Source organism: Gadus morhua, chromosome 2 (assembly GCF_902167405.1).
Source record: "Gadus morhua chromosome 2, gadMor3.0, whole genome shotgun sequence".
NCBI classification, from domain to species: domain Eukaryota; kingdom Metazoa; phylum Chordata; class Actinopteri; order Gadiformes; family Gadidae; genus Gadus; species Gadus morhua.
In genome coordinates, this window is record NC_044049.1 from 26,281,906 (window position 1) to 26,424,627 (window position 142,722).

The 142,722-nt window shown below is 46.0% G+C and overlaps 7 protein-coding genes and 3 long non-coding RNA genes across 22 annotated transcripts in view; 5 read left to right on the forward strand and 5 right to left on the reverse strand.

The window, feature by feature from the left end:
- Window positions 1-2,321: 2,321 nt before the first annotated feature.
- LOC115558028 (histone acetyltransferase KAT7) lies at window positions 2,322-26,271 on the reverse strand. 4 transcript variants are annotated; one of them, XM_030376040.1, is made up of 16 exons: window positions 26,066-26,271; window positions 24,659-24,794; window positions 23,474-23,722; window positions 22,316-22,609; window positions 19,867-19,949; window positions 18,028-18,114; window positions 17,546-17,656; window positions 17,188-17,286; window positions 14,791-14,901; window positions 12,686-12,880; window positions 10,912-11,001; window positions 9,168-9,308; window positions 8,877-8,970; window positions 7,268-7,414; window positions 6,310-6,416; window positions 2,322-5,752 (listed from the first exon to the last, which is right to left on the reverse strand). In XM_030376040.1, the coding sequence occupies exons 1-16, from the start codon at window positions 26,078-26,080 to the stop codon at window positions 5,654-5,656; spliced, it is 2,058 nt and encodes a 685-aa protein (XP_030231900.1). In that variant the 5' UTR covers window positions 26,081-26,271; the 3' UTR covers window positions 2,322-5,653. The 4 variants fall into 4 exon arrangements, with proteins under 4 accessions (XP_030231900.1, XP_030231899.1, XP_030231898.1 ...); XM_030376039.1 differs by having other exon boundaries at window positions 18,028-18,117; XM_030376038.1 differs by lacking the exon at window positions 26,066-26,271 and adding an exon at window positions 24,944-25,245.
- A 26-nt stretch (window positions 26,272-26,297) lies between these two features.
- On the forward strand, window positions 26,298-39,951 carry aldh16a1 (aldehyde dehydrogenase 16 family, member A1). Its single transcript, XM_030376036.1, has 17 exons — window positions 26,298-26,544; window positions 28,740-28,839; window positions 29,170-29,296; window positions 29,790-29,947; window positions 30,501-30,578; window positions 30,816-31,003; window positions 31,183-31,341; window positions 32,000-32,158; window positions 32,597-32,753; window positions 33,131-33,206; window positions 33,549-33,654; window positions 34,354-34,472; window positions 34,726-34,896; window positions 36,231-36,435; window positions 36,542-36,727; window positions 37,227-37,352; window positions 38,386-39,951. The coding sequence occupies exons 1-17, from the start codon at window positions 26,425-26,427 to the stop codon at window positions 38,557-38,559; spliced, it is 2,409 nt and encodes an 802-aa protein (XP_030231896.1). The 5' UTR covers window positions 26,298-26,424; the 3' UTR covers window positions 38,560-39,951.
- LOC115558091 (uncharacterized) lies at window positions 27,292-40,067 on the reverse strand. The gene is made up of 3 exons (XR_003979297.1): window positions 39,993-40,067; window positions 34,721-34,892; window positions 27,292-28,084 (listed from the first exon to the last, which is right to left on the reverse strand). It is a non-coding gene; the product is annotated as an uncharacterized LOC115558091 (long non-coding RNA).
- A 1,331-nt stretch (window positions 40,068-41,398) lies between these two features.
- LOC115558075 (ferritin, middle subunit) lies at window positions 41,399-43,047 on the forward strand. The gene is made up of 4 exons (XM_030376041.1): window positions 41,399-41,769; window positions 42,083-42,229; window positions 42,406-42,531; window positions 42,665-43,047. Exons 1-4 carry the CDS (start codon window positions 41,668-41,670, stop codon window positions 42,818-42,820), a joined length of 531 nt encoding a protein of 176 aa, XP_030231901.1. The 5' UTR covers window positions 41,399-41,667; the 3' UTR covers window positions 42,821-43,047.
- Window positions 43,048-44,180: 1,133 nt separating this feature from the next.
- Window positions 44,181-56,159, forward strand: syt5a (synaptotagmin Va). Of its 4 annotated transcripts, none has more exons than XM_030376044.1 (11): window positions 44,182-44,322; window positions 47,648-47,743; window positions 49,565-49,782; window positions 50,373-50,387; window positions 50,814-50,992; window positions 51,271-51,357; window positions 51,807-51,974; window positions 52,926-53,093; window positions 53,367-53,484; window positions 54,209-54,342; window positions 55,156-56,159. In XM_030376044.1, the coding sequence occupies exons 3-11, from the start codon at window positions 49,572-49,574 to the stop codon at window positions 55,363-55,365; spliced, it is 1,290 nt and encodes a 429-aa protein (XP_030231904.1). In that variant the 5' UTR covers window positions 44,182-44,322; window positions 47,648-47,743; window positions 49,565-49,571; the 3' UTR covers window positions 55,366-56,159. The 4 variants fall into 4 exon arrangements, with proteins under 4 accessions (XP_030231906.1, XP_030231904.1, XP_030231905.1 ...); XM_030376045.1 differs by lacking the exon at window positions 47,648-47,743 and adding an exon at window positions 49,286-49,344; XM_030376043.1 differs by lacking the exon at window positions 47,648-47,743 and having other exon boundaries at window positions 44,183-44,322.
- A 1,936-nt stretch (window positions 56,160-58,095) lies between these two features.
- tnnt1 (troponin T type 1 (skeletal, slow)) lies at window positions 58,096-70,027 on the reverse strand. The gene is made up of 14 exons (XM_030349993.1): window positions 69,755-70,027; window positions 67,149-67,176; window positions 66,734-66,747; window positions 66,495-66,530; window positions 63,563-63,583; window positions 63,259-63,277; window positions 62,472-62,532; window positions 61,450-61,566; window positions 61,179-61,256; window positions 60,864-60,968; window positions 60,549-60,658; window positions 59,274-59,364; window positions 58,791-58,831; window positions 58,096-58,337 (listed from the first exon to the last, which is right to left on the reverse strand). Exons 2-14 carry the CDS (start codon window positions 67,172-67,174, stop codon window positions 58,292-58,294), a joined length of 765 nt encoding a protein of 254 aa, XP_030205853.1. The 5' UTR covers window positions 67,175-67,176; window positions 69,755-70,027; the 3' UTR covers window positions 58,096-58,291.
- A 3,891-nt stretch (window positions 70,028-73,918) lies between these two features.
- pih1d1 (PIH1 domain containing 1) lies at window positions 73,919-84,750 on the reverse strand. The gene is given in 12 exon segments (XM_030347507.1): window positions 73,919-74,027; window positions 74,705-74,848; window positions 75,808-75,886; window positions 76,755-76,781; window positions 77,483-77,579; window positions 77,747-77,828; window positions 78,732-78,793; window positions 82,051-82,162; window positions 82,164-82,240; window positions 82,523-82,580; window positions 84,242-84,413; window positions 84,636-84,750. Coding segments are annotated over 11 exon segments (855 nt in total). The 5' UTR covers window positions 84,323-84,413; window positions 84,636-84,750; the 3' UTR covers window positions 73,919-73,991.
- A 5,588-nt stretch (window positions 84,751-90,338) lies between these two features.
- The window catches only part of cpt1a2b (carnitine palmitoyltransferase 1A2b), a 60,736-nt gene continuing 8,352 nt past the window's right edge, over window positions 90,339-142,722 (reverse strand). The window contains exons 5-33 of one of the 6 annotated variants that reach the window (XR_003979357.1): window positions 142,580-142,681; window positions 142,234-142,371; window positions 141,914-141,991; window positions 140,960-141,067; window positions 140,342-140,429; window positions 138,880-139,075; window positions 137,844-138,032; window positions 134,992-135,097; window positions 134,420-134,536; window positions 130,940-131,104; window positions 126,480-126,608; window positions 123,006-123,161; window positions 122,627-122,740; window positions 121,685-121,777; window positions 105,265-107,024; window positions 104,642-104,727; window positions 103,946-104,014; window positions 103,704-103,769; window positions 101,558-101,635; window positions 97,925-98,047; window positions 97,656-97,764; window positions 97,204-97,218; window positions 95,291-95,329; window positions 94,056-94,238; window positions 93,890-93,934; window positions 93,691-93,782; window positions 92,127-92,168; window positions 91,659-91,739; window positions 90,339-91,336 (exon numbers count right to left, since the gene is read on the reverse strand). Coding sequence is in view for 2 of the 6 variants with exons in the window: in XM_030376879.1 (XP_030232739.1) it covers window positions 106,896-107,024; window positions 121,685-121,777; window positions 122,627-122,740; window positions 123,006-123,161; window positions 126,480-126,608; window positions 130,940-131,104; window positions 134,420-134,536; window positions 134,992-135,097; window positions 137,844-138,032; window positions 138,880-139,075; window positions 140,342-140,429; window positions 140,960-141,067; window positions 141,914-141,991; window positions 142,234-142,371; window positions 142,580-142,681 (1,908 nt within the window). In the remaining 4 variants the exon portion in view is untranslated. Of the gene's footprint in view, window positions 91,337-91,658; window positions 91,740-92,126; window positions 92,169-93,690; window positions 93,783-93,889; window positions 93,935-94,055; window positions 94,239-95,290; window positions 95,330-97,203; window positions 97,219-97,655; window positions 97,765-97,924; window positions 98,048-101,557; window positions 101,636-103,703; window positions 103,770-103,945; window positions 104,015-104,641; window positions 104,728-104,753; window positions 107,025-121,684; window positions 121,778-122,626; window positions 122,741-123,005; window positions 123,162-126,451; window positions 126,609-130,939; window positions 131,105-134,419; window positions 134,537-134,991; window positions 135,098-137,843; window positions 138,033-138,879; window positions 139,076-140,341; window positions 140,430-140,959; window positions 141,068-141,913; window positions 141,992-142,233; window positions 142,372-142,579; window positions 142,682-142,722 lie in introns of those variants that run through there. The other 5 variants (XR_003979355.1, XR_003979358.1, XR_003979356.1 and 2 more) reach the window with 5 other exon arrangements.
- LOC115558629 (uncharacterized) lies at window positions 127,127-134,546 on the forward strand. 2 transcript variants are annotated; one of them, XR_003979363.1, is made up of 3 exons: window positions 127,127-127,365; window positions 133,939-134,204; window positions 134,406-134,546. It is a non-coding gene; the product is annotated as an uncharacterized LOC115558629 (long non-coding RNA). The 2 variants fall into 2 exon arrangements; XR_003979362.1 differs by having other exon boundaries at window positions 133,966-134,204.
- On the forward strand, window positions 140,267-142,481 carry LOC115558626 (uncharacterized). Its single transcript, XR_003979361.1, has 2 exons — window positions 140,267-140,480; window positions 142,191-142,481. It is a non-coding gene; the product is annotated as an uncharacterized LOC115558626 (long non-coding RNA).

A 142,722-nucleotide genomic window follows, 5' to 3' on the forward strand; every position in this document is an offset into this window, starting at 1 on the left:
GCACCTGCTAAATGCCCTACTTGTAAATGGTTGTGTCTATTGTTCACCTGTGTGTCTTTCTTCATGCATGGGTAGGGAACAAAGGAGAGATGTTTGTGGGCTTAATGGGCAGAAGAGGCTTACGTGGAGGTAAGTCGACACAGTCCTCTGGATTTAGGACCCACAAATGGGACTGCTGGGAAAGTTATTGTTTTAATTTTACCTTTCTACCAGTGCTTGTTAAAGTGAACATCTCTACAGCTGCATATTGCGTTGGAATGGGGGTGCAGGCACTAAATGAAAGCACAAAAGCTACTTTATCTTTGCTTCCTTGCTTGAGGCTGGGTTTTAAAAGGTCAATGCTATTTACAAGGCATCTTCTTTCCCGTAATTCAAATGTAATACTGTTCAGATTAATATTTATGCCTAAAAGCTGTGTGTGTCTTTGTGTGTGTGTAAAAAGAAAGTGAAAAAGCCCTCTACTTTGTCCAACATAAAACACACCGTGTCGTGTGTTCATCGTTTGTGTTTCTAGATCTGGAGGAGGATTTGCTGCCCAAGTTCTACTAGCTAACCCTATTTCGGAGGAGTTAAATTAAAACAATAACTTTCCCATTTGATAATTGCTATCCTCACCTATCACATCGCCACTCATCGCCAGTCCCGCTGTCCTGGTGGGGGAGGAAGCAACGACACCACCGCTCCAACCGCAGTAGCCCAACAATAACCATAGAGAAGCTGACACCCGACACACTTGTCAGTTCAACGCTTACTGGACGCCCGCTACGTTTGCTGTGTGTGTGCGTGTGTGTGTGTGTGTGTGTGTGTGTGTGTGTGTGTGTGTGTGTGTGTGTGTGTGTGTGTGTGTGTGTGTGTGTGTGTGTGTGTGTGTGTGTGTGTGTGTGTGTGTGTATTTATCACCTACTTGAAGCCCAGCGAGTCCGGGTGGGGGTGGAGGAGTTGTATCGTGCCATGAGTTCCTACGTTAAAACTGTTTTGGGAAGAGGGTGCCATGCTTGAAAATCTGTAACAAGAGGGAATGTCGCGTTTTCCTCAATAAAACATTATTTTGTTCAAGCTGTGCGCCTCTATTACGATGCACACATGTCCACGTCGATTGTCAGGGATTGGTTTAGGAGGACCCTAGTGGACAATCTGAGAGTCTGCCACAGAAATGGCATTACATTTTATAATAGACCTGTGTTTGATGTCCAAATTACAAACAGAAAAACCAAATCCCTTTAAAAACATAACAATTGTTAGAAGTTCAATTTCCCTCAAATCAAATGCTGGGACAAAGGAAAAAGACAGGAACATCAATCCCCAAATCGTTTGAATAGAGAAGTTTACCTTTAACAAGAAACCCTTAACATATTACCATAAACAATTAAGAAATGTATGCATCACCATACAACATTCTGGAAGAATATTTCAACACTTGAATTTACTTAATTACAATTTCAAAGGCTTTGACGAATTAGAGGTAAGACACACGCGCACTCCAACTTATAGCAATAGCCATAGAAAATAGACATTTTTAAAACACCAGCTGCATCAGTTACCATTCTCTTAACCTCTTCTACATTTACTGAAGTGAGGAGGAAGTTCAGTGGGAGGCAAGTACACAAGCCCCCCCCCAAATATACTGTGTATAATATATATATACACATATATATATATATATATATATATATATATACATATATACACATATATATATATATATATATACACACATATGTATATATATATACACACATATGTATATATATATATATATATATACACATACATACACATATATATATATATCCATATATATATATATATACACACACATATATATACACTGTATATATATCTATATATATATACACACACATATACACACATATATATGTATATATATAGTATACACATATATATATATATATATATATACACACACATGTACACACACACACACATACATGTGCATATATATACATATATATCCATATATATATATATATATACACATTCAGAACACCACTATTGATGTGAGGGGCCGTTCATTAGGGGCTGGACTGTGGGACGGCTGAGATTCTATATCTTCCAAAGGCGTCGAAAAACAGAACATGAAGTGAGGAACAGGAGGTAAGGCGAAGAGGACCGCACAGAGGCGGCAGATGCAGAGACTCAGCATTCATACGTCCTCAGAGATTGCAGCATTCATACGTTGACAGAGATCATCAATCATACACAGAGCTCAAAATTATGAAATCACGTCATCCGTTCTTTTTGAGCGAAAAAAAACATTTTGTTTGACAAACGCACCCAATTACAAATAACACACAAACAAAGACTTTAAAATCCCTTTATAACTCAAAAGTGATTTAGTTGTAGGCGTCAGTTTTAGAACCATCTCATTTGAAATGCACTTGATTGCCAAAACAATATTTCGACAGGGGACATTTTATGTGGCAAAATTGGTAATTTTTTCATTGACATTGTTTTGGGGTAAACCTAAAAATAACTCAAGATGGACATATAACAAAATCATTTGAAATATATGGCATTTCAAATTATGAATATAAAGTGTACCATTGGTAATAGTCATTCATTAAGAGTATAGGTCACATTTCCTCAGAAGAGTACTTACAAAAAACATACAAAACCAAAACTCTACAGGAAAAACCATAAATGTGACGAAAGGAAGGAAGGACAAATCATTCGACACTAAAGGCAAACTACCAAATAAAAGACACACAATTTGAAAAGTCGGGGCTCAGTTCCCAAACAACTCCAGAATCAGATGCAAAGCCCCAACTCATACCTTCACATACAGACCGCATACACACCTCCAACCGGCGATCAACATGTCAGCAACCGATGGAAAATAAAAGCAATGACCGTTAAATAGAGCAATAACTCAATAAAAGCCATAATAAAAAACAAACTTGAAAAAAATAATACATAGAAAATGGGTTTTTCGTAAGTTAATTCTAGCCAACGTTTTGACAAGCTACCTCTACAACGGTGTGGTTTGGAGACTAATGGGCTGGGTTTGGTGGTCCGACCTGCCAACCCTGCCATATATACACAGACAAAGGGCTGTTTCCATCTTCCTCTTCTACTACACATTCATGCATTGTTTGATCACATCTCTAAAGTGAAATTAAAGTGTAATCTATGTATGTAAAAGGCCTTTGCTTTATGACACCCCTGGATTGCAACGTCGCAGAGACAAGTCATCCTTAGAAATACACACGCGACTTGAACACCTCAGCCCCCCCCGCCCCACCACCCACATATCTTTAATAACGAAGGTCTGTCTTCATCATCCAATAGTGTCAGACCCTCTGAACAGTACCATGACATTCTCTTAAAACTATAAATAATTCAAATAAAAAGCGAATAACTTCTTGCATCTGCAAAACCCATATGTATTAAGAATTACCCAGGGAACCAAAACAGAGTTTAAAAGGATAACAAATCATGACAGGGCAATTCTGGCAACACACACAGTAGTCAAATCACAGAGGTAGGCAAAGAATGAAATCAACAATTTGCCACATGACACAAAAGGAAGAAAGCATTAAATGGCATCAGGCATTAGATCTGTTAAAACTCCTAAAAATAAATCCTGTTAAAACATTTTTAACCCCTCTCTTGCTGGGTCGAAGGCTGAACAGATGCTCTTGGAATGGACAGTGCAAGTGGCAAAATAAATTCAGGAAAACAAAAAGGCGGGCTTCTCCCCTCATTGAGGTCACGCGCCTCCAGCCAATGGCGGCTTCAACTTCCTGTTGCACCACCGAGGACTGACCAATCACAAGGGGACTAGGCGTGAGAACCATGAAGCATACAAAGGTCGTTCCTATGCGGAGGGTGTTGGGACATCCGAGATGACTGCTTAGCAGTTGGGATGCTCTGCTGTTGACCACCATCCACTGAGGTGAAGCTTCAAATGTATCATCATCTAGGCTGTATACGTTTATGTTTTTACACACGCACAAATGTAGCAACACCTTCAAAACATTACATGTTCCTCCGGTGGTGGGCCAAAATCTCAGGAAGTGTGTGAGCGTGTAAAAATTTGGTTTGTGGCTGTTTATCTATGTTTGCCTCGTTAAGGAGTACATAGTGTAAAATGGAAGGGCTAACTCAAAGCCACCATCACCATAATCGACATTGGTCGTCTAACCAGGTGGATGGCGAAGGCGTCAGAGGTCTGAGCCCAGCAGACCCAGTGCGGGTTCTGGGTTCTTTCCTTTGGCCCGCTGGCTGACAGCTAACACGATGGAAGTCAGTGGTCCTTCATTTACACAAACACTGTGTGTGTGTGTGTGTGTGTGTGTGTGTGTGCGTGCGTGTGCGTTCAGGTGTTGAGTCCTGTCCTGTTGAATCAGGCAGCCGTCTAACGTCTGCAGTAGCAGAGCTCTGCATGAGTCAGCCGACCCGCGTCAGCCCGTGTGTTGTTGTGCGTGTCGGCCTGTGTGTTGTTGTTGGGTGCCATCGTGCGCTGTTGTGCACTCAGTGTTTTGACAACCCGATGGAGAGAGCCGGGCCGAGCAGCGCGGGGGGAATGAGTGAGCAGGGGGGGCTGTCTGTGAGAGATTGGATTACAGGCCGGGCCTGCTGCTCAGTGTTGAGCGGGGAGTGTCTGAGAGCCGGCCGTTTCGCCGACCAACGCCCCAATTATTTTGGCCGTGACGGGTCAGTGGCGTGGTGAAGGAGCAGTGTCTGGTCCCATGCTACTCTTAGTCCTGCATCAGAACCAGAGTCCGCCAAAAAAAAAAAAAAGGCGAGGCCACATAACGGGTACTAACTACTGTTCTTTACTTTGGGGAGGGGGGGGGGGGGGGGGGGGGGGATTTTTCAAATAAAAACATGTAGTTTGAGTTACTGGAAGCATTGGACTTTTAAAAATGTGCAAACGTTCAGCTCCAGCATACAGGCTGCATAGAACAGGTGATCAGACTTCTTTTCTTCTTTTCTTACGATACAATTTGATTTGTCGAACATTAGCATTGAAATCAATTTGTACACGCTCGCATAGCATGTAGGTCCTGTTGAGATTACACCTTAGTTATTTATATATATTTATATCTATATATGTCATATTATATATAATAATAGAATTAGAACTGAGAAAAACACATTGTTTCTCCTGTGATTACGACAATTACTACAATACAACCATTTTTTAACCATGGCGAGGTTCGACGTTCTGTCAACGCCAAAACAGAACAGAGCAGTTATAATTAAGATTTAAACATTGAAACGTGTTACCTCGTAGTTCAACCTCGTGTGGTCTATCAGTGACTACTCATATTTTACATCAAACTACATCGAGGGACACGTCGTCTACACAAAAGCAACGTGGGGAATCCTCGTAACCGTGACAACGCCTTAAAAGCGCGGTACATCTTGAAGTAAACGTCCACTTCAACTGCCAACCCATCAGGAACTCAGAGTGGCGCTGAACTCTGTGATCAGGAACAGAGCGGTGCCGACCTGGGGGATGATGGTTTGGTTGGTGGAGTGTGTGTGTGTGTGTGTGTATGTGGGGGGAAGATTGTGGGTCAGTGCATGCTCAGGTATGTGTGTGTGCGACTGTGCGTGTGAATGGAAAGCTTGAGGGTTAGGGGGGGGGTGTGGGAGGTGTGAAGTGTCAATAATAGAAATGGTTCTAGCTCCCTTTGGGCGGCGTCCATTTTAAGGCGGTGGGGTCGATGGTCTTGCTGTTGCCCCTCTTTGTCTCCTTGGCTTTCCAATCGTCGATGAGGTCCTGAAGGAGGGAAACCAGTTTAAACCTGTTCATTTCGTTTTTTTCGTTTGCGGGTTTTATGCTTTTTTTATTGTAGAATGAGCTCGACAAGAAGGTTTGGGAGAGAGAGGGGAGGACGGCAGCAGAGGCCCACGGGCAGGAATCAAAGGGGTCGCATGTAGAACAGCAACTCAAACTGAAAGGTGGTACTTATTTTAAATATTAAGAGAGGAGAACGGTAGTTCTCCTTGTCGGTAGTGTTGATTCCACGACGCTGCCTTGGGTCACTCAGCCTGTCTCAGCCGTGATCGTCACATTTGATCCAGAGATGTGTATTGATCAATATTAACTGAAGAGTGGGACCTGTAAGGAGGAATGGACCCCCTCTGGGGGATCTAACTGTAAATGGAACCCGACCGGGCCCTTTGGATCAGTGAAAGAGGACCTCAAATGACTTTTGGAAACGTTCAGGACACAATATGCCTCAGTGGACTGTGTGGACCACAGAATTGTGTGTGTCGCGTGCGTGCGTTCGTGCGTGCGTGCATGTACGTGTGCGTGTGCCTCCGTGGTGTTACCTGTCTTTTCAGTACCAGGTGTTTCCCCTTCCAGTACTTGAGCATCTGGAGGGACTGCAGGGTGCTGACGATGTCCACCGGGTTCACGGCCGTCTCCTGGCTGATCTCTGTGGAGCACACCGTTTGACATCCGTCAGCGCGAGCGGCCGACGGGAAGACACGCCGGACCAGACGGGGAGCGGCTTCACCGCCCCGCGTCGCTCGGCATGAACCGCCAGAACCAAGAAGACGAAGCACGACGTAAACCATTTATAAACTGATGGACCGTATCTATCCGGATAAAACACTGGAGGGGATTTACATTTAGGGCATTCAGCACACGCTTTTAGTCAAAGGGACTTACATTACTGACAAATACATTTGTCAAAAGAAGGAGAAACAATCTATATCGCGGTCGGTACAGTAAGAATGTTCATAGAACCAAGTGCCAAGTAGGGTTGCCGCGGTGTGGACATTTTCACACCGAGTAATACGCTCGTATTGCCGGTATCGGTATTAGTGTAAACGGTATTAACTTTGAAACTATAGGTCAACCGCCATCTTCTCCGTCAACTCTCTTCTCACACTCGGTGACAGCGGCTGGCAGCGCGCCAATCCTCGGCGTCTTATAACGTTCTATATATAATAGTATAATATAATTTTACATATCATAATATCACGGCCAAAAGCTCTGTGCGCCTCCGGATGGCCGTAGCGCGGGGAGCTCACGTAGGGATTGGGCTTCGCGGGGTTTGTTTACCGGTGTTGCTATGGTTACCGGTCTTGTAAGGAAGTGCGTCAATTCTCGGAGCGACAATTCTCCCGCACAGAGCAGAACTCGTACAACAGACAATAAGTGAGTAAGGGGGGGGGGGGGGGGGGGATGGCTTAGCAGTGAGACAGAGCAGAATGAATCCCAGTTTATGGGATGGCCCTGACCCCGACTAACCCTCCTCCCGACAGGGGGGCGGGCCCTGACCTTTGATGGAGATCTCTTTGCCCTGGAAGTGGTGGAGGTAGCGTAGCAGCACCTCCTTCCAGTAGCTGCGGTAGCTGATGAGGCCCAGGTCGGACAGGGGTCTCTCGGGGGAGCCCACTTTCTCCTCCACCTTGGACAGCAGGTAGCCTGGAGGGGGAGCACACCGTTGGGATGGTGTACATGGTGTTTACACCATGTACACACCATGACCTGAACCGCACTACCACCACGACACGCACTGCCCGGGTTACAAACGCTATCACATGGGGGATCGACCATGTTATAATCAGGGCAGTCAAATTAACACGTGGATTTCGATTAATTAATCACAGAAAAAAATAACGCAGATTAATCGTGCTTCTATAGTGCCCTTTGACCCGTTGCATCATTTGCGTTGAAACAAAATGGAGGCAGATGAGAAGACGCTGCTCGGCCCCGTGCGCGGAAAGTTCAAGTTTAAACAACTACCAGACGGAACTGTAGATAGGAACACCGTTATCTGCAATCTCTGTAGTAAGGAATTACCGGAGTTCATTAACCCTTAAATATCACGCAAAACGTTTGGTAGCAAGCTCGCAGTACGAGCTGCCACAGCCCCTGAAGCTGGCGCTAGCAGCCAGCCTCGTCAAGACACTCGACCAGGCGTTCAAGCGAGCGAGATGGAAATGTTATTAATTTGCTCTTAATATGCACCGTATGTTGATGAAAGACATGTTTAAAATAAAAGAGACCTCGAACTTTACAGTCTATTATGTCTATTATTCATTGCATCACTCGTCTGCCATAGTTTACTTGAATTAAATTATTCTGAAATACTTTCTCGGAAAAATGTAAGTATGCGATTAAGTAAGGGATAACGCCTGAAAAGGCGTCCATTATCAGGAGTTAATGGACGACGCGGAGGCGTGAACCGTCCGACTAGTAGCGGAGTACAGTTGCCTCCGCGAAGCCGATTAATTCCTGATAATGGACACCTCGAAGGGCATCATCCCGCTTATACCACGGTCACTTGCCAAAGAAAATAAATTCAGACCATTCATTTATATTTTCATGCGTTTTACAATCCAAATATATAGTTTTTGCACAAGCCATAACTGTGTTTCCCTGGTAACGCCTGAGGGTTTGACTAATTCCTGGAACAACCATTACCCTCCCGTAAGGTACTTATGCAACGGATCGTTGTTCACTACTCCAGCAATTAGGACGGACCTTAGCTACGACTTGGCAACGGGAGGTATTCTAGTCCGTCGGCTTTGACTGCGTTCCCGTTGCTATGGTTACTCATTTTTGAGACAGGCTGATACGATGCGCCAGCTAGCGCATTAATTGAGAGCGGTGAAGAGACAATTTGACTGGAACTACTCGGCAGGTGTCCGTATATCAGGAGGTAATGCACACCCTGCAGCCAATCAGAATCGAGCATTCCCCCCGCCGTGGTATAATTTAGATTAATTAATCACAGAGCCTGTAATTAATCAGATAATTATTTTTAATCGCTTGACAGCCCTGGTTATAATATATATTGGGATGAATGTCACATGCTCGCACACACACACACACACACACACACACACACACACACACACACACACACACACAGGGGACTCACTGAAGTCGATGAGCATCTTGCCGTAGCCCTGCCTCATGTACTGGGGCATGGTTAGGATGCAGGACACGTTGTAGTTCAGGAAGGAGTTCTTCTCCTGCACACAAACACATCACGACCAATCACAAACAGACGGGTCCGACGGAGCAACCACACAGACGTAGGGAGCCGCGCACACACACACACACACACACACACACACACACACACACACACACACACACACACACACACACACACACACACACACACACACACACACACACACACACACACACACACACGAGGCTGTACCTTGGAGAAGTAGCCCACCAGGTGGCAGCCCGTGTTGTCGGCCTCGGTCATGACGTAGAAGAGGAAGGGCTCCACGTCGTAGTACAGCGTCTTGTGGTCCAGGAACAGCTTGGCCAGCAGACACAGGTTCTGACAGTAGATCTGGAGAACAATGATGTGGCGATGAAGATACATTTAAACAGCGCTCCTTGGTAACCCCTCTCGTTGAGGTAGGGGGAACCCCAGTAAATCAGCATTAAACAGGGTGGTTAAGTTCTGGTCGGTTGGCCGATTTGTCATTCTGTATGAACTTGTTTGACCCAATTCCCTTTCACAGGGAGATTTTCCTTTAAGCGCAAAAATGCAGCACTAGATTGCTCTTAAGCGTCGACCGAAAGGCAGACCCAGCGGTCAGATCCACACGGGGTCCAGTAGTCGCCTCTCTTTAACACCATCCATTCAGCCTTTCGGTTTTCAGTTAACGCTGATAGACTTGGATCTCCGATGGTCCCATGCGTTCCCTGCTTCAGAGATCACGCATTACTGAACGTGAAGCAAACATCCACAGCCAGTGTTTAGATCCACAGCCAGTGTGAGACTTTATTTTCTAGATAGCACAGAAATCAATTCCCACCGTTACCAACATAATCCTTGCTTAACCAACATTTTAAATTTAATCGATGGGAAATAGGGGTGGCGTTTGTTGGTATTGGTGGCCCGCTTTCGTGGGAAGTGCACGATAATATCTGAATCATTACAGAGCTAAAACAGTCACAACAAGGTTATTTGTCAGCTGCACTTTCTCTGTGTTTACCGATTCAAGGTTTAATAACTCAATAATTTATCATGAATTTGGAAGGAAGGAAATAAGCCCTTTCCTATGTTTTACTACTAGGGGATGCTCCCCTAAGGGGATATAACTCAAACACCTTGTGGAGCCTCTTCTATTATCTGGCTTCAACAGCAGGGGCAAAACGAAGACCTCTGTGTGGATGAATTCTGTGCTTTTGTAACACATGGCAAGAAGGTAGAAAGCATTCCTCCAAGCGGAAACAGGTGGGTTTAATCTCATTTATAGCCACAATAGTGACAGCTCGAGGCATTTAAAGAATTAAGGTGTTCAAACAGCAAAGAATGGAATGGCCCTGGTTGGGGAATTGGAAAGGGTAACGACTGCAACAATGTGGTAGGAAATAAGAAAATGATTTGTGCGTGTGTGCTGGGTGGAGAGCTTACAGCCAGGAAGAAAGGTCCTCTAGATGTGCTGGGACCTTGTGGTTTCCCCTTCTGAATTCAGTGCCACTTTGGTAGCATTTTTTCTGCGGTTGTTTTCCATGTTTGCTTGTAATGGTGGTAGTTGACATGGTGTTTGCTTGTTACGGCGATCGTTTACTGTGTTTGGTTGGAGGTAGTTCACCATTGTTGGTTGCGATGGTGGTAGTTGACCTTGTTTGGTTGTGGTGGTGGTAGTTTACCGTGTCTTGTTGTTATGGTTTAGTTTACCATGTTTGGAGGATATGAAGGTAGTTTACCGTGTCTCGGTTTTATGGTGCTAGATGACCAGTTTTGGTTGTAATGGTAGTAGTTTACCTGATGTTTGCTTGTTATGGTTCTAGTTTACAGTTAACATGTTTTGTTGTTATGGTAGTAGTTTACTGTATTTCATTGTTATGGTGGTAGTTGACTGTGTATCGTTTATATGGAGGGAGTTTACCATGTTTTTAGAAATGGACAATGTTTTGATGAAGACCAAGCCAAGCCTCACCTTATTCTTTTTGCCATCCACCTCGAAGACGGAGATGTTTGTCTTCCTGTAGATCTCATCGCCTGGAGGATGCTTCCAAACACACTTTGCCTTGAGGAGACAAAGGAAGCAGAAGAGCACAGTGCTTGGGGGTTTGATGGGTTAGATGATGAGCCCATTGTGCTGGGCATGTAAAGGTACTCCTTACTCAAGTGTCTGAAGCTAAGCCTTGACCCCTTAACTGTTTTAAAGTCCAATTAAAACAACCATAAGGAAGCCACTTCTGCATTCTTCCATCAGACACAATGCCTCACAAACAACCCGAATAACTGATTAGATGGTTGAACTCCACTCTTCACTACAACAAACTACGGCGACGCTCTTACGCCTTGGGGCTCTTTACTGGCCTCCCTAGCGAAGCTGCCCTCCCCTCCTCGCTACAACAAACTACCGCGGCGTTCAGAGGTCTGAGGGCTCTGTGACGGTCCCCTCCTCGCTACAACAAACTACCGCGGCGTTCAGAGGCCTGAGGGCTCTGTGACGGTCTCCGTCTCGAAACGACCGTCCCCTCCTCGCTACAACAAACTACCGCGGCGTTCAGAGGCCTGAGGGCTCTGTGACGGTCTCCGTCTCGAAACGACCGTCCCCTCCTCGCTACAACAAACTACCGCGGCGTTCAGAGGCCTGAGGGCTCTGTGACGGTCTCCGTCTCGAAACGACCGTCCCCTCCTCGCTACAACAAACTACCGCGGCGTTCAGAGGCCTGAGGGCTCTGTGACGGTCTCCGTCTCGAAACGACCGTCCCCTCCTCGCTACAACAAACTACCGCGGCGTTCAGAGGCCTGAGGGCTCTGTGACGGTCTCCGTCTCGAAACGACCGTCCCCTCCTCGCTACAACAAACTACCGCGGCGTTCAGAGGCCTGAGGGCTCTGTGACGGTCTCCGTCTCGAAACGACCGTCCCCTCCTCGCTACAACAAACTACCGCAGCGTTCAGAGGTCTGAGGGCTCTGTGACGGTCTCCGTCTCGAAACGACCGTCCCCTCCTCGCTACAACAAACTACCGCGGCGTTCAGAGGCCTGAGGGCTCTGTGACGGTCCCCTCCTCGCTACAACAAACTACCGCAGCGTTCAGAGGTCTGAGGGCTCTGTGACGGTCCCCTCCTCGCTACAACAAACTACCGCAGCGTTCAGAGGCCTGAGGGCTCTCTACGGGCCTCCCTTCGCGATGCCACCCGCCACTCCTCAATACAACCGAGCATCACATCCAGAGGTCTGGGGGCTGGGGGCTGGGTCACGGGGGGCTGCGGCCAGACGCCAGGGGCTTGGGGGGGCTGCGGCCAGACGCCAGGGGCTTGGGGGGGCTGCGGCCAGACGCCAGGGGCTTGGGGGGGCCGGGGTCAGACGCCAGGGGCTTGGGGGGGCCGGGGTCAGACGCCAGGGGCTTGGGGGGGCCGGGGTCAGACGCCAGGGGCTTGGGGGGGCCGGGGTCAGACGCCAGGGGCTTGGGGGGGCCGGGGTCAGACGCCAGGGGCTTGGGGGGGCCGGGGTCAGACGCCAGGGGCTTGGGGGGGCCGGGGTCAGACGCCAGGGGCTTGGGGGGGCCGGGGTCAGACGCCAGGGGCTTGGGGGGGCCGGGGTCAGACGCCAGGGGCTTGGGGGGGCCGGGGTCAGACGCCAGGGGCTTGGGGGGGCCGGGGTCAGACGCCAGGGGCTTGGGGGGGCCGGGGTCAGACGCCAGGGGCTTGGGGGGGCCGGGGTCAGACGCCAGGGGCTTGGGGGGGCCGGGGTCTCACCATGTGTCGGCGGAGGATGGTCTGGCTCTTCATGTACTTGAGGCAGAACTCGCACATGTAGAGCTTCCCGAGGCGCGCGTACTCCTCGGGGTAGGGCGAGTGGTACCACGTGTCCAGCTCGTAGCGGCCGAACACGATGCTCTTGATCATGTTGCCGCCCTCCGACGACGCGTGGCCCGCCAGCCGCAGCTTCTCCTGCAGGTGGAGGGAGGAGGAGGAGGAGGGGTTAAGGAGGAGGAGGAGGTAGGGGAGGGGGAGGAGGAGGAGGAGGGGGAGGAGGAGGGGTTAAGGAGGAGGAGGAGGAGGTAGGGGAGGGGGAGGAGGAGGAGGATGGGGAGGAGGAGGGGTTAAGGAGGAGGAGGAGGAGGAGTTAAGGAGGAGGAGGAGGAGGTAGGGGAGGGGGAGGAGGAGGAGGAGGAGGAGGAGGAGGAGGAGGAGGAGGAGGAGGAGGAGGGGTGAAGGGGGAGGAGGAGTGAAGGGGGAGGAGGAGGAGGAGGAGGAGGAGGAGGAGGAGGAGGAGGAGGAGGAGGTGGAGGGAGGAGGGGAAGGGAGGAGGAGGAGGGGTTAAGGAGGAGGAGGAGGTTGGGTTATGGTGGAGGAGGTGGGGGAGGAAACGGGGAGGGGAGGGTTGGGCTAGGGGGGGAAGGGGTAGGGAGAGCGAGAGGGAGATCAGGTTAAGGTGCAGGGGATTGAAGGGTGACGGGGAGGGGTGGGTGGGGTGGCAGCAGGTTAGGGGGGGACGGGGGGACGGAGCGTGTCAGGGGGGAGCAGTGAACCGAGAACAGCCCAGACAGATGGACAGCGCCGGCGTCTCGGCGGTCGAGGATGATTTCACTCTGGGGCCCGACGAGAGCTGCCTCGGCCAATCAGCATTCGTGATGTCATCGGGTGTCGGCCCGGAGCGATCCGCGACGGGGACGCACAGCGGCAGAGGAAACCAACAAGGCTACAGAAAAACACCTCTGAAGGTTCAGCGGTGTGGAGGAGGGAGCTGAACCCGGGGAACTCAGCGAGAGGGAAAGAGAACAGAAGGCAAGGAAGGAGGAGTAGGAGACATGGGAAGGGAAGCCGAAGAGAGAGACGGTGTAAAGGCTTAGTTATGGTTCCACGTCGACGCAACACAAGCGGGTTTGCGGACCCCTTGCGCGTGGGGTCGGCTTAGCCCAGGTGGTAGAGCAGTTGTCTTGTAACCGAAAGGTTGCTAGTTCGATCCCCAGCTCCTCCTAGCTGAGTGTTGATGTGTCCCTGAGCGAGACACTTAACCCTAACTGCTCCTGACGTGCTGGCTGTCGCCTTGCATGGTCGACTCTGCCGTCGGTGTGTCAATGTCTGTATCAACCGATGTAAGTCGCTTTGGATAAAAGCTTCCGCTAAGTGCCCTAATTGTAATTCTAATTCCTTGCGTCCACCTCAGGGGCCTCCCAACTATTGTAACCTTGCGTTTAGGCGACGCAGCAGCAAGAGCTGTGATTGGCCCGCTCACTGAAACCCGACGCAGAAACAAAACAGGTTCACGACTGCGTCGAAGCGTCTGTGTGGTCATTGCGTTGCGTCGACTTGGAGCCATAACTGAGCCTGAGGCCGTGTTCACATCTAGCGTTTGTTTTTGTAACAGGGAAAAGTTGAGCCGACCGTTTTTTCAACAAAAAGAAAAGCTGGCAGCGTTTTTTTGCCCTAAAAGCGGCGAGAGCGTTCCTTGTTCTGACAGTTGAGAGTTTCCTTCGTGAGACGAAGGGCCAATGCTCCGCTTGTGATTGGTCAGTTGCCCAAAAGACGTCTGACGTCGGCTGCTTTCTTCCTAAACGGCGTTTAAAAAAACGGCTGTGACTTTTTCCAGAAACGCTCTGCTCCATAGGAATATAATGTAAAATAAGCGCTGGCAGATTTAAAAAAACGCTAGATGTGAAAACGGCCTTAAAGGGGACATATTTTACCACCAGTGAACGTGATTAGCTTACAAGCCGTTTCGAAAATCTGCCGCTAATCACGTTCACTGCTGGTATAATATGTCCCCTTTAAGGGGGGGGGACAAGGGTTGGATCAAAGATGGGAGAGCGGGGTGGCACGGCGACGGCGACCAGGGGGGTGGGGGGGGTCTGTGGTACCAGGTTGGTGGAGGCCCGTGCCTGGGCCTTCCTGAACAGCTCCAGGTCGTAGTCACTGGTGATGTTCTCTAGGAGGGGCTCACGACCCGCCCCGTGGCTCTGTCGGGGGTCCTGAAGAGGAGGGCACGGTGAGAACACAACCGCAGACACACACAACTTAACACACACACACACACACACACACACACACACACACACACACACACACACACACAGACACAGACAGACACGCACACCATCAATGACACACACAACTAAACACACACACACACAAAGACACACACACCACCACAGACACACACACAAAGACACACACACAAAGACACACACACACACACACACACACACCATCAATGACACACACAACTAAACACACACACACACACACACACACACACACACACAAAGACACGCACACCTTCAATCGGCCGATTAAAAACAAAACAAAAAAAGCCTATAAAACGTAGTTTTTGATACCTTAAATATACTTTAAACACTTTTGACGAATATGTGAATTGAATGCAGAACCTTTGAGTGTTTTAGAATACATTTACAGTCAAAAATGAGTGTAATGTAAAATAAATAACTAACTCCCAATGTGCTGCGCTCGTGAGCAGTGACTAACACGTGCGTGCTGAGCAGTATGGTCTCACCGTTAGAGTCTACAGTATAACAAATTAACAAGGCCTGGGACCTAAAGAAAAACAGGCACAACATGCTCAAACAACGCGTCTTGTGTACATTGGTGAGATGAGCGCGCAGCTGCCTGAGCGAGCGTGCTTTCATGTTGTACGGTAAAATTCAATCTCCTCTTTTTTACTCCAGCTAAAGTTGTTAGTTAGCAAGGCGAGTAGGAGCGCAATCTGCAGGATACTAAGCGCAATAACATTAAAAAAAACCAAAAAAAAAAACGTTCTAATCTGCGTCTTTTTGGAAGATGTTGATTATTTTCAAAAAGGCTATAATCGGCCGATTAAATCGGAAGGCCGATGAATCGGTCGGGCCCTACTAAACACACAACCAAAGACACACACACAACAAATAAGACACACACAACTAAACACACGCACACACCCAATGACACACACACAACCAAAGACACACACACAACGACACGCACACAACCAAAGACACACACAACTAAACACACACACACACACACACACACACACACACACACACAACCAATGACACACACACACACACACACACACAACCAATGACACACACAACCACACACACACACAACCAAAGACACAAACACAACCAAAGACACACACAACCAAACACACGCCCACAACAAATATCACAAGCACACCCACAAAGAAAAACACACACAATCAATGACACACACACAGCCAAACACCCACACACACACACACACTCACAATCAAGAACACAACCAAAGACACACACACAACCAATAACACACACACAACCAAAGACACAAACAGCCATTTCTAAATTGTGTTTCTCTGTATTTTATCATTTTGTGTGTTTCCTATTTTACGGTTGATCTGAGCTGAACAACTGCTTTAGGCCCAATCCCATTTCTACCCCTTACCCCTTCCCCTTACCCCTTCAAAACAAGGGGGAGGGGTAAGGGGTAGAAATGGGATTGGGCCTTACTGTGTGGGCTGAAGGGACCATTGTGGGTTCAACAGTTACAACACGTTGACAACCACACGTCCCTGCAGCACGACGCCCCTAAAGCTCTGATGAACAACGTCCTCGATTAGTACCGCAGAGCACCCCAAAGCCCCAGCATGCACCACAGCGCGGCTGACATTCATTTGAGCAGATTTTCGTTTAAATCAATGCTGAAATACAAAAGAGCTCAACTCGCATTGACCAAAGTATTTCAAAGCGCGCATTGCAAAAAACAATTAGGCAGGCAGTTTGTTTCTACCGCACACTTTAACAAGGCCACACAGATGCATGGGTGATGAAGGAAGGCATACAACACTCGATCGGAAGAAACATAAAACTAACAGAGGAAAAAAGAAAATAGCACCCTTAAAATCCCACAGAACCGTACACCGATTGCACAAATGACCCTGGATGCTTCGAGATGATTACATTACTCTTTTATTACGGTGAATTTTATTAAGATTATCCAGCCAGAAGCTAACAAAGGCCTAAAAGGTAATAAAGATGACCATTTACATGGAAGCAATGCAATTAGGGCAACAGATTCATAATCGTGTTAGGGGCTGAATTACATTCATTCAAATGTATCGCATTACAGGCCGTGATTGTGTTGTATTGAGTTATACGTCGCATAAGGAGAGGAAACCTCATCAGGGCTCTTTTTCCTTTCTGAGGTACGACCACCAGATACTGAAGCCTCCTCCTCTGTACCATGTGACCACGGGGAACCCAAACGGGACCACTCACCATGTGCTTCTCCTTCTGCTCCTTGTTGAGGCCGTAGTTCCTCTTCCTCCTCAGATCCGTCACCTTCTCTTTGTAGCGCAGCTGGCGTTCTGAGGGGGCCTAGGATGGACGGACACACACACACACACACACACACACACACACACACACACACACACACACACACACACACACACACACACACACACACACACACACACACACACACACACACACACACACACACACACACACACACACACTTCTATGAGCGGTCTATTTCATTACAGTCGACCGCAGTGCTCTGTCTGCGTCGGTGGAATCGTCGGCGTGCGTGTCGGCGTGCGTGTCGGTGTGTCGCCGCGGCGAGTGACCCTACCCTGCCACCCTTCTTGCAGCGGACCCTGCTGGTCCTGGCCCCTAGCCTGGAGGCGGACCGGGGCGCCGGGAGGCGTCCGTTAGGGGGCGTCTGGGGCGTGGCGGGCTCATGCTGCGGGCGTGAGGGGGCACAAGGACACAGCCGGGTGGGCGACTACGTGAGCACGGGTGGGACGCAGAGGAGCGTCGAGGAGTCGTGGGGGTTTGTATCGCGTGAAACACGTAAACGTGAGGGTGAGTGAGTGAGTGAGTGAGTGAGTGAGTGAGTGGGTGAGGGGGTGAGTGAGTGAGTGAGTGAGTGAGTGAGTGAGTGAGTGAGTGAGTGAGTGAGTGATCGAGTGTGTGAGTGAGTGTGTGTGAGTGTGAGTGAGTGAGTGAGTGAGTGTGTGAGTGAGTGAGTGACTGAGTGAGTGATCGAGTGAGTGTGAGTGTGAGTGAGTGTGTGTGTGTGTGAGTGAGTGAGTGAGTGTGTGCCGTGCTCACCTGGTTGCGTGTGGAGTGTCGGTTCTCGTCCTGCCGGTGGGACAGGGCCCTCTCCTCCACCTGCTTGTCGCGCGACGTCACCTTGCCCTGCTAGCATCACGTACCGATGGGAAACACCATGTAGCATCAAGTACCAATGGGAAACACCATGTAGCATCACGTACCGATGGGAAACACCATGTAGCATCACGTACCGATGGGAAACACTATGTAGCATCACGTACCGATGATAAACACCATGTAGCATCACGTATCAATGAAAACACCATGTAGCATCACGTACCGATGATAAACACCAAGTAGCATCACGTACCAATGATAAACACCATGTAGCATCACGTACCGATGATAAACACCATGTAGCATCACGTACCGATGGGAAACACTATGTAGCATCACGTACCGATGGGAAACACTATGTAGCATCACGTACCGATGGGAAACACCATGTAGCATCACGTACCGATGGGAAACACCATGTAGCATCACGTACCGATGATAAACACCATGTAGCATCACGTATCAATGAAAACACCATGTAGCATCACGTACCGATGATAAACACCAAGTAGCATCACGTACCGATGATAAACACCATGTAGCATCACGTACCGATGATAAACACCATGTAGCATCACGTACCGATGATAAACACCAAGTAGCATCACGTACCGATGATAAACACCATGTAGCATCACGTACCGATGGGAAACACCATGTAGCATCACGTACCGATGATAAACACCATGTAGCATCACGTACCGATGATAAACACCATGTAGCATCACGTACCGATGGGAAACACCATGTAGCATCACGTACCGATGGGAAACACCATGTAGCATCACGTACCGATGATAAACACCATGTAGCATCACGTACCGATGATAACACCATGTAGCATCAAGTACCAATGGGAAACACCATGTAGCATCACGTACCGATGGGAAACACCATGTAGCATCACGTACCGATGGGAAACACCATGTAGCATCACGTACCAATGATAAACACCATGTAGCATCACGTACCGATGGGAAACACCATGTAGCATCACGTACCGATGGGAAACACCATGTAGCATCACGTACCGATGGGAAACACCATGTAGCATCACGTACCGATGATAAACACCATGTAGCTTCACGTACCGATGGGAAACACCATGTAGCATCACGTACCAATGGGAAACACCATGTAGCATCACGTACCGATGGGAAACACCATGTAGCATCACGTACCGATGGGAAACACCATGTAGCATCACGTACCGATGGGAAACACCATGTAGCATCACGTACCGATGATAAACACCATGTAGCATCAAGTACCAATGGGAAACACCATGTAGCATCACGTATCAAAACACAGTTCACAGTGTTTCCCCTCCATAGACCAATGTGTGGCGCACACACCGATCGCCACAAATTGATAATGTTTAATTGTTTCCGATTTTTGGGCGATTTTGAAACATAAATACCGTTCGGTTCGTTCATCTCTGCATTGCACTCTTCCTCCCTGCCACTCTCGTTCACACACGCACACAGAGACAAGCGCGCATACATGCCAATGGTGCGCGGGTACACTTCCACTTATTGGATCAACCCGCGTGTCACTGATACAGCGGATTCGCCCGCGCCTCCTCTCAGCGCGCCTACAGAGGAAAACCCGAAGCAGCGGGATATCATCCCACCTCCCCCCCTCCCCCCAAAGACTCCACGTCCTACACCCCTTGCACTTTACAAGTCTCCCACGTACTAGGTTGTGTGCTACAAGTCGGTCCCTCTCCTTCCAATATATTTAACCTGAATATTGTGGGGGAGGTTTGGGAGTTGGTACCTTGCACTCATCGGAGGAGAGGTTGTGGTAGAGGGGACAGCCGGATATGGAGAAATGTCTCTCGTGTCTCCCCGTCAGATGGCCTATAGGACGGCGAGAGACGGGACAAGATGGCACATGAATGGAGGAAAGGGTTTCGTGGGAGGAGGGACAGAAGATTAGTTAGTGACTGGAATCTAAAATGAGGTTCTTCCCCAATAATGCATTTCCCACATTTAATTTGCTGCTCTGAAACGTTGTGTGTGTATAAAAGTAGAAAACCATTCTATACAATTAAAAATAGCAGTGTTTATGTCTCTATTTAAACTTCCCTCCATGGAGGCTTGTTGGATCACTTCTACTAGACTGGATTGAAATCACCCCACAAGCATTTGGTACAGCTCAGGAACGACCCAAACCTGGGGATCTCCCAATGTCACACTCTCTGTTTTTAATGGAGACGATGTCTGCTTTATAGTCTACACTGTGGATTTTCCTTGACAAGACAAAACTTGGATTGTTTCACAGTATAGTCTCTGTAAACCAAAATATCTGACTTATGCATAAGAGCATGCAAATCTGCATTAACTTTCCCTAAGTCTCATTCCCTCTCTTGGTCATAATTCTTTTGTTGTTCAGCTATTAATGATGATTGCCCAATGCCTACTCACCCACCTTCATGATTCTTGAAGATGGGCTTTTTTACTTGCTGAGGCAAACACTATTGTATTATTGTGAATCAAACCTTGAACTGCATCCCGTTCAAATCTCACATCTGAAACAATTTAAACCTGCTTTAAATTGTTCAAAACCAGAGAATCCTGCAATGTTAAATTACATTTCCATTTTAACGGATAAATATTAAGTAAGCAGTTTAATGTCGTTCATCACAAGCTCAGCCCGGAGATGAAGCTAAAGTTTTGCTTTACATTAAGCTATGACATGTTTGTACTTTGGCTGCCATTGTTTGGCTACGTAGTCTTCGGGTTAGGCCGCTTATTCTTTTTTGAAATCACTCTCGCCCAACTTCCATTAAAAGCGTCGGAGCCATAAGTTTGTTACACATAAAGCAGAAAGAATTTGCGGGCAGCATCCTATGAGGTTATAGATACTTCAATTGTTTTAATAGCAACGGGTGGATAAAGGTGTAGGACACCTCTTATATGCAGAGCGGAGCCCACTGTCAGTGAGATACATGCCGGTTATGATCCTATCACTTAGATCCATGACACTGGCTATATGTTTAGGGTTAAGTGCAGCCTACCTTAATTGGGAGTGGGGACAATTTAAAAGAGGAATTGTGTTAGATGCATGACTAGCATTGATCGCCTCAGTGACTGAACGTAATGACGCCGCGTCTTGTGCACAACGATTTGGAGTCAGGGGATCGGCTCCTGTAATTGCTAGATGCCACCCGGCAACAAAGGTCTTCTGTTGCGAGCCGCACGTCTCTCATTGAAAGTGGATGTCTAGCAGGCGTGTTTCACGCCCATCTTAAAAGGCCAGTACCTGAATTGAAAAATAATTTTGAGCTAATGCTGTGGAATTTGGGAATTTGGAGCTAATGCCTTATCAGCGTGTATATCGCCCAGCCCAATTAATTAAATGTAAAGTTATATTGGCCCCCTTTACACTGATATCGATATATCTGTGATACAATCGGCCAACCGATATATCGGTCAATTCAATTTAAACAACAGGCAGCATTGCCGAAAGGCCGCGCTTTAGATAAACTTCAAACCAATCACTTTGTGTTTTGATTGAATGAAATTTGTAGGTGAAGGTATTCTCTGGAATCTCCTCTTTTTAGCCATCTATGACAGCCATCTGACTATAGCTCCACTTATGGGTGAATCTGATCCAATCCTTAGCATCCCTTACTCGTTTTACAAGTTCTACAAGTAGGGCAATTTATACAACTTTTGACAATCTCGTTTTCTTTGTCTGCGAATTTGTCAGGAAAAAAATATTATCAAATATAATTTGGTTCAGACAGATCTCATAGAACCCCGAATTAAATATGAACTGTAAAATAAGAAAAACAAAAGTAATTTTTGCTTGCGTTCATTCAGAACACACATTACCAATTAGGGCGATTAATCGAATTTGGTGGCGATTTCGATTTTAGCGTTAAACGATCACAAAACTAATATAATTTAATGTTCATTTTTAGTTTTTATTAAATGTTTTATAGAAAGGGCAAAACAGCTGGATACTAATCTTTACATTATTTAATGTAACAATTTATTTTTGACCAATTTGTGTAATTTTATAGGGCGAAATTTCAAAGTTCTCAGTTAAAACGTGTTTTTTAGGAGAGACATGCTGAATAAATACATGTTCTCAAACTCAAAAATAATCGTTTGAATAATCAAGATTTTAATGTTGACCAAAATAACCGTGATTATGATTTCTTCCATAATCGAGCAGCCCCCCCCCCCCCCCCCCCCCCGGCGGCCGTGGGCCTCACCTAGCGAGTTGCAGCCCGGCGTCGGGCACTTCATGTTGAAGTTGTAGCTCTCGTGGAAGCGCCGGCGCTTGGGCCGGTGGGAGAGGTCGTGGGCGGCGGCCTCCTTCAGCGACAGCTCCTTGGCCAACCGCTCGTCCTCCTCCTGGGAGACCACCGCGGCGGGCGGGGGGGGCGCGCCGCCCTCCTTGCCGCCGGAGACCGGGCCGTCGCCGGGGCCGGAGACCTCGGGGTCCGACTCCGAGTAGGGGCCGTTGCCGGTGGGGGTTCGCGGCGGGGTGTCGCAGGCCTTTAAATCTGACCAATCAGGATGCGGGATTCACGTTAGGCGGTGCGTTGGAATATTTTCGCATCGACCGATTTGATTACATTTTTTAAGACCGATTTTTGCATTTAAATGCTTTATTATAGAGTAAGCTAGAGAGGAAGGTCTGGGAGAAAGAGTGCAGGACATGCTACTACGGGCAGGATTCTAACCCGGGTCGCTGCGTTCAGGGAAGGAACGCAGCGACCCGGGAATGGCTGCTATGACTGTCAACGTCTTAAACGACTTCACAGTCCAAACTCTACACACCGGTAGTATGTATGTAACAATTACTCCCCTAAATGTGTCTTTTACTTGATTATGATGAGGAGCATTGCTAATGTCCCCAACCCCGCCCGCTATTTAGTTAAATAATTACACGTAGTGGACAGAAATTGACTGCAGGCAGAGAAAAGCCAATTACACCCCCCCGTTGTGGAGAATCTAATTTAATTGGAACGATCATTCAGAACCCCGGCAGGAGGTGTAATATATATAGCCACTAGATTACCAGGGCCTGGAACACTCCCTGCTGCTTTAGGCTGCGCTGAACGCACCTCTCGACGCACTCCCCAAGTAATCAACATGCTATACCATAAGACCGGCAAACAACATCTAAACAGCAAGGGTGTCGTTTTACTAAAGAGAAGGGGGGGGGGGGGGGAGTAACTATGTACAGAGCTTTGTCTATTAATTGGTCAACAAATAAAATCTGTGCATTGACAATGTGGATAAAGACATTTTCAAAGAACTCTTAGAATGTTATACTAACCGTCCTGAAAAAAAACATTCGATTTAAAGGGGAAAAGCGAGTCGCTAAGCTTATTCGGGGGACCATTTTTGTTTATCGCTTTTACCATTGAGTTCGGTGTCAGAGCCGGAGGACCTGCCTTGGCGTAGCGGGTATTTTTTAGCCGTGGCGTTTGTCGCCCCCTGCTGGCTGCGTGTGACTCTGCGTCCAGAAGTGAAGACCAAATCTGCTGCAGTTGCTGCCGCTGCTGCTGCCGCTGCTGCTGCTGCTGCGGCTGCCGCTGCTGCTGCCAAATTAACGGCCTCCTCTGATCCTAGTGTTTTACAGGGGCTGCTCCGTACTGGGCTGGAGTTGCCTAGAATAAAATAAATACAGAATAGAGTAGACACATGGATGGATTATATAAAAACTCTGAGAGCTTAAGCACTGCACTGATTCAATGACATTAAAGAGAGAAAAAGGACGATTTGAGAAGGGCAAAGGATCAAGTCAGGGTACTAAATCTATAATGTAAACTCACAAATACATATCGACAAGTTAACAAAGACACAAGCATTTGCTTTCCAAGATAAAGCCCAGATTAAAGGCCACATCTTGACTTGGCAATGACTAGGCCTACAAGCGACAGCAACAGCACATAAGACCTAGCATAGCATACACATACACATACACATACACATACATACTTCTGCCTGACCTCCGTAGACGAGAGATTCAATTCCCATGCAGGACAGCCCAGGATCATTATGGGCTGTCGTAACTAATTTGTGACTATACCCGTTTTCTCGCTAAATTTAAAACAGAATCGCAGGGAAATGAGCCTTAAATGGCCTCCACACAGGCAACCACAGCGAGGAGAAACCGTCAGTGTTACCCTCTCCCCTGCTGTAAATCCTGTGTGACAGGCCGAGCCTAAAGAGGTCATATGAGAGGGGGCCAGGGGGCGTCTGTCTGAGTCCATTCAGGCTTTATGGCTGACTCTATACAATAGAGGGGCTCAAACCCCCCCTCCTCCAACACCCACTGCCTGAGGCATCACCGACGACAACAAATAGGCACATCCCTTTAACTCGTTTGTCAGTGGACCGTTTCATTAAAGGTCATTGTTTTTGTACTTGTAACCATTAAGCAATGCGCTTTGAGCTTCAAACCCCGAGCTGGGGTCGATTCCCGTGGGAGCTGAGCCACGACACACGGGTTCAGATTAAGGAGGGATCCAAGAGGTAGAAGATCAGAGCGGAGCGCTACGCTGAGCGCGCGCGTGACGCGAGTGTTGTCGACTCGACGGTACCTTGTGAGCTTTGACTGAGCCTCAGCGACGACCGGGTGAGTCGCGTGTCCCTCCGCCGGCCCGCCGGGTCCTTCTCGGGACTCTCCGCCGGCTCGTCCGAGTCCTCTGTCCCGTCGGAGCTACTCCCGGCCACCCGCTGGCGATCAAACCGGTTTGAACAGTTTAGGATGAGGCGGTTACAACAAGGAGGCCTCGAGGGCTACGAAATATGGTGAAGCTTTTTTGGCAAACAGAAAGAAATATTTTTTACCACATGTGGTGAAAGTAGTTTGAATCAATATTTACCGACGGATAATTCAGTAGGGATCCCATTCTGGGAGAGGAGCATTCCTATTGCCCCCATGTAAAGGCTTACTGTGCACAAACAATGTAGCCTAAGCATCAGACACTTGCCCTAGTTAAATATGCAAATTCTTCTGCCAATTCTTTCTTAAAAACAAGTTTGATTATATGAAGGCTGCGTACAAAGCTCAAGGGCCATGGGTGAGTCCGAGTCCCAAACGCAGAAGTGGGGTTGCGTTGGGGGCTGGGCCGACCGGAGGGGCACAGCCCGGTTCACACCCATCCAACCATATGACCTAGAATATCCGGGATCCCGTTAATGAGAAAGACTAGGTTCTTACTTTTCACAGGACCAAGTAGTAACCGTCTTAAACGATCAATAACACCACTTATATTGGAAAACCCATCAACAAAAATCATTTCACTCGTAAACGACATTAGAGACAGGCTCCTAATTTAACCACGCCCAATCACAACAGAGAGGGCGCGGTTAAGAACGTAAAGCCAATTGGCTCACAGCTAATTTCCGCGCTGTCCAATCAGAGGGATGTTTTGGGACTTGTGCTTCTCGACAAAAAACAACAACAACAACGGGTTTATTTCGTTTTAACGCGGCATGCAACGGGCCTCAGTGTGATGCACGCACGCATTTATTGGATATATCTGAGATCTCTACCGAGTTCATCCAATAAATAAAACGAGTTGGCCGACGTCCCACTCATGGTGCTGCTGCTTCAGACGTGTGCATCGTGTCCAGACACACGAAGCAACGTTATCGTTTGCTGACTCACTTCGTACGATAATAAGTCAATGGCTGCTGTCTGGAGCGGGGTTCGATACGGCCACGATAAAACTCTAACGCCTAGCGATCCGTTGGGTTCGCTTCTGGTTAGGAGAGGCTAACCAAACGCACTTTAGTCCTGTAGTGTCTGGTCCAGGGATCCAACACTAGCAATGTAATTCAATCTATTGCAATGTGGTATCCTGCTCTAATGGTGGCCTAAATATGTGCACGTTTCCTTCCTCTGCGCCCTCCTATCTGAGCATTGATCGCCGCTGACGTTGTGTTCCTGGGTCTGCACAGTTTGTGTTTTATATGTAGCCTCACACAATCCTTTGACTTACCTTTCTCCGGGGCATCTTTAACAACGGGGTGTCACGCGTTCGGGAAGATCCTTTAAATCCGACGCACGTCACTTTACCCCCAAGCAATGGATAATAACCGCGCTGACCATAGGACTTAAAACATTATCTAACCCGTGTTGGGACAAGAGCAACACATTCTCCGCACTTGGTTTCGGTACGGAGCGCATGCGCGGAGGTTGTGTGTGTACGGCGAGGAAAAGCGTCCGTGTGGAAACCGCATCCGTGGTGGATACACACACACACACACAGACAAGGTGGAACTGTCCTGTAGATAGCTGCACGCTACACTTGAGACCACAGACGGCCTCCCAACTTGTCTCTGTTATATTGTCGCTTCTATGACAATCAATCCTCTGATTTGTGACACTATTATGGCTGGCAGCACCTCCAAGACAGTTCACGATATCTTTCAAAGCATGGAGTACGGGCCGACTTCTTCCAGCTCCGCCACTGCACAGGTTGAGTACTTGTAATTGTGCTTTTAAACTATATATTGTAATGGACGGAAAAACGAAAGTATTACGTTTTTATATTTATGGACCGTAATATACATTACATTTATATATATAAGAATGTTATTCTGACATGGGTTTTTACTTAGGTTGAGGGGATCATAGGTCGAGGAGATGCATGTTCATGATTTACATGTGAAGTCACTTAGTACACTTGAACTCACAAGATAGTCATGTGACCGCCGCCCAGTGCCGATTCAGACGTGCTTCGGTTGAAGTCCAACAACACAAGTTGTAGCCTCAATTCAAAGTTCACTTCTGCAGATACCGCTCGCAGTTGGATAATTGGGTGCCCCCGTGCAAACACAAGCCTCATCAGTACAGAGATCACCTTATGTTCTGCTTTGCATGCTGAGTGACATATTATAGGCCTAGGTCTCTTCCATTTTTCTGCAACCAAGGTTAATTTCCAGCATTTAAAAAAATGAAGAGGGTGTAGTGGCAGGGCAAGCCTAATCCATGCTTGGATGGGCCTGGTTCTGGCTTTATCATGCAATATCCCCATTGCCCCAGAATGAGGTTTATTTATGCATATTAGGCTTGTTTAAATGTTGTGGTAACCCGGTACTCGATTGGGCCAGGTTCCACGGATGAACGACACTTTTAGCGTGCGGATACGCCGTTAAAGTCATTTATTTACAATCAACTTAAATCAAACAAGGAGCTCGCAGTCTCTAGGGGCCTCCGTGGGCCTCTAGCCTCTCCCGGACACGAGCACTTCCTCCTTGCTCCCGTGCTGTGCTGTCCTGGACCTCCTTTTAAGATGGCTCCCCTGCCACCGGCCAGGTGTCCACCAATCACCCTGATTGGGGAGGCGAAAGGGATGCTCTCCGTCGCCGGCTGGTGGGTGGGGGTGGTATACCCCGTCCTTCACGGTCCCTCGGGCCCGTCCAGGCCGCGGTTTACGTGGCGGGATGCCACAATGTGAACAGTTTTCACATAGTGTAATTTTTTTTTTTCATACATATGTGTACAACAATGTTTCTTTGTTGCTGTGTCTCTATGCCTCTTGGTCCAGCTTCTCCATACGTTTCAGAGCTGTTGAGCAGGGCATCGCCTGTGGATGGTTCTACTGGTGCAGCAGTCTGGCAGCAGACCGTATGGTTTTATGTAAAAACGATAAGCACGTGACATTGATTTCTTGAGGGGCTATTCCCGTCCTGAGGAAAGTACCGCAGTTCATTGACTGCACAATGAAACCCCCTCTTCTTTTGACTAGTGAAGTGAAGGATCGGTAATGTTTGTAATGATGCATCCAGGGCAGCTCCTGAGTGGTTTTGAGATTATATTCTATTCGAAGTGGCTTCAGTGCTTCTGGAAGGCCCATAAGCACGCCTCTTAAACGGTTGATCGTTCTATTTCTTCCGAGGCACGCGATGGAAGTACCTCTGCATTCACTTTCATTTTGATCACTGAAAGCGGGGGCCGGGGGAACATGGGCCATTCCTCTCTCACTGCGGCCTCTCGATCAGGCTGGGAGAGTATCCTGCCAAGAACAAAGTAATAGAAGTCAGGTTTAAATTAAGCCGTAAACTATTGACAGCCAGTCCTCAGTGGACATCTAGAGTTATGGTTTGTTGAGCTAAAGCAGCAACACTGCATTCTTTGTATAAATAACTATCTAATAACTGATGTCAGAAGTATAAAATGAGACTGAGACATTCAAACTACTATTAAATGCTGCAGGATGAAATGATGAAATAGGTTTAAGAAGTCTGAGCTTCTCCAGGTACTTACAAAGCAGAGTTGGCGTTATCTGAATATAGTCCTCAAATGGCTTTCCTTTGCATGATGAATTATTATCGTTAACTTAGGACCTCTTTGTAGTTGCGTATACATTAATGCATTTTTAATCAGGTTTGATGTAGCTCTCACGTCATGAATCTCTTTAATATTATTAGTATTTGATAATTTTATGGTTCATCATGGATTGTATCATAATTGTTGTTATAATATTAACTGAGAGTATGCCTCCCATGATAATTTTTTTTAAGCACTATGATCATTACCGCAGGGCAGTCTGAAGCATTATCTGATTATTAATTATTAAGGTTTTTGCTCTGTGCTCCCGCCTGTGAAGCGACGGCACTCGTCCCGTCCTGGTTGTTCACTGTCACCCCTTCACCTGTTCCAACAAACAGGCCTGGCTGGAGAGCCACGCCCGCACCCTCGGCCTCTTCATCAACGGCGCGTTCCTGAACCCGGCCGGAAGACAGCTGACGAGCCTGACGGACGCTAAAGGTAGCGATCAGCAGGGAGCTATTGTTTTTAGCTTTGGCTTTTTAAGACTTGCTGGGACTTTCAAACAAATGCTGATTTGAGTTGTACATCTTTTACAGATCTATATACGTTCATCTTGTCACCTAAAGTTAGATCTTTTATTTTCATTCGTTTCCTATATTTGCAATGATCTCTCTCTACTTTCTTTTCAACTGCCTGTATTTACATTAACTTGGTGTGTGTGTGTGTGTGTGTGTGTGTGTGTGTGTGTGTGTGTGTGTGTGTGTGTGTGTGTGTGTGTGTGTGTGTGTGTGTGTGTGTGTGTGTGTGTGTGTGTGTGTGTGTGTGCAGGGGAACGTGTGTTCAGTGTGGTGTGTGCTGGGAAGGAGGACGTCTCCGAGGGCCTGAGCTCCTCCGCCAGCGGCCTGCGGTCGTGGAGCGAGCTGTCCTGCGCCCAGAGGGCCAAAGTGCTGCTAAAGTAAACACAAGGGCCATGCCCTTTAGCTATTACCCAGAACCACCGGGGGTTTCTCCGCGCAATGTCAATAGGCGCCTTCGTACAGTGTAGTTCTGGGGACTCGGCGAAAGGAACTCCCCGTGAAAAACGACATGTTTCGTAGGACTGGCTAATGTAATAATAAATTATGTCTGTGTCTCTGTCTGTGTGTCTGTGTGTCTGTCTGTGTCTCTGTGTGTCTTTGTGTCTCTGTCTGTCTGTCTGTGTGTCTGTGTCTCTGTCTGTGTCTATGTGTGTCTGTCTGTGTCTCTGTGTGTCTCTGTGTGTCTGTTTGTGTCTCTGTCTGTCTGTGTCTCTCTGTGTGTCTGTCTGTGTCTGTCTGTGTCTCTGTCTGTCTGTGTCTCTGTCTGTCTGTTTGTCTGTGCCTCTGTGTGTGTCTGTGTCTGTGTGTCTGTGTCTGTGTCTCTGTGTCTTTGTGTGTCTGTGTGTCCGTGTCCGTACCCGCGTCCCCCAGATGGGCGGGCGTCCTGGGTCAGCACGGCCCGTGTGTGGCGGAGCTGAGCGACCTGTCCGGTGCCTCCTGCCCCCCCGCCTCCCTGGTGCGGCTGGCCCAGTACTACTCCGGCTGGGCGCAGCTCCGCGACGCACGCCTGTCCCACTGGAGCCCGCGCGGTGAGGGGCGGCCGGGGGCTGTGTTGTGAACGCTAGACGCTGGGGCGGCGGTAGCTCAGGAGGCAGAGCGGGTCGGCTGGTAATCGCAAGGTTGCTGGTTCGATCCCCGGCTCAAACTAGCGGGGTGTCGAGGGGTGTCCCTGAGCGAGACACCTCCCCCTCACCCTCCTGACGAGCTGGCTGTCGCCCTGCGTGGGTCGGTGTGGGAACGGGTGCATGAATGCGTGAATGTCAAGCAATATTGTAAAGTGCTTTGGATAAAAGTGCTATATAAATGTAGTCCATTTACTATTTTGTAGCTTCAGTCCCTTGAACTCGCTTCATGTTTATTTGTGGGTGTTGTGAGAGTGATGGAGGGGATCTGTAGCGGAAAGAGGAAGATCTATTTGTCTTATCCTCCAATCTTGTATATCTGCTTGGAACAAATAAGTGCATGCTTAGAAAGTTGTGCGTGTGTGCTTGCTCGCAGGTTGTTGTGGACGAGCCTGGGTTCCGGCTTGTGTGTGTGTTGTGTTCATGTTTTTTTTTCGTGTAAATGTTGTGTTTCGTCCAGGTGTGGTGGAAGTGGTGGCCTCGGATGACTGCCCGCTCTACTCCCTGATGCTCAAAGTCCTGCCAGCGCTAGCCATGGGTAACACACACACACGCGTACACACGCGTGCGCACACGCTAGCTAGTTAATTGTTTATAATTAACAGGCAAACTTATTCTTACTCGTATCTTTTAATTTCCCTGGTTATGATCAGAGTACCCCGTTAGCATGTTTGGGACATCATGAATAATGATTTGCGATCCTTCCTTGTGAACAGAATGTAAATATAAAACAACATTATATAAATGATGACAATTACCCTCGGTCGCTTTCCAGGAAACGCTGTGATGGTTGTGCCTGGCCGTGTCGCCGCCCCTTCAGCGCTCCTATTGGCCCAGCTTTTTACAGAGGCGGGACTCCCTGCCGGGGCCTTGAACGTTTTGCCCGGGGACCCTGTGTCTCTGGGGGCCATTGTGGCCCAGAACCCCACCATCAAGTCTGTGACCTACTGCGGCAACAAGCAGGTGCGTCGTGCGCGTGCGTGTTTGCGTGCGTGTGCGCGTGCGTGTGCATGCGTGTCCAGAGTGATAACTCAGGCAGACCAGGATCGTGCAATGTGATTGGTGCTTGTTCGGTGCTTGCTGACCCCTTTTAAGAGTTTGTTATTCACTTATCTCCGCTGCCCCCCCCCCCCCCCCCCCAGGACGGAGCGGCGCTCTGCAAGGCCACGGCAGGCCTGGGCGTGGCGGTCTCCGTCTCGCCCGCCGTCGGTGCCACGTGCCCCTTCGTCGTGTTCGAGTCGGCCGACATCGACAGCGCGGTGGACGGGGCGATCGAGGCCGCGTTCAAGAAGAGGAAGGAGGTGGGCACCCCCAGGGGGGAACGTGACGAGCCACCCGTTTACGCACCTGATGCCGACACTGCAGATATGTTGTATCAGTTCAGTAATCGATTGAATTGTTTATAGATGAGTGCATAACCAAGCATTATCATTCATAGATTGTGGGACTTGACTGTTAGGGTATTTAGCAGACACTTTTATCCACAGCGACTTCCAACCATTCATACACACAATCACACTTGAGTGTCGAACTCAACTCTCCGCTAGGAGGAGCCAGGGACCGAACTAGCAACTAGTTCTTGGATATGGCGGTGTGAATAGCATTTACACAGCATTTTAAATCATTCTGTGCATCTTGTATTTGTTTGGCCTATTCAGGGCACTGCACTGCAGACGTAGGAAAGAAATCCTTGCAGTGTTTTCCCATTTGCGTTGCGTTCCAGAACTAAAACTACATTTGAGTACCTGGATGTAAACGCCTTGCATAGCCGTGTCTGGCCTCCAAGCCTCATGAAGCCGTGGCTCAAAGCGGCGGGCAGCCAGTGCAGGGAAACCGCATGAGCGATGATCATCACCATAAGAGTCTCATGATCTCTCCGTACAATACAACCCGACACAAGCTCCTCATGCGTCCGTTGGTTTTCCGTCCGTCTCCCCGTGTGTCTCCCCGTGCCCCCAGGTCCAGTGGGTGCTGTGCGTGCAGGAGGGCGTCCTGGACGCGGTGCTGGCCCGTCTGAGGCTGCGGCTGGCCGGCCTGAAGTGCGTGTCCCTGGCGAGCGAGGCGGACCGTGTCCTGGTGGAGGCCGCAGTACAGGGGGCCGTCCAGCAGGGGGCAACGGTCAGTCGACCCACTGCACGTTTATATCAGTGAAGTAGAAACTGGCTTCAAACCAACGATGCACTGCTTTGGCATCGGGCAGTTTCTCCTGAGATTGATTTCCACTTTATCCTGCAAATGTAAAACTTTAGACATATTTATAGCGCTGTTTTAGTGGTGTCCCATAATCCTAATGTAAGGCCGCTTCGCCGTAACATTAACTGACGCTACGCCCTAGTGGTCTGCCGGGGTACTGCAATTTTTACCACATATATTCTTTGATACGTTTTTTATTAAGACACTGTTATTAGTAAGGTCATAACATATATAAACTGCATGATTTAACGTCATTTTTAATAGCTAGCCCACGTAACCATGGCTTCTTTTGAAAATCTGCTTAAGGGCCGAATTAACGATAGTTTCAAAAATGTTTGTTGTTGGCGGCGGGCCCCTGTCCAGCTGATCCAGTCGTGCGGACCCCCGGCCTCGGGCCTCCAGTACCCTGCCACCGTGCTGTGTGGTGTGGCCCCCCCCTCGCCCTGCGTGGCCAGCCCCCCGCCCTGGCCGCTGCTGCCCCTCATGACGTTCAGGAGCCACGCGGAAGGAGTGACGCTTGGTAACGCCGCCATAAAGAATACCGGTCCAGGAGCGGGGATGATGTGGAGAAGAGCTCAGAGTAGAGGGCTTAGAGGGGACATAAAGTTGTGATCAGCCGTTACAAGCCGTTCAGAAAATCGGCCTCTTCTGACATCACAAGTGGGCGTGTCCACGCCCACTTGTGATGTCAGAAGAGGCCGTTTTTCTAAACGGCTTGTAACGGCTAATCCCACTCACACCAGGTGGTATAATATGTCAGATGTGGGCTGAAAAATATTGTCCCTAATGTCAACCAGTGGTGCGCTAGAAGCCTCTTTTTGCCTTTTGATGGTGGGCGGGGCTAGCTGAAACAGGGCGTTTCCCTAACGGTTCTCCGTGGTTTCCTCCGTTCCCCAGCGAACCACAGCCCTCACGGTCACGCAGCCTCCATCTGGACGGAAGACCTCACCCTGGCTCTGGAGGCTGCCAAGAGGTGCTCCCTTCTTTCTCTCCATATGCCTATCCTTAGTGACTGTCTGTCTGAGGGCCAGCGTGTCATAAGATACAGATAGATAAGATCTATGACAGGTTAGGTGACACTTTCTGGATGTAAAACAAGTAAAAATTCCGGTTTTAGGGGAGCAAATGACAGAAATAGAAACGCTGCAGGTAAAAAGCAGATGAACAATAACGTGTTTTCCTGGGTAGCTTTCGCAATGATTTAGTACTGATCAAACATCGGAAAGAGACACCTCCCTGTCTCTGTCTCTGTCTTTGGCTCTATGTCTGTCTGTGTCTGTGTCGTCATCTGTCTCTCTCTCTGTCCTGACCCCAGCCTCTCCGTGGGCTCGGTGTGGGTCAACTCCCACTCGGTGTGTGACCCGTCGCTGCCCTCTAGTGGACACAAGGACAGCGGCACCTGCACGGACGGCGGCCGGGAGGTGAGGAGGGGATGGGGGTGGAACTACACAACGATAGCGCACAACAGAGCAGCACAGAAAAGAGAAGCTCATTAGCGCAAGTGGGTGAAGATTTTACAGAATTCTCTCTGCAGCAGGGGCTAGAGACGAACAAAACATTTCTTTCTGTTTCCGCCCCGCTTTTACCCGAGCCAATCACCAAGGTGGCTTTTCCCCCTGGCGTGCTATTGGCTGTTTTAACACAATGACCACAGGGAAGCTTTTTGATCATTGGTCTGATTGGTTGAAGGATTATCCAATTGCGTACAGAGTGGTTTGAACTAGGCCCGTTGATCACGCCTCTTGTGCTGAAGACAACCACGGCAGCCTCCCCAGACCGACGTGTAGGCTACGATAGAGCTTGATCTGGCACCAGCCAGGCTGGATCCTTGCCTCTAGCAACACGATCACTCTGAAAAACGAATGTAAAGCAGAGGGAACTGAAACACCCGTTAACAAAGATTTAAGATGGTCTTCCACCTGATTTTAGATTATAAAATTAATAAAGTGAAGACAAAATAACCATAACATTATTAATCTGTCTGATTTTTGAGACCACCTAAACCCACAAACTGACCTTTTCTACCTGAAAATACGGTGCATTACGAAAGCGAGTTGTGTTCTTAATGTCGTTTCACATTGCCCGTTACATCTCTCCTCCTGCGCCCCCCCCTCCCCCAGGGTCTGTACCAGTTCCTCCAGTCCTCCCCCTTTGCCCCCTCTCTCTCCCGCTCCACCCCGGCCCTGGACTACGACACGTTTGGATCGGCTGCGTCGCCCGCCGTCATTCCCACGGAGAGGTGTGTGTGTGTGTGTGTGTGTGTGTGTGTGTGTGTGTGTGTGTGTGTGTGTGTGTGTGTGTGTGTGTGTGTGTGTGTGTGTGTGTGTGTGTGTGTGTGTGTGTGTGTGTGTGTGTGTGTGTGTGTGTGTGTGTGTGTGTGTGTGACTTCCCCTGTACAGTCTCCACTGTTATATTATCTGCTGAATACATAACTGTTTTGTTTCTCTCTTCCTTTCTTTTATTCATTCATTTATTCATTTCTCCTACCTTAGTGCCCCCAAGTTCTACCGGCAGCTTGTCGCGGGCAAGTCGTGCAAGTCCGAGTCTGGAGGCAGTGTTGCGGTGCAGACACCAGATGGCGCCAGCGTGCTGGCCTACTGCCCGGACGGAGGCAGGAAGGACGTCCGCAACGCGGTGGAGGCCGCCATCAAAGTACAGCCTGGGTGAGAATCACACGCACACGCACACACACACACACACACACACACGGTCCAGTGATTCTCTATTCTCCTTGAGGATCTAAACATGAGAAACAGCCCAAACTTGCAACGATCAGATCTGACCCCCCCCCCCCCCCCGTCATAAACACATGCTTCATGCCAACAGGCTCGCTGTCTACGCTCGGGATCAAGTGGTTCTGCTGCACAATGCAATAGACAATCAGCCCACGCTTATTAGCCCTCGTAAACACCGGTTCTACAAGGTGGACAGAAGCCAACTGGCAGACGTAGAGTCAGTTACGCAACACACAGTTTAGCCACGAGGCAAAGGTGCTGCTGTTGTCCGACCAATGCGCTCGTAAACGAACAAACTATTACAACATTAACCACATTTGATATGATATTAACCGTACCCTAATACAAAGTAATTTGTAAGTAATCTGTTTTATATCAGATATTTGATTGTGAAAGTATGGAAACCTAGCATCTGTCTGAGCTTCGTTTGCACAAGGAGCAAGGGGGCAATAAACAGTTTTTTGTTGCCATAAACCTCTGTGGCCACATCAGCGACTAAAGCAGTGTTATCAGTGTATAAACGGCATCGAACTGCATTCTGTCTGATTCAGGCCGATGGCGAATTGCTATCTCCAGAGGTGAATGGGTTTGTTTGTCCTTATTTATGTAACATAGCTTATGTTTGTGGTGTCGTTATAATATCAAAGATTGGAAGACTATAATTTGACTGCATGAATAAATGATTGAATTTGCCCTATTGTAATTCTAAGAAAGGTTAGAAGCCTTGCTTTAGTTAACTGAGTGACTATAATACCTAAATGACTTCTTTCTTCAAATTAATGATTCAAATCCTAATGGGATGGTATTTGGCAAGATTTGGCAGGTCTCGTCACATAAACGTATACACTGATTACAGAAATAAAACGTTCTCACTAATGGGGAAACATCACTCGATCCATATGTTATTCCTAACAATGAAGGACAACAATGACCGTTGAGGGCTATCATAGCCGATACGTGTCTGATAGAAAAGCATGATGTTACCACTGAAGAAAATCAACGTGCATACATATCATAATATCACGACTCAAATCCGACCTGAACAAATATCTGTCTTAGATCCATACCCGTCTTCTTTTTACCAAAGGGAATGAACGCAAACATTTTTTTGGGGGATTTAACAGCAAAGCAGACCGCGCCATCTTGACGGTTGCCTTTCTGTTGTCTGTTATGCCCGCTGGTTCGAGGGGATCTGCAGTGGCGTTGCCTAGTAACCGGTCTTTACTCCCCCCCCCCCCCCCCCTCTCTCCCCCATCATGCAGCTGGATGAAGAAGGGGCCTTCTGCACGCGCTCAGTCCCTCTACTCCCTGGCCAAGGAGCTGGAGGCCAAGAGGCCGGAGCTGGCCGCAGCCATCAGAGCCCAGACCGGCCTCTCATTGGACGAGGCTGACCTTGAGGTGGAGCTAAGCGTGGACCGGCTCACTGATTGGGCGGCACGCTGCAGCCAAACCCAGGGCGGTGCTCCGGTAAGACTCGCGTCGTCGTGTTGAACTCCGAAAAGGAACCTCTGACAGCGAACCGTTATTCGTTTGTGTTTCGCTCTGAACGCGTCTGTCGACGCTCTCCCTCCAGGCCGTCCCCCAGGCAGGCTCCGCCCTCTCCCTCCCCCAGGCGCTGGGCGTGGTCGGCGTCGTCCTCCCCGACCACAAGCCCCTCCTCTCCCTGGTGACGCTGCTCGGGGCGGCCGTCGCCATGGGCAACGCCGTTGTCATGGTGCCCAGTCAGCGGTACCCAGTGCCAGCCTTGACTTTCATCCAGGTAGACATTTAATAAAATGGTTTTGGGGTGAGGGGCGTTGGGAATAGGTCAATGGTTACGGCTACGAGCACGACGGAAGGGCCAAAACTATTTGTGTTTCTTAGTGAGACTGTAGCACAATAGCAAGCTACAGTAGGTAATGTATGGTGAGGTCGGTACTAATGGTATATAATGTATGGTTAGGTCAATACTTATAGTATATAATGTATGGTTCGGTCAGTACTAATGGTATATAATGTGTGTTAGTATTCTATACTGTTGGAACCTACTGGTTCCAGTAGGTTGGATTGAGTGTAGCTTTGAAACATCTATTGCACTGATCAGCCCTGATTACTAACTACTGTCGAGTTGAAAAATATGTGCAGATTCAAAACTAAGTTTAGCGTTCCTGGTTCAGCTATTTTAGTTTGGCTTCACGCTCTCTCTTCCCCTCTCCACTTCCTGCGCCCCTCCTCCCCTTCAGTCCGCGCTCACCCGTTCCTCCTCCCTGTTCCGTCAGGTGCTGCAGGCCTCTGACCTACCAGCGGGCCTGGTCAACATCATTCCCGGCGCCCGCGATCAGCTGACTGCGGCTCTGGCCAATCACAACGTGATCAAGGCCATCTGGTACTGGGGCAGCCCTGAGGTACTGACTGAAGCTTGGTTTGGTACGATGCATCACTGCCTTGTTATTCGCGATGGATTCTTGTTCCCATATCTTACCGAATGGGTTTGATCTAATTTAATTTCGAGTCACAGACCAGGATTGATAGACGGTTGTTTATATTATATTAGCTTCTATTCAGCGAAGGGAACGCATCTTTAGTTAAATTCAGATGTCTTATTAGCATTGATGAGAACATGTTTCAGTCCTGAACTCTGTCCCCTCTTTGTCCACTCTCTGTCCCCTCTCTGTCCCCTCTCTGTGTCCCCCTCTGTCCCCTCTCTGTCCCCCCCCTCTCTGTCCCCCTCTGTCCCCCCTCTGTCCCCACTCTCTCTGTCCCCTCTCTGTCCCCCCTCTGTCCCCTCTCTGTCCCCTCTCTGTCCCCCCTCTGTCCCCTCTCTGTCCCCCCCCTCTCTGTCCCCCCTCTGTCCCCCCTCTGTCCCCCCTCTGTCCCCCCCCCTCTCTGTCCCCTCTCTGTCCCCTCTCTGTCCCCCCTCTGTCCCCTCTCTGTCCCCCCCCTCTCTGTCCCCCCTCTGTCCCCCCTCTGTCCCCTCTCTGTCCCCCCCCTCTCTGTCCCCCCTCTGGTCCCTCTCTGTCCCCCCTCTGGTCCCTCTCTGTCCCCCCCCTCTCTGTCCCCCCTCTGTCCCCTCTCTGTCCCCCCTCTGGTCCCTCTCTGTCCCCCCCCCCCTCTGTCCCCCCTCTGTCCCCCCTCTGTCCCCTCTCTGTCCCCCCTCTCTGTCCCCCCTCTGGTCCCTCTCTGTCCCCCCTCTCTGTCCCCTCTCTGTCCCCCCTCTCTGTCCCCCCTCTGGTCCCTCTCTGTCCCCCCCCTCTCTGTCCCCCCTCTGTCCCCCCTCTCTGTCCCCCCTCTGGTCCCTCTCTGTCCCCCCTCTGGTCCCTCTCTGTCCCCCCCCTCTCTGTCCCCTCTCTGTCCCCTCTCTGTCCCCTCTCTGTCCCCCCTCTGTCCCCTCTCTGTCCCCCCTCTGTCCCCTCTCTGTCCGGTTCCTCCGGTTCCCAGGGCTGTCAGTACCTGCAGCACACGTGCACCGGGCCCTTCAAGACCCTGTGGCTCCACAGCGGGGGTCCCGCGGCGGAGGAGGAGGCCTGCTGGGCTCCCACCAGCACCTCCTTCCTGGAGGAGACCTGGAACCAGTCCACCCAGTGGAGGAGCGTCTGGATCCCCACCGCCTAGGCTCCACCTCCACCTCCACCTCCACCTGGCTGGACCACCGTCATCTTCATCACCATCACCACAAACTAGGCTGGATCATCATCATCTTTATCACCATCATCACCACCACCTTGGCTGAAACCTCCACCTACACCATCACCTAATTCGGATTCCCAGCAACACCACCACCTAGGGTGGAGCTCCACCAACACCACCACCTAGGGTGGAGCTCCACCAACACCACCACCTAGGGTGGAGCTCCAGCAACACCACCACCTAGGGTGGAGCTCCACCAACACCACCACCAAGGGTGGAGCTCCAGCAACACCACCACCTAGGGTGGAGCTCCAGCAACACCACCACCTAGGCCGGGCCCCCCAGGAGTAGCAGTAGGAACCTCTGGGGGAGGAGAATAGTGTGGCCTCCAGGTTGTAGAGGTTAGGCCAGGGGGAGATCCCAGCGAGTAGGAAGGAAGGAAGGAAGGAAGGAAGGAAGGAAGCAATGAAGGGTTCAGGAGAGGTAGCAGGAGTGCGGAGGTGTCATAAGGGGCTCAGTCCTGAAGCCACTGTCATTGTCTTGGTAAAATAGTCCAGTTCCAACACCCCTTCTGCCTTTGTCTCGATCAGATGGCAAGTGCTTCCAGAGAGGGAAATCAAAGAGTCCAGGTAGTGTTTGACCTCATCCTAAAATCATTGAATATTAATGAGTTATTCCGATTAAAATACTGTTTGCCCCAAATTATTACACGGCGATGTTTGTAAAAATACAGCGTGATTTGTTCTCTAACATTTGGTACACAAGGTTCTATTTCTCATGTTCTGTCAAATGTAGAAAATGATAAAAATACACAGATTTGCGTATGCATTATGATAAATCACAAAACAACGTTAATGTTTTCAGTACAACCCAAATTATGAAGACGTTACCTCTGATAGTGTTTGATAGAATAATATAATTTTAATATGTGAGAATGCTTTGCTACAATCTTGGCGGTTAACGTTCTACCTCTTGTATTCGAGCAGGCCTTCTACTGCATAATTTCCAGCGAAAGTACTTGCTTTCGTAGCATTCGCAGTACGAGCGAAAGAAGATGAATCCATCTAAAATAAAATCTGATGTAACCTGTATATTCCAGCCATATCTGCCTTGTATTTCAGCTTCTATAAGCGTTGATTTCTTTCCAGATAACAATAATTCTTGGCACTGAACAATGTGATACTGTAATCTTCAGCCAGCAAACTACATTCATAGTTTGATGGCAGTAACATTCCCGGAAAGCACTTAAAGAGTTTCAAAATGTGTGAAAGCCATGCCTCTATTAAAAGTTTGTTATTAAAGATCAAATGTTATAAAATGTGCTGCGTCACATTCTTTTAATAGCTATTAAAGAGCGGATTAAGATATAAAATTGGACTGGTTGCCGTTGTTTTGTAAGATACTGTACTTTGACTTACATTTTGTTCTTACTCTTTACTCGACACGCACACACAGACACACCGACACGATCCAACAGGATGGCCTGTGTGCCACAAAAGTGCAGAGTCACAGCTATGACAAAGCAAAAATCGTCAGCAGACCATGACTCTGCATTTACACCTAACACAAGACCGCCAGACGCTATTCTCACTTTGATGACCAAGCACAAAATAACAAGGAAGTGTAACCCCGTACTTTTCTTGAATTCAGAAACAAGAACAGAAACTACCTTCTGTGCTTTAACTGTACTGAGCTGTGGTAGAGCTCTGAATAGAAATGGTTTCAGTTAGTCTAGTGTTCGCTGTGCCTTTTGACTTCTGTCCCGCTTGGATGTTGTTATTTAATAGGATTAAAATGGATTATAAAAATGTACAAGTCATGACATCTCGAAGGGCTAGTTTAGTCGAGTAAAGTCAATAGTAAGTCGCCATGATACTCTACAGGCAAAAGTATTAAGGCCACAATAATGACTACCCTCCACTCCGGCTATGTGCAGTATCAAGTCCTGTGTTATTACTCAGAGAACATCTTTGGCAACATCAAACAAGAAAACAATCCCACATAAATATATATTGTCGCTTGTCGGTTGCATAAGTCAAGTGCTGCGTCCATGTGAACAGTTTACTACTGGCACCCTTGAACTCATTCGAGAACGAAAGGGGGAGTGAGGGAACAGGTTGGTTGTTGTGGTTAGCTTGTTCAGGGATATTTAACATTTTTGCAATTTACCAATGCTTTTATGCAGCCTAGATACAAATAATGTACTAGTCATGTGATTTGGCACTTTATTATATATGTTGTTAAACAAAGGAACAAACAGCAGCACATTTGAATGCAAAAGTAGCAGGCCAGTTTATGATGACGGGTGTTTTCAGTCAGCATAGTTTTGCAACACTGTTCTTGAGTGAGGTTGTAAAACCATAAAACATAATCACACCATCTGATAGTGTGATGTGAAATTAAGAACGTTGTTCTTTACGCAGGCTTACTTTTCCCACAACATGTCGACCTTATATGGTCTCTGTCCCTTCTCAGGGGATCCTTGGATACGTTTAAACAATTTAACAGAATTCGAGACAGTAAGAATACTACAGAATATATTTTGTATTGGGCAATAGGCCTACATCTGCAAATTGCAATACACAGAATCTGCCGTACGCAATACGGCAGATTCATGGGAAAACACCGTCAGTGAGGTTTTACAAAGAGGATTACCAATGTATAAAAAATTAGTTGCTGTATTTGTTTACTTTTATAAAATATATCTAAGGATTAGGCTAGTTGGAAGAATATTCCAAGATATAAATAAAAAAATAACCTCATGATGGGTAAATGAGTGCCCGTTCATTTTATACGGCCCCCCATTTCCTGCTCAGCTCGTGACTCGGCTGGCACTGAAGTCGTGTGCGCGTGTTTGTGTGGGCGTCCACCCAGCCTATAAATACAGAGACTGCTCGCAGAAGTCTTCACGCAGAAGGGAAAAGATCTTGCTTCAACAGTGTTTGAACGGAACTTCTTCTTTCATCCTTGCTTTGGCATCATTTCGGTTAACTTTACTCGACATCCTTAACTTATTTGTTACCTCATATCTATATAGAAACAGATACTTATTTTTCTACTTTTTATCAAGAAAACTACCGAACGCCAGCAAAAATGCCTTCTCAGATTCGTCAGAACTACCACCAAGACTGTGAGGCCGCCGTCAATCGGATGATCAACATGGAGATGTATGCCTCCTACACATACCAGTCTATGGTAAGAAAAGCTAAAGTAATTTCGTACAATGTACTTGCTGCCTCAGCTTTTTTTGACCTGGAATTGTTGAGTCATGGTCAAGGACCTGCGCCAACACTTGGTCAAAAGTGCTCCGTCATGTCTGCTCCTTTGGAGTTGTTGAACGTTTACCCGATCAACGTTGTTTTGGACGACTCAACATGTGGCTTTATGAAATCCCAGCCAAATTATTACCTTGCCCTTAAATAACCTCAATGGTAGTTATTACGCTGAGTAATCGTGCGTCGTGCACCCTCAACTCTGTTCACTAATTTCTTTCTCTTCACGTTCCCAGGCTTTCTATTTCAGCCGTGACGACGTAGCGCTGCCTGGCTTTGCCCACTTCTTCAAGGAGAACAGCCTCGAGGAGCGGGAGCACGCCGAGAAGCTCATGGCCTTCCAGAACAACCGAGGAGGGCGGATCTTCCTGCAGGACGTGAAGGTGAGAAGGGCCTGAATCTCCTTGTAGCGCGGAGGAAATGCTCCTTTTGACTGAGCCACAAGTGGTTATGGCAGTTATGTCCCACACGTTGGATAATAGAAGTGTCCTACATGTTTAGGTAGATTTGGCGTTTATATTTGTAACTTATTTGAACGACCGCCTGTTTGGCCCCACAGAAACCTGAGCGTGATGAGTGGGGCACCGGACTCGAGGCTTTGGAGGCTGCCCTGCAGCTGGAGAAGACCGTGAACCAGGCCCTGCTGGACCTGCACAAGATCTCTTCTGAACACGGAGACCCCCATGTGAGTAAAGAAGCGTCCACAATCTCTTCCCACACAGAAAGCCCCTATCTTTATTTAGCCACTAAAGCTTAACTTCTTGATTGCGTATTTGTTCTGCAGCTTCCTAACTGACTGTCCACCTTCCTGTTTTCAGATGAACGACTTCCTGGAGACCCACTACCTGAACGAACAGGTGGAGGCCATCAAGAAGCTGGGCGACTACATCAGCAACCTGCGTCGCATGAGCACCCCTACGAACGGGATGGCCGAGTACCTGTTTGACAAGCACACCCTTAAGGGGTCCAGCTAGATGCCCGAAGGCGTCAGTCTAGTGATGGGACTCACGGGCGTGCAGTTCTGTCTTAATCCACATCATGTGTTGATCTCTTGTTACTGCTTTGAATAAAGACGGCAAGGTTATCGTCACTGAACGGAAAAATGATTGTTTCATAAGTGTGAGGGTTCCCATTTGAGCTCGGAGATCTCCTTCCTCGATGCGTATTTGATCTGAGTCTGAATAAAGTACTTTGAGCTGGAGTTCGGTGTCCTTGGTTTATTTTGACCATCCTCATGGTACTATACTGTAGGAAAGCTAGCTTATGACTGACATTGGTTTTGCATTTTTGCTATGACAAAATTACCTAAACAATTCTGAGGGAAGACGGCCATCAAAATGAGAGGCCTAATGATGGCCTAGGGGTGTAAGTGCATAGCTTACTGAGCCAGAACTTTAGATAGAGGGGCTGTGTTCTTCACGGAACCGAACCACGATACACGGTATCTATACCCGACAAGCTGGCTGTCGCCTTGCATGGTTGACTCCGCTGTCGGTGTGTGAATGTGTGCGTGAATGGTGAATGTGAGGCAATATTGTAAAGCGCTTTGAGTGGCCAATGGTTAGAAAAGCGCTATATAAATGCAGTCCATTATTGTGAATCAGGTTTTAACTGCTTATGGAGGGGGCAGCATCTGATTAGATAGGGATGGCAAATAGTTCAAAAACTCTGAATTGAGTGGGTAAAGTTGTATAACTGTATACAAAACTGTTCTGGCTATGTCCCCTACAATTTGAAGCTTATCAGTCACCCCAATACTCTAACCTGGACTCGATACACACTCCCCAAATAACTACCGACCCTCACTGCTGCAGAAACACTCATTCAAGCATCTAACCTCCAGGCTCGACTACTGCAACAGTCCTCTGTGGTACCATTAACGTCCTTAATACAATTCTCAGCTTGGTACCTCTCAGACACACACACACACACACCCAAACAAAGGTATCTTGCAACTGATTTAACGTGGGACCAAGGACACTCCTTGTGGAAATCCTTTCTCAGGGGAAGTAATGTCTGTATTCTGATTTTCTGTTATTTTCCTTTTGAAAAAACGCTTACATAGTTTCTCCATTTTCGAAGTCAACATTAACATGAACGTTTTAGGCTTCTGCTACTGCTGCCTCTCTTCAACTACGTTATTTTATTCTAATTGGCATTTACACCACCAGTGAGGATAAGAACAACAGTTAGGAAAGATTTACTTATGCCTTCTAGTACTAAATTATCCATTATAACAATAGGCTCTTATAATAAAAAGTATTATTGCTTCATTACTATTCGATTTATTTTTTCATTGGTCTTGCTCCCTGAGAAGCTTAGGGCTCCCCCACGTGGTCAGACGCCTTGGCTAAGCCGTCCTGACAGCCGGCCGACGCGGTGCGTGCTCAGCTCCACCAGTGGTCTCTGCGGGTTTACCTGGACTATCTTAACGGGAGAATAAAAAGAACCGAACAGAGTAGAAGGTCCAATTAAGGTAAGCGTGTTTAGTTTTAATTCCAATATATTATGATCAGGTCAGATTTTCTTATTTTTAAATGTTTTTTAAGCGCCTAATGGACCGATCGCCTCGCTAATTGATAGTAATTTGCGTATAAAATAAAAATGATAATTCACTCAGAATGGAGGGGAAAGGGGAGGAAAATTTAAATAAATAAAATACTTCAGTTTTCCTACATTTAACTGAATTTTTTACAGAATGCTGTTTCCCTGTGATTTGATTTGATCCTCTCTGAGGATGGTAGGCCTATCCTTCATTATTAGATTGCTCTAATTGAGATGCTACCTCCTTGATCCTAATTTACGTTGCTGATCATATGATGATGGTGGTCATTTCATGAAAATATGGCCCACGCATAAAAGTAGCCTACATAGCTGCTACGTAGGCCTAAGCCTATAAATTCGACCCTGCTTGGGCTACATTACTATCAAAGTCTTAAACTAATTGTGACAATAACAATATACTCAGGCAACTTTTGATGAAAGTTAGGTCAAGTATGATTTGATATAGCCTTCATGTAGTGAGGTGCAATTACAGAACAGAACGCCAGTGTCTGCTCATACAGTTTATAACAGCATGGTTAAGCTTTTGGCTCTCCCACAATCCTACAACCGGCTGTGCGCCTCCAATCCGTCTCACCCAGCTAAACGGGCTGAGGAGAGCGATCTACTTGATCAACTACCGTCACACAAACAAAAATGCAATTTAATATTTTCCGTATATTTTTTCATATTATAAATCATTTGTCAATATTTATATTGATTCGCTAATTTGGCAACCTAAAGCATGTCTTAAAATTAGCAACTTCGAATTGTTGACGTAGGCCTATAATTTTTTACAAGTCGGAGATATTTCATTTTCTGTTGTATTTGCCCTAAAAGTACAGACAGAAGTCCCGTGTCTATTGCCAGAACGCGACACTCTAAAGTAAAGGCATTGCACCTCAAACGCTGTTTAACAGAACAGGTAGCCTACTTCATGTAGTTATGTTCCCCCTGTGAACGTGCCCGTTTCCTATAGTCCCGCCCGGGCCCCTCTCCGGACACGGGGGTGAGAGGATAACCTGAAAGGGGCCCCAGACATCCCATAACACAGCCAATAAAATAGACCATCCATGCCCTGAAACACATCTCTAAAAAATAACGTGAGCTTCACTGCGTTGTCACACGGGACTTAATCTCTTGTTGGCTATAAGCAGCTCCTCTGTCTCCTCTAAGTCCACTTCCTTATCTCTGAAGACGCTCCCGGCCGAGCGTTCTAACAGGGCCTTTCTGACCGCCTGGTGTTTACATTGGGAAGCAGAACTCTGATTCAAATCAGATCCGTATGTCAGTTCATTAAACGGAGGCATGCACCTTGCATACACATTAGGATAGAGATGGTGGTGGAGGGTGTGTGTGTGTGTGTGTGTGTGTGTGTGTGTGTGTGTGTTGGGGGGGGGGGACTCAGTATGTTTTACTTTATTACTTCAGTGTGTCTTGTCAATGCATGCATGTTTTTGTACTTGTGCTAGCACACGCAATGTTTATAAGTTGTGTGTGGTTGGAGTATAGATTCAGTATAAGGTGTGTGTCTGATGATCATTACTGTCAATAGCTAACTGTAACTCACAGCACAGGGAAAGCGTTTCAGGTCTGCAGGATTGTATTGTATTGTGCAGAGTGACAAAGTAATGCTAGCCAGCCATGCCTTAGGGGTTTGCGGTACAACATGACTTTGAGTCGACACATCTTGATATTATTGGATATAACGTCAAGCTTAAGCTTTCAGAAAAACAGGGCGGAAGGAAGTGATGTTGACTAGGTTTCTATATTTCTGCTATCATTTGGCACTCTTTGGTGTTCAATTTCTAACCCAGAAAATGATCTGCCATAATGGGTAAGGGATGGCTAGTTTAAAGGTCTACATATATTAATGAAGCATTCAAAATAAGCTTTATGATGTACATTTTTTCATCATTTGTCATTTATCATTGTAGTTGTTCATTGTAGTCATTGTAGTGTCAGAAGTTTGCTTACTACTTAACTACTAACTAATAGTATGAGATAATATTACCTTCTTTTATTTTAATCAATTCATTATGTGGAAGGCGAAATATATTTTGATGAAGATGTCCCTATTTACAGTGCGTTCGAATAAATACAGACGTCAAAAATAGACATGCTGTCATTCCTATTGTGATATTGATGAGGATAACCATTGTTTATATTCTGCATCCCCATTACAAACAGGTAGAATGTTCTGTCTATCGCCGTTTGGAGGGTCAAACCTCCATCAACCTGCCCAAGATACTGGGAGAGATATAGGCGGCATTATTAAACACCAGTATATATAACACCAAAAATGTGTATTTAAACTGCAATGCATAACTGAAGGGTTTTGTTATATTACTCTATTATAATTAAGTTTTAATTCGGTAATCATACTCTCTGGAAAAAATAGAATACCAAAGAGGACACAGGATGAAACAGTGTGCTTGACTCCTTGCCAGAGGATTCTGGGTTCAATCCTCAATTTTAGCACCATAGTTGTACAATTATATATATATATTTAGAGAGACGCACGTTGCCAAGGTCATACGTGCCGTCGTTTTTCATTATCCGTTGACCATATGCTAGCAGCAGCAGAGTGTGTGTGTGTGTGTGTGTGTGTGTGTGTGTGTGTGTGTGTGTGTGTGTGTGTGTGTGTTTAATCAGGACAGTCACCCCTCCTAGGACAGTCTCCTGTGTGGCTCTACTCCTCTGTCTCGCTGCAGACATAAGCTGCCCATACAACACGAGGGAACGGTCATCATCATGACATACAGAGAGAGAGAGAGAGAGAGAGAGAGAGAGAGAGAGAGAGAGAGAGAGAGAGAGAGAGAGAGAGAGAGAGAGAGAGAGAGAGAGAGAGAGAGAGAGAGAGAGAGAGAGAGAGAGAGAGAGAGAGAGAGCGATGAATGTCCTTTATACCACCAGGGGATTGACATTAACAAATAGATAGATCAATTAAAACCTGAAGGAAAGGATAATTTTGATTCTATTTTGCCCGATAGTGTGATTAATTATTGATTGTTATTACCAGACTCAATACCATTTATATCCTGTGGTGTGATATAGCGGCCTTTATAGCAATGTCTACGGTTTGTTAGAGCGGTTTTTGCTGAGCTGAAACAGTTGTGTTTCACGTGCACTATTTAATGAAGATAAGCATTATGCAGTCTGCGTTCTGCATTCTCTTTCCTCCCACGTGTCTGAGCCAACAGAAGCTTGAGACAACTGGTCAGGGGGTGTGCCCTTCAATAGGTCTGTGTGTCTGTCAGTTGCTCCGTCTGACCCAGAGAGACCCACTTGGCGAGGACTGACATGTAACAGAAGCTGGGATCTGACCGCCCTAATCCCACACCACTTACACAAAGGTTAATATAGTGAGGCCAGCCTCATTACACAAAGGATAACTATGATATCACATCATAGAGTGTGTGGGACATGATCCATGTTTAGATAAGAGGGCAATCGACGAGGGCGCCCTGTGTGTGTGTGTGTGTGTGTGTGTGTGTGTGTGTGTGTGTGTGTGTGTGTGTGTGTGTGTGTGTGTGTGTGTGTGTGTGTGTGTGTGCGCGTGCGTGCGTGCGTGTGAGTGGGGGGAGGGGGCTAAATGGAGAGCCCTTTTCTAATTGGTTGAAGCAAGGGATTTCGGGTGGGAGGATTACGTTTGCCAAGTGATCTTGTTATGGAGAGAAATGGACAGCCTTGGGTTGGCAAGGCTATGTGTGCACGTGCGTGCGTGCGTGTGTGTGTGTGCGCGTGTGTGTGTGTCTGTGTGTTTGTGTATGTGTGAGAAAAAGAGTGTGAATCAGAGAAAAACCTTGAGGGTTATTCTACTGTATTTTGTACATATTTCATGCACGTTGAAACTACCTGACTTTTATATTGAAAAATGTTTATCCAAAAGGATTTTAGGTTTGTAACCTCATATGGGTATCAGCATGAGGGAGAGAGGCATTAATCCATTAAGTCTCTCTCTAAGTAAAGGTCACAGTATGCAGCCAAACACACACACACACACACACACACACACACACACACACACACACACACACACACACACACACACACACACACACACACACACACACACACACACACACACACACACTGAAATGTGAACAGAATGCTATTAAGACCTTGTTTTGATTTTAAAGTAAAATATCTAGTTTGGGAAATCAATCAAATGAAATACATTGATCTGATTGATTTCTCAGAAATGTTGCCTGCCTTCACTGGACTTCTTCTTGGGAAGTTCCTTGAAAACATTTTACACTTTCACACACAGCCCCTTTCACTTCAAAATACAAGGAGACCCTACTAAATTACAAATTACAAAACAGTTACACTATCAAAACACTATTGAGCAATGGAGAAATTGACTTTTGTGTTGCGGATTCAAAAGGATAAAGGAGAGGAATACTTGAAAAAATGGGATCACTACAAACAAAAAGACTTCTGTTCCATTCGTTCAATGTGAGTGTGGGGGTGACACGGTGTTTGGCCAGCAGGGGGGGCTGCAGAGTCACGTTTGGGGCACTACGGATCTGCCGGGTGGATTGGGTCTGATTGCGGGCTCCTGCTCGCTATCAGACCCAATCCACCCGGCAGACCGTACGTCCCCCCAGCAGCGTAACATCATGGTGATAGCAGGCCCCGGGGCACATCATTTTTCTGTGCCCGCACCCCCGCCCTAAACAAAAGCGCGCGCACACACACACACACGCTTGGACACACACGCACAGCCACTCGAGAGAAATGCTATTGTCACCATGTAGGCTAACTGTACAGGTGACTGTAAAGTTAGCCTACACTCAGCGTTAGCCTGCCTTACCGACCCGCCTCCGAGCTATTTCATTCACAAAAACAGCTGGCCCGCGCCTCTTTTTTTCTTCCTCCATGGACCCCTGAAGGCGTCTGGGCAGCTGCACCGGATGTACTGTTGATATTTACACCACTGCGTCCCCCCACAGTGAGGATATATGTGTATATGTATTGTGTAATGTACCTATACTTTTCATGTTTGTACCTTCTTATATATGTATGTATTTTCAAATCCCAGCCCTCTTTTGTTTGCTTGTTTCTTGTTTTATGATCATATATAACACAGAAAATAAAGTAAAAAAAAAAGGGGAAAAAAACCAGCAAACAAGTGCAGACATCTTCTTCACTTCTTCCCCTCTTGTTCTCAGCGCTGCGATGCGATTGGTCAGAGTGGAGGGGGGCCGGTTCCAGAGGGCGGCGGAGGAGAGCGAGCGAGAGCGGGAGCGGGAACGCGACCGTGAGCGCGAGCGGGGGGGTGAGCGTGAGCGGGGGGGTGAGCGTGAACGCGAGCCCCCGTCACACCACTCCAACCACCAGTACGCCAGCATCAAGAGCAAGTTCTTCAATGAGCTAACACACCTTCCGAGTAAGCACGCACACACACACATACACACACACACATGCGCTTGCACACACACGCACACATGCATGCACACAAGCAAGAATGCACGCACACACATACAGACACTCACACACTCACACACACACACACACACACACACACACACACGTGGGTCCTCACATACACCCACATATACCTGCAGACACCCACACACACACACACACACACACACACACACACACACACACACACACACACACACACACACACACACACACACACACACACACGGGTCCTCAAATACACCCACATATACCTGCAGACACCCACACACACACACACACCCACACCCACACACACACACACACACACTCAAACACAGACTTTTAACTGAAAGTAGTGACACACACATGGAAGTTGTGTGTCACTACTTGAACACACGCGTGGAAGTTTCCGTGTGTGCTCACCTGTCGTGCTGTCATCTCAGCCCACTCCTGATGGCTGTAGTCATTTGTCAGCCCTTTGTTTAGTCATGTTTTCACGGCATCATCACGTCTTTAAACTCCTCCATTGCTCTCCACACATCTCCTCTATCCCTCGGGCTGCTCTTCAAGACCATAAGATCAAATGTGAGTTTCTGCGTGTGTCCGAACGCCTGAGGACCCCCACCAGTAGAATATGATCTTAGATCTAGATCTAGAATGCACTTGCCCTGCTGTTTAGAAACCCTTGATTTGACCAATAGACTAGCATACGTTGAACAATAATCAAACCTCCGTTGGACCTCGAGACGTTTTAAGACTTCATTGCCCATTTTGAACACCTTGACGTAAGAAACAAATACATAGGATATCGCTTTTCATCACAGAACTATTTAAATGATTTATTATGACGATGATAATTATGACCTATTTCTAAAACAGGAGATAGCCCTCAACACCCCTGACCTGACTACCGCTTTTTGAAGTTCTTTCACCGGTTCATCATGTTACCATAATCACTAGTTAGAGGTCTGCTAGTTAGTAAGATAATAAGCAGGACCCCTCTCTCTTCAGTGCCCATGTGGGCCATTGGCGCCATCGTGGTGGTGGTGCTGGCCCTGGTGGCGTGCATGGGCTTCTGCATCTACAGGAAGTGCATCAACAAGGGCAAGAAACCCAAGAAGGTCCGCGAGAGGAAGGGAGGCCGAGGCCGCAAGAAGAAGGACAAGGACGGCGAGGACGGAGAGGGCAAGGTGACGGAGATGGAGCCAGGAGCCGGCTTATGATGTTCACGTTGACGACGCGGTGGAAGATGAATGCTAACTGGCACTTCTGTTTGAGGGCATTTTATTGTGACATGTAACGATGTTTATGAAATTGTTTCCTATGACCTCCTTACTTTCGGAAATATTTGAAGAAATTCTTGCTGCATTTATTAGGTGAAAAAATAAAAAATAAAAAATATGAAATTAGGCGAGCAGTTAGCTGTATCATATTTAGTATGTTGATGTCTAACTCTTTGTTTCTGCAGGAGGGAGAGGAAGGCAAGGAGGAGGAAGAGAAAGAGGCCCTTGGCAAGCTGGAGTTCAGCTTGGATTACAACTTCACCGACAACCAGGTCAGAAACACCACCCAGAGGGAACTCAATGACAGGGAATCCATGTTGTCTTGTAGAGTAAGCCTTAACCAATACCAAATGTTGGGAGCAGCACCTTATCTGTAGTAGGCAGATAAGGTGCTAAATTGTTGTGCACACACACTCTCACACACACACACACACACACACACACACACACACACACACACACACACACACACACACACACACACACACACACACACACACACACACACACACACACAAACACACACACACACACACACACACACACAAAACAGGTGGATGAGCACTCACCAGCACAACTAATAATACAAAAAAAAACGACCTACTACCAATCCTCTTGTTTCCTCTTCCATGCGAACCCTTCCACGAACACGTCATGCTGAAACCACCCGGTGCGACCCTCAGCACTGACCGTTGATGGTTGAACGTCTCTCTTCCTGCAGCTCGTCGTTGGCATCCTCCAGGCCCAGGATCTACCAGCCATGGACATGGGAGGCACCTCGGACCCCTACGTCAAGGTCTTCATGCTCCCGGACAAGAAGAAGAAGTTTGAGACAAAGATTCAGCGCAAGAACCTCTGCCCTGTGTTCAACGAAACCTTCACCTTTAAGGTGGGCCTGACGTTGGGGAAAGGAGAGCCTGCTGTTATAAGTTGAGAAGAGAGTTCTGGTCACATGGTAGTGCTATGGATTGATCCTGGTCCAAATCATGAATGAATGCATGAGGCCCTTTTTTGTTTTGGAGGAAAATAATCTATTCCTCAAAAAAAAGATGACCTCATGCACCCATCATACATCGTACACCCGATGTACGATGTATGATGGGTTTATATTGCCCTCTATTGGTCAAACGCATGTTATGCATTAGTAACTGTTTTTGTCTGTTTTGAGTTACCAAATTACGTCTATCAATGATCTGGCTACACGCCCAAAATCCTATTGTAGCTGGTGGTGATAGAAGGAGTCTGAACAGCGATATAATCATCTATGGCATATGACAATCATTTCTCAACTGTGTCCGTATGAGTGCGCCAGACGGCCTTCAAGGTTGACTGAACTCCAATTTGGATTTACATAACCATCCACATACACCCAGGTTGGGGTCCAGTCAAATGTGTTATCAAAAGGAGATACATCGAAACATTCCTCATCCATCGGCGGGCTAGCTTAGCGCAATGCTTTCCACTAACGGGATATCTGTAACCGTATCGCTCATCGCAATCGGCACTTCAACACCTGCACTCGCCAATCAATAACTATTTCTGTGAATTTCTTATCCTTTCCTTCGGGTTTTAATTGATCTATCTATTTGTTAATGTCAATCCTCTAGTGGTATAAAGGACATTCATCTCTCTCTCTCTCTCTCTCTCTCTCTCTCTCTCTCTCTCTCTCTCTCTCTCTCTCTCTCTCTCTCTCTCTCTCTCTCTCTCTCTCTCTCTCTCTCTCTCTCTCTCTCTCTCTCTCTCTCTCTCTCTCTCTCTCTCTCTCTCTCTCTCTCTCTCTCTCTCTCTCTCTCTCTCTCTCTCTCTCTCTCTCTCTCTCTCTCTCTCTCTCTCTCTCCAGATCCCCTACAGCGATCTCGGAGGCCAGACCCTGGTGATGCAGGTGTTTGACTTCGACCGCTTCGGGAAGCACGACCGTATCGGTGAGATAAAGATCCCCATGAACAGCGTGGACATGGCACAGCCCCTCAACGAGTGGCGGGACCTGGTGGGCGGCGAGAAGGAGGTGGTAAGTGGCGCCCCCTGGTTCCATGCGGGCTTCTGGGTTAGACTCAAATACAGAGCGAGAGAAGACGAGGCCAATGCCGGTAGTATGGAAGAAATTAACGATTATATTCTACGGCAAACCATGATTATTACGAGGCCTATATATCTAATAGTAGAAAGCATCTAAAACGGCTCTGGATTCTGATTCAAGGCTTGGCACGGCTTTGTTGTTGCCCGTTTCACGATAAAGTCTTTCTGTCATACTTGCTCCGGGACCCCTTCGATTTCTTCATAGCAAGAGAAGTTGGGTGACATCTGCATCTCCCTGCGCTACGTCCCCACCGCCGGAAAGTTCACCATCAACATCATGGAGGCCAAGAACCTGAAGAAGATGGACGTTGGAGGACTGTCAGGTGATTGATTATGAAGGGGCTGTGCACACGCACACACACACACACACACACACACACACACACACACACACACACACACACACACACACACACACACACACACACACACACACACACACACACACGTTCACAGTCTCGTGTAAGTTATGACACTTCCATAATCAAAATGAAAATAAAAAGTTGACCTAGGAGGAAATACGGACCTCTTAGCCTGCACATGTAACCTGCGTTGTGTTTGGCCTGCTTGGCCTGGCCTTGACTGGTTCACTCTCAGCATTGTGGATGAAGCCGTTTTATTGCCTGCACAAGGGGTTATTACTAGATACACAAATACACAGAGCGCTTGAGCATGAGTCTCGTCCGTCTGCAGCAGATATCTTCTTTCCTGCTGCAGGATACCCATAATGCAACACTGTATAAAGATATCGTAGAATAAGAGTCCTGACCTAATGACAGGATTTAACATTAAGTACAAGCACATTTCATGTATTCTGTTACACACACACACACACACACACACACACACACACACACCCACACACACACACACACACACACACACACACACACACACACACACACACACACACACACACACACAGTAACACACACTCAAACACAGACTTCGAAGTGAAAGTTTCTCTGTGTTTTTTTTTCCCTGTCCTCCTGCATTCCTTCCTCCGGCTCCATCCACACCCCTCTCTCCGTCTGCTTCGTCCCCCAGACCCCTTCGTCAAGGTGGTGCTGCAGCATCAGGGCAAGCGTCTGAAGAAGAAGAAGACGTCGGTCAAGCAGAACACCCTCAACCCCTACTTCAACGAGAGCTTCAGCTTCGAGATCCCCTTCTCCCAGATCCAGGCATGTAGACGCCCTCTGCGTTAATAACCGTGTATATAGGGGACCCTGCACTCTACACTCAGCCACTGTATATGTATTTGATGGCAATATAGTGGTGCACCTGAAGTCAAATGTTGGGATCTACTGTGCTAGGAGTTCCTGGGAGATAGTATCCTAGGGTATTCTAGGAATATATATAGTCCATAGTGTATTCTCGGGGATTAACCTATGAACGCTCTAGGACATCTTGTGAAATCAGCTGATCTCAGCATGCATGCATGTTGAGCGAAAAGCGAAGAAAGTGTGGAAAAAATGCCCATCCCCGAATTAATCACAAATCCTGTCCTTGCCCTCAGTTTGCCTGAATAGTGTTTGCTTCCTTATTGGTCGGCCCTAACAGTGTGTGCTTCCTTATTGGCCCGCCTAAACAGTGTTTGCTTCCTTATTGGTCGGCCCTAACAGTGTGTGCTTCCTTATTGGCCCGCCTAAACAGTGTGTGCTTCCTTATTGGTCGGCCTTTACAGTGTGTGCTTCCTTATTGGCCCGCCTAAACAGTGTGTGCTTCCTTATTGGTCGGCCTTTACAGTGTGTGCTTCCTTATTGGCCCGCCTAAACAGTGTGTGCTCCCTTATTGGTCGGCCCTAACAGTGTGTGCTTCCTTATTGGTCGGCCTTTACAGTGTGTGCTTCCTTATTGGCCCTCCTAAACAGTGTGTGCTCCCTTATTGGTCGGCCCTAACAGTGTGTGCTTCCTTATTGGCCCGCCCAAACAGTGTGTGCTTCCTTATTGGTCGGCCCTAACAGTGTGTGCCTCCTTATTGGTCTTCCTTAACAGAAAGTCCAGGTGCTGATCACAGTCTACGACTACGACAAGTTGGGCAGCAACGACGCCATCGGCAAGTGCTGGATCGGCTTCGGGTCCTCTGGCATCGGGCTCCGCCATTGGTCAGAAATGTTGGCCAATCCCAGGCGTCCGTGTGCCCAGTGGCACACGCTGTCTCCGGAGGAGGAAGTGGACGCCCTCCTGAAAAACCCAATCCGCTAAACACACACACACATTTTTTACAATGTTACAGTAAGCTTCCGACAGTTATGATCATTACAATACACACACACACACTCTCACACACACACACACACACACACCTGAATCTATACTCCGATTACAGACATATGCAGTTTATAAGCATTAAGTACAAAAACACACATGCATGACAAGAAATACTGAAGTAATAAAGTGAAACAAATTGAGTACCACACACAGACACACACACACACACATATACACACACGCAAAATCTATGTACAAACACTGTCTGAAATGTTTGCAATAGCCCACAGGGAAACACCTTTGAATCTTGCCGCACAAATGAATAAAGTTAGATATTTGTTCCTTTCTACATTGACTAGATATTTTGTTTTTTGTCTTTATGGACTGTACTCAAGTCACCTAGTTGGTGGAAGGAGATTTGGATTCAGGTTTCCAGTATCCAAACCACTGATCAACTCTCTATTCGTCCTTTAGCTTTGTGTATTTCATTTTCTTTGCTATTTTTTGTTTCCAGAAGCAAGAACAAAAACTCACCTGTCTCGGCTATTCTTGGCTTAATGTTTTCCTTTGAAAGGTTCTTAGTTTATTCTCACTAAATACCCATTGATCTCTGATGTTTTTGTTTGTTTGTTTTTGTGTGAATGAGCCAACAGTGTCTGAACACAAGTGTTTGTATGTGTTTCTGTTACTAGTATTTAAAAAGCTGTGGGCTATGTGATGTAATTCTTGATGCAATGTGAATGTAAACAGATAGTATATGTATGTGAATAAAAACAACTCAAAAACAGCTGGTTGAGTGGATCAATAGACGAACTGCCGCCCAAACAGAACTTGGCAAGACAGAAGCACCGCAATGGAAGCAAAGGAGATCAGTCATGATGATAGCACTCGGTGAAAAATCGATCGCGGTCTACCATTAGACCGCCGACAGATCCCAGGTCGACCGCGAGGGATGAAGAAAAAAAATAAATAAATAAAAAATAATAATGTTTTAGTTCCCAGCAGTGGCGGACGTAGAACCGCCACTGCTGGGAACGATGTGTGTCAGTTTGCAATGTTGACACTAGACTGGTAGATCTCGGGAGGTTGGCTACTTGAAAAGTAGATCTTGGGTCAAAAAGGTTGGGCACCCCTATTGTAGGCTATTACAGCGTATATATCAAACTCCGTCTATACATCTTAAACTGGCTCAAGTGTATAGAGATGACTTACCTCTTTGACATAAGATGTCGCCATTTGCAATGTTACTATTTCCTCTGGAAAGCTTTGCGGTTGGGTGTGACGGATGTTTGAGTTCTCTGTCTTCTCTTGCTCTTCCATCCAGAGTAACGGTCTGTCCACCTAGTGTGGCTTTGACACCAGCCATTTTCTGCTCCATAATTATTATCATCTTTGCTCTCTTCCTCATTTAACAACAATCAATAGAACATTTGTGTTTGTTTAAATTCTCTAAATGAAGCATGATATTCGACCATGTTCTCTTTTATTTCATCTTCCCTCATTAATTCCTTAATTGCGTTCGTGGCTCCCAATTGGCTTTTGTCCTTCCCACGTGACAAGGAACTACGCACGTCCCCGGCTGTCGTCATGGTTCCCCCATGACACAGGATACCGGATTGTTACTGGTTTCGGCCCTGATCGTTTAAAAACACTCTTGACATACCCAGGGGCGTAACCAGGATTTTATTACTGTGGCGGTGGGGGGGGGGGGGGGGGGGGGGGTTCTGATCCAAAACACTTTTGCATTTGTGCTCCTCTATGTGAGTGTACACCATGTTGAGGTGGGTGGGGTGGTTTGGGGGATAGGTTGCACTAAAAAATACGAATACAAATGGCAATAGTCTAGTGCTTGTTACGGACCCTCTTTATTTGTTTCGGCTGCATATGCGCTCTAGAACCACCTGCTGGTACTATTATGTTCTGTGGCTTATTTTCTAGCTTTCACCTGCTTCCAGCTGCCAATTGGCAATAATTTCAGCAGACCCGACCCTGGAAGCAGCCTCTCTCTCTCAACATGATGATTTGCGGTTGAGCTTAAGCCTTGCCACCTCTTCCATTTTCTGTCACCTGCATGAGACCATAATTGTTCGGCCTTTGGCCGTTTGAGTCACATACGACTTTATGCGGGAACCTGAATTAAACCCCCATTCTTCAGTAATTCTCATGTCTATTATTGGAGAAATTAACCATTACTTTTATATTAACTATGAGTATTATCAGGCCTATATATCAGGTATAAACATTAATAGTGGAAAGCAGCAAAACCACCTCTGGATTCAGAGAAGGGCCTCACAAAGCGCCAGAGAGTCTGCAGCCAAGGTGTCCTGACATCTGCCCATTGTTTAGATGAACTGCAGAAGATGACCGCATACTCAAAGGAATGGATGGCCGACAGTCCTTACCATATCAGGCAATTCTGAGCATGTGCCGAAGGCGGTCATACCTTATGCAAAACAGTTCAGTTTGAAAGAATAAGCAGTGTCTTTGCAAACCTCACTCGGTATTGTTGCTGCTTGTTTGCGGGTAAAAATAAAGTCTCTGTCAATACTTGATCCGGACTCCCCGATTCCTCACGCTCTATTCGGTAGTTGAAGTGATAGTACTCAGTTATTTCCTACCACACTATCTATTCATGCCTGCGCTTACACAATGGGCCGTGACAGTGCTCGTGAGCTGTATTGTCCGTATTTCATTCAAGAGAATATCAAATAAAAATACTTTGCAAACTTTTCAGTTCGGGTCACTTTATTGTTTTCCATTATCCCAGCATGTCGTACCACCATGAGGAAGAAACTGGAAGGTTTCGACGTCCATTCTGCAATAATGACCAGTTCAGGCTTCCATGGACGCCCCTTCACACCTTAAGGCTATATCCTTTTATCAAACTTTGACTTTCTCCTCCTTTCCGTGAATGAGTCGTCTACTTCCAGCGACCGCCCACTTTCCCCTTGCCGTGAACCTTCTTACTGTGGGAGGGGGGTGGAAGGAGAGGGTACAAGTGAGGGAGGAAGGAAGGAACAGCATAGACCGTTGGTCCTCAAACTAGCGGTACCCGAGTCCAATTCAGTGGAACGCAGAGCTAGGCCTATCTCAAAAGAAAAATAATTTATTTAAAAACAATATCAAAATACTAGTACGAATGGAAACACATTAACCGTGAGATCATTAAAATTGGGTTTAAAAACAGTTGTGCCTTCTGCGTGAGCTGTGCGTAGCTGAACAGGGCCAGCCTACGCTACTGGATTTTAAAATATTTTATAACATCGGTCATGGTACTTATACTAGTACCATGACTAGTAATATTTTTCTGAGGTGGTACGCGTAAAAAGCTTGAGAACCACTGGCAGAGCCGTACTCAGAGGCAGATAGATATGCTAGTCATGATTATATTTCTAAAAATAAATAAAAAAAAGACTCACAATTTCTGAGCGTGGGAGATTCGGTTCAGCAACACAATGATCTGAACAGGATTAGAGGGCAACATGATTAAACAAGCTCTACCGGATCATTGTAATTATGGGATTACTATAATGTCTATAGTGATGATATGATATAATTACCCGGATCACTACCACTTTCTTCACGTTTCTAATTATTTCTTTTAAGAGACATACTCTTTCAAATAAAAAGAATACCGGTTTGAGGCCCTCACCTCAGCTCAAAAACTAATGACTTGATTTATTGCTTCAACTGTAGCCAACCTGTCTGCAGTAATTTGGTTTACACATAACTTATTATATCATAGCACGCACTAAGTAATTAAAATGTCTTGTAGACAGGCAGACAGATTCACCTTTAACCTTACTGTTGGTATTACTGAACGCCTATCATCAATTGACTATGAAATCAAACTGTTTTGTTCTTCGCTCCTTCATCGACTCAATGGACTTGGCAGACAGTACCTCGTATTTCTGGTGCTTCATGTGCTCTACGAAGTCGAACTTCTCAGACTCCAACTGGTGAATCGAGTTCCACATCTCCTGAGCCCGTTTCCTTGGAGACAGGGAAAAAAGGGGACTTTTGCTCAGACTTGTTGTGAGCCGTATAACTGGTTTTACTCTTGATTTAATCTTTCATCCGTCAATCATCAATGCCATTCCTCTTTGTCTCATTAGGTTGTGACGAATGTCAGTAAAAGAGGTCAAAAGTAAATGTTCCAAACCAAGCGGCACCAAGTTAAATCCATCAAAAACCTGCGATGCAATAAGCCTCCTTCCCCCTGTGACGACGTTATCAGCGGCCTCACGCCTGCACGGTGCCCCAGTCAGACTGCAGTCACCGCGGTCCTCACGAGCAGGACCAGTAGCCGCTCGCGTACGTTTGAATCCAAGCTAGTGTGCTAGTGTACCCCCCATTGTTACGCCGATGACACACAGCTTTACCAGCTTTACCTCCCCTAAAACCATCAGTCTTTCCACCCTCTCAACCCTCTCCAACTGTTTGACTGACATCAAGACCTGGATGCAAAACAGCTTTCTCAAACTCAACTCCAACAAATCCGAAATCCTCATCATTGGTCCTGACACCCTCCCTCACTCAGCTCTGAACTTCACCCTTAACATTGACGGCTCCACCAACAAAGTCCTCAAAAAACGTCTATATGTCCAGAACTCAGCTGCACGCCTCCTCACTGGTACCCGCTCCAGAGAACACATCACACCTGTCCTCCGTGAACTCCATTGGCTTCCAATTAAACACAGAATCAACTACAAAATCTTACTCATCACCTACAAGGCCCTCAGCAGCCTAGCCCCCCCCTACCTTGCCGACCTCCTCCATCACCACGCCCCCTCCCGATTCCTCAGGTCCAATTCTGCCAACCTGCTACAAGTTCCACGGACTGAGCGACGGACTTGGGGTGATCGGGCCTTCTCAGTTGCTGCCCCCACCCTTTGGAATTCACTCCCCTCCCACATCAAAGTCTCTCCAACCCTCTCTTCTTTCAAATCTGCCCTCAAAACACACCTTTTCACACTAGCCTTCCCCACCTAACTCCCACCTTATTCTTCATGTTTAACCTCTGTTTTTCTTTTATTCCTAGTCTGTCTTACATAGTTTTGATAGGCCAATATGTAAAGCGTCTTAGAGTACCATATTAAGCGCTATATACATTTTATTTATTATTATTATTACCTCCCCCCCCCCTCAGTGTTATCAGAGCTCACCCCCCCCCTCACCTCAGCCCCTCCTCCCTCAGGCTCTCGGTCCCCAGTGGCTCCTTCCTCTCAGCCAGGGTCTTCTTCTTGATCTCCTTGCCGGTCAGACGCTTGCCCCGCTTGTTCTCCGACTTCCATAACACACACACACACACACACACAAATACATTTGTAAGCACTCACACACACACACAAAAATACATTCATAAGCACTCACACAAACACACACACACAAAAATACATTTTATAAGCACTAACACACACACACACACACACACACACACACACACACACACACACACACACACACACACACACACACACACACACCCTCACCTTGGCTAGGAAGCCTCCAAAGTTGTTGGCCAGCACCTTCTTCTTCTTCGCGTCGTCGCCGGCCTTCCTCTTGGCCTCGTCCTCCTCCCTCCTCTGGCGTTCCTCCTGGGGGGGGGGGGAGAGGGGGGGGGGGGGGGGGGAGAGGGGGGAGAGTGAGGGCCGTCTGGATACTGAGACACGCGTGTGTGGGTGTTTGTACATGTAATGTCATTTATATTGTACTGCATTGTGTGAGTTAGTGTATGTGTATAAGTGTGTGTGTGTGTGTGTGTGTGTGTGTGTGTGTGTGTGTGTGTGTGTGTGTGTCATAGGTACCGCGATGCGCTGCTGGCGGCCCTTCTCCTTCTCGGTTCGGACCCTCTGGATCTCAGCTCTCTCTGATCGACGGTGCTCCTACCAAGGGAGGGGGGGAGGAGGAGAGGAAGGGAGGGGGGGAGGAGGAGAGGAAGGGAGGGAGGGAGGAGGAGAGGAAGGGAGGGGGGGAGGAGGGAGGGGGGGAGGGGGGGAGGAAGGAGATGAGCAGAGGGATAGGACATACAACAGGAAGGATCACGCGAGACCAGCACACTGATGGATCCAAACCCACGATTCGTTCCTTGAGTCCAATAAGCTCCTCCTCTTCCTGTTTGCGGTGCTCAAAGTGGACGTCGATCAGAGTCTGCAGCTCCAGCAGGTCCTTCTCCATGCGCTTCCTGTGGATGTCCTGGTGAGAGTACGGGAGAAATGTCCTCATACATTTAGTGATAACTAGAGTTTTCGCACGCGATGGTAAGTGTAGTATAGTATGCATGCAAATCAGTTATTAAATAGCTTTTACGGTTATTCAGGGCATTCAAGTGCATTGACATAAACGTCTTACCTGTGCGTGTGTGTGCGCGCGCGTGTGTACGCTTCCGCTTTTAGAAACATAACGTCTTACCTGAGTGAGTGTGTGTGTGTTTCTGCCTTTGTGTTGATGTGCGGTGTGTCCGCATGTGCTTGCGTTTCCTTGTATGTTCGTGCGCATGTGCTAGCTTGCGGTGTATACATGCTTTTGCGCTTGGCACATGCGCACTTGAGTAACTGGTGCAACAGGCCTGCTATTATAGTAGTATGATATGTATTATTATCTTGCCTATATGCTAAATGAATCTAACAAGTGTGGAGAAACGTTGAGTTAACACCACTCTCCCCCAGAACAGCTAATCATTGAATCAGCACAGTACCACTCCCCCAGAACAGCTACACATTGAGTTAACACATGACCACTCTCCCAGAACAGCTAAACATTGAGTCGACACATGACCACTCTCCCAGAACAGCTACACATTGAGTCAACACATGACCACTCTCCCAGAACAGCAAAATAATGAGTAAACATGGCACCCATCTCTCCTGTTCTCTCCATGTTCAGAAACACACACACACGTGTGTGTGTGTGTGTGTGTGTGTGTGTGTGTGTGTGTGTGTGTGTGTGTGTGTGTGTGGAAGCAGGTGCAAGTTGGGGGTCACAACTGGATGTCAGGAATCGCCGGAAATATGCCCGAGGGACACTTTTATTTTGAAATGTCGTTTTTTTTTGCTGCCCCACCAAAGGAAACGGTGAACGTCCTCTCTGAGCGGCCTTACGTCAAAGTCCACCCTGTCGCCCTCGGGGATCTTGGGGTTTCCCACCGGTGGGGCCATGGGTCTGAAGAGATGAGGGGGAGAGGGGGAGGATGCGACCGTTAAACCCACCATCAAACCCAATATCAAACCCCATTATCAAACCCCACCATCAAACCCAATGACAAACCCCACCATCAAACCCCACCATCAAACCCCATTATCAAACCCCACCATCAAACCCAATGACAAACCCCACCATCAAACCCAATGACAAACCCCACCATCAAACCCCACCATCAAACCCAATAACAAACCCCATTATCAAACCCAATGACAAACCCCATTATCAAACCCAATGACAAACCCCACCATCAAACCCAATGACAAACCCCACCATCAAACCCAATGACAAACCCCATTATCAAACCCCAACATCAAACCCAATGACAAACCCCACCATCAAACCCAATGACAAACCCCACCATCAAACCCAATGACAAACCCCACCATCAAACCCAATGACAAACCCCACCATCAAACCCAATGACAAACCCCACCATCAAACCCCACCATCAAACCCCACCATCAAACCCAATAACAAACCCCATTATCAAACCCCACCATCAAACCCAATGACAAACCCCACCATCAAACCCAATGACAAACCCCACCATCAAACCCAATGACAAACCCCACCATCAAACCCAATGACAAACCCCACCATCAAACCCCACCATCTTCGTAAATTCAATCCAATTAATTGACTGTGAGGCAACACAAAGAAAGGAAAGACAATGAGGGTACCTACTTGGGTTGAGGACGCTTTTCTTCAGAGAGAGAGAGAGAGAGAGAGAGAGAGAGAGAGAGAGAGAGAGAGAGAGAGAGAGAGAGAGAGAGAGACAGAGAGAGAGAGAGAGAGAGAGAGAGAGAGAGAGAGAGAGAGAGAGAGAGAGAGAGAGAGAGAGAGAGAGAGAGAGAGAATGATTTATATAATTATTGAATATTATTTTGAAGTTGGTTTGATGAACATTGATTAATATTCTGGATAAATAGAAGACGTTGATACTGATTTGCATGTCTAGGAATTTTGCATATCATATGTCCCGTCTTACCTTCCTCCTGAGTGTAGTGCTCTAACCAAACCAACGATGGGGGACGCATGACCGCCCAGGAGATGAAGAAAGAAATAAAGACAGAGGAAGGGGAAAAGAAAGGAAAACCGAAAGAAAGTAGTTATTTAAGATGAGTAGCAACATCTTCTGCAACCTTACAATAAGAGATAAGATCTCTGCAGTACTTGGTTCAACCTCCTTCAACCAGTACTTCCCCGACAGGAAATGCAGGGGAAGCCACTACAGGACTGAAAACAATACAACTACGCAAAATATACAGATAAAGTGTCAAAAGAGCAGTTTTTATGGTTAAATGATTGACGTATCAAAAATTGAGGTGAAATGGTTGGGTCAGGAGTACGGTCAAATGTCCAGAAGTGGGCCATAGATCGATAGTTCCTTATTGTAACTCTAGATTCTATGAGTAGAGGCGCAGCCTTTTAAGGCTATCGCTATTGGGTTATCCCTAGGCGTGAGCCGTAGCACTGGAAAATGTGTAATCCCCGCCCACCAGCAGCGCGGGCCTCAATTACGTCCACGGGCCTCAACGACGTCCGCAGATATAGGCGGGCACCGGCGGACGTTCTGCTCCCAGTAAACAGCTTTTCTTCAGCTATTTAAAGGACAATGAGGCCGACACTTAAAAGGCTGCGCCTATACTCATAGAATCTAGAGTTACAATACGTAACTATAGTTCTATGTCGTATAGGCTTCGCCTTTTAAGGCTATCGCTATTGGGTTAAAGGGCGAAGCACGATTTAGTCTATGCCTCATTGGTCCCGATCAGTACCAGAAACACAGCTACATACGTGCTAGTATCATGCGTCAGACGTAGCATAACATACGTCATACGTCTAACGGCACGTCATCAACGAGCACCTCCAATGTGTCTGATAAGACACAAGAATATTTGACTCCACCTCACATTGTGTTAATATGCGAGGGGAATAGTCACACAATCACACTCACTCTGACAAAGCACCTGGAACTGAGTGTGTCATAGAGAGGCGCGACATGTCTCTTGGGTAAAAACCTAATAAAAGAGCATGGGGAAGCCCAGGAGGCTGCTGTGCAGATATCCTCCATAGGCATCCCTCTTTGCAGAGCGACGGAGGACGATATTCCTCTGGTCGAGTGAGCTCTTATAGTCTCAGGCGGCTCTGCCCCCGCTGACACATAAGCCCGTGTGATAGCTTCACACAGCCAGTGCGACAGCTGTTGATTCGTCAGGGGGAGGCTCTGGGAATGTTCTCTGTAACGCACAAATAAACTGTTGAGATTTGCGCAGAGCCTCCGTGCGCTTCACATAACAGGCAAGCGCGCGTACGGGGCACAAGAGATGGGCTGTTGCCTCCTCCTCAGATTGATGAGGAGGGAGAGAGAAACCATTGAGTGTTATTACTCTCGATCTGAACGAGCTAGTAATACTCTTAGGTGTAAAACCAGGTTCGGGCGTAATATGGCCGAACTGCCGTCCCCTTGTATTCTGAGACAAGAAGGGGTTACAGAGAGTGCAGACAGGTCGCTCACTCTCTTAGCTGACGTCAGGGCCAGCAGCAAAGCTGTCTTGGCTGACACAAACTTGAGGGGCACCCGGTCAAGAGGCTCAAATGGGGCTTTAACCAGTGCGCGCAGCACCAGTGTTAAATCCCATTGTGGAGTGAGAGAGCGCGTCACGGGTCTCTCTCTCCTCACACCTTTTAGGAAGCGCTTCATTAAGGGGTGACTAAAAACAGTTTTATCCCCGAAGCCTTCGTGGCATGATGAAACAGCAGCTGCGTACGTCTTAACCGTGCTAAAGGCCAGCCCTCTTTCCATCAGTGTCTGGAGGAAAGAGAGCACACGCGGCAAAAGGAAGGAGATGGGATCACAACCCCTCTCCGTGCACCATTTCTGGAAAGCCGCCCATTTAGCCGAGCAACACGCTCTGGTGGAGTCAGCTCTGGCACCCTGGATGTTCCGTACGACCTCCTGGGAGAGGCCGAGACCCTCTAGGCGCTCGCGTTCAGCGGCCAGGCCCACAAGCGCTGGCCGATCTCTGGGTAATCTATGATTGCTCCCCCTGCCCGCCGCCAAGGGAGTTCCTTCGGCGGCCCCGAGAGCAGACGCTGGAGGCAGGGAAACCACAGTGCACCCCCGGCCTCCCCTCTCCGTTCGGAGTGGGGAGGCCCGGGGGAGACGTCGTCGGCCCGTTCAGCAATGGCGGCGGCACTGTCGGCTCTGCGCTGTCCGACGGCAGCGCCGCACAATGCCGACACGGACAGAGCGGCGAGAGCGCCCAGACGGCATGTTCATGCCCAAGGCAGCCCTCGCACACCTCATGGCCGCCGTACGGCAAGATGTAACCCGTGTTTCACGTCGTGGATCGTCTTCAGTATGCTACAGGATCGTCCTGAAGAAAATGGGAGCAGAACGTCCGCCGGCGCACGACTATATCTCCGAAATGCGGACGTTGTTGAGGCCCGCGGACGTAATTGAGGCCCACGCTGTTGGTGGGCGGGGATTACACATTTTTCAGTGCTACGGCTCACGCCTAGGGATAACCCAATAGCGATAGCCTTAAAAGGCGAAGCCTATACGACATAGAACTTGATCGCAATCTTACCTTCACCATAGAGATAACAGACAGTCTAACCCGGTAGGCATTAGTCATTCTAGTGTCTTATGTGAGTAGTTTGTTGGTGTGGGAAGATTTCAAAGCAAGAATGTGTTTGTTGAATCCGAGATTGTGGCATGCAGGCAGCACAGCAGATCAGAGAGAAGAGAAGAGCTGCCAGTAACTGATGAAATTACGGGTGAACGGGAAAAATCGTTCCACATAGGCGCACACACACACAAGCACACCCGCACGCACGCAAGAACGCACTCACGCACGGACACACTCACACACACACACACACACACACATACACATACACAAACTTTGCTTTACCTTCTTCATCTTCAGGCTCCTCCTCCTCTTCTTCCTCTGTGTATGTGTGAGGGGGGGGGGGGGGTTAAGTGCAGTAAAAATAAAGATGAAAGTAGCATAAATCCAAATGGTATGCACTGTTTAGCGTGCTTTCCATTTCTCCTAATGTTCGGGTCGCCAGGTAGAAAGTTGCGACTGCTAAGTATGTTTTTGTTTGCCATTTGCTTACAGACATGCAGGCTTATATGAGAAGTACTTACCCTCTCCTTGCTCCCTGTTGAACGGAGAAAAAGGGAATAAAGGAAATTACATCATTTCCCACATTTTCGATTGGAGTTCAACCAGCAAAGATATCTATATAAATGGCAACATGGTTTCGATAGATTAGTCAGAGTTCACCTAGACTCTGCATAGGCACCCATTCCCTCCCCTTCTACTTGTTGTATGTCCTGGCACTAAATGTTCACACTTAATCTATGTTGTATATAGTTATAGTACTTAGTTATGTACCATCTTATCCTAGCTTTGTTGTATGCATGGAATCGGTTAACCTAGTGATTGTTAATGCTTGGCACTTTGGTTCCAAAAGCGATATATTGTTTCACTTTCTTGTGACAAATTAACTTATTGTAAGTGTCTGCTAAACGGCATAAATGTAAATGTAAGTGTACTCACTCGTACTCCTCTTCTATGTCAGACATGTCTGCAACAGAGAGGAAGACTTAGATGTGAAACAGAACCTTCAACATAAATGTTTCATGGGGAACACAAGAGGGTTATATTTGTTCATTTTCCTTCCGTTTATGTGGACTGATGCGCAGAAGCCCTGGTTTATATTCTGCAAGACCTGACAACCCAAACGAGCCACGGAGGTCTCCGTGAAGTGAAACACAGATTCTTCCACTGGGATTGGTATGGTTGTAATTGTTTGTGGTTTATTTGTTGCTGGGTCTTGCCTCATCTAATATCTATAAAGAATAAATTGTTTATTCTTTATCCTCAGGTGAACTAGCCCTCTTGTCAGCTTTTTAAAACAAGTCCCGCTGACATGAGGACTGGCAATGAGTCAACGGAAATTTTTGGTAGAGATTGATTGTCTTTGGAGATAAGTAAAGCATTGAGGGTATCAACACACTGTGATAAAGGCACACAACTAGAGAGAGAGAGAGAGAGAGAGAGAGAGAGAGAGAGAGAGAGAGAGAGAGAGAGAATCACTTTTCTTGACGTGTAGTCCTACCAACTGTACCGTGGGATTTCGAGAAGGTAGATAATTATCCACAACCAAGATTGAAAGGAATACAAATCAAGATGGTTGATCAAAAGCAAAACAAACCCTTCATAAAGACTAGGGGAGGACGTGCGATCAGATCTACAGATTAACCCGGCGCTGAGTCCTTCTGATGTCCTCTTGACCCCCACAGGGTAGAACGATACCATGAGAGCCCTTGCTGGAATTTAGCGATCTCTCTCTCCCCATACCACCTCCATCAATCTCTCTCTCTGCACTGAGCCCTCTGTTGTTCTAACACACACACACGTCTCCATGAGTACTAGACAGCTGAGTCCAGCTGCATGCCTAGAGCCTCACATCTCCAGATCACACTCAGATTGGCGATCGCTGCTCATGAGCCGCGATTGTGAGGTCAGAAGGGATGATGAGTGGGGTGACAAAGGGAGGACCTGCCACCCCCCGCAAATAGAAAGGATACTGGCCGGTCCTGTCTTCTTCCATGAAGGGCTGCTGTCTCCCTCTGAAACGCTCGGTCACAGAAAGCATGGAGTGAAGCGGGAGTGGGTTCTAGTGCCTCATGTGGCACGTGTTGAACCAACTTGAAGGTTGAACCAACTTCCGGAGACAAATACGGTCAGGTTTGAAACTGAGACCTCCTCAACCGGTTGTTGGCCCTGTGAAAAGTTGATTTTTGTGACGTGTTCTTCTCTGTATAGATAGCAATAACGTTGTCCATGAGAAAATGCCAAAGGCTGTAAACCAAATCCCAGGAATCCCATGAGACGAGCCCCACCATTTTGTTCCGTCGGCTTGGAGTACCAGGTGCTTTCCCTATTTCCAGAATTTCCAGTTTGTTATTTTTATTATTGCTTGCAGTCATAGCCCTGCGTGTTGCATGACCAAATATAGAATGCCTACTCCTAAATACAAGATTCAGCTATCTTTAGATGGCTTTAAGATGGGGTAATTGGCAAAAGCAAAACAAACCCTTTATAAAGACTAGGGGAGGACGTGCGATCAGATCTACAGATTAACCCGGCGCTGAGTCCTTCTGATGTCCTCTTGACCCCCACAGTGTAGAACGATACCATGAGAGCCCTTGCTGGAATTTAGCGATCTCTCTCTCCCCATATCACCTCCATCAATCCCTCTCTCTGCACTGAGCCCTCTGTTGTTCTAACACACACACAAGTCTCCATGAGTACTAGAAAGCTGAGTCCAGCTGCATGCCTAGAGCATCTCATCTCCAGATCGCACTCAGATTGGCGAACGCTGATCATGAGCCAGGTATGCAGACGACAGCTTTCAGCCGACAGTTGTCAGCAGTCAGAGATGGAGCTTAGTGATACGCACTCACACGTACACACACTCTTACTCTCTCCCATGCACGTACAAACGCATGCGTGCATGCCGTATGCACGCACACGCACGCGCGCATGCCGTATGCACGCACACGCACGCGCGCATGCCTTATGCACGCACACGCACGCGCACGCACACACACACACACACTCACTCTCGAACACACACTTACTCTCATTCTCAGACTCGCGTACACACACACGCATGCACGCACACACACACAGAGACACACGATTATAATAAAGTCCATAAAACTGAGATTAACCACAGATACACTGTACTCTGAAGGCCAGATAATAATATGTGATCAGTTTTTAATAGAGCTCGTTTGATAGCACCGCTGAATAGCAGGACTTTCACCTGAATGCTTTGAATGGCACCTCGTGAGAGACTCGAATACAGAAGTTCGGACAAAACTTTCTGATCTAGATTAGAGAGGGTGTCTCAATGTGAATATTTTTCAGAAATTCTATAAGTCGTCCTTTCAGTTCCAAGTCCTCCTATAAAACAGGCCTACAGTAAGAATCAGCCCACTGGCTAAACCGCATTATCAATGTGGGAGCCTGCATGAGATCCCACAGTACGCTACAACCAACCCAACGGGCTCTGAGACAAGATCTAGACCACCGCAGGGGAAATACAGGTAAACACTGGCATGGATTGGTGTAGAAGCAGCGACAGAACCTACCTGTGTGATGTTTTCCTGTTAAGCCAAAGGGGACGGAGACGGAGACAGTCCCTGGGGCGACGGACACACGGAGAGGCAGGCAGAGTACGACACAGACACACACAATAGGATGGCTTTTGTTCAGGGAGACAATTCAGTTTTATATAGAGAGGTTGTGGGGCTCATGGTGTGTGTGTGCGTGTGTGTGTGTGTGTGTCTGTGTGTGTCATGTTCATACAATGAGGCCACATGCATTGCATGCAAGGAGAGATTAACAGGGTTTTTGGGGTGTGCGTCACAAAAATAACCAGGGCGCAATGCCTTAAGGTCTTCTTTGTTGCGCGCGCGTGTGTGTGTGTGTGTGTGTGTGTGTGTGTGTGTGTGTGTGTGTGTGTGTGTGTGTGTGTGTGTGTGTGTGTGTGTGTCCAGGCGGGGGACTGCAGGCGGATTACACTGGGGACAGTCGGGACGAAAGTGGAGCCTCCCCGGGATTAGGGTGTTGGGGGGGGGGGGGGGGTGACCTCATGCGACCAACCGAGGGGCAACGCAGGCAGGTGTGGAGGGTTGGATAAAGAAAGATGTATCAGGGGATACATTATTATGATGGTCGAGCACCTCTTCCACTGTATGTACACTCGGTACGGTCTTTCATTGGACAGTATTGCTTTGGTTCTTCAATTTCACTATTTTACTTATTTATTGTATAAAAAATTATGGGTGAGAGATGGAGGAAGTTCTGGTGGATGAGGGAGAGGGGTGATGGGTGAGGGAGGGGGGGGGGGGTGGTGGGTGAGGGAGGGGGTGGGTGAGGGGGGGTTGATGGGTGAGAGATGGAGGAAGGTCTGGTGGATGAGGGAGGGGTGATGGGTGAGGGAGGGGTGGTGGGTGAGGGAGGGGGCTGGTGGGTGAGGGAGGGGGCTGGGGGGTGAGGGAGGGGGGGTGATGGGTGAGGGAGGGAGGGGGGCTGATGAAAGGGGGAGGGAGAAGGGGTGATGGGTGAGGCGCTGGTGATGGATGGGGGAGGTCAGGAGGGATGATGAGTGGGGTGACAAAGGGAGGACCTGCCACCCCCCGCAAATAGAAAGGATACTGGCCGGTCCTGTCTTCTTCCATGAAGGGCTGCTGTCTCCCTCTGAAACGCTCTGTCACAGAAAGCATGCAGTGGAGCCGGAGTGGGTTCTAGTGCCTCATGTGGCACGTTTTGAACCAACTTGAAGGTTGAACCAACTTCCGGAGACAAATACGGTCGGGTTTGAAACTGAGACCTCCTCAACCGGTTGTTGGCCCTGTGAAAAGTTGATTTTTGTGACGTGTTCTTCTCTGTACAGATAGCAACAACGTTGTCCATGAGAAAATGCCAAAGGCTGTGTGATGTAAATCCCAGGAATCCCATGAGACGACGCCCACCATTTTGTTCCGTTGGATTTGAGTACCGGATGCTTTCCATATTACCCAGAATTTCCAGTTAATGTTATTTTTTAATATTGCTTGCAGTCATAGCCCTGCGTGTTGCGTGATCAAATATAGAATGCCTACTCCTAAATAGAAGATACAGCTATCTTTAGATGGCTTTAAGATGGGCTTTATTGTCCATTAAAGGGTGATTCTAGCATGAATCCATGTTAACTTGTTGGGCGAATTGGTCAGCTCATGATGAGCACTGTTTGACCATCTCGAATTACCAAGAAAAGCCCTGAACAAAAAGCAAGGGTGATGTCCAAACGCAGCCTTGAGGTATGATAAGCACTGCGGGCATGGATTCGACTGGTCGTGTGTGTATATATAGTCTTCGTTCCAGTTGCCCACTTATCACAAGCTGCAGTATCACATGGCCAGACAGATGTCATCCAACAGGGCTCCCCAACTTAAGCCCTTAAACCCACACAGATACAGACTCAAGAGGGATACAGCCTTATAGGACGGCAATAGCTTCCGGTTAGGAGGACGTAGCATACACTGTAACAAACTGATACAGACTCAAGAGGGATACAGCCTTATAGGACGGCAATAGCTTCCGGTTAGGAGGACGTAACATACACTGTAACAAACTGCTGTAAACGGCTGTTAAATGTACAGCTAGTTGCCGGCAATAAAAGTTGCAGGCAACTTGCTGTAAAAATAATCACTGTATCGGGATGTAAAGACATTTCAACAATTTACAGCTCATGGTTGTTGAAATGTACAACAATGACACGTACAGCATTTTAAAATGTAGGCTACTGCGTTTTATGATGATGAAAATATTACTTGAAATTCAGTTTACAGCTTTTATTTGTCTATCTATAGATGGCAACTCTTGTTGCCAGCTAAAGATAGTCTAATCCTAGTTAAATGCTGCATGGTACCGTTTCAGTCAATAAAATTAATATGCAAGCAGAGAAAATTATCTAAGATGAAGAGGGAAGACATTGAAGTATTTACTTGCAAATCAGACTTCAGATCGATCATCTCAAGCCTCCCGGCAGACAAGATCGAATAGGGATGAACGGGCCCTTTCACTTCATTTGGTGTCAGATTTGTTTCGACAAATCATATTACTGGAGGCAGCCAAAATTAAAAGTAAACTTTAGCTACGTTTACAAGATGACGGTCTGAACAGAAGACGCAAAAGTGGCTTTGCGTCTTCACTTTAGTTTACATGATGACGGTCTAACAGAAAACTCAAAAGTGGCGTCGCGTCTTCACTTTTTATTCTGCGTTTAGACGAGCGTTTTCGGGAGGAAATCTGCGTGCATACGGTGACGCAAGTGCCTGGAATTCGATTGGGTATGCACGCCGGGCGGCTAGGCGGTGCTGTGATACACTATCGCGCAACACTGCCATGTCTGAGTGCATGCGTAGAATCTTCCTCCTTCTCTTATTTGCGCTGCGAAAACCAAAAAGATCCTTCCCTGTCCAGTAATACCAGAGAATGTCCAATATTCGTAGACGGGCTCTGGTAATACCATCTGTAGATATCCTGTACATTTCGTGGAAGGCTCCTGTAAGTTTATTAGAGCTGCCAGAGCAGCTTGCAGCTTGTTTATTCCCTGTAGGCCTACTGGGGCATACATGCGACGGAAACGCGTACGAGACCTGAGCAGATCTGAGCAGAGTTTTGCTTCTTGGCAGTGTAGATGGAAACGCTACGGCGGAGCGTATTCAAGTTTTCCAATCTGGAGGCAGGGTGGTCTCAGATTTTTGCGTTTTTAAGCCCTGACAATGCCGTCACCGTCTAAACAAAATGCACTTCTGATCAAATTTTCTCGTTTTTACCCGCAAGCGTCCTCGTGAAAACGGGGCCTAATTGCAAAATTGGCAGCGAACACAAACACAAAAACAAGAAAGTGTCAAAGCATTGGTTCTCAATTGTGATTCAAATGACATTTCAATCCGCAAAACAAACGATTTGCAAAAGATTTGGCAAAACGTTTTGCAAAACGTTTTCCAAAACGTTTCCAAAAAGTCAATATGCAAAGTGGCAAACGTATCAGCCAATCAGCGTATGGGCGGGAATTACGTCACTTCCTATTGCCTCCAAGGGTATCTCCACGGTGGGTCTCTGTTTACCACACTGGCTCAAAACGTACCAGTGAGGATAAGTCGTCTATCCTCCTATCTCCCAGAACACGCACTCTATCTACTGCATCTGTGTCTTCAACACGATTGTTCTCCACATCATCAACATGTTCAATACATGACGCATACGAACGTGAAAAAGGAAATTACGAGCAAGTGACGTAGTTCCTGCCCAGACGCTGATTGGCTGATACGTTTGGCACTTTGCATATTGACCTTTTGGAAAACGTTTTGCAAAACGTTTTGCCAAATCTTTTGCAAAGCGTTCGTTTTGCGGATTGAAATGTCATTTGAATATCGCAACACACGGAGCGTGGCGAAGTGGATTGCAATCACGGGGACGTTATAGCTTTTCAATTGAAATAAAGGAACTCAAAGAATTTGACAAAATGTTATTCTATTTTTATTGCTATAACTTTTGCAAATTTAATTGAGGATTGCATTGTCACTTTGCATATTAAAATACACTTTGAATAACATATTTACAAATTACATTATAAAATTGCATAATGAATTGTCAATTGCATAATGTAATTGCATTGCCATTTGAATTTTGCTACATATATGCTTCCATAGATTGTAACACATGTAGGCCTATATGAAATAAAGAGAAGACCACAGTTGATATACTTTGAAAAATAATGTTTATTTCTCTTATAACATTCTTCTTTTAAATAACAAGTAGACACTGAGACTGGCATCATGAAGACACTACAGGCATTGTGATGGTCAGAATCTGAGAGGAATACAGAGGAAATGGTCTGTTTTAATTATTAATACATAGCAACATATAACCCAGGTTTACCTGTGTGAATCTGTGTGTTACTTGCCCATGTGTTACCCGTTTGTGTGTGTTAGGTGTGTGTGCGTGCTGTACTGTGTGTTACCTGTGTGTGTGTGTGTGTGTGTGTGTTCTACTGTGTGTTACCTGTGCGTGTGTGAGTGTGTTTGTCTGTTACCTATGTCTGTGTGTGTGTTGCACTGTGGTTGTGTTACATTTGTGTGTGTGTTACCTGTGTGTGTGTGTTACCTGTGTGTGTGTGTGTGTGTGTGTTACCTGTGTGTGTGTGTGTGTGTGTGTGTGTTACCTGTGTGTGTGTGTGTGTGTTACCTGTGTGTGTGTGTGTGTGTGTGTGTGTGTGTGTGTGTTACCTGTGTGTGTGTGTGTGTGTGTGTGTTACCTGTGTGTGTGTGTGTGTTACCTGTGTGTGTGTTACCTGTGTGTGTGTGTGTTACCTGTGTGTGTGTGTGTGTGTGTTACCTGTGTGTGTGTGTGTGTGTGTGTGTTACCTGTGTGTGTGTGTGTGTGTGTGTTACCTGTGTGTGTGTGTGTGTGTGTGTGTTACCTGTGTGTGTGTGTGTGTGTGTGTGTGTGTGTGTGTGTGTGTGTGTGTGTGTGTGTGTGTGTGTTACCTGTGTGTGTGTGTTGTACTGGGCCACGCTGCCCCCCTGGTCCACCAGCAGGGGGTGGAAGACGTCGAGGTGGAAGAGGTTGGGCCGGGCCGTCAGCACCAGGCGGTCCTCCCCCACGTCAAGGACCAGCGCCCTGCACGACCGCTGGGGGGGGGGGGGGTGTGTGTGTGTGTGTGTGTGTGTGTGTGTGTGTGTGTGTGTGTGTGTGTGTGTGTGCGTGTGCGTGTGCGTGTGAGGAAGGAGGAAAGGGAGAAGAGGGAATGAGGCAGATAGAAGAGAGAGGTCCTCCAGAGGTCATGGTTTGATGAGCTGCGACACCAATATTAGGCATAACCCTTCTGAGAAAGTTGGTTTAAACATTGGCTTATAGTGCAGACTCCTTTGAGATTAATGATTAATACATATAACAGATAGCGTTCCTTATAGGAGTATCAAAGTGGTTTACCATTAGACTATATGAGATGATTTATTTGCCCGATAAATGAGCCGTCGTGGGAGTCATTTTCATTGACCTTAAAAACTAACAATTGTATTGTAGTTTGATAGTTATTAGGAAGGTTTTATGGTCTCGCTAGCATGTTTCAACGACGTCAGGTTGCTAGGGACGCGACGGCCTAGTTGTGGGCCAGCAGAGGCTGACATTTTAACCGAATTGGGCCTATAACCAAATGTATGATATGCTGCAAGTATAGCCTAGTTTTTATGTTCTAAATATTTTTAATATTGTCTGGTTATACCAGAACTTGGTTAATCCCCTTCCACATCGGTGGAAGGGGATTTTCAACGGTCAGATATAGATCTGGTTATAACGATCATTTAATAAAAGCTATGGTCTACTTATAATATTATAACTAAATAATTGTATATAAATACACAATATATATTTTAATATTTAGTTAATTAAATACAATAACGTCTTTAAACATGTGACATGGCTACGTTTTTTTTGGCCTTTTCTTTTCAATGAGCCTGCGTCAACATCCGCTGGGGGGGGGGGGGGGGGGGGGGTTGTGTGTGTGTGTGTGTGTGTGTGTGTGTGTGTGTGTGTGTGTGTGTGTGTGTGTGTGTGTGTGTGTGTGTGTGTGTGTGTGTGTGTGTCTTACCACTCCAGGCAGCTGGATCTCCGCTATGAGGTACTGTGGGCTCCCTGTGGGAGGCTCCACCAGCAGACTGAATTCTGGTCTAAGGGGGGGGACAAGAGGAAGAGGGTGTGAAGGAGGGAGGGAAGGAGAGAGAGAGAGAGGGGGAGAGAGGGGAGGAACAGTTCAATGAACGAGGCAAGTCTGGAGGACAAGCTATTTCTAATAAATCTAGAGTGAACCCAGTATACACGTAGCCGCCTCAAAGCTTCACGATGTTCGATAATATGCACGTGTGACGCAATTTACATTTACCCTTATCAGTATCGAATGCGACTTACAATAATTACATTCGTCAGAAGAAAGAGAAACAACAATATATTGCTGTCGGTAAAGTAAGGATGTTCTTAGAAACATCTGCCAAGCGCTAACAACTGCTAGGTTAACCCCTTCCCCGTAGACAACAAAGATAGCTAGGAATAGACGCTACACAACGCTAATAACTGTTTTTAAGTGCCGGCAATGCAAACAAATGAACATCAGTCTGGCCCTGCCTGGGCAACAAGTCATATTCAAATATGGCCGCGCCATAATTTGTTTAAAACTATAATCTAATCGGAATAATCTTTTTTTAAAGATTGTTGATTTGGTCTGTTCCAGATCCAAACCCCTACATTTGAAAGCTCCATAGATCGCTGCACTTTCTTATCTTTTACGTATATTCTTTCACCAAGCGGGCTGGCGACTACTTGTACTACTTGCTTGACATGAAACTCGCTACAGAGACACTTCATGATGCAGAGATGTTTAAAGACGCTGTAGAGATGTATGAAGATGCAGAGATGCAAAGATAAAGACATGCAACGTTCGTGCTTGTTTAGGCAGAGAAACAACACCTCTTTATCGCGATCTCACAACCGTTTTGACCTCGGAATTTGAAGAGGGATTGGGAGTGTGTGTGTGGTGGTTACCTTCTAGCTGTGTCACTGGAGCAATCCCTAGACATGGAAACAGTGAGACGAAAGCATGTTTTACAAGAAGTGTGTAGAACAACCCAGAGTTGCGTTCGTAGAACAGGTTTGACCTGGTTTAAATCAGGTTTATACAGTGTTGAACTGAATGCTACCCTATGCTGTACTATGCATACAACTGTAGTATGTGTCCTTTTCTGGACAAAGAAAGGATGACGTTCTTTTCTAGGCACATTGGGGCACTGCATTAGCAACTAATAGTGAAAAACATAAAATCAGATTGGTATTCGGCCTTATTTAGAATTATTTCGTTTTATATATATCTAGTTACTCTTTTCTGTTTGGCTGGTTGGCTAAAGCTGGCCGGTTTTCTGGCTACAAATACAGAATTGTCTAAATTAGGGAGCAACAAGCGTGTAACATACAACTGGCCTCTGATTGGCCTCACTCCTTTCTGTCTGCCTAGTTTCCTCTCCTCCCACACCACTTTTGGTCCTCCTTCTTCACAATTAAGAACCTTTCTCGTGCGCAGCAGAACGGGTTGCTGCGCTAATACATTCGGTCTTGGCCTTCTTTTTTATGGCGTTCATTTTTTGTGTTTTGTGAAGAAAATGTGGTGGCTGCCTTTGTAAAGCACTCATTTGTGTTTCGAGGGTTTGATATAGTTGAAATGTTCCTGCATCCACAAGCCGTAATAACAGACAGACAGGCTGACTATTAGGCCTTACGTTTGCGGGAGTTCCTGGATAACAGGTTGGCTCTTGGTTCGAATGTTCTGCTCGCTCACAGAACCAAAGAATTTCCGGTTCTTCAGAATCTTCCAGTCTGCAAACACACAACTCATTTATTAGTGAGTTGAAACAATCAACTTGAAACACACACACACACACACACACACACACACACACACACACACACCACACACACACACACACACACACACACACACACACCACACACACACACACACACACACACACACGCGCACACACCTCGGCTCAGTTCCAGGTGGTATTTGTTCTCTAAGCCCTCCAAGGACACCATGATGAGGAACTGCTGGAACAGAGGATCCTTCTGGAAAAGAGAAATTCACAAACGCCTAAATTTAGCCTTCCTTAAAGGAGAAATCCGGTGTAAAATGGATCCGAGATATGTTTGGTATGATAAAGAGTTGGAATGTCCGTTTGGTAGCAAAAAAGCGCAGATAAACGCATTTTTTAAGTTGGCTCTTTTTAGCCAATTCTACCGAAACGCTATAAAATTGGAACGATGGGGGCATGTCTCATGGTAAAAACTAAATCGCTATTTTAAACCACTTACAAGGCTAGAAGTAGCCCGACACTTCTTTAGTAGTATAATAAGGGTCTTAAGTAACATATAAAACGAGGCATTGATATTTTTGTAAGTTTATAGATGTTTATTAAAAAGGACATTAGTAGTGCACCCTTCAACGCCAACTTGTCTTGAAGAATCGAAAGCGGGATTGGCGTACACAGAGCTTTCGTCATCCATCAACAACATGCAAGTTCTGTGTTCGTCAATCTACTTATCGAGTCTTAAAGACAAGATGGCGTCGACGGTTGAACTACTGATGGTATTGTGTGTATAAAATGTCCTTTTTAAAAAACAATCTGTTCACTTACAAAGTTCAATCTATTCCTCGTTTTATATGTTAAGACCCTTATTATACTACCAAAGAAGTGTCAGACTACTTCTAGCCTTTTAAGTGGTTTAAAATAGCGTTTTCGTTTTTACCATGAGACATGCCCCTATGGTTCCAAGATATAGCGTTTTGGTAGAATCGGCTAAAAACAGCCATCTTAAGAATGCGTCTATATGTGCTTTTTTGCTCCAAAACGAACATTCCAACTTGTTATCATTCTAAACATATTCCAGATCCAATTTACACCGGATTTCTCCTTTAAGGTAGACCTAATATAAAGGATTCATATCAACAAAACGAGGCCACAAACAGACCAGGCTTTTTTGGTAGAAGGCCTCGCTGATGACCACATCGTAGGCAGTACAACTCTGGGAGCCTGAGAGAGAGATAAACAAAACATTAACCACAGACGCAGGGTAAACATCACGTCAGCACGCGGGAGTCTGCCAGTGGGGGATTTGGGGTGGCCTGAGAACAAGGAAGAGCCCGTAGAGACATATTACAAGTGCATCAAACATCTTGGCCATTCTAGCCTCAGTCTTTGTCGTTTCAATTTCCTCTTTGAAATAACAATATTATTTTCCTTTCCGTGCCAAGGCATGTGTAACTGCATTGCTGACTACATATTTGGTCTTTGCAAACGGTCAACGATGTGTAGTTTTGCATAACAGGTTGCAGGTTGAGATCCATTTGAGATCCATACACGTTGCGCATTCCAATGCCAAGTGCAGGGGTCAACGATAAGGATTGCCCACTCAGCCAGTCAGATAAGGTTTCACACTCATCAGTTAACCGATAATGTGTTCCAGCTTCCAAGTGGACGGTATTTGAGGGGACAAAAATTATGTTGAAGTGGTAGTAGTAGAAGTAGAGGAACTCACTGTTCAATATATGTGTGTGTCTCTGGGTGCATAATAATAATAATAAAATAATAAGACATCCAGGACATCCTTCATTGCTTCCATTCACCTAATGCAGAGTCATCATGTCTGGGAGCTTGCCAAGGTCTTATATAAGAGAACCCAGTTCCCTGACTTCTGAACGCTGGATAAACACAGCGAGACAATGAACTGCAATGCCCCGTGCGGGGAGACCCCTACTGAAGCAGGGTTTTAGTTTTGAAGCTAAGGTAGGGCATTTATTTTAGAAGCATTTGTTCTCATACATACTGAGAAAAGATAAAAAAAACCCTGTGCCTGTAATGAACCCTTGCTTACTTGTCATCTACCTACCTACCCTGTGCATGAATGGAGTCCTCCTTAAAGCTAGGCAGACCTATTGCTAAAGCTAGCTGATCATGTGGTTTGGGGGAGTGACATTGGAGGGAGGCAAGACAGTAGGGGTGGGATTTTTTCAGTTGGACAGTTTCGAAATCAAACTTACTCTTTGGTTTCTCCAAATTGGCTACAGTTGCTTCATGAAAGTCATTTTGGTCCGTTCATACATCTAATAAGCATCAACACAAGTCATAAGAATGAATCTTATCCCAAAGTACCTGAGCTTTTTTTGGGGATTTTTATCCCAAAGTACCTGAGCAAATTTTACTCCAATTTGTCCTGGAGTTTTTTTTATTCAAGCTCCATCCTTTACAAGGCCAAAGAATAATAGATTGAAACATGTTATGGTTTTCGTCTGTGTATGGCTGGTTGGCTAAAGCTGGCCGGTTTTCTGACTACAAATACAGAATTTACTAAATAAGGGAGAAACAAACGTGTTACAAACATCTGCCCTCTGAGAGGCCTCTTTCCTTTCTGTCTGCCTAGTCTCCTCTCCTCCCTAAACACCTTTCCCCCCTTCTTTCTGATTAGAAACCTTTCTGTGTGCAGAGATTAGATTAGATTGTTTCCCTGTCATAAAGATAAATTTATTTCTACGACACGACGGAAATATTTGATTTAATAATCGAGCATCATGGGAAAGTACAGGCAGCAAAGTTACCAAGGATACATTCAGGGAGATAATGGGTGAATAAGATTCTTATCATATCTTATTTTAGGGGATTGTTTGCATTCTGGGTAGGGAATATACAGGTAACAAATGTAAGTGGGAGTGACCATCCTGGAGAGTTTAGGATTGGCGGGAACGGCCAAGTTAAAATGCAATACACTAGGGTGGAGTCTGCAAACAAGGTTTAAAGGCTAAGGAGAAAGTAAGTTAAAGGGATCTGCACAACAAAGAAGTCAGTCGATCGGACTGGCCTCATTATCTGACTCAGTGGCTCCAGTGGGAAAGCAAATCTGAACTATCTTCTCCTGTCTCAGTTAGAGAGGAAGGGTGGTATCTTAAGGTCCGAGGAGAATGTCAACAGTTTATGTTATATGGACTAGTAATCATAGAGTTATGTTTAATTTTTCTCCGACATCCTGGATTGTTTCTTCTCGGAGAGATTTGGCTGTGTGTGTGCGTGTTAGAGATGAGCGGATGGGCTATTATTTCATCCGCAACCGCATCACAAAACGCTTGATCCGCCCGCCATCCATCCGCAACAATTTTTTTTGACCAATTTTCAAAACCGCAACCGCCCCGCCAATCCGCCTGTTGTTTTTAGGTATATGCGCTGCTGACGCGAGGCTAGAAAGTTCTTGCCTGTTCTTGAAAGGAGACTGATCCCAATGCCGCAAAGATATTTAAAGGATAAAGTCCCTAGTATGAAAGCCTATTGGCTATGTTGTAGCCTATCCCCAGAATATTATCAGTGAAGTGACGTCTGTCTCCGATCGATGCACAGGGAGAAACTTTTAAAATAGCCAAGCACATCGGCAAACCTGAACTTACCATAGGCTAGTAGGCCTACACTTTTTTATCATTGTAATAAAACGCAATTTGGTACACCATTTTAATATGGTAATATAGCCTACTGTGTTGTTTTTTTTGCAAAATGAAAGATAGCCTTTTAAGGAAACGCCGACTCCAGCCTATTAATTCCGAAATTTCACCGCATTGAAGGCTATATAGGCTACTGTAACAAGCCCAACACTTGCCTGCTTGCCTTGCAAATCAAAGTTTTCCGACTATTTTCTTACCTTCTTTCTTAGGTGTTGATGTTACTGAGCTAGAAGTTTAACTTGTTCTGCACATCTCGCGCTGCCAATTCCTGATGTCACTTCTGAGTCAAATCACTCCATCATCTCTTTGAAATTCCATATTCCACGAGTGGTAGGCTACAATGACTGGCTGTTTTAAAATATAACTTATAGCCTACGAAACAAAATAACCCAGGCAGTTTCATCTACGAGACGTTAAAGCTTCTTCCAATACTGACAGCTGTCTCATAACTTGCAGGTTTGTGGAGACGCGACATGGGACGGATCGTCCTTTAATTTAAACTTTTTTGCTTCCGTTAGTGTGTGTGTGTGTGTGTGTGTGTGATAGAGACAGAGAGGCCAATTTACTGCCTGATGAGAATTGGATTATTTCAAAATGTGCTTGGAAGTAGGTAACGACATTTAACAATGTGTATATATTTTTGAATTTCGTTGGTTAAACCGCCAACCGCCCGAATTTAATTAAAATATTATTTTTTCGTCACGTCACCCGCCCGATCCGCGGTTTAACCGCGGAGTCCGCGGTTGCAACCGCCAACCGCGCATCTCTAGTGCGTGTGTGTGCGCGCGTGTGTGTAACACGACTCACCGTTGTCCATTTCCGTGTGCGGCTCGCCGAGGCTCATGGGAACTCTGTAGCCGGTGGGGTCCTCTGATTGGAGGAGGGTCACCAGCTCGTCCCTGGAGAGCTCAGGGGGGGGGCGGGACAGAGGGGGACTGACAGATGTTGACGAAGATCTTCTGATTGTCTGTCTGCGACAGGGTCTTCACACACATTCCTGGTGGGAGGGGCCGAGGGAGACATCATTTAAACCTGCACTCCTATACCGGCACTCTATACCTGTCAATAGTACTTCTGTATTAAATTGTGTCCCCATCATCTGATTAAGTGCAGTATTAGTATGTGTAAAGGGGGTCCGAGCGAATGGGAGCTTTCATACTGTAGTCTGCAGTTGTTGTATTTGGCGTGTGTGTGTGTGTGTGTGTGTGTGTGTGTGTGTGTGTGTGTGTGTGTGTGTGTGTGTGTGTGTGTGTGTGTGTGTGTGTCTGTCTCTCTTTACCTGGCTGTGGACGGATCAGTTTCGAGTCCAGGGGATCGCTAGGCACCTTCCCGCCCGTCTGCCCAGAAACACATACAACGCTTTGATTACCACAGTCTCATCACAGAGTCTCTAAATCAATAACAATAACTAAAGTCGTAGTTTGATGACGTCTGCAGTAGCCTGCATCGTGGGAGTTGTCGTATTCACCACCACCGCCGGTGAGAATCGATCTGACGCGACCCAGCCAGAAATCATGTTCGCAGCCAAGTTGCTGTATTAAGGTTTTATTCACTGCTACGTTTGGTCACATTTGTTCATGGTATGTCGTTTCATTGAATGAAATAGCTACACGTGGACATCATGCTTGCTAACTTCCCTATAGATGAGTCGACTTCATAAACAGCTATAGAAAATGTAGGCGCATTCAATCGTTGGGTAGTGTAGCACGGTTATTGGTGATCAAAACAATTCCAACTAAAAATAACTTCATGTCGTCCTTCAACTTCATGTTGATTCTGCTTGGTGGTAGCTGATTCGGGGGCGGGGGGGGGGGGGGGGGGGGTGTATATTCAACAGACATTCCCACTCTGATTTACAACCATGTAACATGGGGAAACTAAAACTTGAGGACCCAGTATGAGTCCCCGTGTGTCATATTTGAATGATGAAATGTTAAATTAAGCTGCATATATTTTTATATATATAACAATGAGAATAGAAAAATAGAACATACATTGTGTGTATCCCAATAAAGTATCACTTTGTGTTGATAGAAAATCTATAATAAACAATAATGCATTGTACATTCCCAGCATCACACAAGACGGTATCAGTGAGCGTACTCTACATTGGGAAAATATGAAGAAATTAACCCCTACATTTTATGGCAAACTATGATATTATCAGGCCTATATATCATATAAATACAGTAATAGTGGAAAGTAGCTAAATCACCTCTCCCCACAAGGGGAGACTCGACACGGCAGCAGAGAGTCTGCGGTCAAGGTGCGCTGACGTTAACTTAAAGTTTAGACTAGCTGCAGATGTTAACAATATATCTTAAATGAATGCATGGCTGACCGGCCCCACCACAAAAGGAAAACTAGTATGCATTCTTTGGGGGTACACGATATGGGGAACAGCTTGGTGTGAAGACAAAAGGACAGGGGTCGTGTACATCCAGCAGCGCTTGCAAACTACTCTGCCTTGTTGTTGCTTGTTTACGGGTAACAACAAAGTCTTCTGCCATACTTGCTCCAGACCCCTCCATTCCTTCCTCCTACTCTCTTATTTAGTTGAAGTGATAGAATTTGGTTATTTTCTACCACAATACGTACCGTAAAAAGACACCGACCGCCACGACCACTTCCAATACCAATCGTTCTGCTAATACCAGAGGCTGGGCCCCTTCAGAGACCCAACGGCCTGACTACCTCTAGGTAAGGGAAAGTGGCATTACTGTGTCTCATGACCACTGACTAATGACCTGAGAGTCGGTCAACAAGGCTTGGCAACGCAACGTGATGGGAATACTATAAGGTGAAGCTCATGTCCGGTTTTGGAAAGTTATGTGCCAATCAAATTAGTTTGGAATGCAGAATGCTTCTTCTAGAGAAGTGTCTGGTGAATTCTCCTTATCCAATCTGTACATTCACTCGTTCAAATGACGTTGCATACTTGTGTCATATGATACACGTCTGACGTTAACAGGGATTCCCGCTATGTATCTGATCTAACCTTTAAGAGCAGCTGTTGATACAGCTCCTCCTGCTGCTGCAGCTCCACTTCAGAGTTCAGCAGGCATGAGTCCGTCGCCATGGCTACCGCCTACCGTCAGACCAGACCAGGGTCAGTCAATCGACTTCAGTCAACGATCAGAATCAAGAGATGTAAACCAAGCACCTGCAGACTGCGGGACGTGCAGAACAATGTAACGTTAGTCATACTGAGCTCGGATATTCCATTGGGATTTTTAAACACTGCTTTATACATTCTGCTAGCAGACTAGAAGACATTGTTTGACTTCACAATTACGTTTCACGATTTTCAGTCTAAAAATCTTTCCCTGAGCGTTTGCCAAAACATTAAAACGGCGCTGGGATTCCTCAACATAAATAAGGTACAGGTTCACCTCGAAATGATAGTGGTTAGGAGTAACGTGTGGAGCGGTGAGCAGATGCGATTTGCAGCAGCAACTTCCTGTTTACAATGACGTCCTTGCAGCTGAACAGCTTTCAAAGTAAAAGTCCTAGTGGAAAAGAGTGATCGTCCGCTCAAATCTGACTGTTTGCCTGCAGTTGCTTTTATCTGGATCATAACGTGAAAAAACTTTATTTCTATGATAATACAAGGGGTATGTGTTTCTTAAATGTTAGCCTGCTAACATTATGACTACTAGTAGGAACTGCCTCATTTCCTGGACAATATCTATTATTTTTAATTATTTAAATAAATACATATATAATAGAAAGTACGATGTGCTCCCTTTAGTTAGCAATATATAATGATAATCATTTTGCCAATCAGAAAGTTGTGAAACTTCTCACATACAGGTTAGAGCCAAAGCTCTAACCTGCTCTATCATTTTTTAAAAAATGTATGATGACTATATGCTCTGTAAGGTGACCTTGGGTTGTCTGAAAGGCGCCTCTCTAAATGAAATGTATTATTATTATTATTATTATTAAAGCCTCCTTCTCAACGTGCATATCTCTGTGTGAGAGATTGTGACATGTAGGCTACTGGTCTCCACTCTCCATCCCATTCTTGGAGAAGCACACTCCCCAAGCCGTATGATAACGCATCTGCTGGGGCCTTTGCGCTTCCTGTTTGATTCGAACATGGCTAACTCCGGTGGGGATGACAGTGCGTCTTTCAGCTCTTGAAATGCTCTGGCCTGGTCGACGCCCCACAGCCGACAGTTCTTCTTTTAGCCTTGTCTTTCTCAGCCAGCTGCGGGATGAACTTCGCCAGCTGATTTACCATACCACGAAAGCTCCTCGGCTGGCTCACAGTGGTTAGTGCCTTTGTCATGCCAAATTTGTACCGGCTGCCAAATTTGTACCGGGCGCGTCATCCATACGTAATCCATTCCAAACCTGCCTGACAACAGATGATCGCGTCGCAACGGACGATCGCGTCGAATGACATGAAAGGTTCACGAACATTCGCGAACCTTCAAGCTCGTTCATTCGCACTTGTCCGTTATCTGTATTGTGCTATTTCGTCCTTGACCTGCTTTAAACACTCAGTTTACTAGCTACATTTGATTAAACAATTAAATACAATACAAATATAAAGTAAAACAAGTGTTTATCTAGCGATCCGGTTATCTGTATTATGTTATTTCGTTCTTTGGCAAACATGAGCGCGAATGTTTTTGAAACCTGCCCGGCAACGGACAACCCTTACGTAATCAATCAATCAAACATTTTGATTAGTCAAAGTCAAAAGTCAAAGTCAGCTTTATTGTCAACACTTCACATGTACAAGACATGTGAGGGAATCGAGAAAACGTTTCCCCCTATCCCGCGGTGAACATATAACAAGTGCAAAGGCACAAACACAAATATACGAGACAACACTAAAAATAGACAAGATAGACAATGACATAAAATATAGGAGTTCTGTATGAATAAAATAAGTAAAAATATTTGTGCAAAGAGGCAGTCAATACTGGCAGCAAAAAGTCATGTAGTAGTGCATTTTTTAAATAGATAAATAAATAAATAATAGCAGCAATTTCAGTCTGTATGGTGTGTATTTAAACTAGTAATAGTAATAGTAATATTGCAAATACAGTTAGTCCCACAGGTGTAGCAAGGCAGAAAGCAGGGGGGGGGGGGGGGGGGGGGGGGGGGGGGGGGGGGGGGTATTTCAGCTTACTGACAGCCCTGTTGATGTGGCTGAGGGGAGAGAGGGGAGAGAATTTAGTTTCTTGACAGCCTGGTGGATGAAGCTGTTTTTTGAGTCTGGTGGTGCGGGCATGCAGGCTCCGATACCTTCTTCCAGAGGGGCAGGAGGGTGAACAGACTGTGAGCGGGATGGCTGGCCTCGCTCACAATCCTCGGTCGCTTTGCGGGTGAGGCAAGTGCTGTAGTGTGTTGGCATGGAGGGGAGTGGGGCACCGATGATCTTTGCAGCTGTGTTAACCACGCGCTGCAGGGCTTTCCTGCTGTATTCAGTGCAGCTCCCGCCCCACACGGTGATGCAGCTGAACAGGATGCTCTCAATGGTGCCTCGGTAGAAATGTGCACATGATTGATGGGGGGGCTCGTGCTTGCTTCAATTTTCGGAGGAAGTAGAGGCGCTGATGGGCTTCTTCGCCAGTGATGATTATTTGCCATATCTGGACCTTAAGAGCTATGTTGTTTTCCCCCTTCCCCTTATGAGGGGCGCCGGGCATGACAAGCACATAAAAAGCGTTTTAACAGTCTTGGTAGACAGTACTGAGTCCACATAGAATTTTTTGTAATCTGATATCACCCCCACCTGTTCATTTAAGTCCGGACATTTAAAACCCTCCCATGAGGCACAGTCAAAGCCCCCCTGGAGTGCCATAATGCTGTCTTCATTCAAGATCTTAACAGTTCCGTCCCGAATCAAATTAAAATTCTACTTCTCACCTTCATGATGTATAGTATAAACAGTAGGGGAGATAGCACACAAGGTTAGGCGGAGCAATTCCCTCCATGACCTTGCTCCTCCTAGCCTTGAGTCTGAGAAAGGAGCTATATACTTTATTTCCGAAGACATCTGAAAAGGTTTAATGCCAACAAAAACCTTTTGGTGCTCTTCTAGAAAGCCATCATTGTAAGCATCATCACATCTTCATTCAGCGTCTGGTATGGGAGCTCTGACAGTCGCACCAAGAGGAAAGCAGAGAGAGTTGTCACCAAAGCCTCCAACGTCACTGGTTGTGACCTTCCATCAGTCCACTCTCGGTAGGCTGAACGCAGCTTGAACGGAGCAACCAAGATCATCAGGGACGCCTCACATCAGATCTCTGAAGACAGGAACGACACGCCTCAACAACAGCTTCTACCCTTCAGCAATTAGACTCCTGAACTCCTGAAGATTTACAACTCTGCTCATTTATTTATTTTAATTGATCCCCTACCGCTATTAATACCCCCTACCGCTATTAATGGCACATAACTTTCCACAACCGGACATGAGCTTCACCTTATAGTATTCACACCACGTTGCGTGGCCAAGCCTTGTGTTCCGACCCACACCAGCACATCATCCATGTTGGACGACACCCTCGAAGCCCCCCCCCCCCCCTACCTCCTCCCCCCCCCCCCCCCCCCCCCCCCCTCCCTACTCTCTCCTCCCTCCTCCCCTCTCTCCCTCCCTTCCCCCCCCCTCCTACCTCCTTCCCCCCCTCCCTACTCTCTCCTCCCTCCCCCCCTCCCTCCCTCCCCCCCTTCCTACTCTCTCCTCCCTCCCCCCCTCTCTCCCTCCTTCCCCCCCCCCCCCAACCGCAGTCAGCATTCTGTTCTGAAGATTTTCAGGGGGAAAGGTTATGCCGGGAGGCAGCCTGCTGAAATAACATGAGCCGAAGGGTGTGATAACTATGGAGCTAGTTTCCTGCCATAATGCAAACCTGAAAAAAAAAGTTTCAAAGGCTTGTAAGTCTGGGTTTGAAAACTCAACACCTTGTAAAAAAGATTTTTGCAACACTGAAAAAAGAGATTATAACCTGAAAAAAATTCAAACAAAAATTCAAACATCTGTAAACATGGTTTTGTGTTATATTTTATCTTCTTCATCATTTTCACCAACACATTTTCAAAGTTCAAACAATTTCACCAGCGCATTTGCAGAGTTTAAAATCTGGCACTGTTCTAACAGTGTATTTCATTGTTTCCCGGTTTTGAAACCTTGTAAATGGGATTCTGTAAACAGGTGTTCATACATTGAGAAATACGTTTTGAAAGGTTGTATATTTAGTTTTAAAAACTTGTAAAGGTGTACGTTTACGCCATTGCAACGTATTTTTTCAGAACTGACTTTTCAGCATTGACTTTTCAGAGATTTGACCACACAGACGCAAGCTTTGAGTCACGTGAATATTGGCAGTGTTCTGTCGCGCATATGTTTTGAAACTCCTGACAGTCAAGTTTGAAGAAAAAAAAAACGTTCCTGGGGGCGGGACCATTTAGCTTTAAACCTATTGGTTGCTCTCGGCTGACGTACATGACCAAATGACCATAAATGGTCATTTGCATTGACCATTTATGGTTAAAAAGGGGCGTGTACAGGGCGGAACCTGAAGCTGATTCAGCTGCGCACACTTGTAGGCAATCTGTGATTTATAAAGCAAAGATTGCGTACGGTGTGCGTACCCGAAGGGCGAAGGAAGCGCGCGTACACAAAAAGCTCGCCCACGAGCTGCTGTGCTCGTACCATAGAGGCACTTTGGAGAGAGGTTCAAAACTGACTTTTTTTTTTAGCGAGTTTTATCTGAAGATGTTGTATTGTAGATTTCTATCAATAAAAAATATTATTTTTGTGAGAGACTTTTCATTTTGAATGTTATGGACTTTTGGAAGGAAGTGTGCTCATTCATAATACTGTCAGATAATGTTCCCCCTCTGTACCATAGGAAAGGAGGCTCACACATCTTTCAAATTCATACTGCTAACTTCTTTCCCCACAACAGATAAGTGCTGTGATTTTCAGGCTGATATCATTCAATTAGACCATTTAGAACAGGGGGAACGCATCCTGACAGCTTGGAATAATACTGTCAGATACTGTTCCCCCTCTGTTCCATAGGAAAGGAGGCTCACACATCTTTCAAATTCATACTGCTAACTTCTTTCCCCACAACAGATAAGTGCTGTGATTTTCAGGCTGATATCATTCAATTCAAGGAGGCTCAGACAAGCATTAAAGACTTTAATGGAACAGAGGGAGAACAGTATCCGACAGTATTATTCCAAGCTGTCAGGATGCGTTCCCCCTGTTCTAAATGGTCAAATTGAATGATATCAGCCTGAAAATCACAGGACTTATCTGTTGTACGAGAGAGAGAGAGAGAGAGAGAGAGAGAGAGAGAGAGAGAGAGAGAGAGAGAGAGAGAGAGAGAGAGAGAGAGAGAGAGAGAGAGAGATGAGAGAGAGAGAAGGAGAGAGAGAGAGAGAGAGAGAGACAGAGAGAGAGAGAGAGAGAGAGAGAGATTCTCCGCGCCTCCTTTACGTTTCTTCTCCATTTTTCTGTCAGTTAGTGACGTGACTGATTGACTGATTGACAGCCGAGGCCCAAGGGGCAGGACCTCGGCCCTCTGCTGTGCGTGTGATAGGGCCAGGGCCAGCCCAGAACCAATCATATGCTGTAACACGGGGAATTGATTAGCCTAGCGATTATGGTACTTGCACTTGGTTCTATGAACATCCTTACTGTACCGACAGTGATATATTGTTGCACTTCTTATGACAAATGTACTTATTGCAAGTCGCTTTGGATAAAAGCGTCTGCTAAATGCCCTAAATGTAAAAGTAAAACTATCACATTAATCGCATTAACTAATATTCCTAATTAACTTACATAACCCTTACCCTACCCCTATTAAATAATGTATGAATGAATAGCTGAATCAACATGAACACCATAAGTAAAGATTTACAGATTATTACAGATTTACTATACCATTAGTTAACGGTTAATTAACCTTTAGTTAAATGTTAGTTTATACTATACTAATGTTAATGAACGGCTAATTAATGTAACCTTATTGTTAAAGCTTAAAAAGCTTCAAACCTACAAACTATGTGATATATGATACATCCAATATGCATGCCTTTTTTTGGAAACATTGTACATATAATACACAATATCAAAGTTTTATCAACAAATGATACAACATGAATCACATCATTTCAGGCAAATTCAACACGCGGTCAAAAAAAAGTTGAATAATACAATCCTATAATACACACCTATACATAATACGGCTCACCGTTGTAGAAAAAACACATAAATCACAGTTTCCTTCAGGTGACATGGACTTTGAATAGCTAGCTTGAAGCCTTTCCCTTTTAAAGTATGTTTGAAATCAATGCATCATCCCATGAAAATACCAATCTTTGTTTTTGCTAGCTTAGAATGAGCTCTTTAAATCTCCATACGGCAGCGGGATAGGGACCTCGGCCACAGAGCCCGCTATGTGGCACAGCTGTGTTGTGAAGTAGTCCTGAACAATGAACAATTAAATCGACCAAGGAACCTCATTACTTGACACGCCATAAATTACAACATTCTGGAGGTACCTAATGGCACCTTTCAGGCCAAGGTAGCTTATCTACTGCGTGGTTGGAAAGGGAGAGGGAGGGGTATTCAGTTGGTTGCAATCTGCAAACTCGTCACTAGGTGGCAATAAATCCTACACACGACACCTTTAAAAAAAATGCATTTCTTTTGTGATGAAAGGAGAACATTGTCTAGTTGAAATATAGGGGATCTAAAATAACTGAAAAGACCCATTCCAGTCTCCTTTCATGGGCCGCTAAATTTGCGGCCCGGAATGCAAACCCGCTGAGTGAACCTCAGGGCGGGGTTTCGGATGGATCTTTTTTTGGTAATACATTTTGCTTTGGCTAATATACAACTCTACAGCAGTCAGAATGGCACTTTACTTTGGAGTGGAAAGCTGTGTAAAAGACTGGCGGCTATCAGCGGAAATGTCCATATAGACAAATACCACATCCATATAATACAACAAATTGTAAAAAAAACAAACACAGCGTAAGGCCCTCGCGTCCCCCCGGTCCTGAGTGGTTCCCCCCAGAAGTTCTGTCAAGGCCTCGACTCTTCATCCGGAATCTCCTGGGTGGCGGGGGGGGAGGGGGCGATTGTATTTCAAACAACCAATAGAATAAAGATAGCTGTATACATCAAGCATGAAATTAATAAATAGATATGTGAAAATATGTATTACTATTATTATGGAATAATGGAAACATATATATATATATATATATATATATATATATATATATCATCGATGATGTGTTGAACCCATGAAGAATGTCAAATGGCAACTAAAATGAATGACAGTAATGCGTGATCATTTGAAATAGATGATACAGAAAGATATACTCTTTTCACCGATTTGTCATCGTGGACCGACACAGGTTTGACTACTTACACAAATGACGGGTCTGCTCTGCTACGTGCCGGGGCCCGGGTAGTAGAGAAGACTAGTAACGACAGGTCTACTACCGGTGTCCTGGCACATGGAAGGAGCAGATCCATATTTATGGCTATGGCTTTGAGTGTGGCACACATAAAACGACTGTGTTTGTGAGGATCTGTCCTCTGTGAAAATGGTATATTAGGTCCCATGACATGCCACCAGGTGTGAGTGTGAAATCTGTCTCTTATGACATCACTAGTGGGCATGTCCACCTAGATGTGTGCTGGACAGATCAGTCTACCAGCCTACCCAGTGGACCGTAGCAGACGTTGCTCATCTGTCCGTCACACATCTAGGTGGACACGCCCACCTGTGAGAGCCAGATCATAGTCATCGGACCTTAAAGCAGAGCAGGTCAGTGAGACCTTACTATCGAAAGAACAGAAAACTAATGGATTCGAGGGATTTCAATAATATTACCGTCAATAGCTGGTCTCGGCAAGCACATGGGTGTCCCGCTCTCTGTTGAATCAGAAAACCAAAGCAAGCATTGTAAATGCACCAGGAATCAGACATTTCAGACCACTTCCGTTGAAGGGAAATATGTACCAGCCAGGGGAACACATTTTATTGGCAGTATGGCCCTCCTTGGGGAACCTTCCTTCCCTGTCGGAACAATAAATAACCATAGTCCTACTTCATAAACCACTGAGCCAGAAGGTGTTTTCTGTTGACAATGAGCAACTATTAGGGATGGGCAAAATGATTGATTCGTTCGTTTTGATTCGTTCGTTACGTCAGACTACGTCATTTGGTGTCTGCCCCCCCCCCCCCCCCGCGAGACGGCCGTGAGCATAATTTAAACCACTTCTAGGCTCTAAACCCCGTGGAAATCGAGAAGATACACTATATAGTATAACCAAACGTCCCACCAATATTTATACCACTTGCTTACTCTCTATATTTCATTCATGGTTTTACATTTATAATTTTATTTTACTTTACATTTAATTCTTCATTGTTCAGGCATTACAGAACTTTCATGGTCATAAATAAAAAACACGAACTGCAGTTTAATTTCTTGTGTTGGATTGCTAGACGTATATAAACAGCCTGCAACCACATTCCTCCGGCCAGTCCTGTATGCTGAGTTATACGGCTATGTTGTGTCGCCAAAGGACAAAATACAAACGCTGAAATCCCTGTAGTCAGCTTGTCTTACATTTAAAAATAACCTAAAGGGAAGAGCAAGTTATCTTTTTTGGAGAAGCGAGTTAAATCATGTTGCCGGGCACTAGACTGTGACCATATATTATGTGAATGCATTCGAGTCTAAACTGAAGTAGGCATGCACTGATTTGTCAACACGTCTTCTACTCCTCGCCCCCGCATTGCAGCTGCTCATTGAATCGTTTAGAAGCTTCTTCATAGTTCTTCTGTGTGCCTTGGACCGGTAACCTTGGCACCGACGTCCAGATCGGCCGCATGAAGAACAAGATCAATGCTTAATAGTGTAAGCATTACAGAAATGCTTACACTATTTCTGTTTGTAGATCAGTTTGTTGTATTCATTGCTTAGCTCCTCTGTTTGTGGAAACAACATGCCTACATTGGTGTCCTGCTGTCTTGTTCTGACGGGACAAGCGGGTCCATTCTTGCTTTAATGAAAGGTGCGATCAAATTTGTTGCGGTGCGGGTCCAGGTTAAAAAGGATCATTAGAAAATGTTTTTGAGCCCTGTTGAGTGGGAACGACAATCAAAAGCCGCGTTTAGGCCCCTAACGTAACAATAATGTTGATATTTTGGGGAAATGGGTAATGATGGGAATTCTCTGTACTCAAATCTCCACCGGGTTGAGGCGATCCCTTATTTGCTATCGAGAAACCTCTCATTTGCTACCAATATCCTGAAGGTTTATTCGTATAACACCACCTGTTGCACCAGGATTAATAACTAAGCCTAGCTTGAATCCAGGTAAAAATGTAATATAGGCTGGTGCAACCCAACAGAAGACCGTTATTTAAATAATAATAACGTCGCTCACCCAAAGCTGGTGTGTTCTTCTTTGTCTTCGGAAGAAATGACACCAGGTTGCATTTGAGACGATAAGAAAGACCAACAGGAACACTAGAACAACTAGAACAGATCAGAAAATAGTTTCATAACTTTGAGCTGACAACCACAAAGGAACAGAGCTGGGTGACATAGTAAATCAAGGACCCAGTGGCCATACTCAAGCTTACCGTTAGACGCAATGAAACCTTGGTTGTCTGCTATGCTACTTTCGGCTGGAGGACAAAGACACAAGCAGAGGAGACACTGGTGAGAGTGACATCTGAGGGGGAGCCTTAACATTCCTGCGGCTGTAAAACTATTTTGATTAGATTGATTTGATTTGATTGACAGTACATTTTGAGCCGCATGTTGTTGCTGCTTTTGTTGTCGCTGCTTCTGTTGTTGCTGATTCTGTTGTCGCTGCTTCTGTTGTTGCTGATTCTCTTGTCGCTGCTTCTGTTGTCGCTGCTTCTGTTGTCGCTGCTTCTGTTGTCGCTGCTTCTGTTGTTGTTTTATCGTGAAACGACGGAGTGGGAGCTAATTGAGCCCAAAATAATAAATGAAATTAGTAATAATGCTTAAAACCAAGCGGGAAGCATTCAGTAGTAGTGTGAACGGTTACACGACCCCTTTTTTTCCCCGAATGACTTTTTATTTATTTTTTTAAAGTGAACCGCAGTCGCGCTATAGGGGGATTATTTGTTCATCAACAAGGCGGATGCGCGACTAGAATGATCGCAAAAAGAACATTAGTTTGACTGCCATGGTTATCTCCGTGCGGTTCATTTGCAGTTGCGGTGTTATTTAGGATGCTGTCAGCTTACTGTTACATTAAACTGTAATCAGAAAAAAACGGTAATATGCTATAGACCCTAAAGTATCTGTGGTATATAGAGGGGGACGAATTTCGGGGACGAATTTCGAATTATAAATATGTAAACTTTATGTTGAAATTATGGACCGTCCCGATTCCCATTGAAACAAGGGCGCGGTGATTTTCATTTTATTTTTACGGTTTTCGTTTAGGGGTGTATAATTTACTAACCGGTTACACGTGTACCCGGGCACACCCCTTTTATGTACAACATTCCAGTCTGGACTGAATAACCGTGAGCCACAAAATGGGAGGACGCCTCATGTACAGACTACAGCGGAGAGCGAGAGAAGATTCTAGAAGGTATAGTGAACGAGTAAAAGAAAAGAAAACAGAAAGCAGGACCCCAGATCAAATAGATGAAGATTTATCAGAATCAGAAAGCTCGTAGTGCCAATGTGACAAAACTGACATTCATAACAAGCTACTCTATATTGGTTGTCATGGCACTCATATATATTGGTTCTCATATATAAATTGATATCACTATATATGTGCAGAGGAGCATCTAATAATAATTTAATTTGAACATGAATAGGTTTTCTGATGGTGTATATTTTTTGTGTTGTTATTCGTTAGTGTTTGCAATGTTTTCATTCATCATTGTGTGATGGTGGTTCGAGAGAACTGATTCACATGGATGTGATACTTTTAGTTCATATTAAGCACCTGATCACACATGTGTGAGGAAGAGAGGGTGAACTGGTTGCCTTACTTTTTTCTGTAGGTTTCAGCGTGCAGACATAGATCTTTTCTGATTAGGAGTCAGAGAGAAAAATGGCAGTGAGTCGATATGTCAGCGGAAATCAAAACGTACAGAAAATACATTACATTACGCACACACACAGATATACATATTCAAACCTCGAAATACACACACACACACACACACACACACACACACACACACACACACACACACACACACACACACACACACACACACACACACACACACACACACACACACACACACACACACACACACACTTCAACATCATGATGATGTTGCATTTCTCTCAATGGCTAGGGCTGATTGGATAATGCAAATGTATAATGCAAAAGATTTTTGTCTCAACAGCTGTGTCCACAAGATGAGATCGACAAATGTGTGAAAACAGATCCACAACAAAAGTTCCACAGATGGAAGACACGACAGTAGCCGCGTTTACATGGCAGATCTATGCCGCATAGATTTCTATGCGGCATAGATCTGTTCCTAAAATGTGTTCCGAATGTACTGTATACATGGCAGTAACAAAGTGTCCGTTATGTCTCTCGCGCACACCTGACACGTCTCTGGACCGGCGGCGACATAATGGATGTCTTATCACTATCGGGGACTTTAAATTTGATTTTAATGAAAGCACAGCAGGAGAGAGCTTTTCTCTGCCTGCTCCTTCAATTAAGAAGGAGGAGGACAGCGCAGCAACGTCAATTTCTCGTCAGATCTTTATATTTACCCTATGCTCCGCCGCAAACAAGAGGAATTTGAATGCGAGTCCGCAGCCAAGACTGGTGGGAGAGAGTGGTCTTACGGGAATTTAGTGACCAGGAATCCTCGAAGGTCCAATTGCGCACTACTGCAGCTGCCATCTCTCTAAGTTAAGAAGTATTTTAACGTTCAGCCTGCAAAAGTACTTGTAGTAGCCTACTCATTTACAGTTATCTCGGACGCGGGCGGACACCTCATTAATAAACACCCATGTCCCGTCGCTTAGCAACCGGACACGCTTACCGGACTACTTTTACGGAGTGATAACAAAGACGTGAATCAGGCAATAAATCCACTTTCCTTGACAGCGGTGAAGTTCGGTGTGCTTAAAAGTACCGACGGAGCTCAGTGAACTACTGCGGCTGCTCTAAGTTAAACCCCAATCTATGCGGAATAAGTGTATACATGGCGATTTAAAACGGACTACACCACCTATTCTATTCGGCATAGAATCTATGCCGAACAGATAATTGTATTCCGAATGAGGCGTATACATGACCATTTTCTATGCCGCATAGAAATCTATGCGGCATAGATCTGCCATGTAAACGCGGCTAATGTGTATTTGTGGATCTATATTCCAAGATGTGAAAATGATTTGCTGTTAACGAATCTTAACAAATCTTAACTTAAAATGCATAAATAATTGTATTATTTACATGCGTGGATTTCAAAATAGGATCTATTGGCACAAAATCCACAAAAAAATGTGTCAACTATACACACCTTTCACATTGCACAGGAGACAAGCAGACTTGCAGAGGATTCTTGCACAGTATATATACACATATGTAATTACACGAATACAACACTAAAAACTACAGTCAAATACCACTATTGACCAGACTTTCCCTTGAAGCCACAACAACACAAGACCCAAAGCGCCAGGAACTAGGTACCGAGGAAAGTTACTGATATCTTATCATCGTCGGTGACCAATAAACCCATGAGGGTGGACCACTGGACCACACACACACACACACACACACACACACACACACACACACACACACACACACACACACACACACACACACACACACACACACACACACACACACACACACACACACACACACACTTGCACGCACATACGCACACTGAAAATCTGAAGAAAATAATAGATCACTCACCTCCTTCCTTGCACTCTGAATAAACAGAAAGACAATTAAATTAAATTAAATTAAATGTTTACCATATCAGAATAGGTTCATAAAATGTACTTTGGTCTTTATCAGGGTAACTTTTGATATAAAACATAGCACATAAGACCTTTTTAATGAATTTGAAGTAGTCGTACAGCAGTTACTTGAACATTTCCAGGCGTGAATATAATACTTTTCGCACATTAACCGAAAAAGTATCATAAGCGCTAGCGGCAATACCGACCGATTCAATGAATGAATTTGTGACGGGCCCTTATCTCAGATGGTCTCATCAGAAGACAAACACAGGTGTGCCTCATTACATAATTATGGGTCTACTCATTTGCTGTTGGCGGTTTGCCCCGCCACGTGTGGGTTACTATAAGTGAGGGTTAACCGTTTGTGACTTGATTGAAGTGTGATTGCTCACTTTTACTTACCGGAAGGAAAATCTGTCCTGTTTTTCACAATGTTCACCATACAATACAGCTGAAGCATGGAGACCATTTCCATCTTTTGGGGATATAGCTCGTGAGCTGAATCGCAACCCTTTGGTAGTAGAAGAAAACAGGAGGAATACAGAAATACAAAAATATTAACTTTAAGAAACTTTATCAAAAATATTGGTGTTCCTATTAATATTTGTAAATATCATTTATTGGCAATGTAATACATGGATTTGGTCAATAAAAAAGTGATTTTTGCTGACCGTTTGGGCGAGATTCATATATTGGTTGAAACAGCTTTTATATATATTGCATTGATGTGATGAAATATTTCCGGACTGGGTGCACCACTGATGCGTGGTGCAGTTCGCCACTTCAGAGCGGTTCTGCGTGGAGAAGGGAGAACAACCTTTAGGTCAGACGTCAAAACGGGGCGTGTTCAGAACGGGCCGATGGTTGCAGCTTTTCCCGAGGACTGCTGCCCACCGCTCGCTCCAAAAAGAATGGTGGTTCTTATCGTTCAAATCTGTACTCTCTTTCAAATATCCATATGCACTATTGGCTTCAATATCACGAGTGGGAATGATAGTTCCGTTCCGTTCACGAAATAAATGAGCGCGTTCAGTGAACGCCGCTCTTTCAACGCATTCATGCAAAACACTGTCGACGATGCCGTCGGTTCCACGCAGTTCACATGCCAGGCGTCAGGTCCATCGAGTGCACGTCTGTGCATCCCTCCGTTCGCTAGACCACCGCACTACACCATACACCAAACTACAGGATGGACAGAAGCCCAGCTTGCTAGACAGACGTACAGACAAACAGTTAACTACAGGATGGAAAGAGGCCCAGCTCGCTAGACAGACGTACAGACAAACAGTTAACTACAGGATGGACAGAAGCCCAGCTCGCTAGACAGACGTACAGACAAACAGTTAACTACAGGATGGACAGAAGCCCAGCTCGCTAGACAGACGTACAGACAAACAGTTAACTACAGGATGGACAGAAGCCCAGCTCGCTAGACAGACGTACAGACAAACAGTTAACTACAGGATGGAAAGAGGCCCAGCTCGCTAGACAGACGTACAGACAAACAGTTAACTACAGGATGGACAGAAGCCCAGCTCGCTAGACAGACGTACAGACAAACAGTTAACTACAGGATGGACAGAAGCCCAGCTCGCTAGACAGACGTACAGACAAACAGTTAACTACAGGATGGACAGAAGCCCAGCTCGCTAGACAGACGTACAGACAAACAGTTAACTACAGGATGGACAGAAGCCCAGCTCGCTAGACAGACGTACAGACAAACAGTTAACTACAGGATGGACAGAAGCCCAGCTCGCTAGACAGACGTACAGACAAACAGTTAACTACAGGATGGACAGAAGCTCAGCTCGCTAGACAGACGTACAGACAAACAGTTAACTACAGGATGGTGACGTGTGTCCCGAAAGGACTCACTATATTGATGTCTGTCTGTCTGTCTGTCTGTGCGTGTGTGTGCGCGTGTGTGTGCGCGTGCGAGCGCGTGCGAGCGCCTGCTAGGGGGCACGGGGAGGCCATGATGACGTCACAGGGTAGGGTTGTCCCATTTGGTAGGGGACCGTTAAGGGGTAGCAATGAGGGGTAGCAATGAGATTGAGCAATGAGGGTTAGGGTTGAGATGTAGGGTTGAGACAGAGCAAATGAATGAGATTGGGCCAAAGTCTGTCCACAGAGCCCTGAACCACACACATTCGCACGCGCTCGCACGCGCACACACACGCACAGACAGACAGACAGACAGACAGACAGACAGACAGACAGACAGACAGACAGACAGACAGACAGACAGACAGACAGACATTCCTCAATTTACAATTAGACGACGGCTTAAAAACAGGAAGTGAATGCGGTGCGAACTAGACAGTTTTCACAAACCATTGGTTATTGTAATGCGTTATATTAAGGTTGTATATATAGTGAGTATAATTCTAGCAATTTACCGATAAGATAAAATATGTAATGATAGTCCGAAATGATGCAACTACTGAAGCTTTAAATGTGCCGGCAAAGTCCATAGCACTGTACTGTAGGAACGACCAGCGCCCATCGCAGCGCCCAAATTTGTCCCGGGCTCGTCATCAGCTGTCCGTTGCCAGGCAACGGACAGCTGATTACGTAAGGGTTGTCCGTTGTCGGGCAGGTTTCAAAAAACATTCGCGCTCATGTTGCCAAAGACGAAATAAAATAATACAGTTAAGGGATCGCTAGATAACACTTGTTTTTACTTTATATTTGTATTGTATTTAATTGTTTAATCAAATTTAGCTAGTAAACTGAGTGTTTAAAGTGGGTTTCAAAAAACATTTGCGCTCATTTTGCCAAAGACGAAATAACATAATACAGAAAACGGATCGCTAGAATCTGAGACAACATTGTGGCTGGAGTTGCCTGGCTGCGTCACAATGCAGGTTTGCTCAGGGGGAAGGTGGTCGAGGCTGCATTTCCGAATATGGACGCAAAAGAACAGCAGGAGCTCCTGGAAAGGATCCGTTCTTCAACTGATGAAGAAGAAAAGTATCCCCTGCTCTTCACATTTGATTTTCAGGAAGACATGGAGGTCTTCCTTAACATGGCAGCTGAGGAGGATCTTCGGGTCAACGCCATGTTTCTGGGTCGCTGGGTGGACAGCCAGTGACATTGCTGTGTGTGTGTGTGTGTGTGTGTGTGTGTGTGTGTGTGTGTGTGTGTGTGTGTGTGTGTGTGTGTGTGTGTGTGTGTGTGTGTGTGTGTGTGTGTGTGTGTGTGTGTGTGTGTTGAGGTTCTGAGTTCAGTTATCTGTTGAGTGTTCTTAATAAAGTGTTATAACGTTTACAATGTATAGATTTTTTGTATGACTTTACTTATTCACTTTGGTAACACACAGAGCTAAGTTAAAACACAGACTTGAGTTTGTCGTATTTAAATATGGGCAAATAAGGTGGTCCAGCAGCACAAAGTAAGACAATATTATAGACAATTAGAGCCAGATATTAAATGAATGATGGTTCAGAGTAAGAATTTAGGAATGCAAAAGTGCTAATAAGTAATAACATATGATAAATTATGTTATTAAGACAACAGAATGTAACATAGCTAGACCTAATATAAATATGTCAGAAAAGGTGAAGCTAAAGGGGAATTGTTCTAACTATTCCTGTCCACTCATACATAGTATTTAAAATAATTATTAGCCTCAATCTCTGATGCCCTTCAGCTTTACAATAAGAGTATCAGTTTGTGTCCTATCAAATATTAAATTGAGATGATTGCAGTATAACACAGAGGGAATTCTGAATAAGGTGTGTGTATTTACAGAAAGAGAAGAGCCATAAACTCCAGCCTAAAGTCAACAGCGAGCGTCAGGTCTTCTGTCCAAAACCGGAAGCGTTTATCCGATTTTATAACTTAATTTATTTCGTTCATTTATGTAAACACATTACGTAACGCCCGATTTTTTTTTTTTTTTCCGATCTTTATTTTTTATTATCCAATTTCCGGCGTGTGGGTGGTGGTTTCTGTCTGCAGCGGAAGTGCGTGTGGGTGGATGTCTGCAGCTAGACTCTTGCGTCCCTGCGACCCACTGGAAGGGTGCTAGAGGAATGCCAAGCAAGTCTCTTCCCCATGCACCGTGACTAATGCTCAGTTTCAGCAGATTGTAGCGATATAATCTCGTTATCACACACTCTTTGCTCCATCAGACCCACACTTGGACGACAAACACTAGGCAAACGATGTCATCCTGCCGATCGAGACAAAAAGTTTTAGCAGAAGGATATTTTCGGCTGCATAAGTCAAGGTCACAGCCAGAACACCATGAGACCGGGCCCAAGGAGGGGTAAAGGTGTGTGGCGGGTGTGTTTCACCATTGTTCCTCTAGCCGGATTCAGGGAGAGTCCTTCCAGTCGGATGTATTGGTGTGGTGAGAAATTCGCTTTCAAAAACTAGAGAAAAAAACAGATAAGACACAGTTTGAGGAAACAGAGGGAATCGGTACATTGATTCAGTGGTCCGTCTGTCCGTGTATCTACTGTACCAATCGAATGTATCCAGGCAAGGCATCTTTATTTATAAAGCACTTTTCTTACACGAGGCAGACTCAAAGTGCCTCACATAGTCAAATATCTATCGGCCGGTCCATCGCTCCATCTATATCGATCTGTCGCTGGGTCTTTCCCTCGCTCTGATGCTACATCACACTCTGATTATATAGCTAACGTGTCGAACAGACTGAGAGGCTGTGTCATGCCAAATTTGTACCGGCTGTGTCACACTCAATTTGTACCGGGCGCGTCATCCATACGTAATCCATTCCAAACCTGCCTGTCAGCAGATGATCGCGTCGTCCGTTGCCGGGCAGGTTTAAAAAAACATTCGCGCTCATGTTGCCAAAGACGAAATAACATAATACAGTTAACGGATCGCTAGATAATGTAATGTCTTGTGGGTTCCTTAATAAACACACGATTTATCTTGAAGAGAAGGGCTTTATATTCATGACCCATCCATGAGGTAACATTAACCCGCCTTGTCACATTCTTAACCCGAAACAGACATCCACATGCAGCGCGCCAATCCAACTGCGCATGCTCCGTGTGACTAATAACTGATGTTGATATCATTACAGATAACACTTGTTTTTACTTTATATTTGTATTGTATTTAATTGTTTAATCAGATTTAGCAAGTAAACTGAGTGTTTAAAGCAGGTCAAGGACGAAATAGCACAATACAGATAACGGATCGCTAGATAGAAGGTTCGCGAATGTTCACGTCATTCGCGATCATCTGTTGCCAGGCAGATTTGGAGTGGATTACGTGTGGATGACGCGCCCGGTACAAATTTGGCAGCCGGTGTCACGTTAAAATTGTACCGGGGCGAAAATTGTACCGGCCTACGTCATCGTTTGTTTACATCCTGACAACCTGACAACCTGCTCGGCAACAGACGACGCGATGCAGAAAACATGTTTCCAAACGACGAAATAACATAATACAGATAGCGGATCGCTATCTGTATTATGATAGATAGCGATAACACTTGTTTTTACTTTATATTTGTATTGTATTTAATTGTTTAATCGAAACAATAAAAAAATGTGCCCGCGATACGGGCGATCGCGTCAAATGACGCGTCAAATCACGTAGGAAGGTTCTTGAACATTCTAGACTATGAAACCTGCTTAAAAAACTCAGTTTAGTAGCTAAATTCGATTAAACAATTCAATACAATACAAATATAAAGTAAAAACAAGTGTTATCTAGCGATCCGTTATCTGTATTATGTTTCAAGAACCCTCCTACGTCATTTGACGCGATCGCCCGTTTCGCGGGCAAAACATTTGTCATTTGACGCGATCGCCCGTTTCGCGGGCAAATTTTTTTATTGTTTCGATTAAACAATTAAATACAATACAAATATAAAGTAAAAACAAGTGTTATCGCTATCTATCATAATACAGATAGCGATCCGCTATCTGTATTATGTTATTTCGTCGTTTGGAAACATGTTTTCTGCATCGCGTCGTCTGTTGCCGGGCAGGTTGTCAGGATGTAAACAAACGATGACGTAGGCCGGTACAATTTTCGCCCCCGGTACAATTTTAACGTGACACCGGTACAAATTTAGTGCGACAGCTGCCAGATTTGTACCGGGCGCGTCATCCATACGTAATCCATTCCAAACCTGCATGGCAGCAGATGATCGCGTCGTCCGTTACCGGGCAGGTTTCAAAAAACATTTGCGCTTGTTTTTACTTTATATTTGTATTGTATTTAATTGTTTAATCAAATTTAGCTAGTAAACTGAGTGTTTAAAGCGGGTTTCAAAAAACATTTGCGCTCATGTTGCCAAAGACGAAATAACATAACACAGAAAACGGATCGCTAGATAACACTTGTTTTTACTTTATATTTGTATTGTATTTAATTTTTGCGACGATTGGCATTAACTAACGTAGCGGAACACCCCCCATATGTGTTTCAGACGCCAGGGGGACACAAGCTCCTCACCTTAGTGGAGTTATCCAAATAGTCGTCACAGCCTTGGAGGGACCGACCTATTATGCACAGGAACACCTGAAGAAAGAAGATAGTGATGGGGTAATGTTGTTCCTTTCAAGTTCTTCAGAGTGAACTAGGCTTTTTAGCGTCAACCATCCTACAAAATTAGCTTTCAACACTTACAGTTTTAGAAATAATTGAAACCGGGGCTAAATTAATTTGTGGTTAGGAGCGCAGGACAAGAGACCTACCAAGAGACCAAGGGCAATGTCGCACATGAATCTCAGTGGAACCATGCTGCTTGGGAAACCATAAGGACTCTAGAGAGAGCGAGAGAGAGCAGAGAGTGAGAGTGAGAGATTCATTCATCTATCTATCAATCAATCTTTTTATGATATATGGCTGGGAAGAATCCAGCCAAATGTTTGTGGAATCAGTCAATCGCTTGCTCGCTCTCTCGCAGACACACACACACGCACACGGGCACACGGGCACACACGCGTACAGGGGCGTATTATCATGCAGGCACATATTAATTATTAAACATAGTCATTATGTTCTTAACCGGACAATTTTAATACAGGCTGACTATTTCGTGGACGTGCGCTGCAACATTAAGGCAATAGCGTCCGTAAAACATCACGCATGACAAGTCTACATTCACAACTGCAGGACACGCTGGAAACGCCATCCAAGAAGTGCAACTGAGTGTGTTTGTCTGTGTGTGTGTGAAAAAGCAGAGAAAGTATTCTCACACTGCATGACAAACTACCATGAATCAGCAATCGCACACGTTACATATCCCCCCAAGCACCCATGCCCCCCTCCAAACCGAGCCCACACATACACGCGCACAAACACGTTCACACACAAATAACCCAGTAAACCCACGATACGGTGATCATAATGTTAAAATACAACTACTGTACTCAATGAACAATAATTACCTTGGCAAGGGCAAAAAATACCGGCAGCATTCAAGGGCTTCTTGCGGCTTCTGCCTTATTGTTTCACTTTCAACTTGGGGACACGCCTACACAATCCCAGCCAGCAAATATGGAGAATATTTGTATTTTTTATTGTTTCATTTAAATATATAAGTTAGCTCATTCTGTTCGGGTTAGGATACATTTGTTTCGATTAAATGGTTTAGGATTATTTTTGAGTTTTGTCAATATGATAAAACAATACCCTTCTTAAATATCAAACAAAAACAGATTTAATTGAGAGACTATAACGCCCAATGAAGCAAAAAAAAATAAAGAATATATTTCCACCCTAAAACTTGTAGCTTGAAAAATAATGATTTGGTTTATCGCATATTATTATTACAATTTCGATGGTTTGTCCTTCTGTTTAGCCTCCTCTGATTCTTTCCCTGATCTTGTTTGCGCTCCCTGACATGAAAATGAAAGTGGGTATCAAAAACTGCTAACAAAAAGTCAGCGCTGTCAGCCCTATAAGCAAATAATAATTGAAAAGTAGGAAATCAAGTTATACACATAGGCTAACGTATTGATAATGATTGTGAGTGTAACGTTTTATCAAGGATATAAAACACATATACAACCTCTCAAGCATCAGATGAACTGGCTATCCGCTGCACACCTCAAACAACAGACGGGAAATCGAATAAGGTAAAAAATTGTCCATTAAGAAATTTCATTGATTAACAATTGCATTGAAAGAGTCCTCTTACATGAAGAAATCCAGAGCACACTGATGAGCCAACGCACCATGAAAGGCACTAAGCAGTTATTGCAGTTAATCATTACCGGCCTTAAACACAATGAGACGATTTTTCATTAACACTAGCCAAGCAAGGTTTCTTCAATGGACATAGTCCACCCCTTTCTTCAACAGAACCAAATTCCCTGCAGGGGACACACACACACACGCGCGCGCGCACACACGATTGAAAAAAACCCCCCGTTATTTATTAAATCCTTCCTTTGCAAAACAGCGAGAGCGGCTGAGCCAAGAGCCATGTGTCAGACAGAGGGAGCGCTCAAGGAAAACCCACTTGTGTCTAAACATAGGTGGCAGTATTTTGTGAGCTTCTGTATCAAGTATGTGCCTTCATACCAGATCTGTGTCAACATTTTAAATCAGGTCAACACCAAGACGTGAACAATCACAAAGTTATCCAAAATAAAAGCTCTACGGTATCCGCAGTCTTCGGTACACCAGACGTTACCATTAGTCTGACTACGAAGGTTACATGGTTAAATGGTTCTCGTTAAAACACAGGTCCTTCAGATCATCAAACAAGTTAGACATGCATCACTGTCCCCACGTAGCAAATGGAGACTTCCCACTAGTCTACGGTAACAGCCACGAAGGACGTTGCGGTCTCCTAATCAACCGGCTAGCCCTGGTTTAGAAATGGATGGGAAGCTTGCTCTATGCTTTGAATGCACCACGTTAGACATTTTTTTTTTACAACGAACCCCAAGGTGATAGCTACAGGATGAAGGCCCTGATCATTTATAGAATATAAAACATTGATTTTAGATGACCGTGTGAAACAAAGCCATTTGATACCTTGTTTTCCTTCCTTTTGAAGACCATTTGAAAAAAAGGCATACTAAATCATAGAAACGACTCGTATGAACTCACACTCTACGTACCAGAAGTAGACACTCCATTATTTGGAGCAGGACTAATTGCTTCATTAATACATCACCGTACCCACCTAGATCGTTTTTGATGATCTTGTGATATAACTAGCAAATACGTCCCTGTAACTTAAAAGGTAAAAATAAGGAAAAACTCATACCCAAGTGGCTCCTATCCCAGTGTCCTGTCCCTTTGTAACCATAAACAATTCGTATATATATATATATATATATATGAAAAAATAAAAGCTTGTTGATTCACTATTTTGTAAACTAATTAAAAGGTAATTTGCCTTCATAGAGACTTGCTGTTCATGTTCGTTTTAGGCCACATCCAACTGAGAGGCAAAACCAACTGGATGAAGGATGCCTATTTCCCTTTAACAAAATATACTTAATAACATTTTTTAAAAACACATTTTAAGTTTACTGGGTGGACATCCAGGTCAAGTGTAAGATGGATCTGGGGCCCAATGAGCATCCAGAGGTGGAGTGGTTGTACGAGAGGACATCTGTTGGTTTTTTCCACCATTTTGTACAGTCTTGTTCAAGAAGATCTAACGGGAGTGCCGGTGGTCCGAGCTCAGAGAGCCTTCTTGGTGTGTGGCTGGGGGGGGCTCCCCGGCATGGCGGCCTTGCCATCGGGAGACGAGAGGAGGGCCAAAATGTCCTTAAAGGCCCGACTTATCTGCTGCCCAAACCGATGGGAGTCCTAGGAGAGAGAGAGAGACATATGAGAAGAGATCGAGAGAAAGAGACATGATAGAACTGGGACCTAGGGTGCACTGTGCATAAGATGTGTGTGCGACTGTGTGCATGCATGTCCTTTCCGGCATACCGCATGACTATGAAAGCGTTGTGGTGTGACTGTGTGCGTACGTTATGAATGCGTTGTGGTCTTAGTGTGGCAGCCTAGCCAGAGAGAGAGAGAGAGAGAGAGAGAGAGAGAGAGAGAGAGAGAGAGAGAGAGAGAGAGAGAGAGAGAGAGAGAGAGAGAGAGAGAGAGAGAGAGAGAGAGAGAGAGAGAGAGAGAGAGAGAGAGAGAGAGAGAGAGAGAGAGAGAGAGAGAGAGAGAGAGAGAGAGAGAGAGAGAGAGAGAGAGAGAGAGAGAGAGAGAGAGAGAGAGAGAGAGAGAGAATTTAAACAACCCATCTCAGGGTATTTAAATGCATTAGCACTTCGTCTTGGCTATTTATTGTATTCTCACACTGGTAACAACGCACATGTCTAGTTTTAATGTGATGTCCAGTCAGACTTGTTGTCTCCCTTGTTCTGTGTGGTATTTTACTGTCCTGTGTGAGCTGAATCACCTGAATGAATTCCAAACGATTTGCGTTGTTTGGCAATAATAATGACTTGACTGGAACTACAGACATATAGCGAGAGAGAGATATGAATGTATAGAGACATAAGGAGAGAAAGAGGGATAGATGAATATAAAGAGAAGGATCCAGATATCAAGAGATGACGTGAGAGATCCAGAGAGCGAGAGATCAGAGAGAGATTGAGAGATCCAGAGATTAATATAGCTGAATAGAGACATAATGAGATAGAGATATAGAGATAGAAAGACACAAAGAGTGATTACACTGAGAAGAGGTCTGGGAACCGTGCATTCATTTTCACATATTTGAGGCGTGGTTTACGAATGCCCGGAGTGTATCATATGAGTCTGTACCAGTGGAGGCTTCTATAAGACTACAGGTGAAGCAGTGCTTCACCAAAAAAATAAAAATAATAATAATAATAAAAATCGTAGAATAATCCCATTTTCAGCTTTGAAACTAGGGATGGGAATCGAGAACCGGTTCTTGTTCAGAACCGTTGCCGAGTCAACCGATTCCTTGGAATCATTAGCAAGCCTGCTTAACGATTCCGCTTATCGGTTTCGGTCGCGGCAAATGCGTCCTGACGTCACACACACTCTGCTTTGTTTTGGTTCAGAACGCAGCAAACATGGCGCTGTCACGTTAAAATTGTACCGGGGGCGAAAATTTTACCGGCCTACGTCATCAGTTGCCTGGCAACAGACAATGCGATCGTCTGTTGCCTGGCAACGGGCGATCGCGTCGAATGACGTAGGAAGGTTCTTGAACATTCGCGAACTTTCATGCTCGTTCATTGCACTCCTTCATTGAGCGTGACAAGACAGGTTTTTGAAACCTGCTTTAAACACTCAGTTTACTAGCTAAATTCGATTAAACAATTCAATACAATACAAATATAAAGTAAAAACAAGTGTTATCTAGCGATCCGTTATCTGTATTATGTTATTTCGTCTTTGGAAACATGAGCCGAATGTTTTTTGAAACCTGCCCGGCAACGGACAACCCAATCAAATCAGTTGTCAAGTTGTCAACAACTGATGACGTAGGCCGGTACAATTGTCGCCCCCGGTACAATTTTAACGTGACAGCGCCGCCGAGGAAGGAGCGCATCGTGCGTTCACACCAAACGGGGAGACAAGATCCCATACAAAGTGAATGTAGAGACGCGTATCGGGCGATTTTTTCGCGAGAGAAAACCGGCGACAAGTTTTGATTTGTCGCGCCACACTTTCGCCGTGCAAAGCAAGGCAAGGCAAGGCAAGGCAAGGCAAGGCAAGGCAACTTTATTTATACAGCACTTTTCATACACAAGGCAGACTCAAAGTGCTTCACATATAAACACTGTTATACAATAAAATAAAATAATAGATAAGTAAAAGAAAACGTATGCAAAGAAATGAGTAAAATAGAAAGTGCAATGTATTTAAGATCAGATCAACAGTCTCTCTGGTATCCGCGTCGGGACTCGACCCGACCTAAAAGGAACTTGGTACTTTCTCTGGGACTCCAACCCGGATTCTAGTAACCCTTATCCTTTCTCTCTGGTATCAGATCATGTATCTTTCTGGTAAAAATAGAGAATTAAATTGAAAGTTAAAAAGGCTTTTTAGTAAGTAAAATTGATTTAAGAAAGTGCAATGTATTTAAGAGAAAATTAAATTGAAAGTTAAAAAGGCTTTTTAGCAAGTAAAATTGAAAGTGCAATGTATTTAAGATCAGATCAACAGTCTCTCTGGAACCCAAGTCGGGACTACAACCCGACCTAAAGGACAATATTCTAGGACTCTAACCCAGCTTCTAGGACTCTAGCCCAGACCAAAGGCCTTTCTCTCTGGTATCAGATCATGTATTTTTCTGGTAAAAATAGAAAGTTAAAAGGCATTTTAGTAAAATAAAGGTAAAGTATTTAAGATTTAGCAGAAAGCTAACGCAAGCATAAAAGTCTTCAATCTTGTTTTAAAGGTGCTCAGAGTTGGGGCAAGTCTTAAATCCTCAGGGAGTTTATTCCAGCTATTTGTTGCATAGTAACTAAATCCTGCTTTCCCATGTTTCGTGTTTACTCTGGGGATAATTAACAGATTGGTCTCAGAAGATCTTAGTGTTCTAGAAGGCTTATGTAGTGGAAGCATATCAGTTAAATATTTTGGGCCTAAACCATGTAGGGATTTATAGGTTAGTGCACAGGCGAGTGCACAGTGCACCTAGGGTGCACTGTGCATAAGATGTGTGTGCGACTGTGTGCATGCATGTCCTTTCCGGCATACCGCATGACTATGAAAGCGTTGTGGTGTGACTGTGTGCGTACGTTATGAATGCGTTGTGGTCTTAGTGTGGCAGCCTAGCCAGAGAGAGAGAGAGAGAGAGAGAGAGAGAGAGAGAGAGAGAGAGAGAGAGAGAGAGAGAGAGAGAGAGAGAGAGAGAGAGAGAGAGAGAGAGAGAGAGAGAGAGAGAGAGAGAGAGAGAGAGAGAGAGAGAGAGAGAGAGAGAGAGAGAGAGAGAGAGAGAGAGAGAATTTAAACAACCCATCTCAGGGTATTTAAATGCATTAGCACTTCGTCTTGGCTATTTATTGTATTCTCACACTGGTAACAACGCACATGTCTAGTTTTAATGTGATGTCCAGTCAGACTTGTTGTCTCCCTTGTTCTGTGTGGTACAAGGGATTTATAGGTTAGTGCACAGGCGAGGATTTGTGCCGCGACAAATTCGCTTGAGTTGAACTATTTCAACTTTGACGTGAATTTTTGACAAATGAGTGACATGTGTAACGTAACAGCCAATCAGCGTTGAACCGTCAAACTCAGTGCAGTGCAGTCCGGGGTGAACTGCAGCATGGAGGAGAAAGTGATTGTTGCCGTTTGCGACTCCCGGAGCTCTATATATAATAGTATATAATATAATATAATTATAATATCACGGCCAACAGCTCTGTGCGCCTCCGGATGGCCGTAGCGTGGGGAGCTCTCATAGGGATTGGGCTTCTCGGGGTTTGTTTACCGGCGTTGCTATGGTTTCCGGTCTTGTGTGTTCCAACGGTTTATTAGGTAGGCCCATCTAATAAATCTCTGTCTAATCAATACCGTATTGGTCCGAATATAAGACAGCCTTTTTTCCCCTCGAAATAGGTCCGAAAAAGTCAGGTTGTCTTATATTCGGGGTTTAGTATTCAGAGCGCAGCTTCTCTTCTTCGCCTCTCCCTTTAAATGTCAATACACATTCGTGGCCCCAGGTGGCGCCAAAAATTGGTTCCGGGAAGAAGTAGTCCAGCGTCCTTAACAACCAGCCCGTTACCGGTGTTTAAAGATGGAAGACAGGATGACCATTTAGAGACCAGTGGCTCAAAAGTGAATTTTGAATTATACCGTACATATTTTGCTTTGAAAGTGCCGTGGCCTTTACCGTCATTTTTATTATTGTCATTAATATAACAAGTGTTTAATTCACTGTGTTTTTAATGTTGTTATTTTAAAATAAAATGAGGTTCTTTGTTCTGCAAATCTTTTATTCTAAATGTTTGTGTTGAAAAACGGGGTCATCTTATAATCAGGGTCGTCTTATATTCGGACCAATACGGTACTTCATTTTGTTTATCTCAGTTGAATTTTGTTACAAGTTGAATGCAAATGAGCACTGTTAGTATTCCAAAAGGCACAAGCTCTTACTTGACTGTTTTCAGTCTGTGTTTTTAGTTTTATAATGATGTCATTTGGGCTTAAAAAGCCAAACATGTATTTTTTTGTCTAGGCCAATTGATTTGAAAATGACCAATTTCCTAATACTAGACGCACTTCTGATCAGATATTAAAGAGATTTAATACAAACAAACACATTTGTACTTATTTTCTCACCCAATGAGAATCGATAAGAGAACTGATAAGGAATCGGATCGATGAATCGGAATCGTGATATTCTTATCAATTCCCATCCCTATTTGAAACAGAAATACAGTCACTAAAACAAGCTGTTTTCCTGAAATCAATTCTGAGAGTGACAACAGCGCCACCCATGGTGGAACAGATAATTACAGTGAATCAGACTTTCCTTTGCTTCACCACTATTCCCATTGACTTCAATGTAAATCGAGTGAACCCCAGGCGGCCCGTGGTATTTTTACGTTTCAAGCGATTAAAATATTTAATCGTGATTAATCGCATTGATGTCATAGTTAACTCACGATTAATCGCAAATTATTTTTCTATGCTAAATATCCCTTGATTTTTTTGTCCCATAATTCTTCTCATTTTAATTCTCTTATCAACATGGTGAATTGCATCGGCTTGCCTTGTGCAAATGATTTTTTATTGAGAACAACATTGGCATATACTGATCAAAACAGGACGATACAAAAAAAGAGCCTATAGTGCAATTAAACGACTGCTTTGAACAAATGTCATTTGAACATAGCAGTCAGGCTACTGCTTCTTTGTTTTGAGCCAAAGAAAAAAAAAAAAAAAAAAAGTTTTTTTTTATTTTTATAAAATAATTGCGTTAATCGCGCTAAATTTTTTTAACGCCGTTAAATTTGGTTTGCGTTAACGCCGTTAATAACGCGTTTAACTGACAGCTCTAGTTTCAATAGATACTTATGGCAGATAAGTCCCACCTGTGAAGCAGGGACCGATAGGGTAGAATTCTGCACTTCCGTCACTTGAATATGATTGACACAACACTCTGGCCAGTCACCGCCTTCATTGGGCAGCTATCGTGAACCGACCTTGACAGAGACTGATGAACACATACGTAATTTGTTGAACATTAATTTAATAAGAATAAGATACACCTTTTTTTTTTCTGTGTAGGTGAGGATTTTGTTAGTTAGTTAGTGTTGTTTAGGGTTAGGTTTTTTTGCTAGTAGTCGCTAGCAAGATGGATCGGACTAACGGTGATGATGGGGGGATGAACATCGTTGACTGCATCTTACAGGATTATTTTCAGTCATTTTCATTTGAGGACAAATTACGATTAAAAGCAGACGGCAGACCAAAACCTCCTGTGAAAATAACACAGCTCGTTGGTGCGGTAAGGAGAAATTTCAATTGCTCCATGTATGACAAGGTCAACTGGCTAACGGGAAGGTTACTGAAGAACCGCCTTTACTGTCGTCCCTGTGTCATGTTTAAGACAGCTGCTGTGGGTGATGGCTGTTCAACGTTTGCCAGAGACGGATTTTATGATTTGAGAAATCTTAGTCGATCGATTAAAATTCACGGGAAATCAAAGGATCATATCTGGGCTGCTGGCCAGTTAAGTCTCTTGGGCAGAGTGAGAATCGATGCAAAAATCAATGAAGGTGTTTGAATCCAGCTAACACAGCACGATGAGAACGTGAGGAAGAACCGTGAAGTTCTGCGAAGGTTGATTGATACAACCACGCTTTTGGGTCGCCCGGAGCTTGCTTTTAGAGGGCATGATGAAAGTGCAGATTCTGCCAATAAAGGCAACTACGGAGAGCCTGCTGATGTGTTCGCCCGTTATGACGAGGTCTTGTCTTCCCATTTGAGTCATCTACTGTTTTTTTTAATTGAATCTGTTTCAGCTGTCATTCAAGAGGAGATCAAACGCGAAATAGTCAAAGCACCGTTTTTCTCGAGGCAGGTTGATGAGACTACCGTAATTTCATGTTGTGCGCAGCTGTCCATTATCGTGAGATATGATGATGTTGCTGGGGTGATCCAGAAACATCAATACATCTATGGAGCCGCATTCTGCTCCAGGGCTGTGGGTGTGGTAGAAAATAACCAGTTCTATCACTCCAACTAACTAAGAGAGCATGAGGAATCGGGGAGTCCGGATCAAGTATTGATGGAGAATTTATTGTTACCCGCAAACGAGAAACAACAAAGCTGAGAGAGGTGTTGACACTCCAGAATGATTCTCGTCCTGCTCCTTATATACCCAATCATATAAAGTCAGACTTACATAAAATGTTGATTTGCATAACATGTTTTTCCAGGTCACAGCTTCACCTTTGAACATACGTTGATCCCTATGCATACAGATCGATGGTGTAAGGGCCGTTACATAGTCAACGCAAGCGACACGCGTAAGCGACGCGAGTGACGCGCTTCCTTTCATAGTCTACACAGCATACGTAAACGTTTTGGGGCAATGCATGACATGCAATACACCACTCACGCCACGGGTGGCAGCAGAGTCACCGGTGTTTTCGCGGGTGACATTGCGGGTGACATTCCGATCAGAATGCCTACGGAAGACAGCTTTCCAGTCTGTTTTCACTTTCACAACTGATTTTCCCCATTGCACCTGCAACCTCCCAAAGCAATCTTTTTTTTTTTTTATATCCCACCACCACCCCCCCTCTTCGGAGGACAACTTTATTTTTATTCAACAAAATTTGATTTACAAAAGTAAGAAATAGGAGAGAATAATAATAATGATAATAATGAAAAATAAAATAAAAAGGAGATTGAAGTGGCTCAGAACCCATATACCCAAGTGCGCAAGACACACACACATAAAAAAAAGTAAAATAACAGACACAAAGAAAGAAAAACACAGAAACAAGCTTCCAAAGCAATCTTGTTGGAATGTAATAGTGAAGAAGTATCATATAAATGCTTATATAATCGTATTTGGGCGCACAATTTTTCCCCTTCGCCCGCCATTTTATTCAAAATTCTTCTGTAAATATAACCTATAGTTGAAATAATGTACAATATTTGCAGTATCGCCCCCCACCGACAACGCATAGTATTGCATTGATCGGCGCGTCGCGTATCAAAAATTGGGACGACGCGTCGCCGCATAATGGCGGCCGAAGCGTAGCCTTCTGGACGCGTATGCGTAGCGATGCGTTGACCCTGTAACGGCCCTAAGTGTGTGCATGTTGGCATATTTTTCAAAAAGCACACAAGATAGGAACAGAGTGAACCTACTCCCTGGCGCCATGTCAAACCCAACTTATAGGGGAGAGGCGATCAGCTGCTTTCCACCATTAAAGTATCTATATGATAGATGGGCCTAATAATAAATCATAGCTTAATGTAACGATCCAGGCGGTTCTCTCGAGGCTCCGCCCTTTTGTGCTGCTTGCCTGTTCTGTCACCGCTCTTTCTTGTGTGCAGGTCTCAGGTGTGAGCAATGACCCTGCTGATGGGCGAGGGTAGAAAAGGCCTGCCGTGCCGACACCCAGGGCTCTCCTCTCCTCCTCTGGCGTTAGGCTTTTGTTTGGTTGTTCCCATGACTGATCTCACACCACACTTTTGGTTACATCGCATATCACTGACTTACACCACATCCCATTACCTTTACCTTAGTCTCTGTTAAATCTTATTTAATAAATAATTGTTATTCCTTTACCCTGCGTGTGGCCTCTCCAGTTTATGCTCATGCCAGAGCCAAGCATGTAGGGTTCATTTCTTCCAAATGGGCTGCTGATCCCCAGGTCCCGGGGGATCCTGTCTCATATGGGACTTTCTTTCTTTCTTTTTATTTATTATACAGGAAAGTATTAAAAGTAACAAAGTGTTACGTATTTTAAGAACCTAAGCAACCCACACATAGACCCTATGAAGCAGGACCAAACATATAAGCCGTAAATACTATACATAGCCACAAGGGGAGCAAGACCTTATTGAAGGCTACTCCACCACAGAAGACATCACCTTTAGTTAGGTGAAGAAGCCGAAGCCATTACGTCACCCCGGGCCACGCCCACTACATAGGACACGCCCACTTGACGTGCTCTAGCGGGTGATTCGAAGGAAACAGCCCCAGAGATTTTCACCCAACCCCGCGGAGAGTCATGGGCCTTTGCCCGTGACTCGAAGTAGCTAAAGTTATATCTCTCACACGTGTTCATACACGCTTCCTCTCCTTTTGCTCCATAGTCACCATACCGAAACATGCATACTTTACCAAATAAAGTAACTGTTAAGAGCTGTCCCGGATTTGAACCCTTTCCTTGAAGAACTCTCAACAAAAGTTACAATTTAAAACCCGTCACATTTACACACAACACATAACAGGGACATAGCACGTCAGACATCAGTAGGACAATCATATAATATAGACAGCAGACTGAGCACAGACAGTGATCTATATAAGTCAGTGTTTGCAAGTGTATGTGTTGAGGAGTAACAGTTTATAAGCTTTTTTGAACTGTGTGATGGATTGTAATGCTCTAATGTGATGGGGAATGCCATTCCAGACTTTGGTGAAAGTATGGGTGAAGGACCTCTTGCCAAAGCCACTCAATTGCCCCCTGGGGACAAATAACGTTTTTTTGAATTTGAATTTGAAGCCGTTATTGTATGCGGGCACTGGGTGAAGGGCCATGGAGACAGATCTAGTGACTCGCACTTGGGGCATGTTATGTGTTGGTAAGAGGGAGATGAGTGTTTGTGAGGTGCTGTGTTGGAGTTGAAAATAAAATGTGATAGCATGACTGTAAATAACATTTTGAAAGGACAGAGCGTGTGATTGAGTGAGTACAGTGCAGTGGTGTGTCCATTTTGGAAGATTGCTGTGGATCTTTAAAGCTCGGTTGTATAGTCGTGCGACGGATTCAGTAACTTCCTTGGTGCTGAGAGACCATATTGGTAAACAGTAGGAAATGGTTGAGAAGACAATCGCATGCAGGTATGTTTTGGAAACAGTAGAGGATAGGTATGGTCTAATCTTGTTAGTTTAACTTGGAGGTGTGTTCACGGTAAGTGAGGTGTGAGTCAAGAGTAACACACCCAGATACTTATGTGTTTAGGCGATGACAAGACTTTGATTTGACAAGATGATGGGACTGGTAAAGGACAGATGCTTTCTGGATGAGTGGAAGTACATGCATTTAGTTTTTGTAACATTAATGGTTAAGTAATTGTCATTTAACCACTTATGCAAAGATTGAAGATCAGATGACAGTTTGGAGTTTATGGTATCAGGGTTAGAGTCGGACAGAAAGAGCAAAATGTCATCAGCATACATTAGGCATTTAGAGTAGTTACACACTTGTGGGAGATCATTAATGTATAAAATAAAAAGCAAAGGCCCAAGGATACTTCCTTGTGGAACACCCATGTCACACCCTAAGGGCTGAGATGTTGCATGGTCAATTTTGACAACTTGTGATCTGTCTGTTAAATAAGAGGAAATCATATCTGAAACAGAGGGTGATAGGTAAAAAGGGTGAAGTTTGGATAATAAAATCAGGTGGTCGACTGTGTCAAACGGTTTACGAAAATCAATGAAAATTGCTCCAGTGGTGTGTCTTCTATTTAAAGAGTTTCGAATTTCCTCAGTGAAGAGCAGTAAAGCTGACGTGGTGGACCGCTTTGCACGGAAGTCACGTTGGCAGTCACTTAGCCTGTTGTTGCTTTCAAGATAGAAGCTTAATTGGTTGGATAAGGTTTTTTCAAGCATCTTAGATATTGTTGGGAGTATGGCTATAAGTCTATAGTTAGAGACCATACAAGGGTTGTCAGCTTTGAAACTTGGTGAGATTTGGGCTGTTTTCCAGCAGAAAACACCCGTAAATACCCGTCAATATTCGCACGCAACAATGGTTGATAATCCGATATGCTGTAGTAGCCTATTCGTAAAGCAACACTTTAGCTAATGCAGCTTCCTGTGTCCTATGTCAGTTCTGACATAGGAGGCTGTATTGGCCAAAGTTGTTTGGATGCACAATGTTTTATAACAAGGGGAGGCAAAGTTGTGCATTACAATGCAAACACAACAATAATTAGCACCAATATGGCGCACTTAGAAGAGCATTTCAACAACTGAATAAATGCCAGGTATAGCCTATCGGAGACTGGCACGCAATCAGTGCACTTGTGAATGAAAGCCTGCAGTATGACCGATCGTGTGACATTATTTAACCATCCATCTACAGCAAATACGATCAGACAGATACATCATTGAACAAATACACAAAGCACATTCGTCCAACCACGGCGGATGCTGATAACATTTAACATAACAGGTCAAACATCACCGCGGCCGGCAGGCACGCGCAGTCAGTCTCTCTCTCTCTCTCTCTCTCTCTCTCTCTCTCTCTCTCTCTCTCTCAAACAATTAGGCCTATTCCAACTTGCAAGGCTAGGCTGCTACACTAAGACCACAACCAACCACAACGCATTCATAATCATAACCATGCAGTATGCACAAAGCCGGAAAGGACATGCACGAACACAGTCGGACCACAACCAACCACAACGCTTTCATAACCATGCGGTATGCCGAAGCCGGAAAGGACATGCATGCACACAGTCGCACACATCTTATGCACAGTGCACCCTAGGTCCCAGTTCTATCATCACAATTCAGGCCCCGTCCACACGAAGCCGAAACAAGCGAAACCGTTACGGTTTCGATCTATCCGGTTTCGCAGTATCTCTGTAAAGACGGAGTCAAGCGAAACCGGGTAGATCTGTAGAAACGCTGTAGTACACATTCCAGGCCCATAAGGGGCGCTGCTTCTGCTACAGAAATCCTTGTTGTTGTGAGTTCTGAGACTCCGCGGGCTTAACAGTCATTGGCTAGAGGGTCGAGGGGTGGGGCGATGACGTCATGGTTTACGGTTTCAGTCGGTTTCAGGCGTCCACACGAATCCAAAACGAAACCGGGGAGATTTGAAACCACCTCCGAGGGTGGTTTCAGAAGTTTACGGTTTCGGTCAGCGGATTCGCCGGCTTCGTGTGGACGGAAGGCCGAACCGTACAAGACCTTTGCGGTTTCGCCATGAAATCGGCTTCGTGTGGACGGGGCCTCAGTCACTGCAAAGATTTAAAAGATAGCCTCTTACCTTAAGTTAGTATAGACCCAAAGTGTGTGAGTGATACTCTGTTTTAGCTTTCGCTTGCTAGCCGTTTATAGTATGGTCTGAAACTATTTTAACGGTCTGAAACGCAAGTGAGAAGCGCCAAGCACAAGTAGCTTTGTGGGCGGTTCTACGGGGATGTCGCTAGTTTACCGGCGCGAAAAATGACTTGCGCCCGGCGCATATCTAAAAAGGGTTGGTCTGAAGTAGCCTCATTACCCGTAGGTGTGGTTTGGGCGTAACGAGCAATAAACCAATGAGAGTGCCAGCTCCCATCCCCTTTAAGAGCCATGAGCGCATTTGAATCTGACGAGTTGATATTTTGACAGCGCGTCTGCAGTCTCCGATGGGACAGATGCACATGAATTCCAAACTTCAAATGGCTCAGTTTATGGCCAAATAATATGGCCTAATTCACACAGGGAATAATGTATTCTTACACTACATCAGAAATACTAAGTCCTCAAATAATTTTGGCAAAGAAAACGTAGATGATATAACATATGATATGCAGTAACTGTGGTTCTATTTAATGATATACGCAATAAACATCGTTTCTTATCAGTATTGTATGCATTATCGTTATCGACTTGTTCCTAATATGCATGTGTCCCCCCGTTAATATACATTGCCATGGACTATTATGCGTTACGTGTTTAGTTTGCGTAACACACACGCGCGCCCGCATTCATTCATTCTTTTTAACACTCACTCGCGGTAAAACAATTATTTCTCACGATCAAATACTCATCAATCCTAAAAGTTATGGGCATGTACACGATGTCTGTGTCCAGAAAATATTTTTTTGCTGTAGGCTGTTTGCAGATGCATTGATTAAAAAGTACAACTTATTACCGTTGTATCAGCTGTTCTTTCCCAAATAATTTACCGAGAATGTGTGGCTAGGTAGATGAGGGAAGCAAAGTGTATGCGCGAGGTGCATAGGCAAAAATATATGCATGCGCCCTTAAAATAGCATCTGAACAACGCGCCACTGACTTTAAACCAGGTACTTCCTTGTTTGTGGCGCAAGTGGTTTCTGAAACGGCAAGATAGCACCAGGGAACGATTGCGCCAGAACACGCCTCCTCCTTTCGCCGAGCCGCCCCTTGGGGCGCAAGATCATTCCCTAATTTACCGACGCGCGGCGCAGGAGGGAAAATAACACTCTGCGCCAGTTGCAAACTAGCAACGACCCATGCGCCAGTGATTAAGTCATTTGCGCCGGATGCAAGATAGGGCCCTACGTCTTTCTTCTGTTTGGCGAACATGGCTAATTTGCATACGTACACAGGACTGTCTGGCTCCGCTTGGCAAAAAGTAGCATAGTTTTTAATAAATGTTTTTAATTCTGGATGCCGGACATGGTGAGCTTAAAAACATTTAAGTGAGCATTAGTGACAATATAATATATAGGCTATACACATATACACACACATTCTGTGTGGGCTAAACATGCCCACACAGACGTCGAAAAGCATTTGAAAATAAAGAGATGAAAGCGAAAGAGCGAGAAAGGAATTGATGGCATCATAGAGCCATTGGATGGGTGGGACCATGGTTTATGTAACAGCCCTAGCTTGCTGGTCACTTCCTATCGTAGCGCTGTGTTTCAGTGTCTGATACACAGCGCACGTATGGTAGGCAGGATGTGGTTACTCACCAGAGCAACAATAGAACATAAATTATGTTATGCTGGCAGGGGTTCAACTTCACACATCTATATTTAGTGATATAATAATAATAATAAAATAAATGTATATAGCGCTTAATATGGTACTCTAAGACGCTATACATATTGCCCTATCAAAACTATGTAAGAGAGACTAGGAATAAAAGAAAAACAGAGGTTAAACATGAAGAATAAGGTGGGAGTTAGGTGGGGAAGGCTAGTATCCCTACTAGACCGTGTGTCGTAAACAATTATTTAATCCACGATGAATTCCGTTAGTCTTGTCATCCCCCCTTTTTGCCTCCTAATCCGGGGTTTCTGCAGGTTTAGACAAGTTCAATTTAAGACTTTTGAAGACCATTATGAATGCACTTTAAGACCCATTTCATCTCCACAATGGCAAAAAAAAAGTACTAGGGAATGAAGAAAAAGCTATTTTTTGACGAGAGGAGACGGAACACCCCACGATCGGTTTGCTGCGATCAACTCTAACCAAGTTGCACAGTTTGCATTAGTGGTTCTATAAAATACTTTTTTAAGACCAGTCACAAGACATTTACGATCAGTAAACGTAAACGGACTGCATTATAAAGCGCTTTTTTAATCATTGGCCACCCAAAAAAACTTTACAATATTGCCTCACATTCACCATTCATTCACACATTCACACACACCGACGGCGGAGTCAGCCATGCAAGGAGACAGCCAGCCCGTCGGGAGCAGTCAGGGTGAGGCGTCTCGCTCAGGGACACCTCGACCTCAGCTAGGAGGAGCCGGGGATCGAACCAGCGACCTTCAGGTTACCAGCCAACCTGCTCTACCTCCTGAGTACCTCCTACTGCCGCCAATCAATCGAACAAGACGACTACGATCCGTTCCGTTCTCGTCTTCTCAGCGAGTTATCTTGTTTCACATCATCTCGGTGCGCTTTGATCCAAACAGTCATCCCCCCGTTTTACTGCTTTAGCATTAGAAACAAACCAATAAATGTGAATAAATGCGTAGAGAACTCCAGCCATACTCTGCGTGCACGGTCCCTGCACAAGAACGCAGTTGTTGCATTTAGCGATGGGCCTGTAGTACGCTACAACTCTGAGACACCTCTTCACTCCGACCAGTGAGCAGGACTGACGTCGGCGCCCCCCGCCCCGGACCCTCACCCCGGGGGGTGACCCTCCGGGGTGACCCTCCGTGAGACCGTCCAAGGGCCACGTTTCCTCCACTCCCCCCGTCCTGGTGATCTTGTCCCCGGGGTGATCTCCGGCTTTGTTATCCAGTTCACAGAGTGGTCCCCCCCCCCCCATCTATTTAAGTTGGCCCTTCCATGTTATTTTTTGATACTGTCAGCATGGGCAGATCAAAAATGTCATGCCTGGCCTCTCCCCTGCAGACTGGTTTGGTTGATTCATTTCCATCCTGTTTTGCTGGATGCTAGTTTTGGCGATACTGGGGATACTACGCTGGAGACGGCTTCACCAAACGGACGGGCGCAACGTCCTCAACATGACCCCATCATGCATTACTGGACAGTTTGCTAAGGGGGGCATAGACGGTGTGTGTGTGTGTGTGTGTGTGTGCTTGTGTGTGAGACTCACGGTTCCACTGCAAGAGTGCTTTGAGGACACGTGGAAGTTGATCATGTCCTCCCCCACGATGATGTAGGACACTCCGTAGCCATCGTCCGCAACCTGGCACGCACGCACGCACGCGCACACGCACACACACACACACACACACACACACACACACACACACACCTCTATCAATGATCTGGAGGTGCCTTTGATTAGGAGATTCCACCAAATACTTTAAAAATGGACGGAAATTACCACGTCAAGTGATTATAAAAACTTTCGATCCACAAGTATGTAATGTGTGGGAATACGGTTAATCTTTCTGCTCTCCCCTTCCCCTCTCATCCAAACATACTCATGAGCAAATGATTCATGAGTATGTTTGAGTGGCAACAAAAAAAAATTGTCACTCAGTGAGAGTGAGTGTGAGGATCAATGACAAACAAAACACAGGAGCCCCCGTCACTATAACTAGCTGGCGCGGAAATGCTACACTTCACCTAACCTGAAGAATGTAGTAGTGTGTGAACAACAGGATTTGAACGTTAAGCGCAAGGCTAAGCACCACCTTTATCCACCACGTGATCTAAAGCAGTGGTGGCCATCACACGCTCCAGATCCTGTATATGCACCGTGGGACATAACTCCTGGAAGGAGTTCATTATCACACGGCTAGAGTCAAAACATACAGCCCTTCTGTGCTTTTAAACAGGCTTCATCAACTTTCTAAAAAGAAAAGGAGAAAGAGGGCCATTGGGTGGTCCCTGGGCTGCAAGGTAGCGGCCTGTCGCCATTTCCTACCAAAGAACACGAACAATGGCAGAACCCCTCACATGTTATTGCCAAAGAGAATATTGATATTCATGACTGCCTTCTACCAATAACGAAAGTCCTGATGACCTCCTGTGTGTGTTCGCTGTGCGTGTGAGTGTGAGTGTGTGAGTGAGAGGGAGAGAGACTCACGGGTCCGAAGCCTCCGCCCAGGGATATGAACTCAGGGTTGTTTTTGAGGTCAAAAAGCTCCATCTGCTGCAGGGGGGTCTGGCTAGTGGAGAGACGCCAGGGCTCGGAAAGAACCTGGCCCAGAGTCAGACCAGAGGGGGAGAGGGAAAGAAAGAGAAAGAGAAAGAGAAAGAGAAAGGGGTCAAAAGGTGAGTCATGTATCACGGCAATGTTCAAACGTTGTTTCATAAACTCGCACCCCAACCCCGAGTCTTATTCCGAGATCACATTCAAACACAATATGACGTTCGGTATATGGAAGTCGGCATGATTAAGGAATGAAAGGATTCCACTGATCCAACGCCTCATCAAAAAAATGGATCACTTTTTTCAAGCTCACCTCTTTGAGGAAGGGGGAGTCCACACCAAGGTACTTGGACACCACATACAGACAGAAGAGGTGTCTGTCGATGCCGTCGCCCGTCATAGCCAGTCGGTAGAGGTTCTGATGCTTCTCGGCAGCCCGTCGGAACAGCTGTCTGCAATGCTCCTCCTCCTGTGGGACCACAGCACACAGTGGATGGGTGACTTCTTGCCACAAAACTGTTAATTAAAAAGCACATCGATTGGTGTCGTGGCCCGTGAGCGTTATTCTCGAGAGGTCCATTGACGCAACCAGTACGCAACCAGTACGCAACCAGTTAGGAAAACAGACATTTCTGTGGACTTTCTGGACTAGACACGATTCTATGAGACCTTTCGTTAAGCCAAATTCAGATTCAGATTCAGCTTTTTGGCCAGGTTTGCGTAACAAACACGGAATTTGACTTCGGTTAACCCTTTGCTCTCAAAGTACAACACTCAACACTTAACCTATTGTTAATATATAAAAAAGAAAACACAAAATAGAAAACAGTACAGAATCTAAATATACTGATACAGTATAACAATACAATATAAGGGGAAGAAATGGTGCGATATCAGAGCAGTCACTATACAGTCAGAGATTCAGGATTTCAATATAAATATAAATACAGTGCAATGCAGTTCAGTACAATGGCAATATATTAACAACAATATAGGAATTAAAAATTCCCTCCCATCCTGGTCATTTTGTGACCAGGATGGGATCGAGGGGGATTTCTGCTGCCCTTTTCCTGATCCTAGACTGGTACAGGTCCTCGATGGTGGGAAGGTCAGCTGATCTTCTCCGCAGCCCGTATTGTCCGTTGCAGTCTGGCCCTGTCCCGTTCGGTGGCTGACCCAAACCAGACAGTGATCGAGGTGCAGATGACAGACTGTATGATGGCTGAGTAGTAGGGGGTCAGCAGCTCTTTAGGCAGATTAAACTTCCTTAGTTGTCGAAGGAAGTATAAACTCTGCTGGGCCTTTGTCTGGACAGAGTAAATGTGGGGACACCATTTTAGGTCCTGTTAAATGTTTGTACCCAGGAACCTAAGGGGATCGACAGTGGACACTGTGTCGTTCTGGATGGTGAGGGGGGGGGGGGGGGGGGGACTTCTCTGAAAGTCCACTGTCATATCCACAGTATTCTTGTGGATTTACACCAGGTGGTGCTGACTGCACCATTGGACCAGCTGGTCCACCTCCTGTCTGTAAGCAGACTCATCACCATCCTGGATCAAACCAATGACGGTGGTGTCATCAGGTGGTTCTTTGAGGTTCTTTGAGGTGCGGTCATTAGAGTAGATGGAGAAGAGCAGCGGGGAGAGGACACACCCCTGTGGGGCGCCAGTGCTGATGGACCGGGTTTTGGATGAGATGCTCCCCAGTCTGACATGCTGCTGCCTGTCAATCAGGAAGCTGATGATCCACAGACAGTCGGTGACAGGCACTTCGAACTGGGTGAGCTTCTGATGTAGGATTTCAGAGACGATGGTGTTGAAGTCCACAAACAGGATCCTGGCATACGTCCCTGGGTAGTCGAGGTGGTGCAGTATGTATTGCAGTCCCATGTTGACAGCATCATCCGCCGACCTGTTTGCCCCTGTAGGCAAACTGCAGGGGGTCCAGCAGGGGTCCTATGATGTCCTTCAGGTGGCTCAACACCAGTCTCTCAAAGGATTTCATGACCACAGACGTCAGGGCGACAGGCCTGTAGTCATTTAGTCCTGTGATGGAGGGTTTTTTGGCGACTGGGATGATGGTGGAGCACTTAAAGCAGGAGGGCACTTCACACAGTGCCAGGGACCAGTTAAAGACCCGCGTGAAGATGGGCGCCAGCTCAGACTTGCACACCATCAGGTCCTGGAGCCTTCTTGATCTTCCGTCTTTGAAAGAGCCGGCACACATCCTTCTCGCGGATATTTAGCACCGGTTGGGAGGAGGGGGTTGGGTGATGAGGGAAAGCCTTTTGTGCGTGAGGGGTGTGAGAATGGGTGCTTTTCAAACCTGCAGTAAAAGTCATTCAGGTCGTCCGCCAGACTGGGATTTTCTGCAGGGTGGGGGGGAAGTAGCTTCTTTCGGCTACCTTGATCTCCTTTGTCAACTTGTTCCTGGCCTGCTTATATAGGTCCCGGTCCCCACTTATATGGGTCTCCTCTTTGGCTTTGACGCATCTTCCTAAGATTAGGAGTGAACCAAGGTTTGCTGTTGTTGTATGTGCAGAAGGTCTTGGTCTGCACACAAGAGGTCCTCGCAAAAACGGATGTAAGATGTTACAGTGTCCGTGAGGTCGTAGGTCTGTAGCTGCAGCTTCAAAAACGCTCCAGTTGGTGCAGTCGAAGCAAGCCTGCAACTCCAGCTTTGATTCCCTTTTCCATTTCTTTAACGTCTTTGCCACCGGTTTAGAAGTTTTTAGTTTCTGCCTGTAGGTTGGGATGAAGCAGACACTGTGTAACAGTGTTCAAGTGTGTTTTTGTCTCTGGTGGGAATCTCGATATGCTGTCTGTATTTAGGCAGTTCCTGGTTGAGTTTGACGTTGTTAAAATCCCCAATAATAATGACGAGCGAGTCCAGGTGTTTTTTCTCTGCGTCGGTTATCTGGTGGGCCTGTAAATACCAACCATAACATACGAGGAGTACTCCCGGGGAGAATAGAAGGGTTTACAGTTTATCACGAGAGACTCTAAGTGAAGGCCATCAGTCTTTTTCAGCAGTTTTAGAAGCAGTAGAAGTAGAAGCAGATGTGTTGCGGTCCGCCCGGATGAGTTATAAACCGGGCGGCTAAAGTGCGCTTTCCGGGATGTGTTCACAGCGCCGGGTTTCAGTGAAACACAGGGCAGCGGATCTGTAAAAGTCTGAGTTGGTGTGATTGAGAAGCAGCAGCTGCTCATCCACCTTGTTTGCCAGGGACCGGACATTTTCCAGGTGCATGGCTGGAAAAGAGCTGCGTAGTCCCCCGTTTCCTCAATTTCACCCGCGCTCCTGCTCATATTTGCGACTACGGCATATCCCATGGAGAACCGATGTGCCTCCCACCAGGATTAAACTTGAGTTCCCATCTGGCAAAAGTTACTGGTGAAAGCATAATAAGCTCACAAAAACAAACAAAGCACCACGGAGTGAAGTACTGTGGCCGCCAGCCGCGGCGCCATGACAACGCACGTTAATAAAAAAAAAGGCAAGCGAAATTGTTCCTCACCTAATCATCGTAGTTGTGAGTAAAACTAGATGGTTGCGTGTTACTAAAACAAAAGAAGCATGGCAGTTAAGCTTAACTGGGTCTAGGTTACCAACCTCATTGGCCAGCGGCGTGTAATACTGGCTTTTTAATGAGGCGGGGGTTCAAAAGAGGGGCCGATCTCATCCGAACGGATGGATTCCACATCACAACCAGAGGCAGACACTTCAATTAAAAATCGAACCCCAAAAGACGTCTCTTACACAAAACCGACATGGAAAACTGATGTACCTCTCCTCCAGCCAGGGCCTTCACGAAGTCACAGCTCTCGTTGGAGCAGGATCGGACCGTCTCGGTGCGTCCCTCCCGGAACAGGCGGGTCATGGACGCCTCGTAGGTCAGGCAGAAGCCCCCGCGGTCCTGCGTCGGCGACAGAGGGGGAGATAGAGAGAGAGCGGGGTTAGAGGAGGCCTGCTTCCCTTCACATGTGCACGGTGTGGGTTGGAGCGCTTGGGTTAAAGTCCGTGCATTCTCGTGGGACTGCATCACGTAAGCAACCCGGCCAGGGGTCAGGGCTTCCTGGGGTCCGAGCGTCCGAGCATGGAAGAAATTAACCCTACATTTTATGGTAAACTATGATTATTATTAGGCCTATATAACATATAGATACTTTAACGGTGGAAGGGAGCTGATCGCCTCTCCCCTATAAGTTAGGTTTGACATGGCGCCAGGGAGCAAGTTCAATCCGGTCCTATCTTGTGTGCTTTTAAAAGGGTAAAGCTCACATGTACACCATCGTTCTGTATGCATAATGGTTAATGAATGGTCAAGGGTAAAGCTAGGACCTGGAAAAATATGGTGTGCAAATCAACATTTTATGCAAGTCTGACCTCATATTATGTAAGTATTGGGAATATAAGGAGCAGGACGAGAATCATTCTGGAGTGTCTTTGCAAACCTCCCTCGGCTTTGTTGTTTCTCGTTTGCGGGTTTACAATAAGTTCTCCATCAATACTTGATCCGGACTCTCCGATTCCTCATGCGTTTAGCTAGTTGAGGTGAAAGATAATTTGTTTATGGATTCTACTACACGAGCAACACGACACCATGTGACATCCGCCCAGGTGTGGCCGACCACTGATTGGTCCATCGATCAGCGGGGCGGGGCTGCGTCAGGGTAAGATGAATTTACTACCTTTTACTACCATTTTTATTGCCTCCACAATATTTTTTACTACCAACATGACATCAAGCAGCGGGGCGGGGGGTATGCAAAGCAGCACTTACTACAAGGTATAAATTAGTGCTGTCAAGCGATTAAAATATGTAATCGCGATTAATATATTTAATCGCGATTAATCGCATTAATGTCATAGTTAACTCACGATTAATCGCAATTTTTTTTCTACACTAAATATCCCGGCTGGCAGCCGAGTGTGAAGCGGATGGGATGAGGATCAGCACCGCTAAATCTGAGGCCATGACTCTTAGCAGGAAACCGCTGGATTGCTTACTCCGGGTAGGAAATGAGTCCTTAGCCCAAGTGAAGGAGTTCAAGTACCTCAGGGTCTTGTTCGCGAGTGAGGATACGATGGAGCGTGAGATTGGCCGGAGAATCGGAGCAGCGGGGGCGGTATTGCGTTCGCTTTACCGCACCGTTGTTACGAAAAGAGAGCTGAGCCGCAAGGCAAAGCTCTCGATCTACCGGTCGATCTTCGTTCCTATCCTCACCTATGGTCATGAAGGTTGGGTGATGATGAGTTTTCTCAGAAGGGTGGCTGGTGTCTCCCTTAGGGATAGGGTGAGAAGCTCAGCCATCCGTGAGGAACTCGGATTAGAGCCACTGCTCCTTTACTTAGAAAGGAGTCAGCTGAGGTGGTTCGGGCATCTGCCAAGGATGCCCACTGGGCGCCTCCCTTGGGAGGTGTTGCAGGCACGTCCAGTGGGGAGGAGACCTCGGGGAAGACCCAGGACTAGGTGGAGAGATTATATCTCAACACTGGCCTTGGGACGCCTCGGGATCCCCCCGTCAGAGCTGGTCAATGTGGCCCAGGAAAGGGAAGTCTGGGGCCCCCTGCTTGAGCTGCTCCCCCCGCGACCCGACCCCGGATAAGCGGATGAAGATGAGATGAGATAAATATTCCTTGATTTCTTTGTCCCATTAATTTTTCTCATTTTAATGCTCTTATCAACATGGAGCAGTGCATCGGCTTGCCTTGTGCAAATGTTTTTTTATTGATAACAACATTTGCATATACTGATCGAAACTGATAAAAAAAAGCCTATAGTGCAATTAAACGATGAACATACAAACATACTGCCTTGAACATAGCAGTCAGGCTACTGCTTCTTTGTTTTGAGGCAAAGAAAAAAAAGAAAAGAAAAAAAGATATAAATAAATAGCGTTAATCGCGCGATAAAAAAATTAACGCTGTTAAAATTGGTTTGCGTACACGCCGTTAATAACGCGTTTAACTGACAGCACTAGTATAAATGTGACACTGCCGCGATCCCTGTAGCCCTAGTGCTGCTAATGCTAGAGCCGCAGAACAACGACATAGAGAGTAGAGGTCTGCACTCCTGCGGGACGCGGGACAAATGAAAGCTCATTGCGGGTGCGGGCAGGAGGATGGAGGTGCATTTGCGGGGGCGGGCGGGCGGGATGATACACTGCACTCCCGCAAATCAATATGAGGGTGAAGTAAAATCTACAAATTATCATGAAGCCCTCATCCATAAGCAAAACCTAATTTTCCGACAACTTTTCCTTCATGATCGAAGCAGCAGCTGTCAGTTGGCAGCTTTCCGTCACTGAGGCCTATTTAATGTTTTGTATGGTTGAAAACATGCAGGCTTACCAATAAATATGTTAACAATACTGGTAGCCTACGGAATTACGTGCACGCTCGTTTTTTCCAAGCCAATGGACAGGCCTTCCCTGAGACAGAAAGTGAACATCCATCCTTGCGGGCATTTGCGAGCGGGAGCGGGATATAATATCATAGATGCGGGCGGGAGCGGGACTAAAAATTACAGTTCTTTGCGGGAGCGGTACTGTACAAGGCGGGAGCGGGACTGAATATTGTGTCCCGCGCAGACCTCTAATAGAGAGCTGCTCCCCCTTTGCACGAAGCCGCTGCTGGTGAATGCTCGAAGCGTTGTGCGATTTAATCGCTTTAATGCCGTTCCTTGTCACATTGATCGTTTTTTTTGCACAACGAGCAAAAAGCTTCTGGGCCATTTCCCATCACGGGATTCAGCCAGTCTTTAAATGTCGTGTCGTCAACCCACGTTTGTGAAAACTTGCATTTATCCATTCTCTCATGGAGCTAGAAACTCAGCCGTACAGAACTCTGAGGGGAAAAGGCGGAAAATGTTGCCGCCGTCGCTATAGCAACCAGCGACGCCAACTCTAACAGCAGGTCCTGTTAGCACCGTATACGGTATTATTTAGGCTAGAAGTTCAAACATGTAAACACAAATATTATGCAAAAAATGGAACCTTCAATTTATATTGAGGTGGTGGTGAAAGATTTACTACAAGTCAAATTGCGTTTGTTACCTTTAGCCTTCATTTTTGATTTTTTTTTTTACTACCTTTTACTACCGTGCGGACACCCTGTGCGTTAGCACCTTCTCAGCTGCAGGCTACCACTAGCTTAGCTTAGATGCTAATAAACATTGAAATCTTTTAATTGCATGACTTGAAACTTGAAAAGTGTGATACACTCCTATAATATGCAGAAACATAGCAGGAGCACCAGCTGTCCTTTGCAAAGGGGGTGCACTTTATAATTTGCAATCCGTTATTCCCAGATGTTGTGTGTGTGTGTGTGTGTGTGTGTGTGTGTGTGTGTGTGTGTGTGTGTGTGTGTGTGTGTGTGTGTGTGTGTGTACAGAAGTATGACTTGAAAACAGGTTCGCCATGGTGTTGCCCGGCGTGTAGACCTCCCCCTGTAGTAGGCCTCACTCACCCTGTGGTAGGCCTCACTCACCCTGTGGTAGGCCTCACTCACCCTGTGGTAGGCCTCACTCACCCTGTGGTAGGCCTCACTCACCCTGTGGTAGGCCTCACTCACCCTGTAGTAGGCCTCACTCACCCCGTCGTAGGCCTCACTCACCCCGTCGTAGGCCTCACTCACCCCGTCGTAGGCCTCACTCACCCCGTCGTAGGCCTCACTCACCCCGTCGTAGGCCTCACTCATCCCGTCGTAGGCCTCACTCACCCTGTCGTAGGCCTCACTCACCCCGTCGTAGGCCTCACTCAACCCGTCGTAGGCCTCACTCACCCTGTCGTAGGCCTCACTCACCCCGTCGTAGGCCTCACTCATCCCGTCGTAGGCCTCACTCACCCCGTCGTAGGCCTCACTCACCCCGTCGTAGGCCTCAGTCACCCTGTCGTAGGCCTCACTCACCCTGTCGTAGGCCTCACTCACCCTGTCGTAGGCCTCACTCACCCTGTCGTAGGCCTCACTCACCCTGTCGTAGGCCTCACTCACACTGTAGTAGGCCTCACTCACCCTGTCGTAGGCCTCACTCACACTGTAGTAGGCCTCACTCACCCTGTCGTAGGCCTCACTCACCCTGTCGTAGGCCTCACTCACCCTGTCGTAGGCCTCACTCACCCTGTAGTAGGCCTCACTCACACTGTAGTAGGCCTCACTCACCCTGTCGTAGGCCTCACTCACCCTGTAGTAGGCCTCACTCACCCTGTAGTAGGCCTCACTCACCCTGTAGTAGGCCTCACTCACCCTGTAGTAGGCCAGCTGTAGGCTCAGCTGGATGAAGGCGTCCGGGCTGATGCGGAGCTTCTTGATGCGGCCCTTCCCAAAGTCCCTGAAGGGGAAGACGTGGCAGTCCACATCGTCCGCCAGCTGCTGCGCCACCGCCAGAGAGCTGGACACCTGAGCCTGGACCTGAGACAGGGAGAGAGACAGAGAGACAGAGAGACAGAGAGACAGAGAGAGAGAGAGAGACAGAGACATTAAGAGAGAGAGACAGAGAGACAGGGAGAGACAGAGACAGAGAGACAGAGACAGAGAGAGAAATTAAGAGAGAGAGACATTAAGAGAGAGTGACGGAGAGAGAGAGAGAGACATTAAGAGAGAGAGACAGGGACAGGGAGAGAAACAGAGAGACAAAGAGAGAGAGAGAGAGACATTAAGAGAGAGAGGAGAGATACATTAAGGAAGAGGGAGAGAGACAGAGAGAGAGCGAGAGAGAGCTTATTTATTGTCTCTAGTCAATGGGCAGGGACACCTCTTCAAAACCTTGCACAGGATATTGCCTGCCACACACACACACACACACACACACACACACACACACACACACACACACACACACACACACACACACACACACACACACACACACACACACACACACACACACACACACACACACACACTATATTCTAAACATGATTGATGGAGTGTCTATGCATTTGTCTGTCTGAAAGCACTCCTTTCTCTGTTGGTTACGATTTCGGATGTCAGCATCTGGCCGAGTGTAGTCAATGGGCTGTACCTAAGAGGGTGCCTCAGTAAACACATGTCTCAGGTGACCCCATATTATTAAACCTATGGTACTCCGAGCGGGCGGTATCCTGGATCCCCGTTGTGTGACGGTCGGATGTGGTTCAGGGTAGATCCACCTGGTGTAGGACTCATGACTCAGTTTTACACTCCCGTCTTGAGTCTGGCTGCAGCCGATATCGTTACCTGAAAACCAACCGTTCACTCCCATTTCCTGTCATTTCCCAAACAGAGCAGGCGATCTCCCTTCATCTAGGAGCGGTTTGGCGGTTCATCAAGTTGTGCAATCGTCTCAACCACATAAAAGACTTGTTGGGTCAGGAACAGTTGCAGCATTCCGAGCGAGCCTGCACTGTGGGGCTTGGCTGAGGACAAGAACACACGATAGTGTACAAAACTAAGGCAGATCGTTGTTTATCTTGGACAATCCTTGGGGCCGAATCTGGTTTCTGCACGATAGACTCTACCGCAGTCAGAATCCTGGAAAGATCCCATAGGCATTGTTAAAGCTTAATTGCTTCATTATATGGCACTCAAACATATCCGCTTTATTAGGAGCGAGATCATTAGCCCTGATAAATAAAACACACACACGAGCGGCATTTCATGGCATTATGCCAGAGGTTGAAAGTCTTAAAAGATCCCATGGCATGAGAAACTCACTTTATGAGGTGTTCTAACATTAATAGGAGTTTCCCTAGCCCGAATATGGTCCCCAAGTAGCTAGAAATGGCGTGGAAAGTGTAAAACAAGTACTAGGTATCCTTCTCTGCCTTTAAAAAAACTAAGCTCAGACTCGCCCCACTGGCCAAAAGCTGCTCAGGGCCACACCCCCACGCTCCTCCTTGACCCGCCTCTCTCTTCCTCATTTGCATTAAAGCTAGAGACACCGAAACGGTGCGTTTGGGGGAAGCTCAATGTGCGACTGGCTCGTAGTGGCTGTAATTCTGCAGCACGGCTGAATTTCGGGAACGTCTTCAAATACTGTGTTAGGGGCCCACTAATATATTATATATATATATATTAACGCATCCATAAAGTAGCATGCCATGTGACCCTTAACCCTATGATGCAACCATGAGGCCGCCATGTGTTTTAAAGAGACAGTGCGCATTGTACATACTGCGATGGAAAATCTGCATGTTGTTACGTTTTTGTCTATCTATGAACTTAGGTTTTGATACTATTTTGTGTGATGCATATATATTGCCTGCCTTCTACTCTCCTTGTGGGTCATTTAAAATGTGAAACTCCCATCTGAGGCCTCTGATTATTGTAGTGCATGCCTTGATTTCCACGATAGCACTTGGCCCCTATAACTAACTGTATCCAACAACTGCATCGTGGGGAGCTTCGATTGTAACGATTACCAACTGGTAAACAAAGGCTTTTGGTTCATTGGCTTTTGGTTCATTGGTGGACACAACCCCTCCAGAACCAAACCCAAGTGAATAAGAACTAATGACTTTGAACACTCGTGGACTTGTCTTGGCGTACCTTTAGTGTATGAAGTAAGACCCAGGACGAACTCCCATCTGAGGCCTCTGATTATTGTAGTGTATGCCTGTTATGTTGTTTGTTGATGCATTTTGTGATGTATCTTTGTTCGTACTTATACAAATATATATGACCACCAATTGTCTACAAGTATTGCATGCTTTTTGCAACTAAATATCTCGTATGTCTTAGACGCAATATCTGATAGAGAAATTGCCACGACAGCACTTGGCCCCTATAACTAACTGTATCCAGCAAATTCAAAATGATTGGCTGAAATCAAATGACGCTTTTTTCATCCTCATAATGTGACACAGAGAGCCCAGATTTCACAACCAGACATGCTCACACACGCAATCGCTGAGCATTCATACGACACAAAGAAAAGCCCTCGCGTCATCACCAAAGTAAGCCTCCACCACAAGAGTGGCCCAAGGCATTCCCGTGGTAAACCATTCACTCTCGCTTGGCATCTAGCCATCCTTTCACTCAGTCAAGCTTTGACAAGTGTTGGTTTGGTTGATTTCCCCGCAGGAGAGTTGTTAACATTGTCAAGTGACATGTGAGCGTCCAACCATGCCATGAAGACTGTCCAACTCACCGGCTTTTCGTGTGTAATTTTCAAGATTAGTAATTAATTTATTTTCAGCCTGTTCCGAAAATTGGCAGTCGGCAAATCGTTGATGTCCACACTGTTCCTAACAAGTGTTTGGCAGCCATCCTGGCGGCTTATGACTTTGCAGACACAAGTACGCACAACGGACCTGGCTGGGTCGTTTTCTCCAAGAGCTACCACCAAAAGAGGATGGATTCTGTGTTCACACTCCACGGTGTGCGCCCAGGCCTCGAGAGTGAGAGGCGCGCAGCGCAGCAGGAGCTGTTTATTGTGAACGGGCCTGGTCAACGGCAGCCTGCTGACTTCTGGCTCCAACTGTGGACTCCTGTATCGACTCACCAGTTGCGGTGGATCGGCTCAGTGAAGGTAAGGGTTTTAAAAAAGAGCCTGTGAACCCCTATCCGTTTTAAACGTGGTCAATTGCGTCATATGATCATCAACATAGTAATCTTGGCCATTTCATCACCGTTTCTGAAATAAGTCACACGGTAATGTTTTTACCACGCCCCCCATACGCATTTGGGTTAGGGGAAAAACCAGGATGCAATATCCCTCTCCCACACACAGACACACACTCCCACCTCTGAGGGAATGTCCCACAGCAGCCTCTGTGGGTGCGGGAGCGAGCGGTCCACCTCGCCCTTACAGTGGCCGTCCTCTGTGTAGCCCAGCTGGAAGGCATCCGTGGCCAGGGTGTACTGGAGGGAGAGAGACGGGCATGTGAGGCTGGACGCACGCACACACGCACACACACACACAGAAACAAGCACGGTAACACCACACACACACGCAGAAACAAGCACGGTAACTCCACACACACACACACACACACACACACACACACACACACACACACACACACACACACACACACACACACACACACACACACACACACACACACACACACACACACACACACACGGTTGGTAATATTGCCGTTCATCATCAGGCCTATTCCTGCTGCAGATGCGTTGCATTCTAAAATAGATTCGATTAAATGAGTACTCGATTGATCCTCGAGGTATTATTCGATCACTCGAGTTTGGAATTTACTACTCGTGCCCATCCTTGGTTTACAGGATGGGCACTTAACCCTCAGGGCTGACTTTGGGATTGGGCCAGACACACACACACAGGCACACACACACACCTCCCACAGGTGTGCCACGGTGGGGGCGTCCGCCCAGGAGTGCTCTGCGTTGAGGCCGTTCTTGCCGTTTTTGTAGACGATGATGGAGAACGATTTATCGAACCACCTGACGGACACGACAAAGAGAAAACAAGGGCGGGGGGGGGGGGGGGGAGTTGTGTGTGTTATAACATACAGATTTTCTACAAGTACAATGAGGGGAAAGGAGTAACCACCAGTGTTGGGGGTAACGTCACTCAAATCGACCGCCATGGCAACGTGCCGAGGCAAGCAGGAGCTGCAGACCCAGAGACGGCGTGCTCGCACCACAACAGAACAGAACTTTTTTTGGCTAACGCAGGAAAGCGCGTTACACTAGTCTAGTAAAGTAGTGTAGCTACCGATATTTAAAATGTAATGCGTTACTTTACTTTGTTACCCAACAAACGTAGCTGCTTGTGCGAAGGAGTGTTCAAGGGTTGGAGAACAGAAGCAGGTGAAAGGTTGCAGGGTTCATCGTAGAAGACATGCTTCTATTGAATCGCCCAGATTTAGGAAAATACTAGACAAAATACCAGGACTCGCAAGCCAACATCCGACAGAAAAACATTATCCCATTACCTGAACAAGTGTTTTTTACAGAAGTAACTAGTAATAATAAACTAATTACCTTTTTTGAGTAACTACCCAACACTGGTCACCACTAGGGCTGGGTATCACTAGGTACCCCACGATACGATACTATCACGATATTTTACCCACGATAACGATAATATCACGATACAGCGATTCTGCGATTATCGATATATTGCAAGAAATTTCACCCACGATACATCACGATATCTGTGTCACTGAAGAAATTCAGAATTTATTACAAAAACATTTTATGCAAAGTAACAGAAAATTAGAAAACTAAATAAATGCAGAAAACATTTCATTGCTTAGTTTCATTCGCTCTGTTTACAGTGGATGTATCGCAATGGCGAGGCGCACACAGCCTTTAGCCGTGTTCTGTAAATATTCTAGAACACACGGGAGTCCTGGAGCTCTATATCTAAATATTATCATATAGCCTACATAGATATCTATATAATATATATTATAACTGCCAAAAGATGTGTGATCCGATATTATGAATCTCAAACGACCGCGTTGGGTTCTCCGACGTTCCTGGTTCTTCAACGTCCTCATCAATGTGAAGTAGACTGAACCACGACAAGGAGGAGAAAAGGATTGTTCCCGGGCAGCGCTTAGGCACCTCCGCCTCCGGCGGTGGTCCCTCAGCGGGTCTCAAGCTGGAGACATTCGCCGCCAACAATCCCTTTCTCCTCCATGTCGTGGTTCATGTTCTTGAGGGAGTCAAAGCCAAAGTTCCTTCCCCCCAATTCATTCTCAACCTTGGCTGAGATAATCCCCAATACGAGTCTCGTTGTAGAAATACCAGAGACGAGAGTCCGACAGAACGGTTATCCAAATAACAAGGAAGTGTACAACACTTGCGATACAGTCCTGGAGCTCTATATCTAAATAATATCATATAATACATAGAAATCTATATCATTTAATACATATTATCACGGCCAAAAGCGGTGTGCGCCACCAGACGATATAATGAATCACAAACGACTTTGTCGGGTTCTGCGACGTCTCTGGTTCTTCCACTTTCACATCAACCTGAAGTCGACTGAACCGCGCGCTGCCGGCTGCCGGCTGCCCGCTGCCGGGCGATGGTGCCTCGCGGCAACCGGCGGCATGACGCAGTTCATGTACTTCAGCCAGTCAAAGCCAAAGTTCCTTTCTCCCAATTCCTTCCCAACCATGGCTGAGATAACATAACCCCCACAACAGTCTCGTTGTGGAAATACAAGACACGTCAAAGAACCGACAAGAAACACTTGCGTTACAGTGTGTGTATTCACACAAACACACACATGTGGCGCTCGCACGGTCGAGTCTCATTGGCGGGCCAACGTCTCTGGGCGGGCCAGGCAGAGTAAGGGGAGGAGCTGAGATTCCTGATGACGTCAAGAATACAGACATTCCAAATCAGCGCACTTGAGCCTCCGTTTTTTCAAAGGCGAGCAGAACGAGCTAGTGCTCGTTTTACACCAAACGCAAGTTTTAGCAATTGGGGGACCATAGGCAGGTTAGGGGAACTCATATTTATGTTAGAAAACCTCATAAAGTGAGATTTTCATATCATGGGACCTTTAAATATCGATATTTGGCGTCAGCATATCGATAACGTCCCGCAAGACGAAATATCGCGATATGTTGCAGTATCGATATTTTGGCACACCCCTAGTCACCACCACGTCTCCCCGCCTATCTGCTTCCCGGGACTGACACATGACGCATGGCAGAACCGGTTGGACGTCTTTAGACGCAGCGAGCACATGCCCGTATCCCTAACGACGCCCGGCTCCTGTGTTTCCTTAATGGGCCGTGTCCTTCCGTAGTCACCCGTGGATACCCAGAGCAGCCATGACAGACACAGTTGATTGAGGTGGCCAGATTGCTGCTACTTTATGGCAGGAAGATGAGGAGTAAACCATCGTTTATTTTGATAGGAGGATTAGGAGTTAAATCGACTATAATTCTTCCGCGGAAGTTGGATTATTTTTCTTGTCTGCAGGAGTTTTTTGCGAAGAAAAACAACGCTGACATTAATGCGTCCCTCGTGGATTTGCCAAATTTGAACAAATAGAGTTGAGTTGATGGAGTGGATTTAAATCAAAAGATTAAAAGAAAATGAATGTTTACTTCTCTTTTGTGTGAAGCACAAGATGAATCACAAGTTTGCTGGAAATCCCTCCCCCTCTCTCTCCCTCTCCCTCCCTCCCTCTCTCCCCCTCTCTCCCTCCCACTCTCACCTGTCGTAGCACTTCCCGTGCAGCAGGGACTTGGCATAGCGGTCCAGGTTGCCGGCGGGGTCGTCCCCCCTCATGCCCTGATCCTCCTCGTCCAGCGTGACGAAGAAGGCCGCCCGCTCGATGACGTCCAGCGAGCGCCGGTTCACCCCGGCGCAGAAGTGGCGCTTACGCACCTCCGACCAGGCGACCCTGGAGAGAGGGGGGCGAGACGCATACAGGTATATCTCTATATATGAACACACATATACACACACACACACACACACACACGCGCGCACACGCGCGTCTGTTATGGAAGAAATGAATGATTATATTCCATGGTAAACCATGGTTATTATTAGGCCTACATATCTAATAGTAGAAAACATCTGAAACGCCTCTGGATTCTGATCCAAGGCTTGACACGTGCCAGGGAGTCTGGGGTCCGAGCGTACGCTAGACCCCCCCCCCCCCCAGGGGCCGGAGGCTACGGGGTCAATGCGTGCTGACCTCAGCCTGGTGTTTTAGATTAGCGTTGTTCCCCACGCGCTTAAAGGAGTCCATGACTGATGGGCCGTGGGCGGGCGGACACCCCAAACAAGAAGCTGCTTTGTATGTGTGGATAACAAGGACGCCGGGATCTGTTGACCGCCGCTGCTTTGCAAACTTTGCAAAAAGGAGAGGTGTGCTGCAACGGTACGGGCCGCCACGGTACAGATGCTAATGAGCCGACACGCGCACGGCTACGCAACCTGAGCTGGATGACGTATAGTCCATGCGACGGCCGTGGACATAATAAAGGCGACGAGCCTTCTTTCCCATTAAACGGTCTGTCCTGAACTCTACCTCTTCTTCTCCCTCAGACACAGTGTCCCTCACTGCCCCCTGCTGGTCGGCGATGAACTGTACCTTGTCTTATCAACATGTCCCCGAGTAACCTCGTCCTTTTTTTGCGTACTGGAGAATGTGTGGGAGTTCACATTTGACCCAGATTCAGCAGAGAGAAGGTAACGGCATCATTCGTGTGCATCCGACCACTACGCCGTGCTGGACCCACCTGTCGCCTGCCGTGAGGGCCCCCAGCTTCTCCTCGCCCGGCTGGGGGGGGGAGGGGTCGTCCAGGATCCTCTGCACCTGGGACTGGATCTCCCTGGGGCTGAGCAGCCGGCCCGCCTGGTACACCCACAGGCGGAAGAACCGGCCCCGGTGGTACACCGCCACAAACTCGCTGTCCTGCCAGTGCTGGAGGACGTCTTTGGGCGGAGGAGGAGGGAGTTGTGTCAGTTAGCACTTTTTTTTTGGCATGTTCTTTGTGGTTGCATGAAGAGTGTGTGTGTGTGAGTGTATGAAATGGGTGGTGCGTGTGAAGTGTAGGAAATATGGGGTGTGTGTGCGTGTGCGTGCGTGTGTGTGTGTACCAATCCCAAAGTCAGCCCTGAGGATTAAGTGCCCATCCTTTAAACTAAGGACGAGTAGTAAATTCCAAACTCGAGTGATCGAATAATACCTCGAGGATCAATCGAGTACTCATTTAATCGAATATATTTTAGAATGCAACGCATCTGCCGCAGGAATAGGCCTGATGATGAACGGCAATATTACCAACCAAACATGTAAAGCTTATTCTCAATCAAAACAGCCAAGAGTTATCAGAGTATTCATTATATATTTGTGCAAATATTCAAACACATTTTCCTTACAAAAATAAATATGCGTCACACAATTTAAATCACGTCGAGCAGAGGCCTGTAACCGTTTAATAATAATAATTTAAAGCAGCAAATGAACTTAAAAAAAAATACTAATTTTGATCTTCTCTACACGGTCGGGACTACAGCTGCGTCTTGCGGCGGGGAAAATAGCCGACACACTTGGTTGCTGCGGATCTGCTTTCCCGAACTCACCGTTGTGTTTCAGGAGCATATGTTGCCGCATACTAGTACTTGTAGTACTCTGGTAGCTCAATTTCGCTTCGCATGTTTTACATTTCACCTCATGATCTCCTATTTCTGTAAAGTATTTCAATACTTGGCTGTGTTTTCCTATCTCTTAACTTCTTGATGTCTGGCGTTGTGCACACGGCACGGGCCACACAGAAAATTAATACGTTTGCTTCAGAAAACTTGTCCGTGTTACTACTGAACTCGAGTAATCGATTCCTCACGCCCATCCGAACTTTGAACTCTGGGTAATTCCTTTAGGTGAAGTCTGCACTGATGCGGACTCGCGTAGAGGGCTCCATAAGTGTGGACTCAAACCCTCATGCCCTTTGGAATTAGACATTGGGACAGCCTTGAAGCCGTAATAATTTCGCCAGAACGCGCAGCAAAGTCTGTGGTTCCGGACTATGGAATTGGGCCTGGGTGTCTGAAGTGTAGGAAATCTGTGGGGTTGTGTGTGTGTGTGTGTGTGTGTGTGTGTGTGTGTGTGTGTGTGTGTGTGTGTGTGTGTGTGTGTGTGTGTGTGTGTGTGTGTGTGTGTGTGTGTGTGTGTGTGTGTGTGTGTGTGTGTGTGTGTACCTGTCTCAATCCCAGGTGTGCGGGTGGTGTTGAACATTCGCTCACACTGGGCGGCACACAGCGGGATGACCGTACCGGGAACGCGGCTCTGCGGAGAGAGGGAGGTCAACCACACGCTAACTATGTCCTGCAAATAAAGGTTGGCTAAGAAAAAACACGCATGACAACACACCTTTTACCTGCCCAACATGGAAGCACGAATAATAATAGTCTGGTCTAAAACTTTTGCCAACTTGGCATTGAGTTATACAGCATTCAGATATATCCTACCGGTTTAAAATTCAGACAATTAAACAGACCATTAATATATCAATACATTATTTTGGGTTTAGAATTTTACTTTTAAAAGGTCACATATCATACCACCAGGTGTGAGTGGGATTAGCCGTTACAAGCCGTTTTGAAAACCGGCCTCTTCTGCCATCACAAGTGGGCGTGTCCACCTAGATGTGTGCTGGATAGATTGGTCTACCAGCCTACCCAGTGTAGCAAACGTCGCTCATCCATCCGTCACACATCTAGGTGGACACGCCCACTTGTGATGTCAGAGATGAGGCCGGTTTTCCAAACGGCTTGAAACTGAACCAGTGTATCTGAGAGGGTGCTTCTGATCTCTACCGGTTTGAGCTCCTCCCGGTTGACCTTGCGGCGGTAGAGGAGGAGGGCCGTGATGGTGTTCCCCGCCCGGGCCGCCTGCACCGACGTGGGGGTCACATACAGGAAGTCCTGGGAGCACCGCAGAGAGACGATCAGTTCAAAACCCTCGTCTTATCGTCAGCAGTGTAATCACTGCAGGCTACTGACACAAATTAACATGACAGCAACTGACATTTAATAAACACCGCTTGTTACTTTAATCCAAAGCACCAAATAATTAAAAAGGATGCTGACTAAGGGGCAGTGACTACAACACCGGCAAGATATAGACAATTAATTACAAAGGAAATACAATCCCACTTCTCTTGGAGCAAGAGTGTTGGATTACAAGTAGCAAGTGACATAACATCACGTCACCTGAGCAAGCAGCGAGAAAAGCACAGATTCAGTGTGAACTAGACGCTGAATCACCTTTTGCCAGCTCATATTTACAATGGATTCTATGTTAGGTTGCTGTTGCTGATTCTAGGCGATGTGGACTCTATGGACACAAAGCAGAGCGCACACTGAGCGTCTGTGTGTCTGTAGAGACCATCAGTCAGGGGCATACTCCGTTACCATTAGGGCTGCTCGACTATGGGAAATATCATAATCACGATTATTTTGGTCAATATCGAAATCACGATCATTCAAATGATTAATTTTGAGTTTGAAAACATGTTGTATTTTGTCTCTCCCAAAAATACGTTTGCCTTAAAGGAGTACACGAAATAGTCAAAAAGTAATGTTTCAATCTAAAATAATATAAAGATATGTATCCAGCTGTTCTGCCCTTTGTATAAAAGATAAAATTAAAAAAGAAATAATAATAATCTTTTTTTAAATCGAAAAACTCGATTATGTTAATTTTGTGATCGTTTGACGCTAAAATCGAAATCGTGATCAAATTGTGATTAATGGCCCAGCCCTAGTTACCATGCCATAGTAGTTGCTGTTGACCATGATGGGGCCGCGACTGCGCAGGTAGATGTACTCCTCCCACCAGTCACTCACCTGAGAAGAAAACGAACGCACCTCATGCTTAAAAATAAATGTATACATTCAAATAGGCCTCTCAGATCATAGAGCAGATCTTTGATGACCGGGATAAATGCCTCAAAACAGGCTAATTACACGGGTATGTCCCTGATAAATGCGTTTCTATAATGAAGGCATGCTGTGTTCATAGTTGTGGACGTACTTCCCCATGCAGATCAGGCCTCAGCCCAGCGGGTTCGGGGGGGTGGGGTACCTACGTAGTTGGTGGCCCAGAGAGCCTTCAGCTTGAGGTAGCGCTGCAGGCGGTTCCCGAGGCTCGACTCAAACTGATTGGCCAGCCCCGTCATCCGTTCGAACCCAGGACCCGTCAGCAACGGCTGCACCGACTCCAGGTACTGATGGAGAGGGAGAAGGGACAAAATGCATTTGATCTTCCCCAAAACATTAAATTATTGCAATTATTATGAGCTACTTTTCTACTCATTAAAAAAAAAATGAAAAAGAAGCGGTTGTATTATTTTGTTCCATTTACTTCAATATTTGCAGATAGGTTTGATCAGATTAACGAGGTGGGTACGTTTGTGTGAGTGTGTGTGTGCTTACCCTACTGAGTGTGTCCTTGATGGTGGGGACGGGGAGGTGAGGTAGAGAAGTCTGGTAGCTGTAAAGAAGCGGTTTCCTGCCCGACAAGAGCCGTAACAATGTCTGCAGGGAGGGGGAAAGAAGGAGCGAGCTTCAACGATGGG

Coding starts and splice junctions, on each gene's coding strand:
- LOC115558028 (XM_030376037.1), bottom strand. CDS start 24,970: ATGGGATCCCTACTGAATTATCCGTCG. Junction 18,118..19,866: donor TCTCCTCCGATGAGTGCAAG/GTACCAACTCCC, acceptor ACGTGATGCTAG/CAGGGCAAGGTGACGTCGCG. Junction 17,287..17,545: donor GCTGCAAGAAGGGTGGCAGG/GTAGGGTCACTC, acceptor CGTCCATCCTAG/GCCCCCTCAGAACGCCAGCT.
- aldh16a1 (XM_030376036.1), top strand. CDS start 26,425: ATGACAATCAATCCTCTGATTTGTGACACTATTATGGCTGGCAGCACC. Junction 28,840..29,169: donor GAGCCTGACGGACGCTAAAG/GTAGCGATCAGC, acceptor GTGTGTGTGCAG/GGGAACGTGTGTTCAGTGTG. Junction 37,353..38,385: donor GGTACTGGGGCAGCCCTGAG/GTACTGACTGAA, acceptor TCCGGTTCCCAG/GGCTGTCAGTACCTGCAGCA.
- LOC115558075 (XM_030376041.1), top strand. CDS start 41,668: ATGCCTTCTCAGATTCGTCAGAACTACCACCAAGACTGTGAGGCCGCC. Junction 42,230..42,405: donor TCTTCCTGCAGGACGTGAAG/GTGAGAAGGGCC, acceptor TTGGCCCCACAG/AAACCTGAGCGTGATGAGTG. Junction 42,532..42,664: donor CTGAACACGGAGACCCCCAT/GTGAGTAAAGAA, acceptor TCCTGTTTTCAG/ATGAACGACTTCCTGGAGAC.
- syt5a (XM_030376044.1), top strand. CDS start 49,572: ATGCGATTGGTCAGAGTGGAGGGGGGCCGGTTCCAGAGGGCGGCGGAG. Junction 50,993..51,270: donor GCGAGGACGGAGAGGGCAAG/GTGACGGAGATG, acceptor TTGTTTCTGCAG/GAGGGAGAGGAAGGCAAGGA. Junction 51,358..51,806: donor ACAACTTCACCGACAACCAG/GTCAGAAACACC, acceptor CTCTTCCTGCAG/CTCGTCGTTGGCATCCTCCA.
- tnnt1 (XM_030349993.1), bottom strand. CDS start 67,174: ATGTCTGACATAGAAGAGGAGTACGA. Junction 59,365..60,548: donor CTGAGGGAGGAGGGGCTGAG/GTGAGGGGGGGG, acceptor CCTGTCTCCAAG/GAAACGGGCTCAGGAGATGT. Junction 58,338..58,790: donor ATCTCCCACGCTCAGAAATT/GTGAGTCTTTTT, acceptor CCCCTCCCACAG/TAAGAAGGTTCACGGCAAGG.